At 43.5% G+C, this 144,179-nt stretch overlaps 6 protein-coding genes and 1 long non-coding RNA gene across 15 annotated transcripts in view; 4 read left to right on the top strand and 3 right to left on the bottom strand.

The window, feature by feature from the left end:
- LOC134531090 (NADPH oxidase 5) overlaps positions 1-16,660 on the top strand; it is a 273,671-nt gene extending 257,011 nt beyond the window's left edge. The window contains exons 11-19 of the mRNA XM_063366630.1: positions 444-640; positions 1,832-2,153; positions 2,713-2,875; positions 4,615-4,823; positions 6,059-6,200; positions 7,131-7,482; positions 10,540-10,596; positions 11,081-11,290; positions 13,930-16,660. Of these exons, the coding sequence (XP_063222700.1) occupies positions 444-640; positions 1,832-2,153; positions 2,713-2,875; positions 4,615-4,823; positions 6,059-6,200; positions 7,131-7,482; positions 10,540-10,596; positions 11,081-11,290; positions 13,930-14,331 (2,054 nt within the window). The 3' untranslated portion in view covers positions 14,332-16,660. The remainder of the gene's footprint in view (positions 1-443; positions 641-1,831; positions 2,154-2,712; positions 2,876-4,614; positions 4,824-6,058; positions 6,201-7,130; positions 7,483-10,539; positions 10,597-11,080; positions 11,291-13,929) is intronic.
- On the bottom strand, positions 9,781-19,528 carry LOC134531098 (uncharacterized). Of its 2 annotated transcripts, none has more exons than XR_010074933.1 (2): positions 19,292-19,528; positions 9,781-11,295 (listed from the first exon to the last, which is right to left on the bottom strand). It is a non-coding gene; the product is annotated as an uncharacterized LOC134531098 (long non-coding RNA). The 2 variants fall into 2 exon arrangements; XR_010074936.1 differs by having other exon boundaries at positions 9,781-11,281.
- Positions 19,529-35,468: 15,940 nt separating this feature from the next.
- Positions 35,469-64,097, top strand: LOC134531066 (mpv17-like protein). The gene is made up of 3 exons (XM_063366591.1): positions 35,469-36,072; positions 53,429-53,560; positions 55,081-64,097. The coding sequence occupies exons 1-3, from the start codon at positions 35,851-35,853 to the stop codon at positions 55,258-55,260; spliced, it is 534 nt and encodes a 177-aa protein (XP_063222661.1). The 5' UTR covers positions 35,469-35,850; the 3' UTR covers positions 55,261-64,097.
- LOC134531046 (mpv17-like protein) lies at positions 55,204-75,149 on the bottom strand. 5 transcript variants are annotated; one of them, XR_010074924.1, is made up of 5 exons: positions 74,448-74,837; positions 70,905-71,172; positions 68,646-68,777; positions 67,099-67,337; positions 55,204-55,325 (listed from the first exon to the last, which is right to left on the bottom strand). XR_010074924.1 is itself a non-coding variant. In XM_063366562.1 (5 exons), exons 2-5 carry the CDS (start codon positions 71,139-71,141, stop codon positions 66,287-66,289), a joined length of 795 nt encoding a protein of 264 aa, XP_063222632.1. In that variant the 5' UTR covers positions 71,142-71,172; positions 74,844-75,149; the 3' UTR covers positions 65,683-66,286. The 5 variants fall into 5 exon arrangements, 3 of the variants coding, with proteins under 3 accessions (XP_063222632.1, XP_063222622.1, XP_063222640.1); XM_063366562.1 differs by lacking the exons at positions 55,204-55,325; positions 74,448-74,837 and adding exons at positions 65,683-66,397; positions 74,844-75,149 and having other exon boundaries at positions 70,829-71,172; XM_063366552.1 differs by lacking the exon at positions 55,204-55,325 and adding an exon at positions 65,683-66,397 and having other exon boundaries at positions 70,829-71,172.
- On the top strand, positions 75,056-87,939 carry LOC134531041 (cytokine receptor-like factor 3). The gene is made up of 7 exons (XM_063366538.1): positions 75,056-75,524; positions 75,868-76,151; positions 81,017-81,197; positions 84,935-85,187; positions 85,936-86,066; positions 86,592-86,700; positions 87,421-87,939. The coding sequence occupies exons 1-7, from the start codon at positions 75,417-75,419 to the stop codon at positions 87,645-87,647; spliced, it is 1,293 nt and encodes a 430-aa protein (XP_063222608.1). The 5' UTR covers positions 75,056-75,416; the 3' UTR covers positions 87,648-87,939.
- A 2,404-nt stretch (positions 87,940-90,343) lies between these two features.
- Positions 90,344-103,117, bottom strand: LOC134531071 (protein BUD31 homolog). Of its 3 annotated transcripts, none has more exons than XM_063366620.1 (4): positions 102,879-103,117; positions 99,443-99,565; positions 96,987-97,153; positions 90,344-91,739 (listed from the first exon to the last, which is right to left on the bottom strand). In XM_063366620.1, the coding sequence occupies exons 1-4, from the start codon at positions 102,970-102,972 to the stop codon at positions 91,689-91,691; spliced, it is 435 nt and encodes a 144-aa protein (XP_063222690.1). In that variant the 5' UTR covers positions 102,973-103,117; the 3' UTR covers positions 90,344-91,688. The 3 variants fall into 3 exon arrangements, with proteins under 3 accessions (XP_063222690.1, XP_063222674.1, XP_063222683.1); XM_063366604.1 differs by lacking the exon at positions 90,344-91,739 and adding an exon at positions 91,990-93,243 and having other exon boundaries at positions 102,879-103,111; XM_063366613.1 differs by lacking the exon at positions 90,344-91,739 and having other exon boundaries at positions 96,325-97,153; positions 102,879-103,112.
- A 379-nt stretch (positions 103,118-103,496) lies between these two features.
- On the top strand, positions 103,497-124,327 carry LOC134531026 (putative uncharacterized protein DDB_G0282133). Of its 2 annotated transcripts, none has more exons than XM_063366520.1 (4): positions 103,497-103,696; positions 107,575-108,313; positions 109,615-109,693; positions 112,811-124,327. In XM_063366520.1, exons 2-4 carry the CDS (start codon positions 107,581-107,583, stop codon positions 118,950-118,952), a joined length of 6,954 nt encoding a protein of 2,317 aa, XP_063222590.1. In that variant the 5' UTR covers positions 103,497-103,696; positions 107,575-107,580; the 3' UTR covers positions 118,953-124,327. The 2 variants fall into 2 exon arrangements, with proteins under 2 accessions (XP_063222590.1, XP_063222596.1); XM_063366526.1 differs by having other exon boundaries at positions 103,515-103,945.
- Positions 124,328-144,179: the final 19,852 nt, after the last annotated feature.

The following is a 144,179-nucleotide window of genomic DNA, read 5'->3' as shown; positions in this document are numbered from 1 at the left end:
TGATGGAATATTAAAGATAAAGGTTCCAAGCACTTTTCTGAGAAATTTACAATACTGTGTGTAGAATTTTTCATACCTTAAAATGTCTGTGAAAACACCCATTTTAGCATTTTTACGCATTAAAGATGAAACATGGAACGAAATTTGTTGACACATATACAGTGGCTCTTATGGTGTTCGTAATCGGACACCTTTGATGAAGGTTGAGCGGTTTGTAAACGAGCCAGAAGGCCACCTTAAGTGACTTTTCGAATGTACATTTGCACGACAGGGCGAATCGCATCCCTGGGGACTAGGACTCAAGTCCTGGTCGGGACATCATGATCCCAGTTGTCCGAGGACTCCCATGATCATTTGTAGATGATGCGGGGATCCCAAGGCTGGTCCCTTCCCCACTTTCCTTGAGTTGTGTCGTCGCTGATGGAGGGTGCTCTTGCCCGCAGGCCTGGTGGTCGTGAACGACCGCGACCACCTCAACAGGAACAACTACACGCTGTACGAGTGGCTGATGACGAGCGAGCCGGGCCTGTTCGGGCTGGTGGGGGGCGCGGCCAACCCCACCGGCGTGGCGCTGGTCGCCATCCTCGTGGTGATGTTCATCTGCTCGCAGCCCTTCGTGCGGCGCGGCGGCTGCTTCGAGGTGGGCGGCCCTCTCGGTCCCTCTGTCCCTCAGCTCACATCACATAGTTCATTCAGATGGGCTCATTCATTCCAACTGTGCTATCTATAATAACTACAAGTTTAAAATTTGATGCTTGGTTACTTGAAATTTAACCACGATATTTGTTGGTTTCGTGCTGTTTGTGCCCTTAAACATGTTTCGATAAACATAAGTTATTCAATCTGTATTTTTTAAGATTGGGTCTCACAAGAATTTCAGAGGATTTTTCAAAACCAAGGGCATTTTTACACTCTGCTGGATTAGTCTTTCGAGTGAAAATGAATTTCCAGCTTAATTCGAAGTATTTTATTTTGAACATCCCAACATTTGCGGCTTTATAACTTATGTGGCACCTGCCAACATTCGTATGGCAGTTGGAGGAGAGCCAGCTTTAAAACCGAAAGACCTGATGTTGAATTCCATAAGATACGGATGTGTGCTGCAGTTTTAATTGATAGATTAAGTTGAATTTGGTTTGTAAGCCATTTTCCGATTCGTGGAACGACATACATGGTGTGTACATAAGCCCAGCATAATAAATATAAATTATATGTAACTGCCCCATCAGCATTAAGAACTATGGGGAACCCCCCCCCCCCCCACCCAACCATAGGCTGGCTTACAACGAGAGTGAAGAACACGCTATTGAGTGTTTGATGACCATCCCTTTGATCGAACAAGCCTGTCGACTACAACTGTTTCGCATTAGAATCCCTGCCCACAAGATACACTTCCAGCTCAGTATGCATAATTCCACATCATGTTTGAACTGACAAGGGCATGTTTCTATTAGTCTGTATCTGTGTGCTTGTGTGTGTCAGCTTGAAACTGTATAATTTCAAATTTACATAAGCACAATTATGTACCTCTTCACAACAGTTACAAATGTTTTATTCCCATTTAATAAATATGATGTCACATATTTTAATTGTCACTAAAGGAGGCTGATCAAAGGGGGAAGGGGGTACTTGGGCTGAGCCGTTAACCTCTGATCACTACTTGCATGGGATATAATGAAGTTTTCTGGATAAAGCTATTAACCACTCCCCTCTTCGAGAGTGCATGAGTCCACCACACCCCAAAGTGTAGACATGCTAGACATGCAACTCTCTCTCTCTCTTCGCTTCCGCGACGTGTGACGTATCAGCGACATGAGGCGATGTGCCGCAGATCTTCTACTGGACGCACCTCCTGTACGTGCCCTTCTGGGTGCTGCTGATCTTCCACGCGCCCAACTTCTGGAAGTGGTTCGTGGTGCCTGGCGTGCTGTTCGTGGTGGAGCGCGTGCTGCGCCTGGCCTGGCTGCGCTCCCAGCGCGGCAAGACCTACATCAGCAGCGGCCTGCTGCTGCCGTCGCGAGTCACGCACCTCGTCATAAAGCGGCCTCACCACTTCGACTTCCACCCCGGGGACTACGTGTTTGCCAACGTGCCCGCCATCGCCAAGTACGAGTGGCACCCGTTCACCGTCAGCAGCGCCCCGGAGCAGGAAGGTGAGTGGCATCGCTCCGCCGTCCAGCGTGGCCGTACTGGGCCAGGTGTTCTGCATACTGCGAGGTGGAGTGAGGTTCTGCAGGGAACAAAGATTACATTTCTCCAAGAAGTCATTCCCTTTTCCCACTGACAAACATTTTGACTCTTTTCATCTGTTGTAATTGCACACCAGATCACCTGGGTAAAAGTCAATTAGGTTTACTGATACACCACTGCATGTACAATAAAATAATTCTGGATAGAAAATTATGATGAGGTAGAGGTGATCTTTTTCCCATCTATATCATCTCCAAACGTCTTAAGTGGAATGTAGTACTTTAGATTTGTGTATATTATGTAGTTTGGCCATGTGTTTGGAATCTTTAGGCCTGGAGAGTCGGTGTGATTTTAAAACAGCATGCTTTGATTTTTTCCTGCACATAGTGTTCCTGAAACACCATACGTAGTTGTTGAACGACGACACGGGAGTGGAAAGTCCCACGGAGACACAGCCACAGTATTGTAGCACACGCTGCGTGCTGGCCAACTGACGGAACAGTGCCGTTCTCTGTGTGGCAGACTACATGTGGCTGCACATCCGGGGCGTGGGCGAGTGGACCAACCGCCTGTACGAGTACTTCGAGCGCGAGCAGCAGAAGCTGCACGACATGCAAGCCAGTCTGCAGGACGGCGCCGCCAGTCCTCGCCTGCTCAACGGCGCGGACGCCAAGGGCAGCAAGTTGTGAGTACACTCCTGCTGCACGTGCCCTCCCGCCACTCAGTCCCAGACAATCTGGGTCGTCCCAATACACACAGTCAAAGTTCTGATCACTTTCTAGCTTTTTTTATTTTTAAACCTTTACCATGTTCTCCAAGCTCACTGAAGAGATTAGCGAGAATGTTTTTTTTTACTACCTTTATCTGTATATATAATGTGTCTGTCTGGATCGTTAATACTCTTTAAAATCCTCATGAGAATAGCCTTTAGCTTCCTTGCGAAACGCAGTAAGTTTTGTAAACCTATGCACATGTAAAATAAATCTATTTCTTTAGCACTAAGAAACTATTTGTTATTTTCTTCTGTACACACCTGTGGCCAGTGCACTGGCTGTGACATATTTAGGTATAATTCAATTTTATAATTTGTTTTTTTGGCTTTTTGTAGTTTAAATATTTGTTTTGGTTAATTTTATGTTTAAAATTACCTCTAATGTGTAAGCTGTGGGCTGAGAGCAACCTGCGACTTTGGGATTACTGAAGCAGAAGTGTGTGTGTACTTTGTGCACCAACCGAGGGCGACTTAGCTCTGTGTTCTGATACCAACCATATCTCGCGGGTGGTGTATATGGGATCACAGTTATTTACTATAATGGGGTTACTGAGTGTGGAAATATGAATAGTAGGCACGCAGCAGGAAGCAGTTCTGCCAGCGAAGACCACAGGGGATCCCAGAGTTGTTGAAACATGCTGAGTTAGGTGAGCTGGCTGGAAGTTGCGAGCTTGGACTGCTGCGTGCGCTACGTGACAGAAGAGTGTCGGACTTCTGAAGAGGAGATGGCAGTGGCTATCATTTAATGTGACGGTAGTCTTCGATCGGTGTACTCTAAAACATACTCGTCGATGTTTGACTGACGAAGGAAGTTATTACCCCCCCCCCCCCCCCAAATTCCACACAATACCCAATGGAAACGAAAGTAATGAACTGTTGCTGACCTTGAAGTTTAGTGAGACGGAGATGTAGAAACGTCAGGCTGCCTGGATCATTGTGCACCTCCTGTTCGAGATGGTCTACTGGCTTGGCTGATTGATTTTCCTCTGAGCCGCTCCTGGCACTTGTTCTGGTGAATCAGTGGATCCACCAACTTGCGAGGCTTGCCATGCCACCTTCCGCTACTGAAGATATTGCTGGAGCTGTGGCACTGGTGTTAGGCGAAGGGAATATCCTTTATACAGGCATCTGTCTAGCTACTGGTTTGACGAATTTAGTCGTCCGCCCTCAGGGGCACATGCGCCTTTGGTATCGCAATATCTTTATGCAGGTAATAAGGCCCAGGCGCTCAAAACCCCTGAATGTCAGCTTTTTCTCCCCCAACCAACTCATCTCACCTGGTCCATTCACTCTTCTTCATTAGTGACCTTTTTTGTTTGGTGCATGTTAATTTATCTCCGCATGACTCAGCCCAGTATCTATGCAGGTTTTACCTGGGGTCAGTAACTAGCTTTGGCTACGGTGACAAAGGGGGAAGAGCCATGACATCATCCCAGTGAACACAATATACAAGTGACCTTTCCCACATGGTTAAATCCCAGAATTATAAGGGTGTATGGGCTGTAAGTCTGAGACAGGCCTAGATCCTCATCCAACCTGGACCATCCGAACGCTTTAGAATAACTTAGAATATGAAAAATTTAAAAAAAAAAAACATTGAGGTTGCTGAATATTTAGCATCTTGCCGAGTGTGATTTGTACTGGTGCTGCAGCTCACTTAAGAAGAAGCTGCTGGATCGCACGTCGAGCAGCGCTGCTAGCGGCCGCAGCAAGAGTGTGGTGTTCCACAAGGATGCGGAGGACGCTGGCAGTGGCTGCGTCAACGACAGCTTCTCTGGCAGCAGCAACGACATCAACCTCAACTGCTCGGCCTTCAACGCCGACGACACGGCGCCTCAGACCAATGTCAACACCACCACAGGTTCGGACCTCGAGGTCTCGGCTGATTGGCCGGCTCTCATGTGCTTCGGGGGACTTTGACAGTCAGTGGCATGGTGCTTCCCTCACTGCTTCTGTTCCTCTTAGGTTAAGCAGAGTTGCATCAAGCTTTGAAATTCTGATACAAGCTTAGTTCAAGTTCAGATGTCTTCTAATTGACGTGGGCCAGTCTCCTTCGAGAACGAGGAGACACGTGGATGTTGCTCAGTTCCCGGCGCCAGCTCTCGGAGAGCAGCCTCCCTAGGGACCACTGAACACGTGACCGCGTCGGGAGAGAGACTAGTGGCAGGAAGGTGTCCGTTATACCTAGTTGTTCCACGTGTTGGGCCCGTATACATGCCCCTTCACATGTCTTTTTCACACATGTGGACAGGATAAGGAAGCGGGACAGATTGATCGTGTTGGAAAATACTAGTCAAGAGTGCAATGTCACTGTGCTCCTACAACACACACACACACAACCCACACACGGCCATACACTGAGGAATTTTGAACTTACGGGCACTTGCTTGCAGTCCGAAAGGTTCGGCACATATCTGACTCTGATAATTAAAACACTCTGGAGTCGGCCAATCAATACACACTAAGCGTACCTGCATACCGAACGGTGCAAGGTGCAACAACACTGAAGGAAGAGGGATTAGGACCTCTGCTCAAAAAACTGCCAAGGTGCGCAGGGAGCGCACAATTCCCTTTAAATATCAGTGATGAACAAAACTTCTGGAGCTCCCAGTGACAGCATCAGATCCCGACAGTGGCCAGAGTTGGACTGCACGCAAGGACTCTGACTTAATGGAGTCACTTCAGAGCACATGGAGCTGAAATTATGTCACAAACACAACTACCGGTACTGTTAGAAATTTGGCGGCCAATCTTTTTCAAAAACGTGCTGAAAAACAAATACCTACGCAATTTACACTTGAAGATAATCTTCACCTTTCTTCTATTTAAAGTGTCTCGAACAGCAACATAAATACACTTAAGCACTTAAGGTGTCTTGACCACAGTAGACCGATGCAGGGCTTGTACTGCGACTACCACCCAGGGCAACATTACATCATAATGAAGGCTGACTATAAATGAGCTATCATGATAAACCTGCAAGCATAAGTTTGGATAAAGTGTTGCATTGTCAAGCTAAGTCTAGTCCAATCTAATGACAAGCTTGTAGCTATGCAGTAAGTCACTGTGTGTTACCACGTGGTGTTGTGTGCGCAGACTACACCAGCCTGACCGGCCCGCCTCGCAAGCTGTCACCCGAGAAGAAGTTGCACATGATCCTGAAGAAGACGCCCCTGTCCAAGTCGCTGTCCATGCCGGACATCCAGACCAGGACGAAGAAGAAGGAGCGAGTGCTGGTGTGAGTACCACAGTGTATCCGACACTGCTGGTTCCTCACCAACTGTGAGGTGTTTGTTGCACTAGGCACTGACCAGCCTGTTTGGCTCGCGAGCTTGTGCATCACAGCAACCAGTGTTTGTACTGATGTCTTGTGAGAGCCTGTGGCATTTCCAGTTCACTCATGGAAAAATAACGCTCTTTTCCAGTTCATAGTGTCTAAGAAAAAACACCATAGAATCACAAAAAACATTTAGCATCCGAAGTGTGACTAGTAAAGCAGAAAATAATACTTCTGCAAAATCCCGGGGGCGGGACATTTGTCCTGCTGTTATCCCCTAGCCACCGTACCAGACACACACACATTGCTTCGTTCTTGTAGAGGTCACTTCTGAACATAATACTAAGTTATTAAAAAGAAACTGCAAGCGCGAAGAGTAACTGCTAGTTAGCATGAATACGTGAATGGGTAAAACTGCAGAATTGTTGTTAAATAAATACACACCACAGAAACAATATGTCGGTTAACCATGCAAGGTGGGCTGGTTCTGTTCACTGTGTTCAGTTTAACCGTAACCTCGTTTACATGATACTTTCAAAGTAAACATTTTTCTTTTTCAAAAAATTAGCCAAGAACTTTAACAATAATTGCTAAAGAATTGACTTCTGGGGATAGACCTTAAAAAATGGTAAGAATGATAATGTGCTGTAAACATTGAACTATTATGTAATTAATACATGTGATTTGCAAACAACTACAAAGTTGGCATTCTCTTGTCAAAGTATTTTTTTTAGTAAAAAGAGCCCTAACTGTAAGTGAAAGGCTTGTAGGTAAGGCTTGTAAGTAATACAACTTGTAGTTGACACTGTGGTTGGTCATGTGCTAGTGAGGGTGGTTAGCTCGGTACAAGGCACCCGCACGAGCGCACACGAGCGCACGGTGGCGCCACAGACTGCGCAGGTACATGCGGTCCGAGTCGGAGCGCAGCTTCGACGAGTGCCAGATGAGGCGCGCGCGCCTGCAGTCCACGGGGCCCGCCTACCTCAGCCCGCAGAACAAGTCCCTGGCGCAGAGCTTCCGCTACATGCGCAACAAGCCCACCATCATCGCCTTCAAGACGCCCAGCCTGGAGCACTGGGACGCCAAGATAGCGGCGACGGCGGGTCGGTCCCGCACGTCGTCCCTGGCGAGTCCCGAGCGGGCGGCAGAGGAGGGCGCGGCCACCGGGGCGGAGTCCCCAGCCTCCCAGGACCCCCTGCCGGGCCAGGTGGCCAGCAACTACCCCGTGGGCAAGCCCCTGGAGGTGAGCTCGTGCTCCAGTAGCGCCGTGCTCCGTAACGGTGCAGTGGTGCCCGGATCTGCCTACTTGCTGCTATGCTCTCAGAACTGTCGGCTCCATGCAACCCCAGGTCGTATCCAGTAATGGTTTGAACTCTAAATCTAAACTTTGGTTAAGATTCGTAAACAGTCCACAAGGAGAGCCTTTCTGGATTTCCTATGCACAAGCACCACCAAAACCCAATCTTAAACTCCAGTTGTACTCTACCTACCACCCTCTTATCTATTGAATATTCTTAAATGTGCTTAGTAAGTTTGTATCAAATATATCTAAAATTTGTAATTTTTTTTTTCTTGGTTCTGCTCTCCCCTGAATCTTGGCCAGTGTGTGTTCAAGAGTTAACTTATATTTCCATTAATCACGTTAAGCAGTACTTAAGATAAATACGAAGTTCCATATTTTTATAATTTAATGGGATGATTAACATAAATATATATTTTGTATATTTTTTTATCTAACTAAAACTATTTGACCACATTGAAACACATATCTCCAGGAAGGGGTAAGAGGGTGTGGGTAGAGCCAGGGGGTGTGAAACCTTCCCGGATGGAAGAAACGCCGTTCTTGTGACGTCGTCCGACCGAAGGTCACCCTAAAGCCCGACCTGCAACCGCCAGTATTCGACCCCGCTACCGGAACGCGCCCCTAGCCATGGCCCACCCGAGTCAGGCGAGCCACCAACAGACAAGGTAGAATCCGGCCCCACCCAAATAAACAGACCGTCATTTCAACCAACCACGTTTAAAAACAAACACAGATTATTAAACAGTATTGAATATTAATTTGAAGTTGGTTGACGAAAGTGCGACGTAGGAGTGCCCGGGCACTCACGTGTGTAATACGGCGATACGTGTGTGAGTGTTCCCCTGGCGGCCTTCTGCCTGAATTAGTCAATGAAACCATATGACATAATTATTCATCCCTCGTGTTACGTTTTTACCCCCACCAGAGCAGTCCGGCAAGAGACGAACAGTCGCTGGTGTGACGTAAAATTTAAATGAAATAATTCCTAAACACAATAACTTCAATTTGTAGAAGGGACGAATGACCTTGGTTCAGCTTTAATAATTAATGTAAGAATTTAACGTCATTAAATTCTCTTATTTAACATGTCACATAGAAACTAACGTAATGAGGTCAACCCTGGCACGAGGGCCACCGAGCCTCGGCCGGGCGCCATGACATGACGCCAGTACAGCGCGACTCGTGGACCGGGGCGGAGGCACGTCCCACGGAGAGACATCATCCTTTGTCCACACCGAGTTCACTTCTGGTAAATATAGTCACTTCTTAAAACCTCCTTTTTTACTAATCTCTCCATGCGTACCCGGTCCAATTTTCGGTCCAGGACCTAATCCGGCCGCATAAATTTAAAACCCCCCTGCACCACACTTGGTCCACGGGGTAGGTTCAGCATCCGGCACGGGCCGTCTCCCGAGGAACAGAACTTTAGTTAAAATCAGTCGCTCCGGCACTGACACCACCCGGAAGGGAATTTTGAACGAATTTAGCTGCGGTCCGCGCTCCACTACCGTGGACGCGAGCACCACCTCGATACGTAGACTTACGGGATTGGCCGCCTCCAATCACCCTCATCCCTCGTGTGAGTAACCAGGCTCAGAAACGCCTAGTGCCACGCTAATACGTAACATTCATAAACTTGTGCAACGCACCTCCACGTAACATTCATATACTTGTGCAACGCATCCCCACGTAACATTCATAAACTTGTGTAACGCACCCTCGTGTAACATTTTGTTTGTATACTTGTGCCACGTTTTTATTGAGTAACTTTCAAACTCATTGTTGTGTAATTGTGTAGTTTTTGTATTTTTGTGACGTCACCTGTTGTACGACGTGGCGTGTAACCAACGGAGTTACACCCGAACCACAGTCGCCGGAATAAATGACGCACGTCATTTATTGCCTCATTCCAGCGTATGATTACTTAACCCTACGATTCCCAACCACCGCAGAGTAGGGAATTCCTTAAACCCACGCAACATCGCCGACGGTCCTAGTGGGCCACGCAGGGCAATTGACCCCACGACCTACCTATCGACTAGAACCAGAGCTAGTCTGGCGCCCTTCCGGACACATTACATTCACAGCAGCCACCCCCGCTAGGAACCGCACCGGGACTCGAGCCCGAGACCCCGGACGACGGCACTTGGTGTTCAGTTTTCCAACTGTATTTCAAATGGTTTATACATGCTATGTTTATTAAAATCGTGTTCTTAAAACTAAGTTTCAAAGTAATCATTCCAAAAGGTTATTGTTATTTATTCAGCTTCAATAATAATAAAAATAATTACGTTAAATATATGCTGCATCTATTAAATCATGAAAGTTTAAATTACCTCCTCCAAGTGCATGCTTCTTGTTTACAGTAGTTTTTTACACCACCTTGTTGTTTTAATTTCATCTCTTCTGCCATTAAATGAGACAGCTAATTTTGTCTTTAAATAATTAAATCACATTTTTTCTCCAATTTGGTAAAATCCCATTTGACTTTCAACCGTGTTGTATTCAGAAGAATAGACCTCCAACCATTACTCTGACCATGGCACCCTCTTGCACAGTTACAAACATCACACTGCACAAGTCAACACCACAAACCAATTAGTCCCCGTTTAACTTCAAACAAAATCATTTCTTTCAACCCTCATTATGAGCCTTTTTTTTATCTTTCTCCGTATTCAAATTTACTTTTTGGTTTGGTGCTTACTGCAATTTTGAAGGGCCCCTGTCATTTAGTTTGTGTGTAACTGTGCAATTTAAATTTTTTTCCATCTGTTTTTCTGTTAACTCTTCCCATATTTTTCAGTTTATTTTTCTGCAGATCAGTTTTCTTTGGGCCTTTGACTTCAGCTGCAATCTTATACTTTCGTTTAAAGTATATTCCACTTTTATTTTTGGTATCTCTTACCCTTCTATCTTGCACATGCATAAAAAGGTGATGAGTAAATATTGCTTCGTTCATGCTGGTAGTGCGCTTCATAGTGATGGTTTTGATTGTAGCCAATCAGAGAGGAGGTGGTACTTATGCCAACACTGGAGCTGGGTTACGGCACGGAGGTGAGTCGACGCATGCCCCAGGGGGGTCGCATGGTGTGGCCAGTGTTGCTTCTGTTGTGATGCTTGCTGTACGCCTCGCTCGCCCCGTACAGGCGGCCTGCAGTGTAGTGCATCAGTGTGTTCATTACGTATCCTGGTATCCTCTAACGATAACATGTTGTAGTTCATATACATTTATGAATTCTTCAGCCGAGTTGGAACCGGAATACCGTGTTTGATATTTTAAATAAGGTTAGAATTAATACATTTTTGATATTAACTTGCATGCTTTTAAATTAATGTCACTACATTATTTTCATTGTTTTTCTTGGTTCTAAAAAAAAATGAACCATTCTGGCATGTTCTAATCTCAATATGTAGAAAGATTTTCAGCCTATCTGAGAGATGTTTACAAACAATGAAGCATGGCAAGTGGCACCAGACGGTGCCGGGTAGCGACGTGTGGCCGCGCCAGGCGATGCAGGGTATCGACGTGTGGCTGCAGATCCTGCTCGACGGGCCGTACGGCGCGCCCTCCAGCCACATCTTCAGGGCGCAGCACGCCGTGCTGATCGCGACGGGCATCGGCGTCACTCCCTTCGCCTCCATCCTGCAGTCCATCATGCACCGCTACTGGAAGGCGCGCCACAGCTGCCCGCGCTGCAAGTACGCCTGGGCCAGCGAGATCCCGCCCACCGTCATGAACCTGCGCAAGGTGAACTGCGCTCTTTACTTGTTTACTTGCTGCCGTGTCGTCGTAGCTTCGAGTGTTTGTTAGTCTGCCATATCCTCCTCAGTCGGTTAGGTTAACCTCGTGGAGTGGACACAATAGGGTAGCTCCAGGACCTTAGGCTCAATGGCACTGCCTTGTATGTGTAGAGGTGTACAAGTAAACAGAATACGCCGACTGGCTCATCACGTGGCTCTTACAACCAACAGAACACCACAAATATTTATTAAATTAACTTACGAAAGGAACTGATTTTATATTTAAAAAAAAAAATACATATATATTTTGGTTCAGGCCATTTATTTTTTTTAATTTAAATAATATCATCATGCACATAGGTACTTAACTTACAAAATTCTGAGTATTCCATTTCACAAAACCTTAAATATTAACACTTAGCAAGCTTGGGGGCACCGCATTAAAATAAATTAAAATAAAATAAACACATGGCTTGTTACACCAGTGGCAATTACAATAACGGACACATTAAAAATTTTTTTTTAAGATAATAACTAAAATGTATTTTATTCATTTAACGAAACAACGGAAAGTTCCTTTAACTTGATTTTTTTTTTATCATTATTCAATGCGACGATAGAGCTGATGATTCCGAAAGCAGATTAAACTTCATGCCGAAACATGCTGGAAGCCAAAAGATAAAAAAAAATAACTTTCCTTAAATAGAAGGCTGCATCCTGATGCCAATAGCGGAGGAGAAAAGGCTCACTCCTGTCCCGTACTTATTAGAATACAACAAGCATGGCCCGGATGTCTCACGCCACCCACAAGGACCGCTAAAAGAAATTAACAAAAATCACCAATATTAAGACATTGGCCAAAAACAAATAAATAACATGATTCTGGAGGAATCAAGAAAGAAAACTCACCCATAAGACGGTAAGCGGCAATCAAATCACTGCATAATCCAGCGGATTAAAACAGATACTTGAATTACAATGTTTACTCGATGGCTGACCGATTAGGAAGAAGAAAGAGGAACATAAATCATCTCTTTAAGAAGCTACACCATAGATATTGACACAAGATGTCAAACTTGGTGAACAAAAATTAAAACAATACAGGTTTATTTCCAAAATTATCACCGATACATCTCAACTAAAGTAAATGAAAAGGTTTAGGGTAATTAAATTGAGGGCGTACGGTGTTGTAGTGGAAATTATCGGTGAAATTTAGTGGACGCCACCACGTGAGTGGGCACGTGGACCCGGCTGGAGACTCTAACCCAGGGCGTTACGTGGCCCGTGTGTGGCGAGATATTAGCCCTCTAGATATTACACGCAGCTCTCGACCCTACCTAAGCCCGCTCTCAGCGTCGGGCACGCTTCTAATCCGCAGTGGGTTCTCAGGACGTCCCACACGCCGCCGGCCAGGTTGGGATCCCACGTGGCCCCCCCGAACACAAAAACACGTAACACAGTTAATTGGTTTATTCTACTCACGCTTTCCGTCCGTACATGCTCCTTCACTGATACAACTGAGAAAAACGACCGAGGCACGAATCGGCTTAGGTGAGGAGGCGAGCCACGCATATGGCTGCCCCAAGTCGTTACTTATTACACTGATGCTACAAAAACTCCGAGGAGTGAATATTGAATATTTATACAGTCTCTCCGACCGAGAGAGGCCCCGAGGATGAAAAGAAAGAGATTCGAATAAATTAAGCTATGGAATTATTACTCAGTGACTCAACGGTGACGTCCTCGGGGTGTCTACAGAGACGTCCGCTCTCGGCCGGCTGTAGCAGGAGACTGGGATGAGCTCATGGTTTGCAGGTGGCAACATGGTGCCCTTCGCGCCGAACACAATTACCGTTACAACATTCTGCGATTCCGTGCCCCGGCGAAAGTTAAGTAAATCATAGATTACATTAATAAATATATAAAAATTACTGGCAATTTAAAGTACATTAATGTTTACGTAGTTATTGAGAATTTATATAAAACATTCCTACCCTCGTCCAAGTCCGTGCCTATTCGGGTCCGCCCGGGCAACGTCTATAGTTTTATAATTAACGTAATATTTAAATTAAGGAAATACATGAGTAAACTGCAACAAAACACTGGGGCAAAAGAATGAAAGAAAAAGGGTTACAATATCAATTAACACATTTAGGGGTGCGGCGCACTGCAGCTAAGCGCCCTCTTGCTGTAGTTCGTGGCGCGCAGTTTGAATCGCACACGGCTACGTACGTTACGACACAAATGCCGGGTAGGAAAGGTGTTGGGAAAGGGAACAGAGGATGATCAGGCTCGTGGGGCGAAGCCCCGGCTGACGTCAAAATATTAGATTTAAAATATATATATTTATAAAGTCATTTAAACTAATGTTCATCCTTTTGTTATATATATCTTGAAGCACTTCACTTTAGATTACAAATAAGTTTCACATTTCTCACAATTTACATTTAGATATGATTAAAATACAAAAACTTACATAACAAAGTAATGATTTTCAAAATTCACAAATTTGAGCCTACACGATGTCCAGTTTGCGAAAAAAATAAAATAAAATCATGACAGGTTGAGTACATGCAACGGCACACCAGCAGGCAGCGGTGTGTCTCGCCCGGTCGGAGGATGACGGAGAGGTGTGCTCGTACGCAGGTGGACTTCTTCTGGATCAACCGGGACCAGCGCTCGTTCGAGTGGTTCGTGAACCTGCTGTCGCAGCTGGAGATCGAGCAGGCGGAGCTGGGCGCGGCCATGGAGAGGTTCTTGGAGATGCACATGTACATCACGAGCGCACTGCAGAAGACGGACATGAAGGCGGTGGGCCTGCAGCTGGCGCTGGACCTGCTGCACGAGAAGGAGAAGCGCGACCTGATCACGGGGCTGAAGACGCGCACCAACGCCGGCCGCCCCAACTGGGACAAGGTGTTCAAGCAGATCCAGGACCAGAAGAAGGGCAAGGTGACAGTCTTCTACTGCGGGCCGCCGCAGCTGGGCAAGATCCTGCGGGTCAAGTGCGACCAGTTCGCCTTCAGCTTCCGCAAGGAGGTGTTCTAGACGGCGTGGTGCGGCGGGGCGAACAGTGCGAGCTGTCCGCTGTACGCGTTACTGAACTGTCCTGGCCGTCGAGTCACACAGGTTACCAAGTTGTGCTCCAACTATCTTGCAAGAACTCGATTTTTAATGTGCCAACCATAGCCAATTATTTATAGTGTGTGAATTATGAGATTATTTTAAAGGTAAATTATTAGCAAAGATTTCTATATATATTTTTTAATTTCTGTACATAAATGTGCATATGAACACTTAAAGCCTCTGAATTGTCCATTAATAAAACTGTTTTGCCTGTGGCATAGGCCCGATGAAGGCCCTTCAGTCAGTGAAAGTGTGACCGTATCAAATACAACTGTTGGGGATTACAACTGATGTTAGGTACTTGGCTTAAAAAAAATGTTGGTATTGTAAATAGCAAAGGAAAGCATTCTGTGATGATCTGTTGCCATGTTATTGATAAACAATGTATGAGATGCGAAGAGATAAATAAGTACCATACCTAATGTAGTGTACCTTATAATTGAAATTCAAGAGAGACTGTTCGTAAAGAATGTTACTGCATTTTATTTATTTCCATATTTCTTAATGTTAAGTTTCCATTTCAATTCTGCCCTAGATAGCATGAAGGATTATGGGGGGTGGCCCATGGCCATTGGTTAATTTTTGTCGTATGCAATCTCTGTATCATTTCGTTAGCAATCAAATATCCGCATGTAAATTTCACGCCCATGCCTTTCCCGGGACTTGAACCCAGGACCCCTCGCACCGTAAGCCAGTGTGCATTCGACTACGCTACGGAGGTCTGCATATTACTATGAAGTGTAGTTGCTGGCAAAATTCTTAATTTTCCGCAAAGTTAAACGGTGCTAAAGGCTCTGTTACACTGTCTAACTTTTCTTCCAACACCATCCAGTATGTTTTGTCAATAATGAAGGATTATAACGTCGCCAAAAGTCACTAGTGTAGCCTTGTTTGTTTGACAAGGTTGATGACTTAAGTCTTCTTCAAATATTTGTTGCATATTGGACTGAATTAACAGAGATGCTTGTATTTTACATTGTTCCTAAATAATTATGTGAAACACCAATCAGAGCACAGTGGAAAGTGTTGTTGGCAATAAATAATATTGTCTTGGAAAAAGGTTATGATACAAAAGGCATAGGAAATACGTATATATATTAGCATTATATCAAAAAAACTACAAGATACTTAAAAGAAAATAAAACAAAATATTTGTATAAAAAAGCCCTGCTCGGATACATTATTTTGTTTTATGATTTAGGAAATTAATTATTCTGATACCTTTCGGTTTATTTTGGCTAGGTACTCTAATAGTCTGTAAAATTATATTTAAATTCATGAATACTATATTATTTAAATATACAGCTATCTTATGGTGGCTTGGAATGGCTCATATTAGCATTTCAGAAAATAGTATTTGTATATTAAGTAAAATATTTGTGATTCATTTGTGTACGGATTCCAGGTCATAAGTTGAAATTCAATATTATTTTAGGTTCAATCTTAGCCATCATTGTTTGGCATTTTATAAAAATTTTTATAATGTATAAAAATTTTACGTTCAACAAATTATCACTCAGACCCATTTCTAACCAAAATGATACCTACTAATGCAAAATTTCAGTTTGCATAACAAGGCTACATTCTCACCCATTTTCATTGGGTGGACCACTAATTCAATCTGGAAATTTGCGGTATTACTTAATACTTAATATTGCGTAACTGCATGCTCGCTGGCGTACAGGTTAAGTTTTCCAATCGTAAACCCACCTTATACCCCTCCAATTCTAATGTCAAATACAGCCGGAGACATACGGTAACTTTGACAGTGTAACAGGGCGCTAAATCATTTCGTGAAATAAAAATGACAATTCGTTTTGTTAAAGAATTGATGGTTTACCTTTTATGTTTTTATTAAGTTTATTTTTAAAACCGTTGAGGAAAAAAAATATTTTTTAATGATTGTAGTGTAATTTCCTAAAGTAGTGTATAGTTGAATATTTATTTGCTGAAAGTTATGTATCATAGAGTAAATTCATAATTTTAGTCTGTTTAATTTTGTTGTGTTAACTATCAGTATAGGGTGGCACAGCCTGTGATATTTTAATGTACTCATTATTGGAGACAAAGTGCAATATGAATTGATAAAAATATTTTTATTTCCTAAGTTAACAAGGTTGTAAGTATTGTTAGTATGTTAGTATTTGGTTTGAAAAAACTCCTTTAAATATAGATTTTTAAAGTACTTAGAAATTTTATCTTGAAGAAGCAAATTGGTTTTTACTATTATTGGGTCTAGAAAAAAATGTCTTACTGCTGTAACTTATGCTTATGTATTACAAATGTTACTGTTATAATTAATAATTATTATTTTTATTTGTAAATTGTATGGAATACAAAAAATATATATAAATTTTTTCTAACTTAACATTTCAACATCTAATTATGCCATTATATTGACTTTTCTTCAATAAATGACTATTATTTCCACGAATAAGCCTGAAAATGAGTATTCTTAATTATTCTGTAGTTATGGAAAGTATAATAAGTGATACCAGCTTCTGGGCCTCCGGAGGGCTGGGAAAGCTGCAGGGAATGTAAGAAAGTTATCCATAAATGACTGTGGTTGCTGTGTTCGTGTGTACTGGATGTGAGAATGATGACTAAAAAATTCAGTCTTCCTAACTCAACTGCCTTCCTTACGAAATAGGGATTATAAGAAGGTTATAAGTATGAGCAAGGATCCAAGTAAGCACACTAATTTATTACATATTACCATACTACCGAATTGGGTTACAATTGGAAAAAAAAAGAACTTCTCTCTCTTGTACTTTGTGACGCCTGTGATGGCGTCACAAATTTATTTTTTGTTCTTTTACGCGCGTTGTCGGTAGGTGTGGCTTATCGCGCCATCTAGTAGTGGTTTGCTCGAGAGTTGTACGCTAGCAGACGGGCGAGTCCGTGCAGCGCCGCGGGCGGTTGACTGTTGGAATTAGCTACCGCGCATGCGCGGTAAGCGACCGGTCGAGCACAGCGCTGGACAGAGGAGAGAGGGAAAGAAAGACGACTAGTGAGTTGGCAGTGGAGCCAGACGGTGAGTGTGGGTCTATGATAGGTACCTCCGGTGAATAATGCACATCACGACTTCAAGAAATGATTTTCACTTTACTTGATTTTCGTGTAAATCGTGGACGAGAGGAGAAGAGAGATTTCAGCGCGTTTATGCTTGAGAACGCAACGCGAGGCTCGTGCGGGGAAATGGAGCGCAGTTAACCCCCAGTCGAGGCCTCGATCGCCGAGGAAAATATCAGCATAGACCCGGGCTAGTTATGAGGAGAAGAAAAGAAGCTACGATTAAGCTGTGGCTAAAATTTTTATGACAAGATAATAGTGGTATTTTCTTTTCTAAATACGAGTAAGCATCGGCGCGTGCGAGAAAATTATTTTAAGAAGTTATGAAATTTTTTTATGTAATATATTTTTTTTGGAGTTCGACACGACATGGCGGGTTGTGGAATGAGCGAGAAGGTGTGAGACTAGTCTACCAAACAACTTGAGCAGCTGGCACAGGAGGAGGACAACATTTAATAAACTTAAATTTGGTCTATGATTTGAATTTTCCTGTTTATTGCGGAGGAAGGGAATAGATCGTCTCGACGGATTATTTTTTTTGAAATGAAATTTGGGAAGAAATGAAGTTTCGTCAGTAGCTGAGCGAACGAAGTTTAAATGGTTCGTCGTATGGAATGCAGTTAGTTCGAGAGTCTGTGCTTGCAGTCGGCGTCCCAGCTGTGCAGATGTCCTTAAATCGTATAATGGTGGTGTAGTGATCTTTTCTTTTAAATGGCCTTTTTAAATTATTTATATTGTGCGTCGTCCTGTTCCCGATGACAACTGAAGGGGTGAGTCTTGAAAAATATATTTCCTTGGGTCGCTGCGCATGGTGAAGAGCTAGTAAGAAGTTATGAGATATTAAAAAGGGTTTTAATATTATATGCTTAAGGGTTGTGTGAGAGAGCAAACCGCGTGACTTTTTTGAATTAAATTGTACTAGATTCCTTTAATAAGTTTGACGCCGTCCCCGTTGCCTGATCTGAATTTTACGTGAATTAGAAATGTTTTGATGAATTTTGATCTCAAGGGCGGGGTTCCTGGCCTCGTGGCTGCAGGCAGGGACGCGTCGACAAAGGACTCCCCGGGCTGTTATGGCCTCCCAGGACGCCTTATTAATAAAAACACACACGTACTTTTAGCTGGTTTATTCCAGCACACACTTTACAAGCTCACGTAACTGGCCGCTTCATCGTCGACCTAAGCTCCACGCACGCCACCCTCTATTGGCGGACTTGTTACGGCCACACGGTAACCCGGTGGCAAGTACGTTGATATGGGTTGTTCCCGGCGAATTGCGAGTGGGATGCTCGGGCGAACGGTAAGTCTGTTCCTACCTACGTGAAAGTCTGCGGAACGCAACGTGAAATGCGTGGGCGATAGGTCATACAAAATTACTTAATACAAAACACTACACTACAGTCACTGTGGTTAGTCCCGGGTTCGGACCAGGTCCGGGTGTCCCACACAGGTGGTTATACAAAGGCGGCTACTCCGCGTGGTGGCTGGGGCCACGTTACGCTGGGTACGGACGCGGCGGAATCCGGCAGGATATCGCACTCGCGACCGTGGCACGTCCCAGTTAATGACTCGTCTTAACACTTAGGTTCGCGTTTGGCGCAGTGCCGCCCCGCGTGGGCGAAGAACTAATTCCCGAGGTGGGATTTCACTAGCGTGAGGCGCAGGTGCCACGAGGGGTCACCTAATTGATTACGTAGCACACGAAAAGCCCGGTATCGGGCTGCACATTATATTAAAGGGTCGTGCGAAATCTCGAACGGCCGATTCGGGCCGACCGGGGAGCTGAATTAAACGGTTTGACTATATTTACCTATTGTAGTGACTGGTGAAGTTGGCGCGAAAGTTGAGAGCTCCCCGTGCGTGGGCTGCCTGCCTTGGCGAGTGCTGGATGGTGACTGACTAACCTCCCTGGCCTGCATGGCCAGGGAGGGGGGAAATTCCGCGGGAAACTGCGGAGCGCGGGAAGATGATTTCGGCCAGTTTTGTGAATGATCCCAGTTTACAAAATGATTATTAAATTAACATTAATTATTAGTTATTTTACAAGTATTAGTTTTTGTTTATCTTATCAAATGCATGAACAAATTATTTAGTTGCGCAGTGCCACACCCGGCCGGGCGCTTTGCACACGTAGGGGGCCGTGACTGATGTCACGCTGTTCGGGGCACTGCACTATGTTGCACGCACGGGCGCGTTCGAGGCGCGGCACTGATCGGGTGTTGAGGACACATAACGGCCTGTGCTCTCAGAGGGAGCACTGACGGCGGCGTCAAGTTCTAGAATATTTGGTGATTTAAGTTTTGCCGGAAATATTTTAGGCATTTTATTGTTGGCATGCTGCCCGCCACCGTAGGTTGGAGTGCAATTAAAATAGACTTGTGGTTCTATGATTATCTCTATCGTGAACTTATGATCTCCTGGAGCTAATATGGTTGTAATGAAGTTGGCAGTTAAAAAAAAACCTGCCATGCGTGATTAGTGAGATTATAATTTTGTTATATCGTGTTTATTATATAAATTTTTATTGAACTATATATTTATATTGTTGGTACTTTGAGTGGTATGAAGCTTTATGAGCTGTAAGAAATTAAAATAATAGAGAACTGATAAATTATGGTCAGATATAAATTATTACCATATATGTTTTATTGAATGTTAAATGTACGATAGCTAAAATATTTTATGCAGGCTCATCTGAGGCTGCTATGTGTGATTGATGAAATTATGAAATTTTTGTTATAATATTTGGGTCTTTTATATAAAATTTTATAGAACTATATAGTCATACTGTTGGTAGATTACCGTAATTAAATTATTGTTTAGTGTGTCGGGACTTGCTATAGGAGAGCTCTCGGGGTGGGATAAGCGGAAATTTAATAGTATTGTTTTAAAATTTTTGTCAGGTAAATTGTTATTGTATTTGGCGTATGAAAATGGAGTAAGAGCTCATGAACAACGTTGAACTTGTGGTGAAGCCTGTGAACCCACAAAAAAAAAAAAAAAAAAAAAAAACTCTACCCACCCCTATAAAAGTTTTTGTCTTGTACCTGAATTTTGAGATTATTAAGTTTACTCTGATTGTAAAGCCATTTTTGTTTTTGAGCGCTGTTGAGATGCGCATATTAGTAGTTTGCAAAATAATCAAAATATATTTATACCACTGAGCTCTGCTCTTTGTTTTGTTTAATGTAACCTTTTCTTTCCCTTTGATTTAGTCCCCTTGGGCCAATTGTGAAGGCAGGTAAATGTTTGGTTATTTAAATCAATTAAAGGTTACAAATATTTTATTGTACTTTATAATGTTTTGTTTATTGCATTTGTTAAAGTAGCGCTCTGCAGGTCATTGTAAGGCATCTGAAGGGCTGACTGTTCCACCTGCTGACAGTTGGCATGCGGGACTGACCTGTACCGACTAGTCATTGCACTGAGAGCAACACTGGGGATGGTAGAGGCTGAAGAGAGGCGTCTTCTCAACGAGAGACGAGAGAAGACCTGCCAGCAATGAGACACATGAAGAAAATTTATCAGTTTTACATAAGGCTCCTGGGAGAAGATATTGATGAGGCACCTTTTTAAACATGTCTTATTAAAGGTATCTCAACAATGTCTTTTTCATTGTATTCGTGGATGAATAGGCATCTCGGGGAAACATAACATGTGACGCCGTCCCCACTACCTCCTATTATTTTTACGCGATTTTTGCTTGGGTTCGAGATCTCAGGGGGGGTTCGGCCTTGTGGCTAGAGGTAGGGGTTAACGCAGTAGGGCCCCCCGAGCTGTTATGGCCACTCGGGACGCCTGAAGAAGAACACAAAGTTTCTAGAGAATAGTTGATGAATTTATTACGGCACAGCCCTATACATAGTGCTGCCCGTTCTGGCGGTAACGGTTTTCCCGATGCGACTAGTCACACGCGCAGCTCACTTCCTCAGTGGCGGCTCACGATTTTAATGCGCGTGAGGGGAGGACTTGTACACACGATGCGGCGGTTACAAAAAACACTCTAACATGACGAATTATACCTTGACGAACAAAACACTTCACTATTACCTAACACTTAATATACTGGGCTAGTGGCACGTAGGCCCGTGTCTCCGGCGACTCTACATGATACCTAGATGTGTCCCAGGGACTGATTCGTTAGTACATTTGGTGGCACGATACCGTGCAGAGGTGGTAACTAAACTCTAACATGACAAATTATACTTTGACGAGCAAACACTTCACTATTACATAACACTTTGACGTCCCTCGGCTTCTGGTCCCTATTTCCCCGTTTACTAGAAATTCCTGTTATGCCCGTACTGCTCTCGTCAGAGAGGTGTGGGTCCAGGCCGACGTGGCCAGGACCGGGAAATTCAGGACCTGGAGGGATGGTGAGGAAGAATGACAGGTAGATCTAAAGGACCACTCGATGTTAATCGTTCCACGAGCTCTTTTATTGCATCCTGAGAGCCTGCCGCGGCCTGGCGGATCCGTCGCGGGGTGTGCGCCCTTCCCACGAAGACCCGGACTCCCGAAGACTGTCTTGTACGGCCCACTCGTCCCGACGCGAACTAGCAGTCCTCCCACGTAACAAAGTCCCTGATTACCAACTGCTTCACAAAGGCACGTGACGCGTGCGCGGTTCTTACGTACTGACTGGTAACGTCGGCGATTGTTCAACGATGCGTAACTATGCTTACGCGTCCTATAATGACCGACTCGTGACATAACTCGTAACTCGGACACCCAATCGCGTGGGCGGCACAACGTAGGCAGCTCGGCTGCTGCGAACGCTCGTACTGTGGCGGTGTCGCCGGACCGTGAGCTCGGTAGACACGTCTCACGATCAGCGCGGAGCGGCGTGCACGTCCGCCGCTGCTCGAGTCCTGAGTTCAACTGCCCTTCTCCGCTCGCCCGCGGGCCGTCGCGCGCGGGCTGCGGGGGGGGGGGGGGGGGGAGGGGGAATCGGCCGGCGTGGGAGAGCGCCACACCGCGCGACGCGGATAAGCGCCAGGCAGCGCTTACATATAGACACTGCGAGACATTTACGAGAATTAAAAAACTAGTTACACACTACTAAATACATTACGGTACATTATTTACACACTTAAAAAGTCACGGTCATTTGGAAAGAATATATACAACACAGAAACATTTACACACTAGCACTGGCTCACTGGCATGCTAGGGCGCACGCGGGTGCGTCCCTGGCCGATGCACAACACTGAGGGTTCACTGGGGAAACAAGGGAGGACGTTGACGAGGCATAACGGCCTGAAGGAGCCGAGGAGACACTTGGGTCGACATCAACTTATTATACTGGGCTAGTGGCACGTAGGCCTGTGTCCCCGGCGACTCTACGTGATTCCTAAATGTGTCCCAGGGACTGATTCGTTAGTACGTTCGGTGGCCCGTGTCACCTTCTGGCTGCCCCGTGCGGGCCAAAACTAAGTAGCCGGTAAGCTAAGTTGGGGCGTGAAGCGCCGACGTAAAGTCTCGTAGACTCCCCACAGTACTTACGTATTACGTAGAACACTCATCTTGGAGCACTGATTTAATTAAGTGAAATACCTCATGGTAGATTGAGGCCGACCGCGGAACTGTACGTAAAAGATTAAGAAGATATTATACTATTGAAACTACATGTCGGTGAAAGCAAAGGTTGATGGTTCCGCGTTGCGCGCTGGCTGCCGGCCGCTCCGAGCTCCTCAAGGGCACTGCCGGTGTCGCAGCGCGCGACACCCCTCCCCCGCCAACCATCCCACGGAAATGTGTGAATTTCGCAGGAAACTGAACCGGCCAGGTTCGGGACAAATCGCACAGTGAAACATGATTTTGAAAGGACTGAAATATTAATTGATGAAAAATTATGTTTAATAAAAACCTGTGGAAAAATATACATAAATTAATTTGTTGTAGTGCGGCGGAGGGATATGCCACACCCGGCCGGATCCTTCAGCCGGTGTAGTACTCGTTGCCTGGCGTTCGCCTCGTCGCACGAACTACACTTTGCTGCGCGCACGAGCGCAAACGGTGCACACGCCTTTGCGAGACATTGATGAGGCATAGCAGTCTATGCGACATAGAGGAGCATTGGCGGTCGGCGTCACATGTATACACAAGAGTTAACAAATCAAGAGCTATAACTGCTGAAGATCTCCTTGACGACAATCGTCGGCAATCACCCGGCTTGCACTGCTCATCATGGTCCATTGCCATTCCTTCGATCCCGTGTGCGACCGGAACGTGCATTCGGTGCATTACAGTGCAACAAGTGCTACGAATTGAACAAACGCCATAGTCGATTGCCAACCATGCAGCATTATATTCGATAGTGTATGGTGTATTTTAATTGTTATTTCAGGTTATCAGTAATTAGTAGACAACATTTTCAGTGCAATCCACTTGTAATAATATTCAACCAACTTCATGGATTCGCACGATCATGCAAAGACGCGGCCTGATGCACACCGCATGTTTGCACGGGAAGCGAGGCTGGGGAGGCGCGAGGAGTCACATCCTCGCTTAATTCATCTCCACCTGTTGCGTGTGCTACGCACACGCACATCAAGATATGTCGCGCGGCGCCCAACCGCGCGCCGTTGCAACCCGCACAAGGCAAGTGTTCGCGCGCTGCGCGCGCGAAGTTCGGAGCCGCTCGGGAGCCCTCGGGGAGGCTCGTTTTGGCGGGCTTGCCAACCGGACATTGCCGCAGGCGCCGGTTCCGGTTGCCCTGACCGAGAACGTTCTGCCATGTTTGATACGAGCAGTTCGCAGAGTATAAAAGGGGGCCCATATTGCGGTGAAGGAGGAGACTCGTCGCGACCGCCAGCGACACTAGCCGGAGGCCCTGCTGGCTTTGGCTGCGGAAGGAAGCTACACCGTCAACACGTCTCGCCGGCCTGCCGTCACGCTGCCCGTTGGAAGAAGCTACCACTTGGTAATGTACTGTTTCGTCGTAGACACTTATAAACCGAGTGGGTAGAAAACTTAGACTGAGAAGAGGGGCAGTGGTGACGGAGGCAAGGCTTGGAGACGGCGGTGTGAGCTCATGAGTCCCGAGGAAAGACTTGACTACCGACTGGACATACAGCACTTAGGTGCGAAACCCGGCAGTGACACCCGAAGAATAAACCCAGTGCCCACACCGACGAGCATTTCTGGCGCTAAGATAGTTTGCGCAGATAGTCACTGGTAATCCATGCATCGATTTGCCCGCAGAAATACGTGTCGACAAGAGTCGACGAGGTGTTAGAGTAATTATTAGAGGTCTGCGTACCTACGTAAATACATGGTATATGTATTAGTTGCATAAGTCGAGAGGTTTGGTTAGTTATTTTCTTTTACAGTCTGGGAATTTATGTACGTTGTAAATTAGCTTTTCTTTTGACGGTGTACCCAGCGCCAAGCGGCGTGCCTAGTATGAGAGCACGGGCAATTGTAAAGTTGATTTGTTAAGCTGAATTCACGTGTCTCATAATTGTTAAACGTTTCTGTTCACAGACTTTCGAATCAGAGCCACGCAGCAAATATCAACTGTTTACGTTTTCGTCATTAATGTTGTAATGAATAATTTCTTGTTTAATCAGTAATAAATGTATTTAGTTGTAACAGTTTTGGATGACTTTTCGCCACACTCTGTTTCCTTTCCTACTCCTTGTTCCCCTCGTGTGTTTAACACGAGAGGCTACACACCTTCGATCAAGCTTGTGCGTGCTGCTCCACGGAGCATTCATCTGATGATCACCATTAAAGTTTAACAATAGGGTAAGTTTTACTAATCTCTTTCCATCAACTCTACGGCTAGCGCTCCATGGTCGCCCTGAGCTCACCTGCCGCTTTACTTAATTGCTTGTACTCTCTTAGGAGACGTTTCATTGTAATATGAAAATAAGCAGTTTTTAAACTGGGCACAGGCATGCCCCGGTTTCACGACACGAACTTGAGTCGCTAAGACGTCTTACAGTTTTGCCCTCACCAGTTGTGAACGCCCTTTTTCTTCCTTCTACCTTCGAAGCCCACATGGCATCCATCCTAATCTCGGGTTGAATGCCGCCAGATTTATTATACTTGATTTGCAAGTATTATTCACAGTTCAAGTGGTTATTCCGTGTTTGCAGTTTGTAGGGTTTTTCTGTGTAAGTCGTGTACTGTTGGGTAAGCAGTCACCACGTTTTATTATAATTGTAAGGTAATGTCCAACCAGTCGAACATAGTACATGTTATCACTGCATTACTGGGCATGTATGGCGATTGACTATTCAAGGCAGTGTGTCATAAGCACATGTGCATATAACTTTTGTTTCAAGGCAAACAGGCCTTCAAAACATAAATTTCTGTTTCAACAGCTAATATCTGTTACATGATCTTAACTGCGATACGTGCCAGGTGAGACCATGATTCCGGCATAGGACAGGCCATGCCAATGGTACTGCTGTGTTCAATGAGAACAATCAGAATTAGTGTTGTAACTATCCAGTAAATAGTCGGCTTTTCAGTCGATCATCGTCCCTGAAGGCTGTAACCACCTGGGTCTTCATTAGACTTCATTCCTGCCTGCCATGTGGCAATATTACAACCAATCTGCCTGTGAACTAGTCCACAGTACTCACAATCTTAGGCTAGTTGGCGCCCTCTATCATATCACCCACCATAATATCACAACCTGGCAAGATGCCAACTTCTAAATGAATTGGAAACCAGCGCAAATTACATGAGCCAAAGAAAATTGAGGACAGAGCGATGCCATTCTTACAACTTACGTAAAGTAACAGATGATACAATGATTCCAGGTAGGGCGATATTCTTCCATCCGTACTCAAATAGGTGTTCAAATCACATTAGCATTTTTAACAGAGTGCCGCCTGTTTCAGGCCATTATTATTACTATTCAAAATATCTCACAACTAAACATGAAGCCGAAAACAGAAAGCTTATTAGTCTCTGTTCTGATTCTTAAACAAAATAAGTGCATTAATTTTAGAGTTACAGGCGATGGTCTTAGCGGGCCACGCAGGGGCAATGCACCCACTAAACCCAAATTTGGTTAGATGCTATGAAGCCGGTTGGAGACAAGTCTAGTCGACTACAGCTAACATAGATAAAAGAAGCAGGGGAGTTAGGGGATTTATTACATTAAAACCCAATGACAGTGGGAAGTTGGTTTGCAAAGCAAAAATATAAAAATTTAGAAAATACCATTACAATTTTGACGCCGCCTTCGGTGCTCCCTCTAAGAGCACAGGCCGTTATGTGTCCTCAACACTTGAGCCAGTGCCAGTGCCAGTGCTACGAACATGCCCGCGCGTGTCTTAGTGCAGCGCCACGAACGGCATGACGATAGTCACGGCCAGCTAAATGCTCAAAGCGCCCGGCCGGGTGTGGCAATGTGCATCAGGTATCAAGTGCACATGTAAATCAGTCATCAAACATAAACTAAAACTTTTAATAAGCATGACGTCGTCCAACCGAAGGCCACCCTAAAGCCCGACCTGCAACCGCCAGTATTCAACCCCGCTAACGGAACGCGCCCCTAGCCATTGCCACCCGAGTCAGGCGAGCCACCAGTAACCAAGGTAGAACCCGGCCCCCTAATAAACAGACCGACATTACAGCCGACCACGTTGCATAAACAAACACAGAATATTAAACAATATTATGTATAAATTATAAGATAATTAACGAAAGTGCGACGTAGGAGTGCCTGGGCACTCACGTGTGTAAATATGTCGATACGTGTTTGAGTGTCCCCCTGGCGGCCGTCTGCCTAGATTAGTTAATTAACCATGTGACATAATTATTAAACCCTTGTGTTCGTTATTAACTCCCACCAGAGCAGTCCAGCAAGAGACGAACAGTCGCTGGTGAGACGTATATTTAGAGGACATAATTCGTAAACATACTAACTCCAATTTGTAGAAGGGACGAGTGATGTTACTTTAGCCTTAATAATTAATGTAGGAATTTAGCGCCCTTAAAATCTCTTATTAACGTGTCACATTAGAAACTAACATAATGAGGTAAACCCTGGCGCGAGGGCCACCGAGCCTCGGCCGGGCGCCATGACATCACGCCAGTACAGCGCGACTCGTGGACCGGGGCGGACGCACGTCCCACGAAGAGACATCATCTATTGTCTGCATTAAACTCACTTCTGGTAATTATAGTCACTTCCTCGAAACCTCTTTTTACTTATCTCTCCGTGCATACCCGGTCCAATTTTCGGTCCAGGACTTAATCCGGCCGCATAACTTCTAAAACCCCCTGCACCACACTTGGTCTGCGGGGTAGTTTCAGCATACGGCACGGGCCGCTTCCCGATGAACAGAACTTTAACTAAAACCAGTCGCTCCGGCGCTGACACCACCCCGTAAGGGAACTCGAGCGAGTTTAGCTGCGGTCCGCGCTCCACTACAGTGGACGCGAACACCACCTCGAGACGTTGATATACAAGATTGGCCGTCTCCAATCGCCCTCACCCCTCTTTTGAGTAACCAGGCTCAGAACCGCCTAGTGCCACGCTAATATGTAATATTTAGTAACTTTGTGCGACGCCTTGAATCTGGAAGGTTTTTTTTTTTGTAAACTTGTTCGACGCACCTCCGCTTAACATTTTTTGTGAACTTGTGCCACGTCTTATTACGTAACTTTCAGACTAACTTTGTGTAATTGTGTAACTTCTGTATTGTGTGATGTCACCCTCTGTACGACATGGCGTGTAATCAACGGTATTACACCAAACCCACAGTCGCATGAATAAACGACGCACGTCATTTGTTGCATCACTTCAGCGTATGATTAATTAACCATACGACTCCCAACCTCCGCCAAGTAGGGAATTCCTCATAACCCACGCAATACCGCCGACGGTCCTAGTGGGCCACGCAGGGCAATCGACCCCACGACCCACCTATCGACTAGAAACAGAGCTAGTCTGGCGCCCACCCGGAAACATTACATCCACAACAGCCATTCCCGCTATGAGCCGCACCGGGACTCGTGCCCGAGACCCCGGACGACGGCAAGCATAATAATTGTTTTTAATTAATTAATGTCTTTATAAATTATTTCCGTTCACAAAACTGGCCGGCATCATCTTCCCGCGCTCCGTCTTTTCCCACGGGTTTTCCTCCCCTCCCTGGCCGGGCGGCCAGGGAGAGGAGACAGTCGCCAATCAGCACTCGCCAGGGCCGGCAGCCCCGCGCATGGGGAGTCTCCAACTTTCGCGCCAGTTTCCACGTTTAGCATCTGACATTGTACGGCCGAAGGCCATCCCAAAGCCCGAACTGCACCCGCCAGTACTCGGCTCCGCTAATGGAAAGCACCCCTAGCCATGGCCCACCTGATTCAAGTGAGCGGAACACATCCCAAGGTAGAGAATAGCGAACCATTTTAATTACACATGCAACGCACTCCCCGTGCCTAAAAAATTCCCCACACAATAATTAATTAATCAGAAACAAAAAAAAGCCCCTAACTAATAGAGTGCGACGTAGGAGTGCCCGGGTCACTCACATGTAGCTTTCTACTAAAACAGCTGTGAGTGCAACCCTTGCGGCCTTCAGCCTAAATTCAGTAGTGAAATGTGTGATGTAACGCAAAACGCCCCAAATTAATTATCATTCGCCACTGGAGTAGTTATCAAGAAACAGACAGTCTCCAGCTTGACTCTAATATTCAAACCTATTTTAGACGAACGCCAGTACAGCTCGACTCGCGGACCGGGACGGACGCACGTCCCACGGGGAGCCATCATTTCTTTGTGTTCATCGAACGTCCATCTGGTAATTATAGTCACAACCGAAACCCTTTTTTTAATACTCCCCGTGTGCGCCCGGTCCTTTTCCGGTGTAGGGCCTATCCCAGCCGCGTCAATTTAACACGCCCCACACAAAGCATTACGTGGGGCCGTGCAGTATACTGTACGGGCCGTCTCCCGCCACCTCAGAACTTTAATTAATCGCCCAGTGCACAGGCACAGGCTATATCCAATCGTAGACGTGTTTTTAATTTAGTAGCGAGCCGCGGTCCACACAGGTGGGCCCGCGCATCGCAATTTACCAATTACGGGATTAGCCGACTCTAATCGAACACTCTCCCTCAACTGCGACTGGCATGATGGCTTAATATGTAAACACATGTAGAGGCACGCAGGTGTCCCTCTCAGATAACGTGTGGAGTGTAATCGCGTACGTAAGCGCACCACAGGGTGCCGTTTTGTCAAGTGTAATTGTAATAATAGTGTAACCAAAACTTCTACGTGTTCCGACGCCTCACTGGTAGTCATGTACCGCCGAGTAGACCTCGCGCCCAATGTAATGAACCAGTGTAAATCGTGAGCAATAAATCGTCCACCCCGCACCTCCCGTGCGCGACGTGTGACCCGTAGAACAACCAGAACAGTGTATGTAAATTAACCTAAACAACCCAAACTAATCAGGATACAAATTCCATCACCGCCGACGGTTCTAGCGGGCCACGCTGGGACAACAAACCCACGACCATGACACGGTTAGACACCGAGCTAACCTGGCGCCCCCCCGGAACAGAAATTTCTAAGAAAGCCAACCACCCCGCTAGGACTTGCGCCCGACCTCGAACACGAGACCGCGGCGAACGGCACATCAATAGGTAATTATCTCCGAATCATCTTTCTTCAGCTCCCCGGTCGGCCCTAACCGGCCGTACGAAATGTCGTGCGGTCCTTAGATAAAGTGTGCGACCCGACTACGGGTCTTTTAACGTAATATACGTAAATTTTGTGTTTTAAGGCAGCCCGCCGTGGTGCCTGCGCTACACGCCATAAGATCTCCCCACGGAGAGTTAGGACTTTGCCCACGCAGGGCGGCATTTCGCCAAACGCGTAAAACAGTTTACGAACGCCTCAATCCCTGGGATGTGCAACGGTCGCGAACGAGATGCCACGCTGGGCCCCGTCGCGTCCGTCCCCAGCTTAAACATGGCACACGCCACTGCGAGTACCAGCCTCGTGTCGCGTAACTATCAGGAGTAAAGGAGCCGATTCCACCCCGAGTCCGGGGTACACTCTTAAGGACTTTAGTGTTAATTACCATGTTAATATTAGTGTTTGCTGTCATCATTACCTACATCTAAATATAATACAGTCTTCTTTGTAAACTCTCGCAGATATCAGTTTATTCACGTATTAAGTGCTTTACGGACTATCACGTGCCAGGCACCAGTCTTGCCGCGTTACGAGTCTCTGTCACCTTAACTCAGGTTAGCCTGCACCCCTCGATGGAGTAGTCCTCGGAGTACCGTGAGACGTTAATCAGTGCCACCATTCGAGGGCCGTGTGGGCGGAGTGGAGGTTGACGACGATACGGCCAGTCGCGTGAAAGTGCCTTGTGCAACTAGAAGTTCTGTAACGAGTGTTTCCGTAATAAAATAATCAAGTTCACATGTGTATTTTACTAATACGGCGTCCTGGGAGGCCATAGCAGCCCGGGGAGCCCTTTGTCGATGCGTCCCCGCCTGCAGCCACGAGGCAAAGAACCCCGCCCTTGAGACTAAATTTCCTTTATAACATTCTAATTAGCTTAAATTCAGGACAGGCAGCGGGGAACGCGGCAATTTTATTCATAATAAAAATGCCTCTAGAGCAAAATTGCAACATAACATGGAAAACAGTTTATTAATCAGTTTATTATTCTCATTGGGGCAAATCCTAATGCGCTCCCGTGGGACACCAAAAACAAATAAAATCATACACACAAATACAACAAGGTGAGCAGGAGTAAAGCGGACATGGTGGCAAAGCGCTCTAAAGTGGCAGAAAAGGTAATATGGGCCGCTAGGCGAAAAAAATGAAGGCAAAATCAAAAGACAACTTATAATGCAGCTTGACAAGAAGTGTCCAATGCCATCGTGGCATGCCCATATACAGCCGCCGAGACGTTACAAACATGCTACAGGAAGTACTCGGCATGAGCAAGACAAACCCAAACCAAATGACCTGAAGGGTCCAAACATTGGTGGCGATTACATTTAACAGGGCAACAAGAAAAAAATGAAGGCGCGGCCACGACGTGCATGCAAGAAAAATACCTAAATACAGACGTTAAGTTTCACAGCCGAGTACATACCGGAACACAGAGCCACCGCGACAGTGACAGCCTTCGAGTCCAGAGGCCGAACGACTGTAAGGAGTACGCTAGGGGCCGGGCTATATATAGGCCAGAAAAACACTCCAAAAGAGAGCGCTGGTGAGGCGGCGGGTAAGAGAGCAAGAGGGGGGTAGGAAGGGGAAGTTGCAGAGAGAGGTCGGAGCTGGAAGAGGAAGAGAGAGAGAGGAGGGGAAAGGAGGGTAAGGAATGCTGTACAGTGCCGAAAAACGATGAAGGAGGAAGCAACTGCTTCAGCTGAGCTAACCTGGCGCCCTCCTGGAACACAATTTGAATTAGAGCCAGTTTTCCCGCTAGGATACATGCCCGGTCTCGAACGCGAGAACCCGGATGATGGCAGTACAACGGCTCAGACGTCGCATAGCGCATTCACATAATTTTGTAGCGGTTCTGTCACCGCGTAGAGTATGCATAGGGAGTATTTCGTACCCATGCGTACCAACAGAGAAGTCCGTGAATTAAACGCAAATCAACATAACCGGTGCCGCTTACAATTACTTCGCGCCACCCCGTCCTCCACACGGCCGAGCGGCCTCAGGGAAGTTCAGGTTAGATTTCAAGCCACGTACCTCGCGGGGCACGCGGGGGCAGAGTACCCACGACCCATCACCAACGGCCTAGTGTCCCACTAGCCTGGCGCCCCCCGGACAACAGCAGCACCACAATGCCCGTAGCGCCAGTCAGGTACTTCCCGGGCCTTCTACAGAGGCCGGGTGACTGCAAAAGTATGATTTTATTAATAGGAGAATTTAAGAAATTAGAAAAGCTTATAAAAAACACACACCAAACTATAATATACGATAATGATAAAGTAGGTAAACATACGAAATACAAAATAGAACTTGATGTGTACCCACCTGCTCCTTGCTGAAAGATTGTGTTCCTGGTTTGAGTCACTGTTGCTGACTAGCTAACACATTAATTTCCAAGGTTGGTGTGTGCCATGTGTCTGAAAACAGGGGAGATGTGAAGATAAAATCCCGTGCGGAATGACTGTGAACTCAGTTTGTAAGACATCTGATTTAATACACATAAAAGGAGAATCTGTACAATATACTGTCCAAGGGCATGGCCAGGCACATGTGGGTGTCGAAGCATGCCACAGCACACTGTCGGTCAGCGCTTAGATATGAGTCTCACACTGCAGGTGGCTAAGGAGGATAGATTCATAAGAAAAGTTCTCTCCACAGGACTACATGAATGAAGCACACAAATTTGACCCTTAAACAAAACACACGAATATTATAACAATTACGACGCAAGAGAGGAAAAGAGTTTACACTTGAGGTTAGTTCTGTAAGGTCACATGGAGGAGATTGCACTGTTTACACTGAAGATAAAGTTTACATATTAAGCCTGGGCAGAGGGCCCCTGTAGGCACGTGTCCAGTGTGGTCACTACTTGACCTATCCCGGTGTCCCCAAGTTAAATTGATACATATTGAGTGTTGCACATGTTTAGCCCATAGGCAACCCAGTAAGGGTAACATTCAAAGTCTCGTAGTTAATCCCTGTTGACCAATAAGGAGTCCAAATGGCAAGGCTCTTTAACTACAGTGCGACTTAGCCTTAAATACGAACGAATTATAAAACAAGAAAATAATTCAGGTAAGTAGCTGATGTTTTAAGTCAAGCTGGGTGGAGGCCGGCCACTGAGCTAAAAAGAATGGATTGATGTTAAACTTACTATTGTGATTGACGTCGACCCAAGTGTCGAACCAGCTCTCACAGCCCGTTATGCCACACCAATGCCTTCTCCTGCCCTGTGTTGCGTGTGCGACGATAGTGCTGTGCGGCTAGGTCAGGGGAGGGAAGAGAGATTCGCGCGCCAGGGGAAGTGTAATGTAAATACACAAGAACCGGGCGTGACTAATTATTGTAAATATTCTTTAACATTCTTTACTGTAAATAGTTATTTTATTAATTGAAGTGTTATGTATGTTTTTACTTGTTCACCAGGCGCCAAGGCCGTGACTTCCGCCTGTGACCAATCAGCGTGTTCCGCGTGCTCTTGGAGAGGGGAGGGGACACGGACGCTCGGTCGCGCGAGGCGGGGAAGGACCGAAGGAGTCATTCGGCAGCTGGGCGCAGGAGACAGCGGACGTGTCTGCGAGATCGCTCCAAGACGGTGAGAACGGGCGCGGTGTCTCGCTGTAGTTCAGGCCTTGCCGAGAGGAAGGAGTTTCACTTCCTACAGACGTATTGTCATTCAGGCGAGTGTGTCACCTTGTCATTCGGTCGCGGTTTGCAGTTTGTCATTTTTCTCGCGTGCGTGTTTCTCTGGAGGATTGCGAGTTGCGGAGTACTTTTGTGGACTAGATATTCGCCATTGCTTGTACAGTAATTTACGGGCCCTCTCGGGCACTGTGTGGTCCGGCCAGAGAGTCAGAGCGAGTTCAAGTCGTAGCGGCGCGGGTAATGCTCGTCACGAGCGGAACATCACGTATTTTTCCAACACAGTATAAGTTCGCGGAACCGGGCTTCGCCCTACAGAAACAGTCACAGGCAGAAGCATGGCAGGCCCCTGTAAAGGGTTTGATTTACCGTATATAAAGAATCTGGAAACTGTCTTCGAGTGTGTCAATTGTTATTATGGTGACTAAGTCCCTTGACCACGCGGCCCGAACCCCCCTCTACCGAACACTGAGTAGCCGGCGAAATACTATCATTCAGGGGCTAGTCGACCAGGCGACGACATGATTAATGTCAGTGGCGGCAAGAAGATGAAGGCTCCGTGGTGCATGAGCATGTCCGGCCTCTGCGCCGGGTGAACGATGACTACTACCCTTATTACTGTTCTGTGATGACTACTGGCCCCGCGCGAAGTGTGCAGGAAACCGAAGACCGTTCAGGTTACCTCCATGGACTGAAGGGCACAGTGAATAAAAGTTACAGAATTACTGACACATCATAACAATATAAAACCAACTAAAAATACATATGATAATTAAGTTACATGTGGAAGCGATTGATAAATACAGCGGAGGGAAACAAAGGCGTCATATAGTAGCAGCGCGGGCAGCTATCGATATCGGGGTAGCACAAGGACTTGCGATGGAAGAGGGGCATGACGCCTAGAAGAGTGTGGGGAGAGAATCAGCTGGAACTTTCTGGCCGCCATATTGGTAGATTCCACATCAAAGTTTGTTTGGTTACACATTCGTAGTCATGATCTCTATTTGGTTACTTCTTATATCTGTGGATATCTTGGCCATGGGGCCATTCCACTCGCAACACTACACTGCACTAGGCCACCCCGAGGGCATGTTCGCAACTCACTCTCATCTGAGGCGTTGAGGCGTAGCAGTCTGTGCAACCGGGGATGCTCTGGTGGTTGGCGTCAAACTTACGTAAACTACATTGGAAACTATAAGCTCACAACAATTGTAAATAAACATGAAAAATGTACACATTTAAACAAACTTTCATAAAAATTATGATATATTACTCTACATATTTCTAGTTTTATTTTTCACTGTTTTTATTATTTACCATATTTCACAATACATTTTTCGATGGATGAAAATGCTATCATTGCCAACACTCACTCAGGTCCCTTTCAACTGCAAGCTGTAAAAATGAGGCTCTGAAATAGCCCTTGGAGTGACGATAGGAGTTTGCAAACATAAGTTTATCTTGGAACGATAATCAGGTAAAAAATATCCAAGCAAAATTTTTGAAGTTTAATCAAATGGAAAATTTCTTTACGTCGTCCCAAGTCCCGGCCGACTGTGCAAGTTGGCCCAAAAAAAAAAAAATGTTATTTGGATGTTCTTGCTGTACAGAAAGATACCAAGGCCAAAAATAAGTCTATCATAAAATAACGGGAAGCCTTTATTTCACAGACGAGAGAGCCAAAACCCGAAGTTCCCCGAAGTACTTGCCTTTTTTTTTCCCCGTATCTTTAATGTGGCTATCCTAACCAAATCAACCGTCCACAATGTTTTGAAGTATTTATAATGTAGCTAACTTAACCTAATTGACCATTAGTATCCTTTTATCAACACCGCCACATTTATTTACAATGAACAAAAACAGAACCCGAATATGCACGATCGGACGTTTGGCTCTCTCGGCTGTGAAAAGAAGGCTTATCATTATAATATGACAAGTGAAGCGCAAGTAACCAGTGACGTAAATTACGAATTAAATGATTGCCAAGCAGATTAGCGCGGTGATCGAGCTGAGACTCTGGATGTGGTCGAGCGTGCGCAACCCGCGGGAGGTGTGAGGTCGTCGAGATGAGCGGCGTGCTGTCCCGGGGCATGCTGCTGTACGCGGCGCTGTGGCCGGCCTCCAGCCTGTGCCAGCAGGCCCTGGCGCGCGCGGACAGGCTGGACTGGCGCCAGGCGGCGCGGTACGGCGTGTACGGCTGCTTCGTGGTGGTGCCCATGCTGCACGTGTGGCTGCGCCTGTCCAGCTACTGGTTCCCGCAGATGAACCTGAGGACCGCCCTGCTCAAGGTGCGTCCCCTTCCGCTCGTGCTAGCTCCTGCACCTGACTGCCGTCTTTCCCGCTGTATTCCACCTTGTGTTATTGCAACCTTGTAATTGTCATTATTATTATTATTATTATTATTATTATTATAGCTGCAAATGGGCACATAAGTGCCCGGTGGCAAGCATTCTCCCTACTTCCCCCGCACTCTTCTTCTGAATTGATCCACACTCCTCCTCCAGCCTATTCCATTCCCCTACCGTCCTCACGACCATCACATTCTTTCCCCTTCCTGTCCTCCTCTCTTTGAAAACCTTCCTAGTATTTTCCTTCCTACTTCTAGGCATTCCCAGCTCTCCCCATCCTCCCACACCATGAATTAACTCTAGGGTTTTTATGTGTTTGAGGTTAAGTACACACTGCATATAGGGTAACTAACTGAGGAAAGGGCCAAACATAAAGCAAGTAAAAGTATTTCTTAAATGAAAGTGTACCTAGTGAGACCAGGGGCGGCTGCAGAAAGTCATCTCGGTAGGGGCTATCATACAAAGAAAGGACTCACCTGCAAAACGTTTCATTAAATTAGTCGATTGGCCTTGGGGATATTTACAAATTTATGGTCTCAGATGCTGAACATATTTGTACTTTCACCTTTCACACAACTTTTCATGAAAGTTGAGTTTAAACATGAATTTAAGTATCTAAGGTTCGGGAGGGGCTATCACCCTCATTTCCCCCCTCCCCCCCATCCCCCTGAGTGAGACACACAAGTAGTTTATCAGAAGTATACCATTTTAGTGATAAACGATGTTAGATTAGCTATCCTTAATATACTGAAAATAGTAGGTATGAATGTTTGTTATTGGTTAAGTTAGCTACATATTTAAAATGCTGTAGAATCTTGTGAATGTTTGGTTAGGTTTGTATAATTGTATTTAATATACTGTATAATAGTATTAATGGTTGGTTTGAAACTACCGATTTTAAACTTAATTAACCTTACTAACTATTCACTACATTTTACAGTATTTTTATTATACACTAGCAACCTGTCCTGGCTTCGTAGAGCATATACACCTACATTTTGTTTCTGTCGTGTCGTATCAGCCTGTTGCGTCGAGCACGTAGGGAATATTAACATTGATAACTCCTGCTGGATTATGTGTAAAAACAAACATATGTTTAGATGTTACACGGGACAGTGCAACATACAATGGACTGTGTGAAAAGTATTGATTGGTTAAATCAATTCCAGCAAATTTTAAAGTTTGACCATGTGCTTTATTGATAGTCATTCCAAGTGATAATTTAATTGTAAATCAGAGTCGTGTGAACTGAAAAGGCAATTCTGAGGGTATCATCAGTATTCTTGGTATCTTGGTATCTATTTCACCAGTTCCGTAGCCAGTTAATATTGTACATTCAATCCAAAAATTTATTAAATTAACTATTTTGAGTTTTGTACCATTGCACGGTTTAGGTGGGTTTAAATTATTTACTAATATAATAGGTGAACCTACTTTTAATATTAATTTGTGAGGAGGAATACCGAGAGTTATCAAAGAGTTTAAAAATTCGGATGGATAATGTACTGCCTCCTCCATATCCACGGCTGTGTCTACTGAGCAGTAGATTTGTGACGATACTTCAATATTTGAAATCATCAAATCATTTATTGTAGGTGATGGAATAGCCCTTTCTTGAAACCAATTTACCGGTAGTGTCTTAGTGGTTATGTTAATAATGCTGGGATATTCGTTTTCAATCAATTCCTCCAGTTTGCGCCAGAACACATAGATTATTAAGACTGATCTTGACATTAACGGCTTGAAATTCACTAAGTACTACCTACTTGGAGTAAGTCTTCAGAAAATTGCCTGTCACTGTCTAAGAATAGACGGATGTTACGTTCCACCGAAGACTGCCGTGCTCTTTGGGAAACATGCCTTTCACGGTCCAATGATAAGCAGTCTTATATCTCTTCCATCGTTTACATTAATTTCAAACAAACTAAGTCTTTTGGCAGTGGACGTACTGCGTCCTATATTCAGTCTTCGTCGAGGCATGATTACTTCGTGTGGACCTAAAAATATTACAAAACAAAAATCAAATAAAATTCACTCAAAGAAAAGTAGGTGTACCTATAATTATAAATTTTAATCTGAAAATAAGTACCTATCTATCTAAAGACAACACATAAATAAAAGACCTCCACTTCCTAATTAAAAAAATAATGCATACAACAATTGTAACCAACAGCGAACATTATAATGTATTGTCGTCGCCCAGGTTTTTCCCCTGGAAAAGTGCAGCTGCCCGGCTGCTCGTGGTAGAGGGGGTTCAGGCCTCGTGGCCTCTGGGGAACGTCAACCTGGTGCCCGAAATGACTAATACCAAATTCAACGATCGACTCATGATTTATTAGCCCACTAACACGGAATACTTGGGGCTGGCCCCGTTCCTGCCTGCGTCCGTCTGGGGTGAAGCCCGGCTCCGTGGGCTGTGCCACGCCGTTCCGTACCGCACCGAAAGTCCGTGCGACGCTGGCACTGACACGATAACTATTAACTTCCCGATGTTCAGGATAGGTTTTAAGTCTCTGTAGGTTGCAAGCCTTCTCCCGCGTCTCAATCGTGACCGCTTGTTAGGCAACCGCGCCACGAGAATCTCCCGCGATTCACGCGACTACTCCTCAGGGCCGTCTGCCCAGCGACTACTCCGCGACTACTCCTCGGGGCCGTCTGCCCAGCGACTGTGCGACTACTCGCGACCGTGTCTCCCTCGCGACTGACTCGACTGAGCGCTCCGCGCGCGGCGCTTCCCCTCCCGGCACGTCTCTCCCTCCCCTCGACGTCTCCCACGGAGCACATGACGTTTCGCAGGCAGGGCGGGACCTCAGTCGCCCGGTGTACAAACACAACAATACCCTTCAAAAATATAAAAGATTACAGTCCGCTGAAAAAAAAAACAACACACACTGGTATATCATTATGCCTAACTGGCAGGAGAGGCGTTGCCTCGTCATAACGGCCTGTAGGGAGCTAGATAGGCACCTGGGTCGACGTCAAATGCCCCCCCTCATACGAGGCCGCTATGCGCGGCAACGTCTCTCAGTTAGGTATCACTCGACGCACTTGGGGATAATTCAAACACTGTGTGGTCGCACTGGGGGTCAACCTCGCACTGCTCCCAGGAGGGTAACAGGCTCATCACGCTGCACCTGGGTATGGGTACGTCGCGGCGCACTGGCATGGTCAGAGTGGGGCACACGTAATCTTTCAGATATTCAGGGGCCCTACGGGTCCTGGAGGGACGAGATGGTGTAGCGGGTTTGCTTACTACGAGCGCGGCGGGGCCTGCCTGAGGGGGAAAATCTGCGTGCGGACTCGCCTTAGGTGTGGATGCAGCCTGTGGAAACAGGTCGAACAGGGTGGGGGTCGGGTCATCCGAACGGCACTCACCCCCGGTCCACTGCATCTGTTGGCGCAGGCGGCGCTCCTCCTCGTCCCCTGTGTTCGCCTCAACATCTGTTCCCAGACACTCAGAAATGTCGCAACCGCCCCCAGAGATTTGGCGGGGAAGGCCCTGCTCCTCACTGACCCCCTCCCCTTCATCATCCGACTCTGGTTCCGTGACAATTTCCCGTGACCCGTCCCGGTACGCCTGCCGCCCCGTGTCAAGGGCGGGCCACCCCTTCCAACCCCTCTCCAGAGAGTCCAACGTTGTCTCCAGGTACTGCCACAGCTCCCGGCTATAAGGCCACTGCTCTGCCTCCTCCCCTTCAGCCCTGCCTGGTGTCCTGTCTCCCGCAGCCGCGGAAGTCACGTCTCGTGTCTCGTCATCCGGGATCACGTCCTCTGTCGCGTCTGTTGGCCTTGTCTCCAGTATGTCCGTGGACGTTGGTGCTGGAGTGATGTCTGTGGGAGTAACGTCTGGCACATTTTCCCTTGCCTCCCCCGGGGCCTGGGGGCCTATCGGACCACGTGGCTCTGACGTCCGGGACGCTCCCTGGGGCGCGTTCGCCGGCAATGCTGGCGGCCAATCCGGACTCCCGGGCTGCTCTGTGTCCGTTTCCACGTCCGTTGCACGTCTGAGGTCGTCCCTATGAATTTTGGTACGCCCTCCATTGGGCGTCCGTACTATGTACGACGTTGGTCCTGCCTGACGTAGAATGGGCCGGGGCCCCGCCCATTTTGGCGCTAACCCAGCGCAGAACTTTTTGGCTCCGGATGACAGGTGGTGTTGGCGCACAAACACCTGCTCCCCCGGCGCTAGCACGGGCGGTGGCCTATCCGTCTGTGGCGTGTGCTTGCGGAGGTAGGTTTCCTGATGTTGCCTTGCCTGCTCCCGTTTCTCCGACAGCTCTGCCCGCAGCGACTCGCCCCACTCCCCTGCTGTAGCGGCCGCCGCCACGCGGCACTCGCCTGGCAGCGCCAAGTTCTGCCCCTGGACTAGTTCTGCCGGTGTGTACCCCGTAACCGCATTCGTCCTTCGTCTCAGACTGTACAGGAGAGCCGGAATATGCAAGTCCCACTTGCTGTGGTCCTCGCCCAACCGGAGATGGAGCTGCGCCTTAATTTCCTGGTTCCGTCTCTCGGTTGGGTTGGCCCTTGGGTGGTATGTGGGGGTAGTATGATGGTCCACCCCCCATCTTCGACATGCCTGCTTCCATCTGGCACCCGTGAACTGGCATCCATTATCACTCAAAACTACTGCCGGGTATCCAAACCGGGGAAAAACCTCCCCGTCCAACAGGGCGATTAGTGTACCCGAACGGACGTTGGAGACAGGGTAGGCCTCCACCCACCTGGTGAACAAGTCTGTGACTACCACGAGGAACCTCCTTCCCTTGCTGCTCCGAGGATAAGGACCCATGATGTCTAGCGCTATGGTGTGGAAGGGGTGTTGGGGCCGCCTCGGTCGCTGCTGCTCCTCACCATCTGTCGTCCTCGCCTTGCAGTGTTGACAGCGGAGACAATTCCTCACATACTCCCGGACGTCCCGGGCCACCCCCGGCCAGTGAAACGTGGTGCGCAGCGCCTCCGCCGTCTGCTCTGCGCCGGGGTGACCCGCGAGCCGGTGGTAATGGAAGTAGGCGAGGATGGCGGATCGGGCTCCCTCCGGGGCGTAAATTCGCCATGACTCCATATCCCCAGGTGCCCTACTCTGCAGGACCCCGTCTACCACCCTCTGGTACGGTGTCACCTGGGCGCCACACGCCTCGACAGCGGCCCTGGCGGCGGCGTCTCCCAGCTGTACCTGCTGGACAGCATTGATGAGGTCGGCTAGTGTGTCTACAGACTCGCGACCGAGTCTCTGGGGCTGGTGAGTCACAGCGTACAGGGCGGCACGCCCGGATGACTCCCCTATAGCTGAGGAGTGACCCTGTGGAGGAAGCAGGTCCTCCCAGGATCCTCCGTCCTCGTAGACGTTTGCCGGGTCAGGGTGCCGGGAAAGCTCGTCCGCGAGCTGGTTCGCTTTCCCCGGCACATGCTCGACTTGGAAGGCATAGTTCTGTAGCGTCATGGCCCACCTGGTAAATTTAGACTTGCGGCCCTGCATCGTGTTTAGCCATTTGAGGCATTGACTGTCTGTCCTAAGAGTGAACTCTTTGCCCTCAAGGTAGTGCCGGTAGCGACTAACCGCCCACACTACCGCCAAGCATTCCTGCTCATTTACGTCATAGTTCCTCGCGGCCGGCCCGAATTTGGAGCTGGCATACTCCAACACTCTCCGCTCGCCGTCGGGGCCGACCTGGTATAGCACCGCCCCCATACCCACCTTGCTGGCATCCGTCTGCAGGTACAGGGGCTCCCCTGGTGCCATACGGGCGAGGACATGACTTCTCCGGAACAGGCGCTTGACGGCCTCCAGGGCGCAGTCTGCCTCGGCTGTCCACCTGTACTTTGTCTTGGGCGAGAGCAAGTCGGTGATAGGAGCAGTCACCGTCGCGAAATCCGGAACGAAGGAGCGTAGCCAATTTAAGAGGCCCATTAAGCGCTGCAACTCCTTCCTCGTGCGTGGTGCTGACTTAGTTTCTATGAGGTCTAAGTGCTTCGGTAGAGGTCGGCAACCCGCGGCATCCACCATATGCCCCAGGTATTCGAGCTCCGCCGCCCCGATGTGACACTTATGTGGTGCGCAGGTGAGGCCGTGCCTGGCCAACCGTTCGAGGACCAAAGCAAGATGTCGTGCATGGTCCTCCCACGATCTGGACCAGACGATCACGTCGTCCAGGTAGGCCGTGACGAATTCGCCCACGAACCCATCCAGGACGCGGACCATCATGGTCTGAAACGTCGTGGGGGCGTCCATCAGCCCGAACGGCATGGCGCAGAACTGGAATCGGCGACCATCCGGGGCGGTAAAGGCTGTTTTGGGGCGGTCCTCGGGTTTGACAGGGACCTGCCAGTACCCGCTCTTTAAGTCTAGTGATGTGAAAATAGTGGCGTCCCCCAATCCCGCTAGGGAATCTGCAATGTTTATGAGGGGTGGGGGTGCAGGGATTGTTACTGAGTTCACTGGCTTAAAGTTCACACAAAAACTAAGAGACCCATCCTTCTTGCTTGCCATAACCACTTGACTATTGTATGGGGACTCGCTCGGCTCGATCACCCCGTCCCTGAGCATTTCTGTAATCTGTTTCTGTATGGCTCCCCGCTCGACTGGTCCAAAACCGCGGGGCTTTACAAAAATAGGTTGGTGGGGCCTGGTATGTATAGAATGTTCTGCCATTGTCGTGCGCCTTAGCATGTCCGTGGCTGCGAAGACTTGGGGGTGCTGAGACAACATGTCCTCGAACAGGGTGACGTACTCAGGGGGCACGTCATTGGCAATGTCCGCCAGTCGGACTGGGTTGGCTGGAGGGGCGGGAACTGCTCGACCCACGCCGTACACCGTGCGACGGCCCCGTTGACCCACGTGCAGCCTACCTTGTCTGATGTCGATGGTGGCGTCCTCCTGGACCAACCAGGGTAGGCCCAGGATCAGGTCATCTCGGAGTCCTTGAACGACCAGGGCGCTCGTCTGACTAGACTGGTCACGTATGCCGATGGTTACCTGGGCGCGCCCAGAGGTGGGCGCGCTGGTCCCCTCGGTGGCCAGTAGGACGGTCCCCTCGTACTGCTCCAGTTCCCCCTCCGGCACCAGGTGGGCAGCGACGTACGAGTGGCTCGCCGCCGTGTCCACCAGAGCATGGACGGGGTGCCCGTTCAGGAGCACCGGGACTCGGAGCAGAGTAGCCTCGTCGTCCCCCAGCCGTCCTAGGCAGGCAGGTGCGGCCCAGCTCGTTGCAGGGGCTGCCGGTGCGCCTGACGGCCGGGTGGGTTCGGCCGTGCTGGCCAGTGACGTGATGCCGGCGGCTGCTGGTACCGGTACGTCGCTGACGTCCTCTGGTGGTGCCAGCTGTGCTGGTACACCCTGATGTGCTGCGGATGACATCGCGACCTCTGATGACGTTTGCCCGTTCGTCCTGTTCCCCGTGAATCTGGCTGAAGATTCCTGTCGGCGACCCCTCTCTCTGTCCGCCGGCAGTGACTGATTCGTGATCGTCGGGCGGGTGCGTTGGGGACAGTGGCCGACTAAATCGCTGCCCCCTACTGGAAGTTTCCCGGCCGGCGTCCCTCGGCCTCCATCTTCCGCCACACTTGTTCCCGTGTCGGACAGTCCACGTGCCAGTGGTATTGCTCAGAGGTGCAATATTGACACCGCGGTGGCCTGCTGCCACTCGCCCTTCTGTCCGCATACCGCCCGTCCCGCCTGGCTGCTTGTTCCGGTCTAGCCTCGAGTTGCGGTCTTGAGTGACGTGGGGGAGGCTGGGCCCCATAGGGCACCAAGGCCATAGCGTCCCCTGGCGCCACCTGTCCCTGAACACGAGTCTCGCGCCTCGGGCGCAACGGCGTCCTCTCCTCTCGGTTGGTACGCAAGTCGCCTTCCACTTCCCTTGCCCGCTCGACAAACTCGGACAGCTCCAAATCGGTCGCGCCCCGCATGAATGGTCTCAATTCCGGTGACAGCTGCTCGCAGATGAGTGGGAGGATCTCGCTCGTCGGCCACCCAGTGTCCAAACGGCGATAGAGTCGCATTTTCATGTGCACAAATGCCTCGACGCTTTCACTGTCCGCCTGCGTCATGCAGTACAGCTGCCGATGACAGCTGGCCCGCGCCTGTGGCCCGTTGAAGCGCCTCTCGAATGTCTGCACAAACTCCTCCCATCCTGTGAGGTAATCGCCGGTGTCCGTCCACCAGGTTCGTGCACGGCCCCGTAGCTGCCCGCTGACCTTGGGCACCCAACTGTCCCTCGGCACACTCGCCAATCTGTCCCGGCATGCGGCTAGGAAGGCCCGCGGACATTCGTGTAATTCTCCCGAAAACTCCGGCAACACGACGGCGACCTCTGTCACTCGCATCACTATAGGTGAATGTCCGTGATTCTGTCCGTCACTCTCCCGCGTCACTCCCGGATTCCCTGTCTTGTTCCACGGACAGGTGCACACTTCACTGTCCTCCGTTTTTACGCCGCCCAGTTTCGCGGTAAAAACTAGCCCGCACCACGCGAACCTATCTCCCCCTTCCATCTTTGTTGCGTCGGAGTCCATGCCGCCACTGCGTCCCTCCGACCCGGCTGAACCGGCAGGCCCGTCCATTATCGCTCGCGCGATAAGCTTTGTAAGCGAATACGCGCCGACACTCAACACCGCCTTGCGACACTTCCCTCGCAGCTCGCTATCTCGCCGCGCGATCTGATCCCTGCGTGAGACGCGACGTGCTATCGTCCGCAGCTCGCTATCTCGCCGCGCGATCTGATCCCGGCGTGAGACGCGACGTGCTTTCGCCCGCTGTCGCGCCGCACTGGCGCGCCTGCTTCCGCTCCCCGTGCCTCTTGCTTCCCTGCGTACTTTCACGGCCCGTCCTACGACTCTGCACGTCACTGAAATTACTCACTACTGTTCGTTGCCCTGTGTAAAGTTCGTAGCCACACAAGTTGAGCGCCACTTGTCGTCGCCCAGGTTTTTCCCCAGGAAAAGTGCAGCTGCCCGGCTGCTCGTGGTAGAGGGGGTTCAGGCCTCGTGGCCTCCGGGGAACGTCAACCTGGTGCCCGAAATGACTAATACCAAATTCAACGATCGACTCATGATTTATTAGCCCACTAACACGGAATACTTGAGGCTGGCCCCGTTCCTGCCTGCGTCCGTCTGGGGTGAAGCCCGGCTCCGTGGGCTGTGCCACGCCGTTCCGTACCGCACCGAAAGTCCGTGCGACGCTGGCACTGACACGATAACTATTAACTTCCCGATGTTCAGGATAGGTTTTAAGTCTCTGTAGGTTGCAAGCCTTCTCCCGCGTCTCAATCGTGACCGCTTGTTAGGCAACCGCGCCACGAGAATCTCCCGCGATTCACGCGACTCTCCGCGACTACTCCTCGGGGCCGCCTGCCCAGCGACTGCTCCGCGACTACTCCTCGGCGCCGTCTGCCCAGCGACTGCTCCGCGACTACTCCTCGGGGCCGTCTGCCCAGCGACTACTCCGCGACTACTCCTCGGGGCCGTCTGCCCAGCGACTGCTCCGCGACTACTCCTCGGGGCCGTCTGCCCAGCGACTACTCCGCGACTACACCTCGGGGCCGTCTGCCCAGCGACTGCTCCGCGACTACTCCTCGGGGCCGTCTGCCCAGCGACTACTCCGCGACTACTCCTCGGGGCCGTCTGCCCAGCGACTGCTCCGCGACTACTCCTCGGGGCCGTCTGCCCAGCGACTGCTCCGCGACTACTCCTCGGGGCCGTCTGCCCAGCGACTGCTCCGCGACTACTCCTCGGGGCCGTCTGCCCAGCGACTGCTCCGCGACTACTCCTCGGGGCCGTCTGCCCAGCGACTACTCCGCGACTACTCCTCGGGGCCGTCTGCCCAGCGACTGCTCCGCGACTACTCCTCGGGGCCGTCTGCCCAGCGACTGCTCCGCGACTACTCCTCGGGGCCGTCTGCCCAGCGACTACTCCGCGACTACTCCTCGGGGCCGTCTGCCCAGCGACTGCTCCGCGACTACTCCTCGGGGCCGTCTGCCCAGCGACTACTCCGCGACTACACCTCGGGGCCGTCTGCCCAGCGACTGCTCCGCGACTACTCCTCGGGGCCGTCTGCCCAGCGACTACTCCGCGACTACTCCTCGGGGCCGTCTGCCCAGCGACTACTCCGCGACTACTCCTCGGGGCCGTCTGCCCAGCGACTACTCCGCGACTACTCCTCGGGGCCGTCTGCCCAGCGACTGCTCCGCGACTACTCCTCGGGGCCGCCTGCCCAGCGACTACTCCGCGACTACTCCTCGGGGCCGCCTGCCCAGCGACTGCTCCGCGACTACTCCTCGGGGCCGTCTGCCCAGCGACTACTCCGCGACTACTCCTCGGGGCCGTCTGCCCAGCGACTGCTCCGCGACTACTCCTCGGGGCCGCCTGCCCAGCGACTACTCCGCGACTACTCCTCGGGGCCGCCTGCCCAGCGACTGCTCCGCGACTACTCCTCGGGGCCGTCTGCCCAGCGACTACTCCGCGACTACTCCTCGGGGCCGTCTGCCCAGCGACTGCTCCGCGACTACTCCTCGGGGCCGCCTGCCCAGCGACTACTCCGCGACTACTCCTCGGGGCCGTCTGCCCAGCGACTGCTCCGCGACTACTCCTCGGGGCCGCCTGCCCAGCGACTACTCCGCGACTACACCTCGGGGCCGTCTGCCCAGCGACTGCTCCGCGACTACTCCTCGGGGCCGTCTGCCCAGCGACTACTCCGCGACTACTCCTCGGGGCCGTCTGCCCAGCGACTACTCCGCGACTACTCCTCGGGGCCGTCTGCCCAGCGACTACTCCGCGACTACTCCTCGGGGCCGTCTGCCCAGCGACTGCTCCGCGACTACTCCTCGGGGCCGTCTGCCCAGCGACTGCTCCGCGACTACTCCTCGGGGCCGTCTGCCCAGCGACTACTCCGCGACTACTCCTCAGGGCCGTCTGCCCAGCGACTACTCCGCGACTACTCCTCGGGGCCGCCTGCCCAGCGACTGCTCCGCGACTACTCCTCGGGGCCGTCTGCCCAGCGACTGCTCCGCGACTACTCCTCGGGGCCGTCTGCCCAGCGACTGCTCCGCGACTACTCCTCGGGGCCGTCTGCCCAGCGACTACTCCGCGACTACTCCTCGGGGCCGTCTGCCCAGCGACTACTCCGCGACTACTCCTCGGGGCCGTCTGCCCAGCGACTACTCCGCGACTACTCCTCGGGGCCGTCTGCCCAGCGACTGCTCCGCGACTACTCCTCGGGGCCGTCTGCCCAGCGACTGCTCCGCGACTACTCCTCGGGGCCGCCTGCCCAGCGACTACTCCGCGACTACTCCTCGGGGCCGCCTGCCCAGCGACTGCTCCGCGACTACTCCTCGGGGCCGTCTGCCCAGCGACTACTCCGCGACTACTCCTCGGGGCCGTCTGCCCAGCGACTACTCCGCGACTACTCCTCGGGGCCGCCTGCCCAGCGACTGCTCCGCGACTACTCCTCGGGGCCGTCTGCCCAGCGACTACTCCGCGACTACTCCTCGGGGCCGTCTGCCCAGCGACTACTCCGCGACTACTCCTCGGGGCCGCCTGCCCAGCGACTACTCCGCGACTACTCCTCGGGGCCGCCTGCCCAGCGACTACTCCGCGACTACTCCTCGGGGCCGTCTGCCCAGCGACTGCTCCGCGACTACTCCTCGGGGCCGTCTGCCCAGCGACTGCTCCGCGACTACTCCTCGGGGCCGTCTGCCCAGCGACTACTCCGCGACTACTCCTCGGGGCCGTCTGCCCAGCGACTACTCCGCGACTACTCCTCGGGGCCGTCTGCCCAGCGACTACTCCGCGACTACTCCTCGGGGCCGTCTGCCCAGCGACTACTCCGCGACTACTCCTCGGGGCCGTCTGCCCAGCGACTGCTCCGCGACTACTCCTCGGGGCCGTCTGCCCAGCGACTACTCCGCGACTACTCCTCGGGGCCGTCTGCCCAGCGACTACTCCGCGACTACTCCTCGGGGCCGCCTGCCCAGCGACTACTCCGCGACTACTCCTCGGGGCCGTCTGCCCAGCGACTGCTCCGCGACTACTCCTCGGGGCCGTCTGCCCAGCGACTACTCCGCGACTACTACTCGGGGCCGTCTGCCCAGCGACTGCTCCGCGACTACTCCTCGGGGCCGTCTGCCCAGCGACTGCTCCGCGACTACTCCTCAGGGCCGTCTGCCCAGCGACTACTCCGCGACTACTCCTCGGGGCCGTCTGCCCAGCGACTACTCCGCGACTACTCCTCGGGGCCGTCTGCCCAGCGACTGCTCCGCGACTACTCCTCGGGGCCGTCTGCCCAGCGACTGCTCCGCGACTACTCCTCGGGGCCGTCTGCCCAGCGACTACTCCGCGACTACTCCTCGGGGCCATCTGCCCAGCGACTACTCCGCGACTACTCGGGGCCGTCTGCCCAGCGACTACTCCGCGACTACTCCTCGGGGCCGTCTGCCCAGCGACTACTCCGCGACTACACCTCGGGGCCGTCTGCCCAGCGACTGTGCGACTACTCGCGACTACTCCTCGGGGCCGTCTGCCCAGCGACTACTCCGCGACTACTCCTCGGGGCCGTCTGCCCAGCGACTACTCCGCGACTACTCCTCGGGGCCGTCTGCCCAGCGACTACTCCGCGACTACACCTCGGGGCCGTCTGCCCAGCGACTGTGCGACTACTCCGCGACTACTCCTCGGGGCCGTCTGCCCAGCGACTACTCCGCGACTACTCCTCGGGGCCGTCTGCCCAGCGACTACTCCGCGACTACTCCTCGGGGCCGCCTGCCCAGCGACTGCTCCGCGACTACTCCTCGGGGCCGCCTGCCCAGCGACTACTCCGCGACTACTCCTCGGGGCCGCCTGCCCAGCGACTACTCCGCGACTACTCCTCGGGGCCGTCTGCCCAGCGACTACTCCGCGACTACTCCTCGGGGCCGTCTGCCCAGCGACTACTCCGCGACTACTCCTCGGGGCCGCCTGCGCAGCGACTACTCCGCGACTACTCCTCGGGGCCGCCTGCCCAGCGACTACTCCGCGACTACTCCTCGGGGCCGTCTGCCCAGCGACTACTCCGCGACTACTCCTCGGGGCCGTCTGCCCAGCGACTACTCCGCGACTACTCCTCGGGGCCGCCTGCCCAGCGACTACTCCGCGACTACTCCTCGGGGCCGCCTGCCCAGCGACTACTCCGCGACTACTCCTCGGGGCCGTCTGCCCAGCGACTACTCCGCGACTACTCCTCGGGGCCGCCTGCCCAGCGACTACTCCGCGACTACTCCTCGGGTCCGCCTGCCCAGCGACTACTCCGCGACTACTCCTCGGGGCCGTCTGCCCAGCGACTACTCCGCGACTACTCCTCGGGGCCGTCTGCCCAGCGACTACTCCGCGACTACTCCTCGGGGCCGCCTGCCCAGCGACTACTCCGCGACTACACCTCGGGGCCGCCTGCCCAGCGACTACTCCGCGACTACTCCTCGGGGCCGCCTGCCCAGCGACTACTCCGCGACTACACCTCGGGGCCGCCTGCCCAGCGACTACTCCGCGACTACACCTCGGGGCCGCCTGCCCAGCGACTACTCCGCGACTACTCCTCGGGGCCGCCTGCCCAGCGACTACTCCGCGACTACTCCTCGGGGCCGTCTGCCCAGCGACTACTCCGCGACTACTCCTCGGGGCCGTCTGCCCAGCGACTACTCCGCGACTACACCTCGGGGCCGCCTGCCCAGCGACTACTCCGCGACTACTACTCGGGGCCGTCTGCCCAGCGACTGCTCCGCGACTACTCCTCGGGGCCGTCTGCCCAGCGACTACTCCGCGACTACTCCTCGGGGCCGTCTGCCCAGCGACTGCTCCGCGACTACTCCTCGGGGCCGTCTGCCCAGCGACTACTCCGCGACTACTCCTCGGGGCCGTCTGCCCAGCGACTACTCCGCGACTACTCCTCGGGGCCGTCTGCCCAGCGACTACTCCGCGACTACTCCTCGGGGCCGCCTGCCCAGCGACTACTCCGCGACTACTCCTCGGGGCCGCCTGCCCAGCGACTACTCCGCGACTACTCCTCGGGGCCGTCTGCCCAGCGACTACTCCGCGACTACTCCTCGGGGCCGCCTGCCCAGCGACTACTCCGCGACTACTCCTCGGGGCCGTCTGCCCAGCGACTACTCCGCGACTACTCCTCGGGGCCGTCTGCCCAGCGACTGCTCCGCGACTACTCCTCGGGGCCGTCTGCCCAGCGACTACTCCGCGACTACTCCTCGGGGCCGTCTGCCCAGCGACTGCTCCGCGACTACTCCTCGGGGCCGTCTGCCCAGCGACTACTCCGCGACTACTCCTCGGGGCCGCCTGCCCAGCGACTACTCCGCGACTACTCCTCGGGGCCGTCTGCCCAGCGACTACTCCGCGACTACTCCTCGGGGCCGCCTGCCCAGCGACTACTCCGCGACTACTCCTCGGGGCCGTCTGCCCAGCGACTACTCCGCGACTACACCTCGGGGCCGCCTGCCCAGCGACTACTCCGCGACTACTACTCGGGGCCGTCTGCCCAGCGACTACTCCGCGACTACTCCTCGGGGCCGTCTGCCCAGCGACTACTCCGCGACTACTCCTCGGGGCCGTCTGCCCAGCGACTGTGCGACTACTCCTCGGGGCCGTCTGCCCAGCGACTACTCCGCGACTACTCCTCGGGGCCGCCTGCCCAGCGACTACTCCGCGACTACTCCTCGGGGCCGTCTGCCCAGCGACTGTGCGACTACTCCTCGGGGCCGTCTGCCCAGCGACTACTCCGCGACTACTCCTCGGGGCCGCCTGCCCAGCGACTACTCCGCGACTACTCCTCGGGGCCGTCTGCCCAGCGACTGTGCGACTACTCCTCGGGGCCGTCTGCCCAGCGACTACTCCGCGACTACTCCTCGGGGCCGCCTGCCCAGCGACTACTCCGCGACTACTCCTCGGGGCCGTCTGCCCAGCGACTGTGCGACTACTCCTCGGGGCCGTCTGCCCAGCGACTACTCCGCGACTACTCCTCGGGGCCGCCTGCCCAGCGACTACTCCGCGACTACTCCTCGGGGCCGTCTGCCCAGCGACTACTCCGCGACTACACCTCGGGGCCGCCTGCCCAGCGACTACTCCGCGACTACTACTCGGGGCCGTCTGCCCAGCGACTACTCCGCGACTACTCCTCGGGGCCGTCTGCCCAGCGACTACTCCGCGACTACTCCTCGGGGCCGTCTGCCCAGCGACTACTCCGCGACTACTCCTCGGGGCCGTCTGCCCAGCGACTGTGCGACTACTCGCGACCGTGTCTCCCTCGCGACTGACTCGACTGAGCGCTCCGCGCGCGGCGCTTCCCCTCCCGGCACGTCTCTCCCTCCCCTCGACGTCTCCCACGGAGCACATGACGTTTCGCAGGCAGGGCGGGACCTCAGTCGCCCGGTGTACAAACACAACAATACCCTTCAAAAATATAAAAGATTACAGTCCGCTGAAAAAAAAAACAACACACACTGGTATATCATTATGCCTAACTGGCAGGAGAGGCGTTGCCTCGTCATAACGGCCTGTAGGGAGCTAGGTAGGCACCTGGGTCGACGTCAGTATGTTTAATACTTAAAAGATAGACAAGACGCGATGAGTCCACTTGCTTCAAAAGTCAGTTTACTGTAGGGAAACGTGCGCTTTACCGCTCGACTAAAAATTAAACTAATGGTCCCAGTCAACATATTCAACAATCATCTTCATAGCTGATAATAATCCGCTTAGCTGGGTTTGTTTTCTCTTTTTGTAGTTGTGATAATCGCCGTTGAAGGGTTAGTGATAGAAGAATAAGTAATGGCTTTGTAACTGTAGAGAAATTACACTCACAGGTTGTATGCATACCAGTGACTTTTTCTGACTTCAATTACAGTTATTGAGATTATTTTTAAATCATATCTTTACCAAAATAACAATAGCCTATAGCACTCAGGGACAATGTAGCTTCATATTATGAAAGAATTGTTAGAATTTGATCAGTAGTTTCAGAGATTGCCCCTAACATTCAAACATAAAAACATACCTAACCTAAAACTGAAAACAGTCAAAAGTAAAAAAAAAAAAAGAATGAAAAATGATAAAAAAATATAGGTATATGAAGAAGGGAAAAAGTAGAATTAGAAGTAAGATAGTAACATTATAAATAATACATGATAAACTATCGCTCAAAGAAAAGAAACAGGAACAATATAAACTTAAAACATAATTCAATTACAATATTATTAAGTTAGAAATAAACAAAGATAACAAATCAATGTTTTGGTAAATATGTAGACCTTACCTAACAAACCCGTAAAAAAGGATGCACAGTAACAACTCACGTAAATTTTTTTTTGTTATTTATTACTTACGCAACAATATCAAAAACACAAATAAGACTTTAAAATTAGAAACGTTAAAAACTCACCTAAATTGGAGGCGGTAATTAAACACCGTTTTAAACAATAAATGAACTAAATAATCACGTATTGGTTCGTTTGAATTCTGGCCTATCACGAACAATAACGCGACATCATTATCCAATAAAAAAAGTAGATACTCGTACCTCGTACGTAAACAAGAAACAATGTTAACCGCCACATCACGGCACTGGTATTGTGATGAAATTTAAAAATTCGATATCTCCTAAAGTATTTGGAATTTCTTATCTCCGCCGCTTTTAATGAAAAGAGGAAGTTGAAGAGCATATAATAAAGGTATTTTCGGATTTTTAACATTTTTTTTTCGCAAATACCGTTCAACTACATATGATGAAATTTAAAAATTCAATATCTCCTAAAGTATTTGGAATTTCTTACCTCCGCCACTTTTAATGAAAAGAGGACGTTGAAGAGCATAAAATAAAGGTATTTTCGGATTTTTAAATTTTTTTTTCGCAAATACCGCCCAACTACATATTTACCAATGCTTTTAAGGAACTACCTGAACCACAGGTCCCTTTTTTATTTGCTCCAGGCATCATGTCAGTAGGTCGAGTGGTGGCCACGGCCATAGAGGGTATGTCTACCAGACGGCAATCCTGCATTAAAAACATGTCCACATTCACAGCCAATTCACACAAAAACTTAATGAACTACACACCTAAACCTTCCTCGTGAATCACACTGCCCATTGGTGAAAACTGTATGAAAATCCGTTGGGTAGATTTTGAGTTTGTCGCGTTCAGCCAGACAGATAGACGCGGCAGGAGGAATGTATTGGTGGCCAACTGTTCAGACAGTTGACTGAGAAGGCCAGTGCCTGGTGCGTGTGGCGACTGCGCGGGGGAGCGGTGGGGAAGTGTGTGTGCGTGTCGCAGGTGGTGATAGAGCAGATGTCGTACGGCCCGCTGGCGCTGGCCTGCTTCCTCGGCGGCATGTCGCTGCTGGAGGGGGGCAGCGTGGACGACGCCGTCGCAGAGCTGCGCTCCAAGTTCTTCAGCACCTGGAAGGTGACTACGTCGAGACACGTGCGGTGCATCCCTTACCGTTAGTTGTACCTCGTCCTGTTTGCAGTGTGCACTGTACGTGTCGGTAGACACCGGAAAAATTTGTGGGTTCAGTGACCTCCAGGATAGACTCCGCTATCCTCTACACACTCGGGCAAATGCCAACTGTTCATTGGCTGTTGACTTGTGAGTCGTCTCGACTGGGCGGCCTGTGATTCGACACTTCTACGAGTGAGGGTCTCTAATTGGCCCTCGTTACTCCAGATTATCAGTGAACCAATGGCAGAAGCAGCACTAAGGTATAATTATTTGAATTGTAGCATGTCACGAAATGAACAAAATGAATCCGCGAATTTTTCAGGTCTCTACGTATTGGGCATTTACTCTGTCTCTCCGATATGCAGTGTCTGCCATTAGCATCGTCCTTGTTGCCCTGTGCTCTTTTGCCAGTTGTACGCCATGGAGCGAAAAATTTTAGACACACCTTTATAATGTAATAAAAAAATATTTAATGTATCTGAAACATTGTATTTTTTTAAAGGAAAATTTGGATTGAGAATTTTTTTTATTAGGTAATACATTTTCTTGTGTATTTCATCAAGAGCTTCAGGTGATAGTGTTCAATTTTTTTACTTTTAAGGAGAATTAACTTAAAGATGCCTATTTGGTTTTGTCAACAAATTCTTTTTTATATTATTTTATATTATAAATGTTGGCTTTGTTTGAGCATAGCACATAATTTAACGCCCTGTTATTAGTAGCAGTGATAGACTGCTACAAATAGTTTATCCTGTGAAATAATAATTGTTGTTAAGCATTGAATTATTTTTTGGCTGTTAGCATGACAAAATGTAAAAATTCTCTCAATAGACACTATTTTATGTTCAAAGAAAATCAACCAATAGTGAAATACAAAATCAATGAAACTTATTATAGGTAACGATGGATTATAAAACAAGATTTTTAATGTCAGCAAGCCAGCTAGTATGACTGTGAACAAGTGTTGTATGCTGCAGACCGAGCGGTGAGATATGCTGTAGCTACGGACACGATTGTAGGTGAATTGCGATAGAAACAGAACAACACAAATGAGGATGTCAATACACAATATAACACTGCAATTCAGGTTACACCACAAAGCAACAAAATGCAATTAAAATCATGACAAATAGTATTTTCAATCAAAACTTAATTCTTATGACAAATAATTAATTATTTAAAAATTGTTGTATTGAGAAAAAACGTCAGGTATCGGTCAGAATGACACTCTTATGGAGAAATTAGTATCATGGAACATTTAAGTACAAAATTTTTTTTCAGTAATATGCTATCTTTTTTAATAAGCAGATTTCATAAATAATAAAAACAATAACACCGTAATCTCCTGTTTTAAAAACAAAATTGGCTTGAAAATGAAACCGTGAAACCTTGCCTCTAGCTATAGCTAAGTGCTGTATAGTTGGGGCCGTGAGTGCTGGAGCCGTGCCGAGAGCACGCAGAAACGCCGTGCTGTTGGGCCGCAGGTGGGCGTGTGCGTGTGGCCGGCCGTGCAGACTGTCAACTTCACGTTTGTGCCGGAGCGCAACCGCCTGCTCTTCGTGGGGACGTGCAGCTTCCTGTGGACCGTGTTCATCGCGTACGTGAAGCAGACGAGGGTGGAGGGCGGCCCGGAGCCGGGGCTCCGCCCCACGTCCTCGCCGTAGCCGCTTCACGTCTATCAGGGTGTCGCTCGAGTGCAGACTGGGCCCAGTGCTTGTAGGGGACTGCTCTGGGGACATAAACAACTATTTTACCAAGTGGACAACGATGAAATCAGTGTCAGGAATTTGCTATGTTTGGCATTAGTTTAGTATTTTTTTGCAAAGACATGGAAAGGCAAGAAAATCACTAATTTTAATTTATGTAACGGAGTAGACACCTTGATATGTTTTTAGCGTTTCAGTGGCTGGTTTCCATGTGTTGGGTGTAGGATGGGCAACAGTGTCAAACATTGGCGTGCACGGCACGACACGGGATCCTGGGTGGCACGGACGGGTGTGTCAGTGCCGTGCTGGCTGGGCAGTTAAACACACGTCCACTCGAGTACATTGCAGAAGGCCGCTGATACGTTAGTTCCTGCCGGAGTCCTTGCAGCAGTCCCCTCGAGGCGGTATCGATGTGAAGTGCGTATGTGTGTGTCCTGTAGCGACTGCATTCCAGAGCAACTAGTGTGTAGAGTCTGTGCTGCTGTGTGCTGGTCCACAAGCAAGCGTCTTGTAGTATCGTGCGTGTTCAAGGGTTGTATTTAGATTGTGTATGTTTTACATAAAACATGTAGGTATATTTATGTAAGGCTGGCTTCATCCGCTGTGTTGGCCTTACGGTGTTTTTCTCAGTTCAGAACCGTATGAAGGAATATTTCAAAAGTGTGACTTTAAAAGTAAAGTTGTCTGCATTACCCAGCATGGAAACGCAGGAAACGAAAATACGATGAGTGACCGCAATGCAGTTAGACAGGCTAAGATTTTAACTATGAATATTCGATTGAAATACGTCTGATTAAAAAAAAAAAAGCAATTCGAAATGTTTATACTAATTTTGAAGCTAAGAATTGTCTGGGGACAGTATGCTGTAATTGCCATATTCTCTCGCCCAAAACATTCCGGTGATGATCTGCAAGTCTGAATTGGAATCTCCGTCGCTAATGACGGTCACCGCCATAAAAAACAGTCATCTTAAACTGTTTCCACACTGCAAACACTACACTTCGGCCGGTGTCTGGGCGCCTGGCCGACATTGTGTAGACCACGAGCATGAAAGAAACATTGCTTCAGCCGGCCACAAGCCAACCATGTTGCTGAGCCGAGCCCTGGTGTGTCTCATACCGTCTCACCCGCAAATACTGCATTCCTTTTTCCTTTACTCTACATTTTTACTTTTTCAGTTCTGAGTATTTTTTAACAGTTTAAAAATGAGTGGTTATATCTTAGTTTTGAGCCTTGGTAAACAGTAGGTTTAATCTTCATTTTTAATACAAATAAATTTAGGTGTCGCAGGCGCAATTCTTGTCAATTTTTAAAATATTCAATTGGTGTGTTTCACAGGGACGAATCTTGGCTTTTCTTCGCTCACAGCAGACTTTGTGATTATGCACCCCCCCCCCCCCCTCCCTTCTCGGCAAACATCAGGAAACATACCATACACAACTGCTTTTTATCTGAGTACAGTATATGTAAAATTTTAAAGTTAAGTTTTATTAAACACCTTGCACCTTGTACTTAACTAGTGTTTAAGTATACAATTTATTTCACATAGTGTAAAAGGTTCATTTGGAAAACAAAAGATAAAATAAAACATAGTTTTGATTGAGTTACATTGTAGTGTACAATATTAAAAATTATTTTATAGTCTGCAGAAATTAATGCACCTCTACCTAAAGCTTATACATATTCAAAGTTCAAAACAAAATCTCTTGGCCCATTACGCCTCTCTCTCTCTCTCTCTCTCTCTCCCCCCCCCCCCCCCCCCTTCATGTCCGTGTGTGTGCATTCATTCGATTTGACTGCTGAAGCCTTATCGGTAAGAAATCAGAATTGGCTAAATACAGGCCACCGTTGAACTCACAACTGTATAAACATATAATTTATAGTCAAAATGTTGGGCACTAAAGTGTGAACTAAAATATAATACAATTTCAAATTTTCATACAAAACCAATAATGGAAAGACATGAAGAACTTTCTTAAAACAGTATTTGTGTTATTTTTAAGTTGATAATTATATAATATATATTATATATAAAATATAAAATATAATAAATATAACTGGGTGGCCAATACACAGCTGTGCTTTGTTGTGCTGTGCTTAATTTCCTTGTGCTCCATTTCTTGTGTGTCAAGAGCTACTATTTGCCGTGTCAACCACCTGTTCACAGCACAACAGCACATTCCTTTACTTGATGTCATAGGCAGAAAACAGAAGTAGGTGCTTGTTATGCTCATGTCTAGTGTGTTGTGTCGGCCATTCTTACCGATGTGTCGCTGCGTGAGCATTGCAGACTCATGCTAAATGTTATTTGCTAGTTGTGATGAGTCAAGTGTGTGCTCATAATTTAAAATGTTTTGTTTGACTGATTGAATTACATTGTGGTCACTAATTGAAAGTTAGTTTTCATGTTTCCATGTATGTATAATGTAAACAATTTTTTCTTGTATCGTCAAAGTACCTTTCATCAAAATTATAATAAAATTTAAATCCAGCATGACAGTTAAGATGCAGAGCCTTAGGAGTGTAGGTCAAGTCACTTTAATAATAATATTACACCTGCAATTGGGCTTCCGCCCGGTGGCAAGGAGTTCCCACCCCCTAACTACCCTCACTCCTCCCCCCTCTGGAGCCTCCTTCGTAAGTCCTTCCCTCCTCCCAGATCCAGTGTCCTCCCCTCAAGCTCGTTCCACTCTCGCCCGTCCTCACAAGGAACACCTGACTTCCTCTCTCTGTCCGTCTCCATTCCCTCTGGATCTTCCACTCATGATCCCTCCTTCAGCCCTCTGTGCAAAGTTTTGTAATGTTTAGAATTTTAGAACTTGGTTCTCGCTTCTTTTTTTGTTCTTATTCATGACTCCTGTCTTTTCACTCGGTTATCTCACGAGATATTGCAACTTTAAATCAATTGCATGTGAAGAGTGAAGAGTGGCCGTGAGATGGGACGGGATGAGAGAGTGAGAAGTAGGAGATGATTGCTCGGTCCATGGCTTCCCCTCCTGTCAGCTGCCGGCAGGAGTAGCGAGTAGCGAGTTCGCGCTCCCAGAACCCCTGAGCAGATGTCTTGCCCTCTTTCGTAATTATTGTAACTGTTGTCTTAGGTGACTGCAGTCTGTGGTATGTTGTATCTGTGTCATCATATTGTCCTTGACTGTTTAGCAAAGTTTTATCATTATCTGACTTAAGGTTGTTCTTTCTGAGCAAATTCTCTTTCGATTGTAGAAAGTCTTTACGGTTAACAACAGTTATTCCTTCAAAATATATCTCGCTCATTAGTACCAGTAGCAAGTTTTAAAGTATAATAATATTTGATAATTGGTAATAAATAAAGAGTGATATTAGAATTGTTGTCTGTGATAATGTTGTGCCGGTATTGTCAGGAAATATTAGGTATATTAGTTACCTAAGTTATAGATGATATCTAATGTTATGTATTCAATTTTAATGTTGTTATAAATTATTGTAAAATAACCACCATTGGCTTTTATTCTCGGACATTTTGTGTAAGAAATTCTTTCCTAGATAAAAACGAGCTGTGGTTGTGTCCAGATGTTGAGAGTTCACCGTGAGCTGGATGTTCATCAGCAGTGTTGTGAGTCCTGGGGAAACTGGCAGGCTCTGCGCGAGTGGCGAAGGGGCAGAGCCTCTGGTGGCAGGTGCAGTCGCGATGGGCCTGTCTGCGTGTCTGTACGACCTTCAGCGTGATGAACCACGCGGTGCTTATGTGGAGACTCAGTGCATTAGCCTCTGATCTTGGAAACTACGAGTGCACAAGTACTCGAAATTTCGAGTCAAGTTTTTAAGTACTCGACTGACCCTAATTTTGAAGCTCGAAAAATTCGAGTAGTCCAATGTTTGGTCTAGGGACGTTGTAAATGTTTCATGAAACATCTGAAATACAAACCGGAGTAATAATCTAGGTTCATGTACCTAGTAATTGTGAAGCTCGTACAATGCAGTTCAGTAGGAAACATGATTAGTTGATGCAGAACTGAATGTGAAGGTCTTCGTTACAACGTAAGTACCTTCAGCATGCGATGCTTATGTTCTCCTGCCGTTTCATTATTATTAACACTGTAGATAATTAAGTTTGCTAGTGATGGTGGCTGATTTTACATAATTTTTTACTGCATAATTTTCATTTTTGTCATTATGAGCATTGTCATTATAAGTTTGTTTACATTAACCTTAGCATCTATACAATTGTCATAATCAAAATTTTGTCGAATTTGCTGCAGTAACGATTGTTTTTTTTTTTTTTTTTTTTTTTTTTTAAATGAGCTTTGATTATCCTTTTCCTCATAAATAATATTTATACCATGTGTTACTGAAAAGAAATGAACGTACAAAATTGTCTATTTTACCGTCCGCCTGACTCAAAATAATAATGGCACTCGTAAACGTGAAGTGAAGACAAATGAACGACTGACAAAGAAACACGGAGGAAGCACCATAGTTACCGCACAAACACAATAGTTACCATATAAACATATTTTAGTCCTTATGCTTCATAATATAATTTGAAAGAATTTATTCTATTGTTTTACTTATTGGTAATAGTTGATTACAATTTTTTTGTGATGCATATTCAAATAGCTAACTTACATCGAAATATACAGTTGTAAAATTATTTCATAAATATAAATACTGAGGGTAGGAACCATAGGTTACTATGCAGATAGCATTATGATAGTGAGTAAAAAAAAAAACATCATGAGATACTATGTAAAGTGTTTACTTTTGTGCCACAATTTTCTGTTGGTTGAACTTCAAAGGAAAATGCAAAAAAAAATTTCCCGACTTCACAAACTTGACTCAAAAATATAAGCGTTTTTGCACTACTCGACTCGACATTAAAAAATACTTCTTGTGCACCCCTGCTTGAAACCTTAATTCACTTGTAATCATACTCTGGGATTCAGTGAACTGTCCTCATCTGTGAGGATATTGCAGTCTGGATTGCTATTTGTCTGTCTCGCTGAGGAGAAACGTGAGCATTACTAGAGACGTGCAAAATTCGCAGGTTCAGTGACCTCCAGGATAGACTCTACTACACTCTACACAACCGGGCATATGCCACCTGTTCATTGGCTGCTGACTTGTGAGTCGTCTTGACTGAGTGTCTGTGATTCCACACTTCTTTGAGCAAGGGTCTCTAATTGGCCCTCATCACTCCAGATTAACAGTGAACCAGTGGTAGAAGCAGCACTAAGGTATAATTATTTGAATTGTAGCATATCACAAAATGAATCCATGAATTTTGCAAGTCTCTAAGCATTACTCTCAATGACACCTTCAAGCAACTGTGGTATGCCTCATTAGATGACATCAGATGTGCTTCAGTACAGTGTACTATAGTCATTGAAGACAGTAGTCTACAGGGTGGCCACCAAACCGGGAAAACGGGAAAAACCGGGAATATGTCGGGAATTTGAAAGGGCCCAGGTAAAACCAGGAAACTGTCTGGAATTTTATTTCTTTCCTGGGCAAATGCTGCGGTGTAAATGCGCACAACTTATATAAGACGTACATCGCGGCGTCTGATAATCACGCGGCAAATCTATACAGTGTCATGTTGGCAGAGACTGTAGTGTTCCCAGGCGTGTCATGTTTCTTCTTTCCTCATAGACGCAATACGTCACTAAGGGGGGAGGGGGAATATGAACCGCACTACGGCGTGCAACACGGGGTGTTGTTCTAATTTGTTCTAGAGGTGTAAAAGTAACGAAAAAAAGTGTACCCGTATGTATTCGTTACTATAACAATTAGTACTCGTTACTTTCGTATCGTTACTCGTTACTTCTGATACCGCATAACATGCTATGTTATGTAACAGCAACGAATCGAGTCGTATTTCGTACGCGTACAGTATGACGTCGCGTAAATAATAATAAATCGAATATAAACAATTTAAATATTTGATAATTAACAGCTTTTGTTAACCAAGAAACAATTAAATCTCATTAGAGCGGCTTTATTATAATATATCATTTAAGATAAGAACATAAAACGTGAAAATACGTGATAATAAAAAACAAAAACATACATATTTATAATTTGTAAAAAATACTTTCTTACGGTGTTTCTGTTCCAATCTATAACTTTGTCTACACACACAATACCTTTAATAAACAGTAAAAAACTTGGACGACGAATTTCCAAATTATACTTTTATTAATAAACAAACATCGTTCTTTGTAACGAATAAGTGCGCGCATGCGTAAATCATACGAAAGATGCGAGTAACGAAATGCACTCGTGTGTAATGTTTCGTTACTCGTTACTAGATGCCGCACCCGTTACTCAGTAATAGAGTTGTAAAAGTAATGAAAGAATGTGTACCCGTATGTATTCGTTACTATAACAATTAGTACTCGTTACTTTCGTATCGTTACTCGTTACTTCTGATACCGCATAACATGGCACATGCTATGTTATGTAACAGCAACGAATCGAGTCGTATTTCGTACGCGTACAGTATGACGTCGCGTAAATAATAATAAATAGAATATAAACAATTAAAAATATTTGATAATTAACAGCTTTTGTTAACCAAGAAACAATTAAATCTCATTAGAGCGGCTTTATTATAATATATATTTTAAGATAACATAAAACGTGAAAATACGCGATAATAAAAAACAAAAACATACATATTTATAATTTGTAAAAATACTTTCTTACGTTGTTTCTGTTCGAATCTAAAACTTTGTCTACACACACAATACCTTTAATAAACAGTAAAAAACTTGGACGACGAATTTACAAATTATACTTTTATTAATAAACAAACATCGTTCTTTGTAACGAATAAGCGCGCGCATGCGTAAAACATACGAAAGATGCGAGTAACGAAATGCACTCGTGTGTAACGTTTCGTTACTCGTTACTAGATGCCGCACCCGTTACTCAGTAACTAATACATACGGTTTGCTACAGCTCTAATTTGTTATGTTCAGTACAAGTCTTCGAGCGGTTTTAGTCTTACGCTGTGCAGTTTGTTAGGAAGCTATTGCGGCAATGTCTACTAGGTATTTCTGTCATTATGAGTCTTGAGGTTCCATGGGCGATGCGATGCGAAAGACAGAACTTGTGCGAGATGCAAGATATGCAATAAAAGTTTCAAGATTGATACGATGGGTAGGGGAGCATTTACAAGCCATGCCAAATCTAAGAATTACAATAGAGTTATAAATAACCAATCAAGAAACCTGCAAGTTACAGAATTTTGTTTCCACTCAACCTGCTCAGGATGAAGCCCACGCTTCCTGTAACAAAGTTTTATTAGTACTTTAATTTATACTAGTAGCTTCCAACGGTTTAGCGGTGTTATAAACTACGACGTCTTGTAATCCATCGCTTATCAATAAACTGTCAAATATGTCCAGTAACTAACGACACTGCACGTTTTTTTATGAATATTCGCAGCTGTGCGTTGAGGCCGGCCGATAAACCTTCCGCATTAACTTACCTTTAACGTCGGTAATGCTATGTTCACTTAAAATTTGTAAAATAATAATACTAAACATATAATTATTATGTACACCAGATCCCCGATTTAACGAAGCAGTGATTTTACGAGTACATTCTCGGGAACCGTAAAAAAAATTGGAAATTTTGACCAAAATGTGAAAATCAGAAAAAAATATTTTTAAAAAAACGCAATGAAAGATCATGTATACCGAATAAAAGCATGTTGGACCTCCAGCGGTCACCAGCAAAGCATAAACACGACCCAATGCGTGGTGCAACTGCTACATCGCTTCGTTATTGCTCGCGCGAGAGGCGAGACGTGGAATGTTAGAAGAAAGGAAGGGGGAAATGCGGGGGATGACAGACAGCAGCCAGTGTGTTTCCTGCGTGGGGAATAAGTGGCGTTGCTCCTTTTTTTATGCTGTGTGAAGCGACCTTTTTCTATCAACTCACGGGAAAAGATAATTGCTTGAGCTGTCAAAATAAACATCGCTGCGACAGTACAAGACGCGGGCGAGCATCCGGTAGGTCGATGTGTATATCTACTCGAAAAACATATCTCAATTCATGACACTAATAAGATTCCTTATAACTTACACGTATAGCCTGATGTTTTCAGCCTGATCCAAGACAAGCAGAAAAGAACCTTAGGGAACTTAAGGCAAAAAAAGTCAAAATAATGAGTGATGCCTTAAAACAGACCGCTCTCATAGACGAAGAAATTTTAAACACAAAAAAGGTTAAAGTTATGTGGCAAATATATATTTAGTAAACTGCCACCTGTTTTTTTAGTTGGGTATGTATCACATTTTGTGCATTTTTGTTTTATATTTAGTACTATACAGTTCCGTGTTTTAAAATGTGTGCTTTGTATCATGTATTACATAAATAAAAACATGTCATTTTGTATATATATTGCAAAACCTGGAAAATCTGGAAAATACCTGGAAAAACCTGGAAAAAACCTGGAATTTTTTATCACAAATATAGTGGCCACCCTGAGTCTAAGCACATCTGATGTCTGTCCGAGAAGTCTCCCCACCTGGCCGCCTAGACAAGGAAATATGTATGTGCTGCAGAGATCTGATTTTTGAAGTTATGAAAACATGGTGAGAGTGAATTTCTACGCAGCACGCGCACCATGTAAAGATATTTTCACAGAATGAAATAAAGGCTACCTACATACAAATAAATTTATGAGTGCTTTTAAATAGTATACTTCATTGAATGATGTTGAATAGTGGTCCATGTCATTAAAAACATTAATTTATGGAATTATTTGTGATATAAATTGAGTTTATGACTTTGTCAAGTGTATTTATAGAAGTGAGGTTATGTTCCAGTATGTATCATTTATTTGCTTTATAAAATATTACGTTGTTAATAAATAATTAAAAGTAATAAATTGGAATACATATTCAGCATATTGATTTTCATTATTAAATAAAAAAAAATATCTAGATTATTTTACTAAATTAAATAATTTATTCAATACACATATAAATATCAATATTTTTGTATTTATTTAAATTTTTTAATTTGATTGAATCTATACTTTACCAGCCGTTTTTATACTATCAATCCAGTCATTTTATTATTATCTTTGAAAGATTTGTGCAATGGGAGTGCATGACTTGATGAAAGCTTTTGGACATATGCCATTGCTTAGCACATGAATGTCTGTTGAAGAAAACTACAAAATACACAAATGACAAAAAACACAAATTAAGCAAAGTTTCCATACCATGTGCGTCTCTGCCTGAGGACGGGAGCAGATAGCAGTTCCCGAAACGTTGCTTGTTTCTGTTTTAGAAAACTGTTGTGTTTTTGTCTCATTTTAACTGTTGTGCTGATTTTTTTTTTGGGTTCAATATTTTTGTGCTATCATTTGTGGGTTTTTTCTTTTCTCTTTTGTTTTTATTTTTTGAAAAACTATTGTGTTTGTTTTGTCTTTTCGTTTGGCTGTGTTTTTGTCTCGTTTCAACTGTTGTGCTGAATTTTTTGGGTTCAGTATTTTTGTGCTGTCATCATTTGTGGGTTTTTTTCGTTCTGTTAGTCCATTTTTCTTTGTTTTTTCTTTGTTTTGGTTGACCATATTCCTGTTGTGGAGTATTGTGTGGCGTTAAATCCTGACAACAGCAATTTTTTGCTTAATTTGTGTTTTTTGTCATTTGTGTATTTTGTAGTTTTCTTCTACAGACATACATGTGCTAAGCAATGGCGTATGTCCAAAATCTTACATCAAGTCAGTCATTTTATTACTTAATTTCTGTTAGTTATTTGCACATACAATTATAGTTTATTTTAAAATTACTCCAAGTAAGTATACCTTCTAACATGCATATACAAGTACATGTACCCATTTTTTTTATGGAGCGTAACATCTCGTTGACAGCGAGATCGTTGACAGCAAATGTCAAGCAACCAAGGAGAGGATATCGAGCAAGGAATCAAGGACTGTCATTTGTTGCTTGGAAGTGATTTTGCGAAACAGAAATGTAGTTGGTTTAGCGGAGACTTGCATCCAGGTCCTGTTGGATGTGAGTCCGCTCAGAGTTGTGACACGAGGAGCAAGCGGCTAGTGGAGATGCACTCTGCAGGAAATGTGACTGGAAGGTCAGCCGATGATACGGGAGATCCTGGCCGCCGGTGTTGGCAACACTGAAGCTAAAGAAGGGACGTGAGGGATCATGATCTCAAACACCGGCTAGAAACACAGTCCGAGGGCGGAACAACCTGAGGTTTATCTCTGTGGACGTGTTGACGGAGAGAACACTTCATTAAAAAAGTTTTTTCTTCTGCTCATCCTTGGATTAAGTGATAAATAAATAAAATAAATAATTAACTATAAATAAAAATTATGTATTAATAAAGATAATATATTTTTCATCCACATCCGGAGAATTTAAATTTTTGATTTTGACTTGTCTAAATTTGTTTATTTCATCTCTTCCTGTACAGAATGATTGTATCGATCAATTTGAATATTGTGCCTGTGGCTATTGTTTATTTTGTCCTTTGCATTTTGTTTGTGTTTGTATCTTTTTTACATGTTATGCTCTTTTATTGTGATACTGTTTTTTCATTGTTTTTTTTTTTATATCCCCATGCACACCCTAGTACCCTCTTTATGAGGTGTTGGTGTGCATGTCACAACTGTAATAATTAAATAAAATATTTTAATAAATAAATTGCTCACAATGTGTCTTACAAGAAAGTTTCTCACGTGAACATAGCTTGCATCCGCGCACCACATAGCATCTTCGAGACCTGCGTAGTTCCGTGATTGACAAGATGATCCCCACCAGAAACGTCTGAAGTTTTCAAACACTCATTATTGTTTGCTGTGCGTTGAACTTTTCCAGTTGCTTCAGGAGCACAAACTGTAGCTTCCGCATCGGTGTTGGTCTTCCACACGCAGACTTGCTGCTGTGTGCGCTATGTGCTAGTGGCACGCACCAGCCTCATAGACACCTCTTTACGACAAACCAACTTGACCTACGGATGATGGCTCTCACTCCGGAGCACGGCGAGGGGTGTCGCTGGGGAACATGCGCGGTGTCGGGCCGTGCCGTGCTGCCCTCGGCGCGTCACTGACAAGAGTGCAGTCGGGATGCACCGCCCGCTGCGAAACAAGCACATAGCAGCAGACTCAAGTAAACCTTAATATCACCTCCAGTTCTTCCACGTCATGAACCGAAACAGTGAGAATATTTTTTTTCTGGCCTAGTTTCAAATATATTGCGAAATAAAAAAACTACATGTTTGCTTAACATCACAACAAAGTTTAGATTAAAAAAGAAAAAAAAATATTTGTGGAAAACTGTTCAAGAATTTAAACCAAAATAATTTCAAATTCATGAGTATTTTTGGACATTCTTTATAAGGCTAGTGAAATTGAGGACCCAATAGACTTTGCATTGTTGTATGTGTACTGCAGCTCGGAAAGTAAACATGTATGTGGTCTGGCCGTGTGAATGGAACGCACATGGCGAGGCAGACGGACTCAGGTAAAGGGCTGTGGACCGGGAGAATGCCTCTGGAGAATCACGATGCTAAATTTTATGGTGTGCTTCTTTTATGGACTTATAAAACTGTATATTACAATGTTAATTATTTTTTAAAGTTTTTAAATGTCAGAATTTCATAAAACCTACATTTTTAGTTTGAACTATTTCAAAAAGTACTTTTGTAGAAAGAAAACAAAATATTTCAATTCAAAATTATGTTGTATGCTACAGAATTTCAATTCGAAGCTCTAAATGCATCTTCAATAGCTGTCAAATTTTTGAACTCATATTTGTGATGTAATAACAGGTATAGTACTGTAGAAGCTGAAACACGGGTGGCTGGCCAGTGCTGCGACAGTGCGGAGACCCTCGCCTGCGCGGTTAGGGCGGCGACACCACGGGGGGGCGTGCCAGGCGCCGTGCCTCCGCCTGCTTCATGTGGGCCAGGAAGCACGCCCACAGCAGGCTGCACACGCTCACGAAGGGCACGCGGTTCCTCTCCGGCACGGCGCTGTAGTTGAACACCTGCACGGCCGGCCACACCAGCGCCCCCACCTGCGGGCAGACACCGCCGGTGCCGTGCGCAGGCTTGCACGTCAGTCACCAACACACGCAGAGGAAGGCAGGTGTGGACTGCAGCCATCGCCAGTTCAGGGGCCCACCTCGTCAGGGGTGCACGGGTGTTAGTGAGGCGGGATGACCAGCGAAACGGTCTTCGCGTCGTCACAGGACAACTGTGAGATCTGAGCGGTGACCGTAACATCGTACGGCCGAGAAATGAAGATAAAGGTGTAATGCTAGTCCCGTAAGTGCTTTATAGAATCTGCACCGGTTATTTAACGCCTAAAAACTACTCTGAAAACAAGCCTTTTGTCGTTTTAACTCTTCTAAAAAATACAGTTTAAAAACTTCATCCAAAGTCAAAAGTACTTTTCAGCCCTCAGCGAACTCTTAAATGCTTTTAGTAACTATACCCCACTCTGATATCTTGAGTATTTTTGAAATCGCGTTGTTTTTCCTGAAGCTCTGGGCACCGCGTGTGTGCCCGGGTAGGAGGAGCCCTTAACAATCCACACTGAAGGTGGATCAGGCTGCGATCTGTTTGGCAGCACGGCAGAAGGCAGAAGTGGTGAACACTGGCAGCAAATTTTTTTAAACAAGTAAGGTGAAGAATGTGCAGAGCAGGCTCCCCCACATCATTCTGTGTGTCCCGTTGCTAGAAGTCATGATGCCCCCCCCCTCCCCCCTTGTTCCTAACAGTGATAAAACAATGTTTTTTTCCTTAATGTACATTATTTTAGTTATATATTTTTTTAACCTTTTCACAATTATTTTTAAAACACATTAAAACTAGTTTTAAGTCAGTGTTTTGATTGTCAACGTAAATTTATTTTGAATAATGGCAAATAAATGAGTGTAAGTGTTCTGCACTGTCAACATGGTGTCACGTCAATTGGTGGTGGTTTTGTTACTCACAGTTGTAGATTCAGACACGTTCTGTACGCACAGCATATTCCGAATAATATTACTCTGGTGTAATATTTCATCGGTAACTAAATTTAGGCCATACTGTATAATTTTTTTCTATGATTTATTTAAAATTGTCTACTTTTTGGTTTTTTTCTTCCCTTCGCAGGCCCCCTAGACCCATGGGCCCCGTTGCCATAGCAACGGTAGCACCGGCCATGTGGGGGCCCTGTATTGAGCATTATTAATAGTTGTTGAAGTAATTCAAACAGCCACGTGATGAAATGGGTGAAGGGTGAAGCTCAGGAGGAGAACGGAAGAGGATGCATCAGCGGGCACGGGACGTGCTAGCCACGGGAGATGGCGAGGCTGGCACGGCACGGCACGGCACGCTACCTTGTAGGTGGGCAGGAACTTGGCGCGCACCTCGGAGACGGCCGCGTCCCAGCCCTGGCCCTCCAGCAGCGTCATGCCGCAGTAGAAGCTCGCAATGGCGAAGGGCGTGTACGTCACCTGCTCCAGCAGCACCTGAGCACACGGACACCCCCCCTCACCCTCTTGTGTCGCACGGACCTCGTGTGATGCGACAGAACCACCAGCCCATTCACCTCCAACACTTGCCCAGCGAGAAGTCAGCGAGAAGCCTCGAATCAGCAGTGAACCTTTATTGATGCCGGTAGATCCACAAGAAACCCGAGAATTTTTAAAAGCCATTAGGAATTATCTGTTTGTCTAGCAAGCTGAAATTAGTTGAATAACTGCATACCGTTGCTTACGAATGGAGTCGTTTACACCATTTTGGAGTGCATTTCACAGCTTGGTTGAAAAAATTATTCGCTGTGGCTACACACTGCATCACCGACGCCATTTTGAGTGCTGTGCACTGGCGAACATCGGCAGCGGATGAGACAGGTATGTGGGTAGCCGTTGCCGTGGTGTGTTCCGCGGGGAGGGGCGGGGAGAAGCTGGGTGCTCGTTTTCCGTCTTCTCTGTGTTTCTCTTTGACTTTTACTTCCGGTGATTTTCACAGACAGTAACATAAAACAGAAACCACATCCAAAAACTAATACCATGATTTGAGAATATCATTTGCAGGATACAAACAAAAAATTAAATGTTGAACATGAAAGGATGGTGCCATAATTCTTTTGTTTTTCTTTCTTTATCTTTTATGCGACCTGTTGCTATTCTAATACAGCACACAGGAAATAACATACATCTGTTTGTAAATATTTTACCATGACAATCAGTTTTCAGATAAGTTCTACAGTAAGTATTTAAATGATGTTTTGTTAAGTAGAAGAAGGAAAAAAAAGTATGAAGTTGAGAGGTACTTTTACAACTCCAAATTAATAATGTTTAGATTACAATGATTTAAAGGCTCACTATGAATAATTTAAAGTTAGGAACATGATTTATCAATCTCATCTAACAAAAAATGCTGATAAGAATTTAAAATGTTTATGTTAATAATTATTGTTATAATGTGTAAACTATTTTCATTCCTGGCAGCTGTTGAAGTAATTAGTTGTGCTCTTGCATTCTTCTGTTAAACTTTCTCTGTTGATTGCTACTCGCTTAGTTAAACATACATACAAGGGGAAAAAATTTTATCACAGAAGTAATATAGTCTTTCAGGGATACTTTTTTATTTCAATGTTTTATTTTTTTTATGTAATACTAATTGTTTGGTTTTATTAGCTTTGATGTAACAGAAATGTTTAGCTAACAATATTTTTATTAGCATAGTAACATTTCATGAAAATTCTTAGAAAAACCTTAAAAATCCTGGTAAAAGCCTGGGATTTGGGTTTGCCAAAAGTGGCCACCATGGAGGAATGTCTCACTGCTGAGCAGGTGAGGTCTACTTCATGACTGAGTGCCTCGGCCGTGTGATTGTGGCACCGGGCAGGTGAACCATGTGTGATGTGACTACCCGTCAGGTAGTGATGCTGTATGTTCAAAGACTACACTGAACTGAGCCGTGGACTGAACTCTGCCCAGGACCTTGTAAACCGGGCCAGTGTCGTGTGGGTTGCAGAACACCGACAAGTTAGGGTCGAGTGGCATCCAGAATGTGAAGAAGACGCTGGAGATGACGAGCGAACACAGGAGCATGCTCGCCGTGTGAGCCATTCGAACGATGAGTGTTTGCAGAAGGAATGTGATTTTCAGAGAACTAAGCATGCGGTCTTCCAGAAACGAGCCAGTGACTCGCATATTTCCAGAAAAGTGCCCTGAGTAATGCACAGCTGTTGTATTTTTAAGTGTACACACAGAAGGTGCATGTAAATTGTGAACATTGAAGTGTTTTTCAACGCACTGTGACAGTGAAAATACTTACATACGTATTTATTTTGTTTGGCATTTTTTTGCTGCAGGGGCGGCGTAGAATATGGAATTGAACAAAAACATCAATGAATCCTCAGTTTTGTGCCATGCCCACAGAGGTACAGGCTGTGGAATTGGCACAATGGCATATAGTTCAATCTACAAATTTTTTTTTTTCAAAACTTTTATGAGGAAAATTCATAAGGTTTATAAGCTTTATGAAAAGATTACTGAAGCTTAGCTCGTACTGTGGCATGAGCGGGCGCCTGACACTGGTCGACCAGGAGACAGTTGCAGCCAGCACGCACGGGGAGACTCGCGCACCTTGGTGAGGGTGGCGCGCCAGGACCGGCCCGGCCAGGCGCGCTGCGCGAAGGACAGCCATGCCTGCAGCGAGGGAGCCACGAAGCAGCTGCCGTAGAGCGCGAAGCGTGCCGCCTGGGCGCAGTCCACCCGCTCCGCGCCGGCGATGAGCTGCTGGCACAGGCTGGACACGGGCCAGATGACGGCGTAGGCCGCCACCCCGCGCACCAGCGGGGAGCTCCGGGCGAGCAGCCCCATGCCGCCCCGGGGTCAGCTGGGCACCTCCGTCCTGCACCGCGGCGTCACTACACTTCACAGCCCGGAGGTCCCGGTGCTCGGCACCGGGGAACAGAAGCACACACAGTGTCCCGCCTGGGGCTGCCCTGTCGTTCCCCCGGCCTGAAGGGGTGTGGGATGAGGTGGAACGGGGTACGGAGCAGCAACGGGATGAACTGGCGGGGGAAACGGGAGTACCCCGAGGAAACCCGCAGACCACCGGCAACGTCCGCCACGTTTCCCACTTGCGACCCAACCGGGTTCGACCCCGCCAGGAATCCAACCTGAATTGCCTTTGGCAAGACGATTTTATTAGGTTTTTATTGTTCTCAATTCGTACGCATTTAACATAACACCTTTTAGATGTGACTTTGCAGCGATATCTTTTATTAATTTTTAAGTTGAGTATAGTACATATATACACAATCTTTCATACTAGCTCGATATTTAATTTGGAGGAAAATATACAAATCTTTTGAATTATGGAGAATATTGCTGTATTTTTTTCAGAGATTTGTTGTTTCTTAGTTGGTATTTTCATTTTGTTTTAAATTCACGGATATGATTAGTAAATTTAACCATATTACACAGTTCAGAATTTCATTGTTATGTATTTACATTGGTTGGTCATCAGCGATTGAATTTTGCTGCACTATTAACATGTAATTTTACTTGAACCTAGTTGTGTTCCTGTCCAATCAGGGCAGCCTGCTGGGCCCAATCTCTCGACCCCAGCACCTGTTGTTCACTAGTGTAGTTTCACAATTTCAATTTATTTGTCTTTTAGAAACAACTAGAACAGTTATAAATTAAATCACCCCAAGCTGTATTTATTTATGTATTTACTTGAAAACTATGTAAAAATTGCTGTATCCATTTTAGGTAGATTTCAAAGAAATACTACCTAGCGTAGTCGTTGCTATGGTGCAACTTCCGGACAATTTTTATATATAGTTTTTGTTTCATGGTCCCTATACCACAAAACTCTCTCTCTCTCTAAATATATATATAATGTACACACATACATAAAAACACACACATATATATATATATATATATATATATATATATATATATATATATATATATATATATATATATATATATATATATATATGTATGTAAATATAAAATCACTATATAATAATAACCTGATAAGTCACAATTATTCACAAATCACTTCCAAACTGATACAGAAAATCTAATAGTGGAAAATCTTGATAGAGTTTGTTAATGGGCAATATATTGACGTCCCTCGGCTTCTGGTCCCTATTTCCCCGTTTACTAGAAATTCCTGTTATGCCCGTACTGCTCTCGTCGGAGAGGTGTGGGTCCAGGCCGACGTGGCCGGGACCTGGAAATGCGGGACCTGGAGGGATGGTGAGGTAGAGTGACAGGTAGAGTGAAAGGACCACTCGAGGTTAATCGTTCCACGAGCTCTTTTATTGTATCCTGAGAGCTTGCCGCGGCCTGGCGGATCCGTCGCGGGGTGTGCGCCCTTCCCACGAAGACCCGGACTCCCGAAGACCGTCTCGTACGGCCCACTCGTCCCGACGCGAACTAGCAGTCCTCCCACGTAACAAAGTCCCTGATTGCCAACTGCTTCACAAAGGCACGTGATGCGTGCGCGGTTCTTACGTACTGACTCGTAACGACGGCGATAGTTCAGCGGTGCGTAACTATGCTTACGCGTCCTATAATGACCGACTCGTGACGTAACTCGGACACCCAATCGCGTGGGCGGCACAACGTAGGCAGCTCGGCGGCTGCAGCGAATGCTCGTACAGAGGCGGTGTCGCCGGACCGCGAGCTCGGTAGACCCGTCTCGCGATCAGCGCGGAGCGGCGCGTACGTCCGCCACTGAACGAGTCCTGAGTTCAACTGCCCTTCCCCGTGCGCCCGCGGGCCGTCGCGCGCGGGTCGCGGGGAAGGGGAGGGGAAATCGGCCGGCGTGGGAGAGCGCCACCCCTCGCGATGCGAATGAGCGCCAGGCCGCGATTACATATTAACACTGCGACACATTTACGAGAATTACAAGACCATTTACACACTATTAAATACATTACGGTACATTATTTACACACTTAAAAAGTCACGGTCATTTGGAAAGAATATGTACAACACAGAAACATTTACACACTAGCACTGGCTCACTGGCCTGCTAGGGCGCACGCGGGTGCGTCCCTGGCCGATGCACAACACTGAGGGTTCACTGGGGAAACAAGGGAGGACGTTGACGAGGCATAACAGCCTGAAGGAGCCGAGGAGACACTTGGGTCGACGTCAATATGAACAAAGGAGAAGAAATGGCGATGTTTTTTTGAAAAACAGAAAAATTGCTCTAACTCCCATCATATGGAAAATATCACATCTGTTTGAACGTATTATAACTCATAGGAGTAATACCAAAATCTTTTGTCTGAATATGATTTTGATACGACCAACCATAACTGCAAGGGGTTCATAAAACAAGGGTTGGAGGACAAAAATATAATACCTCCCTTCGTAGGCACATCATCAGATTTGTACAAATTATGTATGAATCTTATAATTTTTATCTAAATTTTTGTCTAAAACAATATTTGATAGTACAGGACATTACTACAAAGGAGGGAAATAATAAAGACAAAGTGTCATTACTTGTTTTAAAAAAAAAGATATTACTATTGAATCTATTATAATTTAATGTAAAATGCCTAAACTATTTAAAACCTTTGGCTGAAACAATTTGTGATGAAACAAATTATTACCGTAAATACATGGGTTGAAATTAAAAAAAAATTAAAACTTTCTTAGTAACAAATTTGTTGGAATTTATTAATAACAAACATAATGTGACTTAACCTTTGTCCAAAAAAAAAAAAATTATATGATCACGCACTAGTGCAAGGGTGAAAATTAGTGTTTGAAGATAAAAACAATTGTGTAACTACCATGGTAGGCAAAATATGAAAGTCGTTAAGACATTCAATGACGAGTTCATTAAGTTAAAAAAATTTTCATAATATTTTTGCTGCAGGGAATATGAGAAAATGTTAAATCAATCTTTTTTAATATTGGCAAACAAATATGGATGTTACATTAAGTTCTTAAAATATTCTCAGAAGAAACAGATACTTCAAAATATATCTATGCCTGTAGGATGTGCTAAAAGGGATTTTTTTATGGGTAAATATTATTTCAGTGTAAAAATTCTATCCTAGTATGTATGTTCACCTAAGTACAATTGATTTATGTTAAATAAAATATTTGATTAATATGAATCAATAAAAATAAGTTAATACTTACATAATATTAATAATTCCCAAACTATTCAGTCAATTTATAACTCAGTTTATATAATTATGACTGCTGATCACCTGGTCAAATTTTTTGGCAGTATAATTATTATTCTAGTTCAGCAGTCACAATTCAAAGAACTTTGTAGAAACATCAAATGGAATGCTTTACTGGTATCAGGGCTTTTCAATGCAACCCAGACTCTTAACTGCGAGTAACGTGACATAACTCGACAGCGTCAATATTTATTTTGGTCCGAAATTCGCGCGTGACCATGAACCGATTTTAACCGCGCCAAAAATAATACGCAGCTTAGCCTTCGGAACACAAAGAGCACTAAACAGCCACGTTATTAAAATACTACCGTTTGTTTGATTTTAACTTGGTTATAATTTTGAATTTTACCGTCTGTAGGAGTAAATATCCAAGTATCTCCGGGGCATTATTGGTGCCTTGGAATCTTGATTTCTTCAAAAACAGCTGGGTATAAAGTTGCATAAATATGTATTATTCTTATATTTGGTTTTATATACTACAAAATATACTTTTGGATCCTTAACTGAAGATAACATTTGTGTAACAAATACGTCATCTCTTGCCTCTCGCGTGAAATAATCAGTTGTTTTCTCCCGGAATATCAGCTTACCTATGGGTGGCTTCCAAATATTTTATAAAATTAAAATAATTAATAACAAGTTTACTGACATCACTTTAATAATTTGAATGAATAAAAAGTTTTTTGTATACATGTATAAGTGTGAATCATGTTTTACAATAACTAATAATTTTGCTTATAGAAAATCATTTAAAGTAAATAAGTCATGTTTAGGACCTACGACGTTATTCCCATCTTCTGGCCACTAATGTCAAATTATATCTTGTTTTATAGAACCGCAAAAGAATTTCGGAACTAATCATTTGTATGTATATATTTATTTGTAATATAATGGCCACATTTTTTAGGTTATATTTGTAATAATGGAAAAGTCATCAAAGAAAAGTATTTCAGAAATAGTTGAAACAGCGAGAGACTATGCTGCAAAGCTGGAAGAGCTCATCGAATCTGTGCAGCGAGCTGAGATGCAGGTGAGTCTCGTGGAATGGAAACAGGAGAACTGCAGGGCGTAGCTATAAATTGATTTGACTGTAATTCAAATTTATAATATTTCATATTAAATGATGTACTATTTAGGTAGGTAATTTAATAACAAATGAGATTGAAAATCTTACAATGACGCTTTTAGGATCTGCTAACGTTTGCAAGTTTTCCCGCATTTTTAAACATTCTTGGTATTACTTAACCCTGTGAATATGATCTTAGATCTGCGCACGTATGTTGGATGATGAGTAACGTCGGCGGTTCTGTGAGATGTTGATGTTCTCACGAACGCCCGTGAGCGCCGCTAGTGCGAGGGGCGGATTGTCGCAGATACGGTCGAGCGCGGGCGCCACGCTGGCGGAGATAGACTCGGCCTTCGACCAGCTGGCGCGCACGCTGAGCTGCGAGCTGGAGCGACGCAGGGAGCGCCTCAGGCGGGAGGCCCTGGACATGCAGGACGAGAGCCTGGGGCCCCTGGAGGCGTGCCGCGAGCTGATAGCGGGCAAGCTGGCCACCACGCGCGGCTACATCGCGCAGGGCCGCCACCTGCTGGACGGGACTGCGGGCCACGACGAGGCTCTGGCCTTCGCGGACCAGGCGTCCCAGCTGGGCAGGTACCCGTCCGCAGCACGTGTCTCTCTCCGGGGACTCCTCGCGGTCTCTGTGGTCAGGGACTTGTAGAAAACAAAAATATGTAATTCTACGACTTGATGTAAGTTTTTGGACATACGCCATTGCTAAGCACATGTATGTCTGCACAAGAAAACTACAAAAAAACCAAAAGTAGGTTTTTTTTAGTTTTCTTCTACAGACATACATGTGCTTAGCAATGGCGTATGTCCAAAAGCTTACATCAAGTCATGCACTCCCATTGCACAAATCTTTCAAAGATAATGTAATTCTACACCAATTTACATTCTGATTTCTGTTCTTAGTGGGACTTTGTATGTAATTCTAAAGGAGCCAATTTTTCTGGGGAAAGATAAATCAGAAAAGTATAAATCACAGAATGGTCGTTTTTACTTCTGACACAATTTACAATCATTCTCAAAAAGGGCATTCTAATACTTCAAGTAGTTTACTAATAGTTTATAATTTTAAAGGAGTGGTTATGGCATTTTACATATTAAAAATACTGTTGCATCGTGGGAACGGTTTTAAAATATATTTTATAAATTAAAAAAATTGTTTATAATAGCGTGGAAGGTTGGTAAGATTAGGTTAGAAACTTTTAAAATACTGTAAAATCATTTGAATGATTGGTTTTGGAATTACCAATATAAAATGTAATTAACTTGACCAACTATTTAAAAAACTTTATTGTTTTTTTAATGCAGCTAACCTATCTTTCATACAATTTAAAGGCATACAGTACACTCCCTATTTAACGCGGTTTTCGGGGGACATAACTTTTACCCGCGTTGTTGCATAACCGCGATGTTTCGATGTGACCAAGGTCAAAAGGCATAAAAAACCGCCTGTGTTCTAATAGGTCGGCAAGCACGCACAGTATAGACGGCCCGCCTTTGTGCGGACTTTGAATCCGCAGTTTTCACTAAACACGGGTGAAAAAATAAAAATAATAAATTTTAAAGATAAATATTAAATGTTGAATTGTTTTTATTTTTCCGCGTGCCGCGCACAGTTTGTCGCACGGCCTACGAGCGCGCCACACGCCGCCATACACACGTGCGGCACACAAGCTGCTGCTGCCAGTCTCGTGGTGTTAGCCACAGTATCTGCTTCGTCAGTGTCCGTAACAAAGTAAGTGCAGTGTGTGCGGTTACACACGATTCTGTGGTCAAAGTCTTATAAAAAGAAAGGCCGTAGAGATTCTTCAAACCGAATATGAATCGCAAAGTACCGAGTTTGATTGACAAAATAAAAATTCTAGATTTACTTACTGATAGCGTGTCTTTTGCAGAAGTAGGCCGCAGATACGGGAAAAACGATTCTAGCATTCGTACAATAAAAAAATAAAGAATTGTCTATCGTGTCAAGTGGTTAAACTTTATTATCCATGCTTACAGTAAATTATAAATGGTCACATGTGGGGAAACAAAAATTGCGCCAATTTAATTTTAGCGCAATCAGTGACGCCGTATTAAAAACCGTGTTAAACTTTGTCTTTACTTATTTCACCAAACGCTGTGTCGAGTTGCTGAGTGTGTGTGGCTCGGATCGGCAAGTGTTATATTCCCCAGCCTCTGTTTAAAGGTCGGGAGACCGCTACACATAAACATTTCCGGGACTTGTTTACTACCTCTCGGCAAAAGTGGTACAGTATGGTTCACGTAAAATTTGGACCACTGGGAATTCCTGGGCAAAGATTAAAAATACGCTAGCTGATTTACTTTACCATTTAATGTTAAAACATTATACCAAAGTAAAAAGATGAACTTGTATAATACAATGAATTACCCAATAATATTACGTCTGTAGGTTTAAGTTGTAACAAAACATTTATATACAGATGTCCAGTAAAGTACCAATTAAGATTCTGGAGTGGAATTTTAAACACCGGACTACCTGATTTTGCCTTGTACGCAGCGACGCTGCTCAGTCAAGTGACTCATGCTCTGCCTGTGTGCTGCGTGAACACATTCCCTCCCCCACTCCCCCTGGTGTTTCTGCCCGCTCTAATCTCTACCTCTCTCCATGTTCTCGGCTAGCCTCTCCCTACCCAGCGCTTGCCGACAACCAAGCCTATCCAACATCAATCCCCAGCCGAGTCACGCTGGATGTCGCTGGACGGTGGGCTTTATCAGGTCCCCTGTCCGATGCTTCATTTGTGAGATAAAGCGACGTTAAGAACTAGTGTTTCAGAAAATATCACTGGGCTGGATTGGACCATAATTTGAAAACCCTACAAGATAGAGGAATAATGTACGGAGATATCTTGTTTAGAATTTTACTGCGGACATTTTCTACGCCTAGGCTTTTTTCTGCCCGATGCTTAGTTTGTTAGTTACAACGCAAAATTATCCTAATCGGCTGTCAACCATTTATTCCATTATTATTATTCATTTCTGACTGGGGGACATGGTTTGACCCGCGATATACCCGATTCCGCGATCAATCGAGGCGCGATATACCGGGAGTTTACTGTATCTAATTTAGGTATCCTAACCTAACCTAATCAACCATCCACATTAACATGCAGTAGTTTTAATGTACCTCACTAACTGAACATAAACAAACTAACTTTAAAATAGTAATTTACTAGTAAACTACTTGATGGGTCTCAAAATGTTTGTAGATAATGATTGGAAAACATTTTTATTCCAATTTTTACAGAAAAGTGAACTCTTCAAAACTACCTTTTTGTCGTCTCTGCTTCCGCTTGTTGATTTTAGAATTGTGGAATTACGGGTCACTTTTGCGGAGGATGAAGCGAGTATTAAAATACTTTCTGCCTCCTTTCTCAATTATTTGGCATTTTTTATAAATATTCTTGGCATGTTAGCAAAATTATAAGATGGTTAACCCAAACAATATTTTTTTATTACAATATGTTTTACAAATTCAAAGTTTATTGTGCAAATTGAAAATAAAATGTTCATTATTAACTGGCAAAAAGCATGGCTGTGTGATGGCTTGCGAGCTTATATCCAAACTGAACACCTTTCAGTCGATATACTGTAACAACCGGGTGAACTCGAGTGTTTTATTGTTCTTCAAGAAAAGTTAATTTTTTTAAACATCAGGTTGTGGTGCAGAATCCATATGGAAAACATATTCACTTCACTTCTAACTGGAAGAATCGTGACCAAGCGTACTAAGTCCATCTTCAATATGTAGCCTATATTAAACCATCTACTGTGACTAGTGGCAAGATTTTAAGGTTTTATTTCTAGGCCAATTTTGTTTTTAAAACTGAAAATTTAGGTTTTATAGTTTTTTTTTTATAAAAGCTGTTTTCTAATAGTTACTCTGCCAAAATAGTGATAAAACTTACATGCTGCATTTTTACGATAAAATAATTTGTAATGAATTGGCAATAAAAGAGCTGCATTCAGAACAATAAAAATAAATAAGTAAGCATTTATGGTTTAAAAGTTATTCATTAAGAGTTGTGCAAAAAAATAAAAATAAAAATAAAATTAATTTTTCTGATCCATGTACTTTGGTGCAATTTTTTTTGTTCGGAAGTGACGTTCCTTAAATTTAAAACATTAAAAATTTTTTTTTTTTTTTTTATGATTTGAATAAAGTTTTGGTTGAATACTTCTTAGTTCCATGATATAACTGGCACTTCTGTGCTTTGTATATGGTTTAACAACTTGCATTTGTGTTATGCTGTGTTTTGTCATGCTTTTCGTTGTTATTTAGGTTTTATTGCAATTCACTGTATAATCTTGATTCTAACGATAACATAAATTGCAAAATTTAAATTCCAAATTTTTCTGGTCAGTTTCAAAATTTACAGCCTACTCAAAACATAGAGCAGCATCTTCTCGATAGGAATACAATTCAGCATCTTCAGTTCTTTTCCGATGTTCTGTTGCATCACTCATCAAAGAATGGTTAAATTTGCGTTCTTTACGTCCAGTTAACTTAAGTCTTGGTGGCATTTCGCTGTAACAATAACAATTATAAAATTATTAAAATATATTATAGGATTAATAAATGTACACTCACTGTCATTTTCGCGATACATAATTCAGTTTTATTATGCAATATATACGGTAACAGCTATTTTAAAACTCGGTAATGAATTAAACTCTGACAGCCAACATTTTAGACTTTAAGCAGCACAGTGTGTGAAAGGATTAAATTTGAAAATCTGTTAACATTTCAGACCGCGATTGTAATCACACGTAACTTTTTTGTTATAGTATATGTAATCTTTAAAATCTCATCAAATTTAAAATTAAGTAAAAATATTTGCCTAACTTACAAATTTAATATATTCTATCTATCTTAAATAGGTCCTTAACTAAGTATTGTTAATATCAAAAAAAGAAAAACTTACCTATTAGTTATTTATAATCAATGTTACACTTCATAAATGCTCCAATAAAATTAATATTTCACTCACAGTGACAATTTTGTAATTCTGCACCTCTCTATCTTGTTTTCTTCCATTTGTAGTAGGCTAGTTTATTTAAACTCCACATAAACTGACTATTTATTTATTTATAATCCTAAAATTTCAGCATTTTTGTTCCTAATCATTCTGTAAGTAATGCATTGTAGGTATGCATTATTAATTCTGTAATTTCTAACAGATTGCAGTATTAACATTCTAGTTAATACATTATTACACTTTGATAATCCCTTTTAATTCTAAAATTTTCAACAGACAGTGTTAGTAGTGTAATACAATTCTAGTTAATAATGTATTACACATTGCAGTTTCAATAATTTTGTTCAAAAAAAATATTTTTTTTTTTACAAAAATAAATGTAGATATCACATCTAGACATGTAGAGGTGAAGCAGTGTCGGGGTGCGAGGTGCGGAGCGTCTGGTCGCAGCCTGCCCGCGGTGCCCAACCTGGAGGAGGTCCCGGAGCTGTCGTTCCAGTGCGCGGTGGCCGGCGTGGCGCGGGAGCTGGCGCGCGAGGTGCGGGCCATCGGCGCGGTGTCGCGCATGGGGCCCGTGCAGCTCACGGACCTCAGCGCCAAGCCGGGCGCGCTGCTGGTGCACTGGGAGGAGGCGAGTGTCACCTGGACTGCACCAGCATTTTTTTGACGTGACAACGTCTAATAAACCGATGAACGACGGCTGCACACATGAAAAGGTGTCCCGTTACGCTCATTGTACGCTTGCGCCGCATCTACCTCTCTTCCGCTCGATTGGAACAACCATCCATTTGACTTTTTCGAGGCACGTTAAACTTGAAACACTCTCATTCGTTTCCTACTTTTCCTATCACCGTCCTATCCTTAACAGAATAACACAGATTGGAAGAAGTTAAATAGCAAACATGTATAAAAGTTATAGTTGAAACAATCTCTTCGTTAAAGTAATAAACATATTTGAATTAATGAGTGCAAATTTAAAGTAAATTTATCAATTAAATTGTAGATTTCAAATCACTCCTTTGTATCTATCAAAAATAGTTATAATTCAATAAAAATTATTCAATTTTATTCATAAAAGTATGCAATAATTTCATTTATGTTTTGTTATGACGTCACATTAAACTATCGTCCGTAAACAGACTTTACAGACAATCAGTTTTTCCCGATAGTGTTTTAGTGCAAAGTCATACACACTTTAAAATGGCTTATGCAAGATTCTGTTGTACCTATGCCAGCTATGGGGATGGTAGAGGCAGAATTTACTTTTTTATTTCTTTCAGAAAATTTTGAAATAGAAATTTCACTAAAGAAAAAAATTAGTCAGGTAATTTTAATTTTTGCTCATAGAACATCAAGTGATTCAGGGAAATTTTATTGCAGAGTTTGTGGGCACCGTGTACCTGCATCCAGACAGGTTAGGATGACCTTAGTTTGGCTTTGTAACTTGCATGTCAGAGTTGGATGTGTGGCCTTGAATATGTTTACAACTCTGGCGCACTTTGAAACCATCACGTAGTGGCCATGTGATTGGGAAAATCAGGAAACTGAATTAGCCGGGAGTTTTTTTTGGTGCCGGAAAAACCATGATAATCCTGTAAATTCTTGAAAGCCATCGCCATCGGTACTTACAGTAGAACCCTGTTATAATGTTCCTGCATATAATGTTTTCCTGCTTATAATGTCATATTTTTAAAGTCCCAATATTTCCCCCATAAGGACAATGTATTTATTTCCTGCATATAACGTTCATAAATAGTGTATTTTCCTGCTTATAATGTTTGCTTTCTAACATTCAATAAATGGGGAAAAAATGTTTTAAAACCAAATTATTCCAACACTTACGATAAAAAGTTTCCTTTATGTATGTTTATGTTTACAATCACTGCCATACAATACATGAAGTTTGTTAAAATACAATTTTATGCAATATACTGAAGGTACACAATGTTCATAGTTACGTGTCAGTTGGCACCCTTAGTCAACTCTTCTCTTCCTTGCCATTCCAGTGGGTATTCAGATGCACGTACATAGTCCTACGATATTTAAGTTGCCAACCATTGAGCGAGGGAATAACTAAAAGTGTTTACTATTGCTTACAAATAATTTTTTTTTTTCATTCATACATAAGAATCCCAAAATTAAACATTTTCAGGTGGCGAAGGAGTAGACGTTCTCACTCTTAATGTTGTCATCATGAATCGTGAGACAATTTTACAAAAAATGTGGCAGTGTATCTGTAAAGACAAACAAAAATTAACCAGGGAACAAGACGAAGTTGAAAAATTGTTGGCTTGTTTCAGAAAATTCATGTATCAAGTATACTATCTTTGGTTTTAACATTAAAGTTGTTTACATAGCTTGGTGAGTCCATTGGTACAAAGCTCGAACATTGATAAGAGCTAAATTGAGATTTCCTGCTTATAATGTTTTCCTGCTTATAATGTTTTTTTCTTGTGCTCCCTTGAAAAACATTATAACAGGGTTCTACTGTATTTGCTTGGTTAACGAACTGGTCGTTGCGCCTTCAAACTGCGTCACTTGAGCGGGTCCCGCACGAATCAACTTTCTGATCAGTTTGAGGCATGCATTAAGTGTGTCCTGTAGTACGTATGTATTTTTCTGGAATTACATAGCACAAGCTCCTGCAGTGGGAATATTGTGCGTCTTGTCTTCCATCAAAATTGTTTGAAGCCAGGCGGACACATCAGTTGTGGATTGTTTGTGTAGTGATTGTGCTTGTGTTAGTATGGCAGTAAACGCTGAAGTTTATAGAAGACATCAAAACAGTTCCAGTGTCTAGGGAACTCACTTTTGAAAGAAATTTCAAACAAATATATCTGAAATGATGCTCTCTGGGGATAAAATAGGAAGTAGGTATTGGGTGGCATCAAAGTTATAAAAACCAAAATTACTTTGCAAAAGAACACGACAAGATACAGAAAAACCGAGTGAAAGTTTAGCTGGTGAACTGTATTGTTCTACCTGGTTTGCTTACAAACCCTTACTTACCGAATACTACTGTAGACTCGTACTTGCATAGGCTGACACATACTAATAAATATGTATTAAATAATTTTTAATATTAGTATTGTTATGCTTGGCAAAACAGGTTTCGGAAAGGGTAGCCCAAATAATTAAATTGCAATTTTATTTATTACTAATATTTCTACTATTAATAAAATTAAAACATTTGAAATATCTGTCAAAATAATTAATTACTCCTTCATTCACTTCACAGCCCACTCCCCCCTGGAGTGGCTGTCTCTACTGCTCGTCTCTTACTGTGCTACTCTGTCCCAGCACACTGCCTCGCGCTACTCACTCGTCCGTCGCACACAGCACAGTCCTGAAGCACCAGTCTCCGCACACGAGGCCCGTCACTTGTCGTCCGGTCATCGCTCAGCAAGGGCTCACTCGCACTCTTCACTTTCCTGGCTTTGGAGCATTGCAGAAAGGTCTCGCACCCCTTCACGTGTCCCGTCGTCAGGGTCGACTCGACGGCCGAAGCTCCCAGAATAACGGCGTCCTAACTACACCGTGCACGTGGTGGTCTCCGCAGTCCGCAGGACGACACGACAAAGAGCCGAGGAAGGACTTTCAGGAGGAGGAGGATAGTGAGACACTGCTTCACCTGGGCGCCAGCGGGTCAGACTGGTCCATTGGCCTGCCGCATTGCGTCCGCACACCGCACAGTCCGCACTCACCTCGTCGCTGTGGTTCTCCATAACACAGTCACGCTGACGATATTGCACTTCTCGAAATAGTCTTTCGAAAAATCATACAAAGTACCATTCATAAACCAGCTTTTTCATAATAAAATATTCGAAGTAATTATTTAAATGAACAACACAAGAAATCTACATAAAACATCTTTTAAGAAATAATTATCACAAACAAAATAATGAGATGCAGATTGCCTCAATAAAAAGAATTTTAATTGAAAGCTTGTGTCAATATTAATTGACGTGAATTGAATTTGGAGTTGGTTATGCACATTGTAGCTGCTGTATGAAAGTTTAATATGCAGCTAAATTATTTCTGGCCATTTTTCAATTATTTTGCACTTGTACTAGAACTTCCCCAGTCACCTTGTAGAAGGTTTCTTAGTACCGTTTTCTTAGTTTCTCCTGTTGTCTCTCCCTTTACTGTTATTGATCTCTACATATTTCGTCCTTAATACCTTTCATGTCTCCTGAATTGTGTTTCTTCTGTTACTCCCTCTGTCCTTGTGCTGCGAGTGTGCTGTGCATGTGCTGTGAGTGTGTTGCGAGTGTGCTGCGAGTGTGCTGTACATGTGCTGTGCGTGTGCTGTGAGTGTGCTGCGAGCGTGCTGCGAGCGTGCCGTGCGAGCGAGGGGGCCCTGCGCAGGTGGACTACGAGCGCGCGGTCGACGTGCACAGCTTCCGCCTGCAGCTGGCGTACGGGGACGTGCGCGGCCAGGAGCAGCTGGAGGCGTGCAACTACCACGACGTGTACGAGGGCCCGGAGAGGCAGTTCCTGGTGCGCGACCTGCAGCCCGACACGCCCTACACGTTCCGCGTGTGCTGCCGTGCCGAGGGCAGCGCGGGGTGGAGCGCCTGGTCCCTGCCGCGCGTCGCCGCCACCGCGCAGCCCCCCTTCCGTGAGTCTCCCTCCTGCCCGGTCACTGGAGAATACCTCTTCAATGATTTTGCTATTGGCTTACTGTTCATCTGGACGAATCTCAACCAGTTATAAACCCTCAACCAAAGAAGGATCGAATCACAGACAAAACCAGCTGAGACGACTTACAAGTCGGCGGGCAATGAACTTGCGTTATTTTCCCGAGTGTACAGGGGTATGTGCAGTCTATCCTGAAGGCCATCGAAACCGCGAATTTTGCAGGTCTCTACCGATCACTGGTGGTGTTGACACCGCATGCTTGCAAGTGGACAGCTCAGCCGAAACCACCCGGTCATTGACTCTCCGGCTGTGTCTGTATCTCAGCTGAGAGTAAGGAATTTTTGGAGCGTATCTTATAAAATGATAATTACTGTCAGCTATGGTCTCAATGTTACTTACAGAATCTGAAAGAAAAAGAAGTGTATGTTCTGCTGCTGTGTAAAATGAGGATTTTGTGTAAGTGTAAAAAGTCTAGAGTTGCTACTGGTCTCATGTGGCAGTACTGCCTCTGCTTTTTTTTATGAGTGGACTAGTTTGAGCCCGTGGTGACATTCTGCGTCTGTCACACTTGAAGCGAGGTAGTGTGACCTGATCTCCCTCTTGTTCATAAGGACCGGTCCTTGCACGCTCCAGAAGGAGCAAGACTACGTAGCTTCTCTACACCAGCGTAACGCCACAGAGATGTGTTGAGGCTGTGTTAGTGAGCGGTGTGATGCGGGGGGCCGCAGGCTGGGACGACTCCAACACCAACTACGTGGTGACCAACGAGGGCAAAATCGCCAGCAAAGTGAGCGCAGAGCAGTCGCTGCTGCTGTCCAGCGCGGCGCAGTTCGGGCCGTGCCACTCCATAGAGTTCACGGTAAGTTAGGGGAGCCCTCGCAGGAGATACACTGTCTCTGTGAATGCTTTACCACGCAATGGCAACCTGCAGTAAATATTGAGAGGAATGTGGTTTAAACGTTTAGAGAAATATGTTTTGAACTGAAGTTTTTTATGCAATGTTAAATCCATTACAAAAAATGTGTTTTGAAGTAAATTTTTGGATATGTTTTTGTTGCACTGCTTATGTTTAAAGAACAAGTAGTTATTAGCATTAATTTATAGAGATTCTTTATACTAATTCATAATTTCAGTAGAACTGTTTTGCCAGCTGATGTCATTGATGTCTTTGGAGTCGTCATAGATTTGAGTATATGTTATATTTCACTTTACACATTTCAACTTTGATTGATGTTATAAGAAGTGTAGATAATCAGTTGGATTAGCAAAAACATTAAAATGGATTGAACACATTTTCCTCATTAAGTGGGTTTGTTGATCTTATATTAGGTGATAAGATTGGTAGCAGAAAAAATTTAAAAACGGAAAAAAAAAATCTGTGCAGGTGTTGGAATGTGGTGTAGGCTGCAGCGACGAAGGTCTGGGATTGGTCGATGAGCTCACAGAGAAGGATACACTTGTCCAACCAGGGTGCTTCTTCATCAACACGAAAGGTGAGCTGTCGTCTCAAACAGAAAAGAGATTTGTCACAGTAACCACATGACACGTGGAGTAATTGCACAAGTAATAGTTTGAACCGATTAATCATTAAACAATCTGACTTGAAGAATTAAAATTTAATGTCACTAATTCAGAACCGTGTCCACCAAAATGTAGAACCATTTCACTAAAAAATTCTAGAAATTTGCTAGCTGAGCATTAATTTGGTTCAGCTTTGTTAGAGATAGTGACAGTCTCTTTCTTGCTGGTTCATGGGCGTCGAGGACTCAATATAATCCTCATACCACAGAAATATTTACAGCCGAGCCTTTTAACTAAACATCAGGACAGGAAAGTTCTGCTGCTAGTTTGTCTGATGTGAAATCTCATCAGCGTTCAGTACTAAACACAGTGTTCTGGCAGCCTCGTGAAACTAAGTCTGATTGCACTTCAGTACTGCTACTGCATAGTTTTTTTTTTTTAATTTTTTTTTATGAATATGTGTGTATTAAGTCTAATACTAAGTTGCAATGTCAGGTTTATTCATTAATGTCACTGTGTGTGCCACATTCACTGCAAACTGTAAAAAAATTGAGGAGTGGGGGTGATACACATTGCTTCACTCTCACAGTTAATGCTTATAATCTTAGTTGTTGAATACTGTACTCCTACATAGAAATGAGGCATGATGGAGATGGAGCACAGGGCAGTGAGCGTGCGTGTCCCGGGCGCAGGCAGCGTGTTCGTGGACGGCGTGGAGAAGACGACGCGCCTGCCCGCGCTGCAGAAGGGCTCCAAGGTGTGCTTCACGTGCGAGCACATCCGCGCGGGCAGGATGCGCGTCAACGTGGACAGCGGAGACAAGGCCGTCACGTACGACTGGGACGTGCACAGCCTCGGACAGAAGCTCTACTTCGCCCTGTGCTTCGGCCAGGCCGGCTGGAAGGTGCTGGTCGAATAGCCACATCCTCTTTTGTTTTGCCCGTCATTTCCTTTCAGTGGATTTGAAGTTCTTCATATTTCCGTGAGAAATAAGATGTGAATAAACATTTTCCCACGCTGAGGGCATAAGTGTCTTGTCAGATAGTTATTCAAGATCCAAACTTGAAGACACCAATAATTAACAATATTTTAATTGGTATGTGTATTTATACCAGTGCATCAGAACATCACAACATGAAGCCATTTTTTTTTCTCCGACAGTTTTTCAACGTTGTTTGTACGTTATTGTATTAAAAAAAATTTTCTTACAATTTCTGTTACTACCTTTCTTGTGTTCACACTTCTTATAGTGATATGTATATTTGTAGTACTGCACCATGTAATTATTGCCAGTATTGTGGATTTGCTCGAGCTGAAGTTCTGTTTATTCCGTTACTATTGGAAGGGTTGCTCTGCTGTGTGTGGTTGGTAGCATCGTGCAGTGCAACAGGTAACAATGAGTTTCTTTTGAATATAATTCAGGTATGAGGACTGACAGTTTATATACACCAAAACCCAGATTTTACATTTCCCATGGCCCATTTTGATTTTGACCCCCCTGTACTACATGTAAAGAATTCAAAACAGAGGAAGAAAGAAAGAAAATTTAAAATCGCTTACAAAAAAATATCTTTTTACCCAACCACACTGTTAAACTTCACATTGTTTCTTTACATTATTCTGAGATATTTGTACTAAACCATCTTTTCCTTCATGTAATTGTGCAATTTTGGAACAAAAACAACATAATATCCATACTTTAGTATTAATTAAACTACGTAACACTGTAACTCCTATGAATTCTCTCTAGGGACTATCTAGACACTTTGAATTAATAAGAGTTTTGCATTAAAAGAGTTTTTATTATCAAAGTTTCACTGTACAAGTTTATCGTCTGTTATCACTTCCTAAGTTGTTGCTTCAAAACATTTTCCATGATGTCGTGTCTATCCACAATTACCGGATTTACCTGAATGCTAGACGATTATTTTTTCTCCCGGCAACGGTAAAAAATTTCACATTCGTCTTGCATTTGAAAATTTTGATTTTTGATGGTAGTTTGTCCCACATTTTTAGGCTAATACAATGTGAAATTACTTTTATGGGTATAGGCAATAAATAACTATTAACATTATAATCATTTAATGAAAAAATACAGTACAATTTCAAGCTAATTTGTACGCAAAAAGATTATAAAAAACATCTACGGTACTAGTCGCCATGCTTTGTTTATTTTCGCTCACGCCATAGATAAAGTATGCACGAAAGAAGACGTGAAACCTAGACTTGGGAGTTGGTAAACCAGGACATTTCTCATGCTGAATTTTGTAGTACATGATATCTCCACTATGTTGCGAGCGCTGTAACAATTTTAGTAACCCAAAGTGTTGTATACGTTTTAACAATTTTATTCTATGTAAACGAAATTGTTTATTTTCGTTAATGAACAAATGCGGTAAATTGCGGGGACCTAAAATGGATAGTGTTGTAAGGCGAGTGGATCTTTCAAAACATAAAACAATATAAGTACAGAAAATTATCTTTTTCATGTTACGTAAAATGTTTATTTATAGCTTCTTATATACTATTTTCTGGTTTATAAAGGTTGAAAAGTTGACCTCGTCTTGCAATCGGGTAAATACGGTATATGTTAATTACTGCCTTCTAAACCACTGCTTGTTTAGAAACTACACAATCTGCCTGTGAACTGTGTCACTTATATCACTGCATTACTTGCTCTCTGATGCTCTGATGACTTCTCAACTTCAACTATAAAAAACTTTTCCTTATAATTGATGGCTTTTCCCCTTCTAACTGCTGCTTGTTGTTTCAAAAGGCCATGCAAAGCACTCTACTGGCAGAAAAAGTGGGAAACCAGAAAAGCTGTTAGTAAATATGGTATAAATTTACTAACTTAAATGATTTTATTTTTAATTTCCATGAGTTTGAATTATTATTTTTTTTTCTTTCAAATAAAGTTTTTTTTCATGAACTCATAATCTAAAAGGTTTGGGGTAGCATCATATTAAGAGTCGCAGTATTTGAGGGTAAATACAGTATTTTTTCTGTAGCCATCTTACCCTAATCAATTAGCAATTGTTCATGTGATGCTACTTGATTTAACATAGAGCTAACCTGCCGATTGTTCTACGGCACTCCACACATGCCCTGGCAAGTCACGACTGCACGAGGCCAATGTCCAGAAGATGTGAGACATCTTAGCTGTCAGTACACGACACTTGGTGGGAGTAACCTCGAGACTGTGACAGAAATGTGCAGCAGGGAGCAGGCCTGTGGTTGCTGCTTGTGCTGTAGCATGTCACTGCAATGGCATATGGAAACAGATAGAGGGGGAAAGAGAAAGAAGACACCTGTTCCGCCAACAGTAGTCTTGAACAGCACGACACATTGTCTTGTGGCTTTTCCGATACGTGACAAATACGCTGTGAAATAATAATATAAATTCTATAATTTTAAGGCATTGTATTAAAATATGTGTTGAGTTAATACAATGGTTTGTGATACAAAGTGTATAAAGTGAGTTATTAATTAATAATTTCAGTAATTTATATTATAATGTTTTAAACTTGAGGTTCATTCCTTTTAATGCTGAGTTAATTAATCCTTTACAAATTTGTACGTAATAAATCAACAAACCAATTATAAAACAAATAATTTCCTTAATAATAACAACAATAATAATTTATTGAATCAATAAGATTTTGTTCATGTTTTAATTTAAAGGGTGGGCAAACAAGAGAAGACTACAGGCAGCATAACCACGAGGAAAAATTGTAAACTGGAAAAAAAAAAGTTGCTTGTAACTCTATTCAACATAACCGGGATTTAGATTGTTACAGTGGTTAGATGTTACACATCATTCATTGGTGATTAGTAAAAGACTCAATCACTTTTTTTTTAAGGATAATAATGTTTGTTTCTATAAATGTAAATTATACAATTGAATCAGTTTAAGCTATTTTTCTTCCAAATACAATGCAATTCTCATGCAATGAAAATATTTCCAATACATTTCAATGTTGTCCTGTTTAATATTTTAATTAATGCCATATTACCGCTACACTCCAAAAGTTAACGTTAAAATTAGGAATCATAATTGCTTTTTTTCCACTGTCTTTATTCATGTGGTCATCAATCAAGGGTGTAATTAGTAATTGTAATTAAACTTATTATGCAGGAAGACATCAAACTGGGAACTTCTTAAAGAGTTTTACCATGTTTGAATATGTTCATTGGAACTTAAATTTGTAAATACTGAGATTTAAACACTAATGTGAACCATACTGCAAATACTATTCAACTAAAATACATTGGAAAACCTAATAATAATAATAATAATAGCAATCACAGACAGTGCAACATTGTACTGGAGACGTAAGCAGCAACACACATTACTCAAATGTGCTGTTGCGATTGCAGTTAACAGACACTTCCACACAAGAGCTTGTCCACATCTGGCACACAGAGAAGCAGTGAGCAGATAGATCCATGCCATGAACAATCACCACTAAAATATTATTAATATTTCCTCTGGCAAGGCCTCTCTCCCGAAGACCAAACCTCGCAGAGAAAATTAGAGAGTACAGAACGCAAGTGCAATATCCTGCAAAGACTACACGGAAAATTAACAAATCACAATTGCATACCAGATCTACATCCCAGGACACATGGCTTTAGAAAAACATTGAAGCTACGCTATGAAAACGCAGAGATATCCGGCAAACTAAAGTTATCTTCGCCACAATGTCGACACTTGATCACAAGCCCCAGCGCGTAGGTCACAACTGTACCCTTTCAGTGAAGGTGTCAGGTGTCAACGAAGCACAAAATCTGTCAAGAGTTCAAAACGTTTGCTCCCACATGTTGGAAAACCATACGATTGATTGCATGACGAAGCAGTTCTCGCAGAATACAAATACACTTGAAACTGAAATAAACCCGAGTGGATGAATGGCGAGAGTGGTGCTGAGGCAGCACTCGGGCGGCCGGGCTCCGCGTCTCAGCCCGAGCAGCCTCGGCAGCCGCAGTGCACGCACTCCACGATGCGACCCTGGGACGAGACATCACGTCCAGCACTCCACTGGCACACACTCGCATTGCATTCATTACACTCCGTGTCAAATAATTACAATTTGTTTCCAATCCATGTTTAGTTATCACGTATGGAATTATATACAGACTACTTTTCGCTATCCCAAAAAATGCCACAAACTAAGAGCTAATTAGGCAACAGGTACAGTAGTTGGAACAACATTGCACTGGTGTACACAATCAGACAAGGAGATAGAAAAATACTAAAATTTGTCGTATCCAAAGCCATAAACCTTATTTAATTTTAATCAATATTTTATCACTTTCGAGGCTACCTAGTCGAAATGACTACGGTAAATTGCAATAAAACTGAAATAACAACGAAAAGCATGTCGTTACACGATATACGTAACACCAAAATTCTATTTAATACATCACAAAGCACCGAAATGCAATTAAAATCATGAATCTAATCAGCATTTTCAATCAAAACTTAACTCTAATGACAAAAATTTAATCTTTTAATTATTAAATTCAACTAAGGTAGTTCTGCATAAAGTTTGTACCATTTTTACGCAAAAAAAAATTGGAAGTTTACTTCCTTTTGATCTTGCAACAGTTACTATTTACACATTTTTACATTATCACATTAGTACATTTATCAAACAAAAAAAAATACTAAACAGTTTGATTTTTTTTGTTCTAAATATTTAGACATGCTTATTAAAAAAACATATTGTAAAAATTCACTGTTTTGGAGAAATTCGTATCATGGAACATTTAAGTGTCATGTTTGTTCAGTAATATGTTATCTGTTATAAAAACAGAAAGTTCATATAAAATAAAACCATAAAATCTTGTCTCTAATGACGACCAATGTAGGACAGTGGTTACATTATTGCCACTGGTACGTTCTCACATTACAGCTCTCACTTGCAGCCGTGAGTTAACTCCTGACAGACGTGTGCGCATGCTACGCCTTATCTCATTGTTCTTAAGCAATTATTGTGTCTTTTTTTGGTTCCTTTATCAGCATTTAGTGAAATTCTACCAATATTGATTCTTCATTAGTTGGTCAATCTGAATTCTTGGCAGAGAAGATAAATTCACTATTGAATTAGTTCAGACCTTGACGTTCCTCCCGGAGTCCTCTCGACATTTTTTGCCTTGTTATTTGTATCCTTCCAGTGGTGCGATCCGGTTGGCAATTGATCTCATCTTCATTCCTTCGTGCCGGGGGGAAGGTTTCAGGCGGGGTGGCTGTTGGTGGTTTGAGCCCGAGCTACTCGTCAGCGTGGGCGGGACTCCGCGCGGCCTTGTCAGTGCGTCAGCGCACCTCTGGTGTTGTGCTGCCGGGTGCTGCCCCGTGTGTAGGTCGTACCTGCGCGTCGTGGCTCGCTAGGAGTGCTTCCGCTGAGCGGGAGTTGGTGTGTGAGTGGCAGGCAAGAAGGCGATACAACCGATGTGAGGTGTGTGGGCAGTCAGATGTCGCAGGATCTAGGGCTAGGTAGAGCGGCCTTGACCTGTTACAGAAGACGGGTCATGTGTGTAATGGAAATTTTAAATTGCAATTTTACCGAGAGTAACTGAGTCATGGCAACAAGTGCATGTTAAACTAACTGTAGTTTTACAGTCAACTAGTACCCTACGGTGCCGCGGAGTTATTTTGATAATACAACTCGGGGCTGTATTTAATTTTTGGCGAGTGCAGTTTGCCTGTCTGATGAAACAACGCCCTGAAGTCAGGGCATTCGACACAGGCTTGTCGGATGTCGTGCAGATGAAGAGTTGGGCTTCTATTCTACTGGCCCGGCTGACGCAGTTATCAGTCATATCCGCCATTTTGTGAGCTATGCCTAGGGCCAATGAAAAATGGTAAATAAAAAAGGCCCATTTCGATGAATAAAAAGAGTTATTTCGGTGCAAAATTTCGGTGAAAAAAAAAATTGTTTAGTTAGAAAAAATAACTATTTTGTCATTCTAATTTTATACACTTATATATGTTTGATGGAATTATTGTTTTATTTGGTCAAAATTTATCAAAAATATGTTTTAAAAGTACATGTACATCTAAAATTTAGCACGCTGCATTTGTAATTAAAATTCTCAAGATTACATACAAAAAGATAGGAAACTGATAAAAAACGTTAGTGGCTCAAGTCCATTTAGACTATCTCTGAAAATCAGCTATTATATATTTTCTGCAAACTAGTCCCCACCAAAACACTGTACTTATTCAACAGTACAGAGTATTGTTTTTTTTTATTTGTCTACGTTTTTCACCGCCTCAACTGCGTGTGCGGTATTTGTTTATGTATATGTTGGCACTCTTGACCGGCATTTATTTTCGTGCGTTGCCATGACAACTACGAAAATAAACAGTCGCCTCGGTTAGGACGCCCAGATACAACAATTAGCATTTTGAAAGTTATGATTTGATTGGTTAATATGGAAGTGATGCTGTTTTCTGGACTGCGTTTGGCCGATTCAGAGAAAGGAACAAAGAGTGAGTTAAGGCCTATTGACGATGGCGTCACCAGACGCATTTGTGGTCGGCAAAATAATGTGATTTTTGTCGTTTTATGGCCTTCTACGTCTCGTAAGAACGTGTGCGACGACGGAGACTGAGTAGGCGTACGTCTGAATGTAATAGTTTTCATACGTGAAATATATGGTTCTAGAGTAACTTGACGCTTAGTTCCAGAACCGATGCTTGACACCTATCTTTGTTCACCTTGTGCGATGCTCGAAATTTACAGTGTTTTTAACAGTCGATTTGCACATCATGATGCCTTTTTCTTTACTGAACACATAAAATACTTCGTCGTAATATTCTTTAGCTCTTTCGAAAACACAACTTTCGGCATTTTATATGTTTATATCCACAGTGACCACGGTAATATGACCAACATGCCACAAAAACTTTAACGGAAAACGATCATAGAATGCGAGATACATATTACATCCACTCGGAAATAAAGAACTTAAACTCGACAGACACGCACTCGTGAAAATAAAATCATAGAACATTTCGACACTCGTAACTACCAACGCCATCTGTGATTTGTCCACCAGTTGCTAAAGTGATGATGTTTATTGCCACACACTACTCTATGGGTGCTAGAGAAAAACAAAAGCAAAGATGGCGTCTCACATATAACCTCTTGTAATAATAAACGTTTTGTGCAGGTTCCAGAATGATTCAACGTGATTTTTCGCGATAAAAAAGGTTAATTTCGCGCAAATATCGTGATTTCGTCATATTTCGTGAAAAACTACGGATTTCGCGCATCACAGTAAATTTCGTTAAAACGAAATGCAGTATATTAACGTCTTATCACTACCAAGTAAGGTTATTTGTATTACACATCATGTGCAAGTGATTTTTTTAAAATTTCGCGATTTCGTCATTAACGAAATTTGACTACCCCTAGCTATGCCTTTAGCTGACGAAGGAAAGAAGAGTTTATATGGACATTTTAAGTCGTTAATTGTTTTTGAGTCATCAGGAAAAATTCACGAAGTGAATTGTTAAATGTAAAATTTTGTTTTTGGCTCACAGTAAAATTTTGCAAAGTAGAGGTACAAATGCTATCAAATAATTCATGAATTATGATAAAGTGATAATTACTAGAGGCAAGAGTTTACGGTTTTATTTTTAAGCTACAGTCAAACCTCTATCTATTGAACTCGCATGTATCGATTGTCCGTGTTTATCGTATACTTTCTACGGTCCCGGCAAAATTGCCATACAACTAAGGTTAAAAAAGTCCGCTTGTACCGATGTTCGAATTATCGTTTTGTCCGCATTGATCGTACAAAATATGTGGTCCCGTCACTATAAATTATAATAGATGATCGTTTAACCATAAAGATTTTGCAGAAATAACCATTTCTTAGAAAGAAACCGCCATAAAAACAGTAACGATAGTATACAGTAGTAAAAATCAACTTAAATCTGCAGCCAAGTAATGGAGCACGTAAATATGAAGAAAAGACAAATGAACAACAACTTACGAAGAAATATGGATGATGTACCATAACTACAGTACAAACCCAATTGTTATCCTAAGATAATTACCATAAAAAGAACTAAAGATTCTTTGTCGATACCATAATTACCACATAAGCACGATAGCTACCACATTTGCACTACAGTTACCGTAACAACCGAGATGTATATTTACCGTGACGGTAATGTATTTATTTATGACATATTAAAAATAAAGAACATTATTGAAAAATAGGATGTTAAATTTTTATATGTACGTTTGGCACATGTTGCAAGAAATAATGCGATCTGAAAAAATGCAGTACTACTACGAAAAGCGAAAAGGGTAATCGTGGATTTTTAGGTTATGGCAGTCTCTCTCGTTTTTCAGTAATATCGGCCGAAAATTAACAAGCGTATCGGAAGTCGGCAGAAATGCTGATTCAACTAAATATTGGCAAAATTGGCTTCTTCAGTACAGCTCTACATTTGATGACATGAGTAAACATATTTCAGACTTCAGGATATTGAAAAAGACTTTAATTTCCATGTAGGTTTATTGTGCATATGTTTTTTTTTGCAAGTGTAAATTGAATTAAGTAAAATACTTCCATTTTTATTTATTTTTCAACTGATTTAACTTTAATGACAAGTAACTGATATATTTCTGACACTAATTTTGAGGTTGAAATATTTTTTTAAAAATTCTTAAGAGTGAAGTCCACATCTATTGAATGTCCGCATCTACTGAATTTTTTTGTTGGTCCCCTGAAAAACGATATATAGAGGTTTGACTGTATATTCATTTTTAAAACAATATTTTGATGTTGTTTTTACATATGTGTACTGTAAGTCGGCACATATATTTTTTTAAATTTGGATTTTCTGTTTAACTTATACCTAGGTATGGTTACTCTGGAACTAAGCCCTAATGGTTATGTGTTTGTGGGTTCATACCTTTTTAAGGAAAGAGCCAGCGCTGAGCTCAAGTTATTGTTCTAGCGAAATGTGTGTGTGTTGTAAGAAAACTATGCTAGCAAAAGTTTTCCACATGTCAGCCCCTGTTCTATAGCTGTCAAAACCCTGTAATATTCAAATAATGAAAGAAATTTTTCTGTGTGATAAAGTAAAGTAACATGAATGTTGTTATTGCTGTTATATACGGTTCATGCCCACGTGATGATACTACTGTGTAGAAAAGGAGAGACGATCACATTAAATCTAACGTGTCATATTCCTATCTTGTTGGGTGGTTGGCAGCACCGGGACGCTCACCTCCTCCAGCTTGCCCTTGGGGACGCGGCAGATGCAGTTGGTGCCGAAGTTGGTGTCCCGGGACTGGATGCACCTCAGGCAGCAGAGGTTCTCGTAGCCCTGCTTCTTCCACTTGGCTATCAGGTTCTTGTCCGCGATGTTCTCTCGGAGGCAGAACTCGTACAGCTCTGAACACATCAACACCTATACCTAGAGACCGCAAAAATGTGCGGGTTCAATGACCTTTAGGATAGACTCCAATATCCTTTACACACTCGGGCAAATGCCAACTGTCCATTGGCTGCTGACTTGTGATTCTTCACGACTGGGTGGCCTGTGATTCGACACTTCTACAAGTGAGGGTCTCTAATTGGCCCTCAGTCCTCCATATTAACAGTATGCCAATGGCAGAAGCAGCACTAAGGTATAATTATTTGAATTTTAGCATAGCACGAAATGAACCCGCAAATTTTTCAGGTCTCTAAAGGCCAACACTAACTACCTACCAGCTCATTTTAAACTTCCTTCGCAAAATAATTACTTTATTTTATACCTGTCCATTAAAGGTATTGAAAACTGACTGTTACCCTCAAGAGCCTACTGCACGTTCATAAGTCATATTTTGTGGAAACAAAATACACAACGAAACTTCACACAGTGTTCTGTTGAGACACAAGATGAGCCAGTTACCCATCGCGGATCATGAAAGCCTTGCCTCTCTGGCTCTTTGCACCACTCTCAGCTACGTGCGCAACTCCTCCCGTCTCCTCGACCGGTCTAGACGCGTGCCTCGTGACAACGCCTGGCACACTCCTCTTTGAGAGCCTCCCGGGACACATCCCCCCACCCTGCCCCGCGCTACTCCAGGCATGTGCTGGGAGGCTTCTTACTTCCTCACTCGTACATATCAGACTTGAAGACTCTTACCAACGACCCATCCACCTGCATTTTCCTCGTTTCAAGAGCAATGAGTTTACCAGAGGACGTACGTTCTATATTAGTCATCAGACTACAGACCTAACTCACCCCTCGCCAGTTAACTTGGAACATGATGACAAGGGACTCCAAGGTCGTTGCCAGTTACAATGTACGCCGAATATCTATGACCTTGAAAGAAAGATTTGGTCAATATATTCAATGTTTCATGTAAGTATTTATACGTGAACAGATTGGCTATGTCCTCTCTACAATCTCAACCACGGGTGGCCCAGAGATTATGTTTACTTGGGGCATGTAGAGGCAGATATCTGGCTTGCTGTGTACTCTCAATAAACAGGCATTCTGATAACACATGCATAGCTAGCTCAAATATACATATCTACTTTGACTTTTATACAATTTCAAGATAAAATGTTCAGTGCGAATACAGAAACGGCTCCAAAGAAAATTAAAACACAAAGCAGTAACTGCTGTGTCAAGCAGTGGAAAGTATAAACGTGGTGTGATTGTATTTATTGTTGTTGATAATCTAAGTGATTTTTAGATAAGAACTGCAGTGCTCATTCTAAAGTAGTAAACAGTCTATATCATGTTACCTAATGATACATGTAGCTGGTTTAACTTATAACAGTTATAACCTACCATATTTTAAAAATTCCTGTAGTTAATATTTGTATTGTAATATTTTTAATATTTTCACATAAGCTAAAATCATCTTAAACAACATTATATAAACATTTGGGAAACAATAGTAACTCTATGTAACACAAAGTTGATACACACAGAAAATGGGTGGAAGTTAGGGAAAATGAAAATGTTTGGGAAATACAGAGAATAGCCAAACAAATCTTTCATAATTCCTGGTACATATTACTGACTGTGGCATTGGATGCACATGTTCAGTTATGCTTTCTACACCCCTTGCCTGTTACTTCCAGGTTCCATATAATTACAACTTTTAACATTTTACAAAAATCTTTTTACTGTCCATTTTCTTACACTTTCAAAGCAAAATAAAAATGTCCCCATGCGACAGAAGTCAAACTTCTAGCGACAGAAGTCAAACTTCTTGCTCATAAGGTATACATACAGATAAATTATTAATATTTTTTTTATTGAACCAGAGATAATAAATGAGAATAGTAAAGATGCTGGTATAATCTCAAGTGGAAAAAAAAAAATCTGAGGAGTAGGCAAACACAAGAAGCTGCGTTACGAGAATTCCATTGCATCAATGCTACGCCATTTCTACCTTTCCCCTGCCGTCTCTACTTCCGGCCGTTACAACTAGCATATAGCATGCTCCGATATGTATCTATCCCCCCCCCCCCTCTTTGGCCATCTTCCCATTCGCCCGCTAGTGCATGCTTGGAGTGGCTCGCCGCTGAAGCACTCTCCTTCTCTACTTGTTCCCCCACCATGTACCTGACTGTTCCCCTCGTGCGATAGGAATTTTCGTAACGCTCGAAAATTGTAGCCCCCTCAGCGAAGAAGTTTCACTTCAAGAAGGTTCATGCTGACTGCTGGCGACCACACACCTCTGCTGATGGCCTTGCGGCGGTAGAACAGGTCGTAGATGTAGCGCGACTTCTGGTGGTGGATCTTGAAGATGGGCCACAGCGCCTCCACCTTCCTCTTGCCCTCGTGGGGCTCCGTTTCCGCTGGAACCACGGAGCACACGCGCTTCACGCACCTGGGCTACCAGACACCTCACACAGACAACCACAAGTGGACACTTTTATAGTACAAAGTAAACAACTCATTCAGTTGACATTGTCCCGGGCTGCGCCCTTCTGAGCCCGATGTGCCAACACCTCCCCCCTTCCACCACCACCCTCTACGACCGCCCGCCGAAGTGTGAGTGTGCGTGCGTCGCCCCGCGCCCGCCCGTGTGACGTCATTGCTCCGCTCCCGAGAGTTGCCGAGCGAGGACGAACGGGCAGTGAGTCGCGAGCGCTGCTAGAGGAAGGAGCTTCATGCACCTGTTATTGTTCTCGGAGGTATTCAGTGCTACAGGGGGAAACGGGCCTCGCCACACACGGGCTACGTCACGGCCTGGGAACAGAGTAGCCGGGTCCACATGCCCGTTATACATGTGGTGGCGCCCTAGGCTTCGACGGACACGTCAACCCCCATTGCGGTAGCACAGTTAAAAAGTAAAGCAAGTGGAAAAATAATTCAATAAAAACTTTATTTCACAAACTTTTCAAGAGACCATGAAAAACTGTAGCAAAATATGTGTAAAAAAAGGGACAATAATGCTATTATTTCCTGTATGTGTAACACCAAGGGGTTTAAACATAGAGACAGATTCTGTGACATGATGCCGACCTCAAAGTGCCTCAAACAAGAATGAATTATGGATCAACAAATCAGCAGGCTAGTTGTACAGGTTTCGTAAATGTGATCTACTATTTAAAACAAGTAAACATTGGCCGAACAATTCTTTAAATTGCTAACTATACTTAAAATTCCTCCACAAAATTAATTAAAAAAATTAATAAACAAAATTTAATAAACGGAATTAAAAAATTAGTTAAAATAAAGGATATTCATTGCAGTATTAAACCTCTTATTTTCCTTGATGAACATCTATGATTTTGTGTTAGGTATTTCTATGTTTTTTTCCGCAGAATAAAGAAATTTATGGTGTTCATTACCTCCACATTATCTAGAGCCTGGTAAAATTATAAGATCATAGTTTCTCCATAAATAAAATTATAAATTACTCTAACATGAAAGGAGTGTTTCAAATTTTCTACTGGTTAATAAAAAATTTGATAATACTTTGATAGGCCTATATGGGCTTTTTAGAATGGAAAGAAAAAAAAACATTTTACCCACACTACACATGTCCCTAAATTTACCCTGAAGGGATGGTTTTTTAATTGCTATTGGTTCATAAAAAATAACAGTTTAAAGCTTACATACAATACCTGTGTTTTCAAACTGCTGCCGCCACCATTCATAGTTTACCCGCGATTGTGTCTCTCTTTGTTTAGCACAACTGTGGCCAACTATGAAGAATTAAAAATACGCTGATTTTTCCTAAAGACTTGATCCAGAAGGCATGATCCTGATGTCTTGATTCTATAGTGCATGATGCTTGCTGTTTTAATTCATTACATCAGAAGATCCTGTAGGCTACTTAAAAAAAATATTGTCAAATGAAATGAATTATGATCGTAAGTTGAATAAAAATGATATTTTTTAACCTACAATCATAGTTCTGTCTTATTTCGCAATCTCTTTCGTGTGCAGGATATTCAGACGTACTGAACTAAAACAGCAAGCATCATGTACCACAGGATCAAGACAATTCTATTCAAATTTTTGGCTCCCATTAGACTTGTCCCTTATGTGACTCAAAATAGTAGGTACGTACTTTAAATGCAATGTTACAAAAGAATAATTTTGTAATAAATTACTTATTCTAATAAAACGACAAACATGAAATATCCCTTACAATTGCAATACAGTTGTTATTTAAACGAATTTCATTATTACATCTACTTTGACTAAAGAAAAAAAAATGTTAAAAACCAAACAGGTAAACAATTATTGTCCGCGATAGCGTGAAAATGCAGGTATTGTAATGTAAGCTGTAAACTGTTATTTTTTAACAAATCAATAGGAATTAAGTAAACCTTCCTTTCAGGGTATTCAGGAAGTCTCAAGTATACGGAAAACTTATATTCCTATTTTTCGTGGGTAAACTATGAATGGTGGCTGCAACGTAAAAGCAGGAGGTATTGTAATGTAAGATATAAAAAATGAGCCTTTTTTACATTTACCAACTAAATTTTATGAGTCACCTAACCAACACCTAACTAAATACACTTAGTATATATAATTTAACAAAAGAAACACACACAACACACCACTCAACCATAACACAAAACAAATTCAGATAAAAAACAACTACAAATAACAAACATTTAACAGCTTTTAAAAACCACTTACCTTTACTGAATTTATGGCAAATATAATTTACTGTCAATATTTATCTTGTAGATATTAAATTTACATTGAATAAAATTTGCCTTTTCTCCCTTTCACTTTTCCTATATCATGAAACACGAACCATTGCTTTCCTGTTTACTACAATCACAAAATCACACATTCTTTGTCTACACTACACAGTTATATTAATTAGCCTAAATATAAATAAGCATGACCTTACTCTTCTCTCATGATTACTACACTAATTTGCAAACATATCCTATAAATTTCTTAATCCATACATATAACTTAGTGTGTACTTATTTATTCACTTCATTAAAATCATTAATATTACTTATTAATTCACTCCTCCTGTTCCACGATCGCTCCATAACTCATACTATCATTCATCTTTTTTTTTATGGTGCTACTTTGATTTTGCAGTTGCCAATATTATACACTATATATTCCTTCTATCAGAAACACAATTTGTTATCATTGGCCAACTTTATTCCCAACCAATAGTAAGGCTGGTATCGTATTTTGAACTCCACTCGTTCACTTGATACTTGCTGCACAAGATCCTGATTCTCCAGACACCCTTAGGTACACTCTTGAAGACAGGTATGTTAAATGTGAGTACATTACGAAAGAGGCCAAGACTATTTTACACCCTCAACCTCCCAAGAAATGCTTGACAAGAGACAAACATTGCATTGTGAAAGCTTTAACAGAATATATTTACCTATATATAATTTATTAAGCATAATACTTGCAAAATAATATATTATATTATTATGCAAAATACTTTCAAAATACGTGCACCATAATTTTTTTTTACCACAATAAAACTAATTCTATTTGTAACCCTATATATTGTAATAATCTCTAATTTTGCATTTTGTATGTACGTAGATGAGGGAGTATAGACAAATCTTAGTTCCATAAAAACCAAGTTTTGATTATAGATCAATATGACATAAAAATAAAAATATTTAAAAAATTAAAATAACAATAATATTTGACAAACACCTTCACGCATTTTCTGTTCCAATTCTTCTAACGTAGGTTCTATGAGTTCCCAACCCTCGGGTGGATTTTTCTTACTTCTTCTCACTTTAGGCATCCTTCAGATATGGAAATTGCACACTTTAATAACGATATTCGTATAAATTAAAAAAACCACTACCGCAAGCACATAATTAAGAGGATAAAAGTAAACAAAAACATCATGACCATAGACAAAACATGTCCCTACACCAATCCACAGAACAATGAAAATAAAGAATCGTAACTCAATGCTAAAACTAACGCACTTATTTCCCATGTAAACCAGCAAATTGTGAGAAATTCATCAGCAACCTAATAACCTAAATGTCGTTACTTTTTTCTAAGAAAATTCTGGCTACCTTCATTTTTTTGTTCTTACTTGCTAGGATTATTCACCATGAAAATCAAATTTCCAATAGGAAATAACCTAAACACTATGTTAAATTGATTTATCTTTTGTTTCGAAAATTAAAAACTGCATAACTACAAAGTACAAGTCTTGAAAATCAAAAGTTCAGTTTGAATTACAAATAATACAAACGAGCACAAGCATGAACCAGAGATTAGAGAAACTTTCTCTAATCTCTTTATGGAAAGATGGAATATATCTATGCATTTAATCAACGACCTAAATGAATTTGTTTACCTGTAGTGTTTTGTTATGGCGCACTTTAGCGAAATGTCTGTTGAATATTAAAACTGTGAATGTTAGAGCCGTTAGATACTTAGAAAAGTGTTATAAAAGTACAGATTTTGAAGATTAAATGTAAAGAATGTTTTTTCGGGTGTGATAATCCTCGGTAGGCAGTTCTTCAAAAATTATTTGACATTATCTGTTGCCTGTGCATAGTTTAAAGTTTGATGAAATTCCCTGAACATTCCAATGTTCCATTAACATTGCTGTGGCTAGTAGTTTTAGAAACTTGTGGCTTTGACATTCTTAAAAAATATTATATTGTAGTAATGGTGAAGGTTTAGTGTTTATATTTTCAAGAGGCGTTATGTAAAATCGTGGCGTTCTTTGAAAAAATATAAAATATTTTGTAAAGGTATTTTTGATTTTTTAAAATTATATTTGTCTATTTTTTGACTTTGCGATATTTTTTGAGTATTTTACTTTTATGAACATTTAATTAGGTTAGACTAGGTAGGCATATTTTATAATTTGGCCGTTCTGAAGGAGAGCCTATTTTTAAAAGGTTTTAATGAATACTATAAATACTTGTGTTTTACATTCGGACATGATTCTCAATCATTTTTTAAGATTAGTCTTGCCATTTTGAGTGGTTGGGTAAGATTAAGTATATTCAAAATACCTAGCATATTTGGTTAAGCCCAATGCCATGATGGAAGGTTTTGAACAGGCACTGCCAAAAGCATCCAACAATACTGCTGCCCAAGCCTTCATGCCAGCAATTATGGATGATTTATGGAACTACCTATATCGTGATACTTTGCCCACAGTATCAACAATTGCAATTTCGGTAAAAGTTCCGTATCATGCATCCAACTTTATCCCTTGATCCTGGTGGTATGATCCTAAATGTATTGATCCTGTGGTACATGATGCGTGCTGTTTTAATTTATTAATTCAAAAGATCGTGGACATAACAAAAGCGTGTGTTATAACAATGAATTATGATAGTAAAATGTACACGAAAGAAATAATTCTACAAGAGCTTACATAATTTGGTTGCATTGTGGTATTTAATTTTTTTATATGTCCAGGATCTTTTGATGTATGAAATTAAAACAGCAAGCATCATGTACCAAAGGATCAATGTATTAAGGATCATGCCATGTGGATCAAGGGATAAACTTGGGTATGTGAGATGGAATTAAAACCCAAAGGTGAGCTATGTTTAGTGAAGAAATAAATAATTTTATTCAAAGATATAAATCTTTATGTAATGTTTTACAGATTAAAAAGTACTATGTTCACTTAATACACTTCTTTTAGCCTACCATTTCTGCTTATTTAGTTCAATCTTATGTCAGGTTTTTGTGTATTAGAGGGGAAAATAAATTTTGTGCATTGTTAATTAATAAAATAAAGGCATTTATGAATTTTTACATTGATTTTTATAGTCAATTCATGTGAAAAAAATTAATTTAAATGGAACAAATCTTTGGAAAATATTGGAGGTGCAAATAGTAGAGGCATCTGGAAAAAAATTCTACATATTTATCAAAAATATTTTAGCAACCATTCTTTTGTGTCTTATTTATTTAGTAATACTTGAGTAGATTTTATTGGTGTGTGTTGTTAAGTATATTATCCACACATGTCTACCTGTATGGAAGGAATGTAGGATAGGTTTGTGAGTTAGGGGGAAGAATGGTATCAAATTTAGGCTAGATTTCAGACCCACGTTATTGTGTTTAAAGTATTGGAATTTGAATTTACTGCTTTCCGCTCCACATTGATGGGTCATCTGTAATTAAATATTTTAATTTATTTGGTGATGTTAATGGATGTGTGTGATCTAGTATCAGGTCAACGTGAAGTAGTATCATACGGGTTCATAAATTTACCACATTTAAATTCATCATAGTTTATTAAGTAATATTATAAGGAGATAAGACAAAAAAAATGATAACTTTGATAACTCTAAATTTTATACAAATTTTACTAGCACGCGACGACCTATTGATACCTATATCTAATTCCAGTAATGTTCAGGGTTAAATTGAATTTCATGAGCCTCTAGCTAATAAATAAGTTATTCGTAAGAAAATAATCCGGCTTAGTTCAGGGGAGGGCAGTTGAAACATCGTTCTTCTTGGACCACTGATTTCGTCCTCAGCTTTCCAGGATATACGAGCAGTCTTGCTGTGAAAGAAAGTCTAAACTACGATCCAGTAGCAATACTGATGATGACAGCTACTGTTGACGCCATTCCGGGTGTGCTGAAAAATCTTTAGATTGGGCAGTTCTCACCAGTGCAGACAGGAACTGCAGCATGAAGATGATCGGAAGTCTTGCAAGGACGGATATTCGCCCGACGCGGTAGTAAAATTAATTGCGAAATGCGACTCCCTATAGTCTGCACGACGAAGAATCAGACTTCCTTCACTTAAGACTTGCAAAAATAACTAATTACGCGGTAGCCACGTATATTCTTGTCCTCTGCGCGCAATTCCCGAACCCAGGAACTGTCACACGCACAGAGAACGTCCATTCGCTCCGCAGTTCAAAACTTAAGTCTTTCGTTCCTCCCGAAAATGCCGACCAGCGAGCATCTCAGCTAGGAAGAATAATTAAACAACCTCTTTTCTTACCTGGCGAGAATTCAATACTCGAAGACCATAGCTAACAGTATCTACATGATGCGAAGTCAGTAATAAACGGAACAATACATCTCAAATAAATGTTCAACAAAGAAGAATAACATCCCAAATATCAATGTCAACTGATGAACTATGGAATATCTCTGGGTCGTCGCACCATGTACAATTTAGCATTTACATACATTACATAAAAATGTATAGTTACTCTTACTTAGATCACAAAATACAAAGCTAAGATACAACAATAATTATAAACATGTAAACATGTCCAAATGTTTACAATGGATAAACTATTTTCACATTCAATTGTAATTGGGTGAAAGTAATAAAGGCATATCTTAGTCTTTAGGGTGCATTTCAATCCCACAGTAGGTTTATTTTATTACAGAAAAATGTGCATACATATAAGCATACCGCCAGTTATGATGCTATGAAAAACATGATACATTTTTTGCAATATTATGTGTAAAAAATAATTAGATGTTATAGAAATGACATTAGTACTTATCATAAAACACAATTTTCAAACTGCCCACATTATACATAGTGAAAATTTCCCCATTTTTCAAGTCAAGTGTTAGGTAAAGAGACAGTAGTGAAAAATTTCAAATTTTTACTTCTATCTTTTTTATTAATAGGTAAATTGTTTGACATTGCCACTTAGAGAAAAACTAATTTTCAATCTTTGAACTTTATCTTGTAAGGTTTAGTTCATATTTACAAGCTACATTTGTCACGAACACATGGATATTATAGTTTGGAATGATACTCGTGTTGCAGTTTTTAAATACAGTAAATTGCACATATTCTTAAACCATCACATATAAGTTCAAGTACATAAATACTTTTTTCTTTTGGGATTAATGATTTAATTTTAAAACAAATATAACGTAAGACTCTGTCAAAGGCCTGCCTGCATTATCACATTTCATAATATCATCTGCAGGTTTTTCTTATTTCAATAAGCAAGAAATAAAACCTTAGGAAATGTATCCAGAATCCAGCGGTGATTGCAACCAGGACACGGCACCACACTCGGGCAGTTGGATCGCTGCGTTAGTCCTCCCACGTGCGATACAATAGCTTTCCTGTTTTACTGCTATTTTGCTTGCAGAGAGATACTTAAAATTATGAACTCTGCTCTTCAAAAATACTACTGCCCATCAAATATATATATATTTCATTTTATGTATAAAATGACATAAAAAGAACATTTTGCGCATAGAATGTGCTTAATTTTTTTTTTGCAAGAACTAGTACGAACAAAAAAATTTTATTGTATAAGTAAAGTGCAGTTTTCTTTTCGTCATTTAAATTTGAGTGTATTTCAGGAAATGAAGTGGAAAAAAATATTAGATATTTTTGACTTTGATTTTTTTTTTCCCAGGTAATAATGGGGCGTGCCAAACAGACTGGCTTATCTCGGAGGAGGAAGAAGAAGACATCTGCTACCACTGTAAGTAAAGCCACGGAAGAGAGCTCTGTGCGGGACACTGGTAACGCCAGACGAAGGCTCAGAGGCGCAGTCTCTCCGGGGAAGAGAGAGTCGTCTGAACCGAGTGCGGCAAGCGTCCCAGCCGCCCAGGAGCGACGCTCACCGAGGAAGGTGAGGCGAAGGGCTGCAGCATCGGAGAACGCCTCTCCAGCAAGCAAAGGGGCAGAGAAATCTCCTGGTCCACGGAAGTCTCTTCCACCTGGGTCACCAGAACAATCGGATGAGAACCAGCGAATCTCTCTTAGGCTGAACCCAAGACGGGTTGTTAGGTCACGTAATGCCTCCTCAGAAATTGAAAGGGTGGAGTCATCTGCTAGACCACAAAGGACTTACCAAACAAGGCAAATGAAACAGGTGAATGGAGCTCAGAAAAGTCATTCACCTAGGAAAACTTCGTTGCGATCTTCAACGAAAGAGAATGCATACTCATTCTCTGGCCTCGATCAGGAATCAACCGTTCAAAAGTTGCAGGATTTATCTACTCACAGTTCAAGTTATAATCACAGCAAACTGGAACCCATTTTGACTCAAAATACTTCAATCATTAACTTTCATAAGTTTACGAAGCCGAAAAAAAGTCTTCAGCCGTTTTTGGATGATCGTTCCGTGCTGTCATCTGGATCGATTCCCAGTGAGTACCTCTATTGTATTTAATAACCAATAGCATCTTATTGTTCTGCATGTACATGTTTTGGGTTTAACATAAAATTAAAACCAACTCTTAAGGTGCCAGGTTTTTTATTTCAAGAACCACTAGTATTTTAAAAGTGTTTCTTTAGTACGATAATATAAATGCCAATAAATTTGGCATAGAACACTGTTGAAAAAAAAAATATTAGTTAAAGTTGAAACCAAATGTTACATTAGATATAGCAGTGGTATGTTCAAACATTGCCACTGTATATATTTGTTTTAATTTGTAATTTTATGTAGTTATTTGTTTGTGTGGAAACTTTAGATTCAATAATATAAATAGATAAAAATATTCTTTAAACTTAATTGAGGAATATTTCTTGAAGCCTTTGTTATAGATTACTTCATTGCACAGTGAGGAAATGTGTCATATAATGTTGGTATTGTAGAAGACACTAACATTTGTGGAAGTTAAGACAGTTGAAATTGGTCCAGGAAAATGCCTCAGTGTAGTATAAATGTAGCACTGTGGTAGGGCAGAATGCTCCCATGTGTAGGGTGTGCCACTCATGAGATTACTTTTGTATGTTTTCACCTTTACAGCAAACTGAATTATGAGTTGATGCATGTAAAAGAGTTTTCACGTGTTGGTCTTGAATGGCGACTACACTGGAACAACGGTATCGATGGTCACGTTCAAGTAACCCCACCCTCTTCACTGGCCATTAGAGGGTAGCTTCCACCTCGAAGGCTCGACTATTCTGGACGTGTGGGGCCTTTGTTTCCTGCAGCCGTCCACATATTACTTTTGCAGCCTGTTCAGAGACGATTCATGAGGTTCGCTTGCTGTTGACTGCTGCCAGCCACGCCTGGCCAGAGATGGGACAGGAAAACACACGCTAATTGTCCAATGTAGTTTCAACTGGTCATGGAGGATTTCTCACTTTTGTCAGTACCTAGTAAAAACCAACACCCCCGCCTCTGCAACAGGTGCTCGCTCTCCCGTGGATTCTTGCCCTGGGCTCCCTAGTGGCATCCTACCTCGCTCCCGTCACTTTCCCCGGGGGATTGCGGCGGAGGTCTCGCCTCCCTCCAGGGCACTCTGGGTTCCATGCCGGGCAGATGCACTTTGTTCCCTCACCTCTCTTAGTCTCTAATGGCCTTGATGTTGACGAGACGTTTAACGTTTGTTCTCCACTGCGGGGCCCCTCGGAAGTCTGCAACCCTGGGGTTGCCTCCCCCCCCCCTCCCCCATCATGCCATGCTCGTGTCTGGACCGCGAATGACGGGTTGTTTCAGGGGACCCACTGTGGTGGAAGTCTCTGGACGAGACCGCCAACTTCTCCGGCGAAGCTGGGCAGGATGGTCGTAACCTGAGGTAACTATGACGTCGCTCCCGTCGTCTCGGAGATGGTGTGTTTGCTGTTAGCAGTGAGGGGTGTTGCACAAAGTGTGCAGTGCTACGTATGAGGTAGTGGGAGGACTGGACGGGCGGTGATTGGCTGCTGTCCATCAGCATGACTCGATGTTGGGCTGGCACAGGGGAATGCCGTAATTTTGGAGGCTTAGAAGTGTTGGCTGCTCAGTACAAAACAATGCTGCGTACATACATCCTTGATGTAAATATTTATGGTGCTGTTCTCTGGTTCAGGAAGTATTATACTTTTATGACGCCCATTAGGAGTCAAGATCTAAGGGTTTAATACATTGAAACAAAAATATACGATGAACAATCATGATAACTTAACTAAACTTGACAGCTGTACTGCAGCCTTTTCCATCAGAACCATAGTGATTACCGTGATTACCATAGTTGACCATCCCATAATACACCAAGTTTCACAAACAGAATACTCTATGCCAACAACAAGCAATTACTACTTATTGTTCAATTATCTGTTCACATTATTAACTGAACTTCATTATAGTTATTATTCATTAAAAAGAATACTATTTTCATTGAATCAATATTTTTTTATACTTTCCGCTTAAATACAAATTTCCAAGTAAACACAATTTTTTTTTTATTCTTTTCAGTTGGCGCTGTGTGGTCTGGTGCGCAGGCCTGTAAACTCAACCACAAACATCATTACAAACACATTATTACAAATAAAAAAAATAAATAATTGTCATCTACTCTTTTAAATAATTACATTAATTATGCACTGAACAAAATCTTTTCTTATAATTATTAAAAATACATTATCTTTAAAACATATATTTAAAGTAAAAAAAAAAACTAAATACGCCTATATTTAAAGGCAATACAAACAATCACAAATTTGTGGCATGAGGCTAATTGTCCCAAAAACATTTCCAAACACAATTCATGCTCTCACTCGTCTCACTCGGGGTTTGGTAAATGCTTCATCTGGTCGGCTGCTGGGAGTCGTGTGGTAGTGCGTAGCCATGCCCATGACGTTCATCGGCCAGTCTCTCCCATCATGCAACAGCCTCTGCATGGAGTAGCTTAGCTTCTGGGTTGCAGCCTTGGCAAATAATAATTTACCAACGTTTCGGTCGACATTGCAGTCGCCACCATCAGGGAGCAGTTACCTACTGAGTACTACTACTGGGTAAATACTACTACTACTACTACTACTACTACTACTACTAAGTCTACTACTACTACTACTAGTACTAAGTACTACTACTACTACTACTAAGTACTACTACTAAGTACTACTACTAAGTACTACTACTACTACTACTACTAAGTACTACTACTAAGTACTACTACTAAGTACTACTACTACTACTACTAAGTACTACTACTAGGTAACTGCTTCCTGATGATGGCGACTGCAATGTCGACCAAAACTTTGGTGAATTATTTGCCAAGGACACGGCTACGACCCAGAAGCCAAGCTACTTCAGACACACGTACTGGCAGCATCATGCCTCGACGAGATCGCTGCATCACTGTTACAGTCGGCTCACTTGATCCGACATATTCTCCGGTCCGCCTCGTCTGTAACCCAGCACTAATCAAGCCGTTCACGTTCACATTTTTTTGGTAGAATCCTGGAATTTTTCTTGGACACAATGTGATTTTAAACATTAACAGTCACAGTGTATTCTTCCTAGACTCAAAAAAGTCCTTTACATCTTGTTTTGAATATCATTGTACTGTTCATTAATTTTTTTTATACGAGTTAAAACTAACTGACTTTTGGTAATCTGACACATCTGTGATCCGGAAGTTGTAGTGTTAAGGGGGGGGGGGGGGGAGTTTTGTGTCAGCATAATTAAAGATCTTGGTCGCCACCACGTGGATAGGCACGTGGACCCGGCTTTCGATTCTGTCCCTGGGCCGTGACGTGGCCCATGGGGAGCTAAGCCCTGCGTGGCACGCTATGTTATCGGCGAAGACAACTGCTAGTGGGGTCTTGAGGTGCCCCACACACCTCAGTCCCTGCACTGGGCAGCTTGTGGTCGAGAGATGAATACGAGCGATTCAGGGTGACTCGGTTTTATTGGCACCGTCACGTACATTAAGACTCTGAGTAATCACACAATGAGGAGTTGTTACGTATAAAATAGTTAATGTTGTCAATAGCAAGTAGTCCAGCTTAAATGCTGACCAGGACACCGCGTGGACTGCCCCCAAAAGTACAAAGATTGTAGTGCTATTTAAAACACAAATTAGGTAAAACAGTCTACCACTGGGATAGGCCTCGAAGATGAATAGAAAAGGTTTAAATATACTTAACAACAGCAGAAGTTAACAGATCAGTGATGAGCAACAGGTTTAAGTCGACGAGGTGCGGAGATGCTTCCTGCCTCGGACGCCGTACGGAAGAGACTGAGCATTGGCCAGGGTGTCATGGCCACATGAATTGGTGAATTTACCGTTAGTCGATTAATATAGCAAAGCAACTATACATAACATGTTCAAACCCTTCAAAAATTACACGTTAATTTAGGATGAATTACTACGTATTACAATTATTTATTTATTAAGTTCATTATGTTTAAAGGGGAAGTCTTCACCACTCAACTGAGGGTGTGCGCTGAAAGGGGTCGCGCATGTCGCTGCTCCGTTCACATAATTAGCTGAAAACAATTACCCTGGAAAAAAAAGATTGAAAAAGTAAAAGAAAACCATACTTATTTATTTGACTGAATTATAAATTGTATGAGGCGGCAACACAGGCTCTCTTGCCGGGCGTCGGAACACATGCACACACACACACACGCACACTCGGCGGGAGGTTTGAAACGGAGGGTGTCGGTGGGAGGAGAGGGGGTCTGCAGCGGCGCGAGGGGCGTGGCCTGGTCGACCCGGAACTGTATGTCACTAGTACAATTACAGCCAGTTACAAAATAATTACTGAAGCATTTCTTCAAAGTGATGAATTAATATTTCTTACTTTTAACAATAAATATTAATCAAAACTTTATTATGATTTGAATTAAACAGAGATTTTGATCATTGAATTATGTCTGCTGAGTTGCAAATCTTAAAAGCAAACTGTTTTGCTTGTATTTTCAGGGTGGCTGGTGGGAAGAACCTCTCGGTTAGGAAGAATACTCGCAACAGCACTGCTAGAAAATCCCTTCTGTTAAAAGCTCTTGGAGCCAGAAATAAACAAAATATTTTATTTGTTGATAAAACATCTCAAAATGTGTCATTTACTGAAAGCATTTCGGATGCATCCAAATCATCGTACATTGAAGACTCGATCATCAGCAAGACATCTGCAAACAAGTTGGTTTTTAAGAGACTTCGATTAAAGAGAGTGATACAGGATGATTTATTCGATGCAGCTTTTGACGATACAGGTGATACAGATGTGGATCAAGGAACACGTTCAATACCTCGTGAAAATAAAACACTGCCTCATATTGATGACAGTGATGTCCAAGGTGACAGTGATGATCAAGGTGATGATGTCACACCACCGATAAAAAAGGCTGTTCCTAAAAGACGTCAAAATAAAAAAGCAGTGAATGGCAGTTTACTGGAAGCTGCATTTGAAAATTTGAACTCAACAAATGCAAACAAGAAACAATCAAATCCACGTCACTTGAAAAAACACTTGGGCATTGGTGAGAGTGAAGAAGGTCCTGCCGTGTCGGTTGACTTGGACAGTGAAGACAGTAACCTTAGCGATGCTGTAGTCACAAGAAAGCGTTTTCAGAAACCCAGGCGTACACAGGTTGTAGATGATAATTTTGATGCAGCTTTTGAAACAACTGGTGATAATACAATTGATAATATCTCTAGCCACACGAGAGGTTCTTTGAAAGCAGGAACCGGGAGTAATAAAACAAGCAGAGACAAGCAGTTAAGTGCAAAATTCAATGTATCTGAGAGAGGTGGTGTCAGTAACTCAGCATTGCAGCATGAAAGTAAATCTGAAACAGAGATTTCCTGGGACAGCAAACTCAACAGTGGTACCACTCCCGTACAAAGACTCATTCCAAAAAAATCTCAAGGTTCGATGCATAGTGAAAATGATTTTTTTCAGGAAGGTTTTGAAAATTCCAGCAGCACTACGTATAACAAGTTATCCATGATAACAGAGAGATCATCTCGTAATATAAAACAATCATTTAATGTTGATGTTCTTGGCTCAGAAAACATTGAAGCCATCACACCATCTAAAAAACAGCCAGGATTTAAAAAAAAACAACAAAAGAGGAAAAAAAGAGATGGTGAATTTGATGAAGCTTTTGATAATGCTAACAACAGTGGTGGGAATAAGCGATCAGCATCTGTACAACAAAATGGAGAACACGTAACGTCATCTACCATTAGTGACAGTGAAGACAAAGTGACACCTGCAAGGAAACGTACTTTACGTAAATTACAAAATAAAAAGATTAATGAAGATGAATTCGAAACAGTGCTTCAAAAATCAAACAACACTTCTGCTAGTATAAGAATTACAAAGAAGTATTTTCATAATACAAAACATTCATTGAATGGTAATGAAGAAGATACAAAGGCTACAACTCCCAAACAACAGTCTTCTTTCATGAAACAACATCAGAACAGAAATAGTGGTAACAATTTTAATGAAAGTTTTAAGAATAATAATGCTGGTGTTTCACGAAAGCTGTTACAGTCAGTACAGCGGAACAAAGAACAAAACACAGTGGATACCACCAGTGACAGCGAGGATGAAAGCGTCGCAACAGCAAGAAGACATGTTTTACGCAAATCTCGAAATAAGAAGGTAAATGAAGATGAATTTGAAGCAGCGTTTGAAAAATCAAACGACACTTCTCCTAGATTAAGAATTACAGAGAAGTCTTTTCATAATACAAGACATTCGTTGAATGGTAATGAGGTAGATACTGATGCTATAAATGTTGTTACATTTCCCAAACAACAGTCTTCTTTCATGAAACAACATCAAAACAGTAATAGTAGTAACCAGTTTAATGAAAGTTTTAAGAATAATAATGCTGGTGTTTCACGAAAGCTGTTACAGTCACTACAGCGGAACAAAGAACAAAACACAGTGGATACCACCAGTGACAGCGAGGATGAAAGCGTCGCAACAGCAAGAAGACATGTTTTACGCAAATCTCGAAATAAGAAGGTAAATGAAGATGAATTTGAAGCAGCGTTTGAAAAATCAAATGACACTTCCACTAGATTAAGAATTACAGAGAAGTCCTTTCATAATACAAGACATTCGTTGAATGGTAATGAGGTAGATACTGATGCTATAAATGTTGTTACATCTCCCAAACAACAGTCTTCTTTCATGAAACAACATCAAAACAGTAAAAGTAGTAACCAGTTTAATGAAAGTTTTAAGAATAATAATGCTGGTGTTTCACGAAAGCTGTTACAGTCAGTACAGCGGAACAAAGAACAAAACACAGTGGATACCACCAGTGACAGCGAGGATGAAAGCGTCGCAACAGCAAGAAGACATGTTTTACGCAAATCTCGAAATAAGAAGGTAAATGAAGATGAATTTGAAGCAGCGTTTGAAAAATTAAACGATACTTCCGCTAGATTAAGAATTAACAGACATTCGTTGAATGGTAATGAAGAAGATACTGAGGCTATAAATGTTGTTACATCTTCCAAACAACAGTCTTCTTTCATGAAACAACATCAGAACAGTAATAGTGGTAACCATTTTAATAAAACTGTTACGAATTCTAATTCTGATGTTTCAAGAAATTTGTTGCAGTCAGTACAGCGGAAAAAAAAACAAAACACAGTGGATACCACCAGTGACAGCGAGGATGAAAGCGTCGCAACAGCAAGAAAACATGTTTTACGCAAATCTCGAAATAAGAAGGTAAATGAAGATGAATTTGAAGCAGCGTTTGAAAAATCAAACGACACTTCCGCTAGATTAAGAATTAACAGACATTCGTTGAATGGTAATGAGGTAGATACTGAGGCTATAAATGTTGTTACATCTCCCAAACAACAGTCTTCTTTCATGAAACAACATCAAAACATTAATAGTAGTAACCAGTTTAATGAAAGTTTTAAGAATAATAATGCTGGTGTTTCACGAAAGCTGTTACAGTCACTACAGCGGAACAAAGAACAAAACACAGTGGATACTAACAGTGACAGCGAGGATGAAAGCGTCGCAACAGCAAGAAGACATGTTTTACGCAAATCTCGAAATAAGAAGGTAAATGAAGATGAATTTGAAGCAGCGTTTGAAAAATCAAATGACACTTCCACTAGATTAAGAATTACAGAGAAGTCCTTTCATAATACAAGACATTCGTTGAATGGTAATGAGGTAGATACTGATGCTATAAATGTTGTTACATCTCCCAAACAACAGTCTTCTTTCATGAAACAACATCAAAACAGTAAAAGTAGTAACCAGTTTAATGAAAGTTTTAAGAATAATAATGCTGGTGTTTCACGAAAGCTGTTACAGTCAGTACAGCGGAACAAAGAACAAAACACAGTGGATACCACCAGTGATAGCGAGGATGAAAGCGTCGCAACAGCAAGAAAACATGTTTTACGCAAATCTCGAAATAAGAAGGTAAATGAAGATGAATTTGAAGCAGCGTTTGAAAAATTAAACGATACTTCCGCTAGATTAAGAATTAACAGACATTCGTTGAATGGTAATGAAGAAGATACTGAGGCTATAAATGTTGTTACATCTTCCAAACAACAGTCTTCTTTCATGAAACAACAACAGAATAGTAATAGTGGTAACTATTTTAATAAAACTGTTAAGAATTCTAATTCTGATGTTTCAAGAAATCTGTTGCAGTCAGTACAGCGGAAAAAAAAACAAAACACAGTGGATACCACCAGTGACAGCGAGGATGAAAGCGTCGCAACAGCAAGAAAACATGTTTTACGCAAATCTCGAAATAAGAAGGTAAATGAAGATGAATTTGAAGCAGCGTTTGAAAAATCAAACCTTTCTACAAGTGTGAGAATTACTGATAAGTCTCCTCATAATACAAAGCATTCAGCTAAGGATGATGTCCTGGAAGACTGTAGTGCTGTTACACCATCTAAAAAACTTCCTGCATTTAAGAAACAACAGAAAAAGAAGGGAATTGAAGACCAATTTGATAAAGTCAGTGATAATTCTAACTCTCTATCACACTCGGTGAAAGAGAACAAGAAACAAGTGACAGAGTCTACCACTAGCGACAGTGAAGTGATGACGCTTGCAAGAAGGCAAGTTTTACGGAAGTCTCAAAATAAGAAACTACCGGATTTGTTCGAGGCCGCCTTTAAAAAATCCGTCAGTACTTCACGTGATAGAATATTTAATAATACAAAGATAGTGGGCCAGTCACCTCATAAACAAAAAAATTCATTAAATGAGGAATCAGATTTTGGAGATGTTTCTTCTATTGCAACATCCATTCAAAAGTCTTCTTTTATAAAACAACAGAAAAAGAAAAGAAGCTTAGATGAGTTTCATGAAACTCTAGAGAATGCCAACACAAGCATTGTGAATAAACTGCAGGACTCGGAAGACTCAGTGGCTACTGCGAATGACAGTGAAGATAAGGCGACTCCAGCAAAAAGGCGTGTCTTGTTGAAGTCTCGAAATAAGTTGCTAAACGTTGATGATTTGTTTGAGGCAGCTTTTGGAAAGTCAAGTAACTTTACAAATGTGGTTCCAGCAAATGAGATTGTGATGTTAGATAAATCGACTGGCAGGCCTGAACTCTCATCTAATGATAATATACCGGTTTCGAAGAGTGCCTTTAAACAGCAACAACTTGATGGGATATCAGGAGTTTCTCTGTCAGATGCTGTGGTGGGCAGTCCTGACACCAGTGATGTGAACAAGAAGCATTCAGATCTGTCTCCAGGGGGCGGTGTCACAAACAACAGCAGAGACCATGATGTCACACCCGCAAAAAGGCATGTTATAAATAATTCTGGGAATGATATGTTACATGTGACTTTAGAGGTATCTCAAAATGCTACAAATGAGGATTATGATGTGTATATGGCTGGTGTCTCTTCTAACAAACGTAAATTTGCATCAAATGCTGACGTAAATTCTTCCAGATCAAGGAAGTCATCATCTCCTTCAAGGAAGAAACATGCGTTCAAGAAACAAGATTCAGAGGATATGAGGGAGAATAATGAGTTGATTGGTTCGCTTGGTAGCCCAAGTAACGTAGTCACGACTGATAAAGAGATGCAGAACTTGACGGAACCAGGCCAGCCTGTGTCCACAAATCTTTCTGGAATCTCTTTCCATGGAAGTGTTCCCAAGCAGGTGAAGTTTGTGGAGGTGTCCCAGTTTCCTGAAGGGCGTGCTGTGTCTCTCCGGTCCTCCGCGCAGATGTGCGACGGGGAGTTCCCGGTCGATGACGCTCGAGCATCGGCAGCGAGCAGCGGTGCTCGTCCGAGCGAGGGTGGCGGCAGAGCGTTGAACACTGGAAGCTCCGGCGCAGAGCGGGAATCACCAGCTGAGCAAACACTCTCGGAAGCTGGAGCGAAGACAACTTCGCGGAGCTCGGTTCCTGCTACTAGAATCTCGCATTCTGGAAATGAAGCTGGTTCAAGCAATGCTAGGGAAACTATTAATGACCGTGATGCAGGTTTTTCACGAAAGGTAGGGGAAAATGTAGCTGCGCAAAGGCAAAGCAAAATTACAGACTTCATTGAAGCATACAAGAAAACGAGGGAAGAGAAAGAGAATGAGTTAAAGCGTACCAGAGAAACGGCTCTTGATTCGGATTTCCCATTGCCGTCACTACGCAAAACAGTCGCGAGGAAGCCTGCCAAAGAGATTGATCCAGACTTCCTCGTGAATGGCAAAATGATTCGTGCACGCCGTCTTAAGAAACCAGCTCCGTGGTTTTCCAAGAAGCTGTATGACGTGTTAATCCGCGCGTGCGAAATCAAGTACGGTGCCTTGCGACATCGAAGAAAAGCGGAAGAGTTTGCCGGCGAACTTCACAGACTGGTGAAGGAAGTGTTGAAAAAGAAGAAAGACTATGAAGGTATAGTTGAAGTGATTAAAAAGAAATTGTTTAAAATTGGAGTCATAGAAACACTAGATGACTTTTACCATTTCATTCGAGACTTCTTACCAGAGGAGTTCAGGTACAAAGTCATACCGTGTAGGCTGGCTTTTGGTCGTATGTCGGGCATTCCAGTTCCAGAAGGTGTTAGTATCTGGGCGCGGCTGTCTTTCCCCTGAGACCCTTCCCATTCCACATTGCTGTTTGCCAAACGCAGCGTGAAGTTTCCTGTTTCTGTGTCGGACGTCCTCTTTCAAGTAGTGATTCTGGACTGAGCTGATAAGCAATGTTAATGGAATCAAGAGAGACCGGTATAAGTGGTTTTGGAATCAAAGCGGGTCAGTTGTTTGCCTTAAGGAAAAACTTAAATGAGGAGTATCGTGTTAATTTACATGAGTGTGAAAGCTGATTTGTCGATAACCTTTGATTAGATTTTTCGTTTATGGCAATTTAGTGTACATTTTAAACTAGTGACATTTGCCATTAAAACTTACAAATAAATACTAATTTTTATGTAGATAAAGTGGTCACCTCATGTGACAGCATATTTTTATACTTCTGGGAGAGTAGCTTGCAGTGAAAATTAATTTGTATATTTGTAATATATAAAAATAAGGTGTACATTCCAGTGAAGTTATGAAGATACTGTATGTTCATCTCTTTAAATGTTATATTTTGTAAAAAAAATTAAAAAATACAAATAATTTTGCAAATATTGTTTTTTTAAATGAAGAAACATTTAACATGTGACATTATTTTGCATATTACTCTGGCTCTTGTGCATGTAAAAAGTATATTTTGGACAACATTTTAAAGTTTTATTCTCTATCATTTGTTAGTTTTGGAATGGTAAATTATATTTAGTTTTGTTAATAATTTTTTTTAAATTTTCTTTGTCAATTTGTATATTGAATTCCTCAGAAATTACAATAGCTTTTGCTGTAGACGTAGTTTTTATTAATTTTATTGAAAAATATTTAATTGAATATTTACATAAATTCTTGATAAAGTTTTGTGACAAAATGTGCCTTAATATATATAATAAGAATGTATTTGTGCATTAATATAAAGGGAGTAGCTAATGCCCAGAGTGTGTTGCAATGTCTCATTCATTTTATTTGTAATTTGTTTGAAGTAGGTGCACACATACAAAGCAACTGCCGCTAAACTATATGCATGTCACCTATTGTAAAATGGTTGTACTAATTCAGAAACCTTTGTGGGCGTGCGCACAACTCGCCAAAGTTTCATTGCAATAGGATCAATTGTTTAGGAATGCATAAGGGACAAGCAAACATTCATTAGTATGTGTGTGTGTGTATGTAAGTAAAGAGGTGTCATTATTTATTTAATATTTGTATTGTGAGGTTCCCATTATATTATATTATGTATGTTCTATTGTCATAGTATTTTATTGGTGGGAGTGTCACAGAGTATTGTTCGAGGTACCGGGACCACATCTACTTGCTCCTCATGTCTAATACTGCCGAGTGGGAGCTCTGAGACTCATTTGTGGGAGTGGAGACTCAGTCACCTAACTTAAAGGTTTTATTTTTATTAACTTTATCTAGCATCAAATGCTGTACTGCTTCAACTCTGAAGGTACTCCAAACATTTTCATTGCCCAGCACAAAGTGCTCTGGCGCACACGTTAATGCATTCCGAAGGTCTCTAGTAACTGGAGTTTTACTGTAGTGTCTTAATAAGCTTTCAATATAAGCATTATAATTTCTAAATGAATAAACTTAGTTTGTAATTACATTCGTAAAACCACAAGAAGTTTTTTTTATCTTATTACGAATATAATAATGACAATATACTCACTAAGCATTATCTTAAAGGGTTTCAAATTGAAATTGAAAATTCAAATTCCAAATTTGAGATTTGAAATTGGAATAAGAATTGTTTGTAATTTTTGGGGCTGAACCGGCCAATTTTTTTGAAATATAATAATCCCAGTTATTCTGATTGACAGCGACAGTGTTACTTGTGGCAGCGAAAAATTCTGAACATAAGTTTAGTGAGGTTTTAGTTAAATAAAATGCTGACTCAAGCCAGGATCATGAAGAGTATGCAAATGTTAGTTAAGGGCAGAGAGGACTTCAGTAGTGTGCTGCTTACAGTAACAGTGTGTTGGTCAGTTTCAAGTACAGCTAATTCTCGTTATTGACCACAACCTGTAAGACTGAAAAGTAACCTACTCTTTCTTGTCATCTGGGATAAGAAAAACTAGGTTTCAAAGTTTACTAAATACATTTAATATAAAGGCTATGTCTTCCAAGCTTCTTGCATTGTGAGTATCTTGCTATAGTACTGGTGGACCTGCCTTGTGGAAATATTCACAACTGTTAAATGGTGCAATAACAGATGTGATAGATGGTGCATATTTAATTTAAGGTTGTAAGTTATACTGGAGTAATGAATATGCCTGTATCCTTGTAGGTTAAGACAGAGCCTTGAAATATGGATGCTGACTTGCCGTTTTTTATGTAAATTGTCTGTTTAACTCCATAATATTTAAAAATAAATGCACAAATGGTCTTTACTGCCTTTCTCATTAATATATATATATATATTTTATATCATGTTTTTTCCTTAGTGGTAACATTCCAGTAGTGATCTGCGGTGGCACTCAAGAGCTGTGGTTCTGTATGTACTCCAACTGGCTTAGATAACATGTTAGTACATAAGGCTTTACATGTTACATGTTCAACATATTTTTTACAGAAATAAATATATTGTGAAGTTGAGTTTATAATAAATTGTTTAATTTAAAAACAGCTTTGGAAAGTTGGTGTTTCTGAAGGAGAAAAAAATTCTCCAAAGGTTAAAATACCTGAAACACACACTCTCTCTCTCTCTCTATATATATATATATAAAGCGTGTGTTTATTCTGGTGTGTACCCTTTGGTTGTAGGAGGGTTATAGTGAGAGGGTGTCTTGTAACCATATGTGAAAAAATTTTCATGTACTCTTTTTATTAATTACCTTTTGAAAAGTAAAGGGGTAAAATTTTAATTAACTATTAGTTGCACAGTATGTAAAAGTAGTGTGAATGGTTTTTCGTAGGGAGGCCATAATAGTAAAATATAATATTAAATTGAAGATTCAAATACATTTTCAAGTATTTAATGGGTACGTTTTTTATGATTTATATTTTACGGTTTGAAAACCAGTATGCAAATTGAAATTACAGAGATTACTTGACATGTTAGACAACTGAAAAATGTTTATGTTAAAGGTAGGTAATGCTGGAAGAAGTAGGTCTTTGTTTACCTGGGTTAACTTAGTATTATCCAAAATATGTTGGGTGAAGTTCAAATAAAAATTGAAATAAATTTGAATTTGGCATTTACCTGTGTACACCCAGGGCTACCCAACGCTGACTGGGTAGTGTGAGAAAAAACAAATGATTGATAACTTTAATGTAATGTATTTAATAACCGACAAAACATTGGTACTTTAACTAAACAGATTTATTTAAAGTATTTTGAATGAGAAAATTCATAATGAAATGTAATCAGAATATTGATTATAACAATAGTTCACAAAATGGCACTTTCACAAAATAGTACTTATGTTATTATTGATAACGAATAAATTGTTATTTATTTGTGCGAAACAAACTGCAGTGACACTTTGAATTGCATAATTGTCCTGAAGCCTTGCTTTTTCACTTCTTTGTAGCACATTTTGTTTTGCGAAAACACCCAACCTTACCAAGCCTGCCTTGCACAGGTAGTCCCCAGCTTCTAATTTATTACTGTGATTATTTCGATTTTTCCCTACGACCTTGGGTCATGCTAAGTTAATCAGAGTAAACCTAGGTTTACCTACTTCTTCTAGCATCACCTGTAACATATACAAATCTTCTGTTTGGCAATAAAAAATTTTGGTGCTGAAAAAAATTAAAAACAAGATCAATAATTTTGATAATATGAATCTTCTGTTGTGAGGTTTTGTTGAAAGTGCTTTAGTATGTTCCGGCCAGCCATCTGGAGATGCTACACTCTTCTCATCAGTAGAGACCTGCAAAATTAGCGGATTCATTCGGTGTTAGGCTAGAATTCAAACACATATACCTCTTAGATAATTTTGTTATTGGCTTACTGTTCATCTGGACGAATCTCGACCAGTTATAAACCCTCAACCAAAGAAGGATCGAATCACAGACAAACCAGCCGAGACGACTTACAAATCGGCAGCCAATGAACTTGCGTTATTTGCCCGAGTGTACAGGGGTATGTGCAGTCTATCCTGAAGGCCATAGAAACTGCGAATTTTGCAGGTCTCTACTCATCAGAGAACCACTGTTAAACATTCAGTCAGTGATCTGTGTCTGGCATTGTAACATTTATTGAACAGGGTTTTTAATTGATTTTCTTCTTCGTAAAAGTCGGAGCACTTAATGTTTTATGTAGCCTGAATGGAATCAAATGTGTTTTGCAGAGTTTGTGGTGCTATGGTAAACTCTCTTTGTAACAAAATAAGAATCACAACACAGCAAAGTGTAGAAGTGTTGGGTATGATGAAAATAATAAAATATTGAGATAATTTTTTTTTATATTTCAATAACATATTTTTACTTAATATAGTATTTATTTTATTCAAAAAACATATTTGGCCTCATTTACATAAACATACAAACATAGCTAGTTCAACACTGGATAGGACGTTTCAGAAGTTAGGTACACTGATGATCACATGTAGCTTACAAGACAAGTGACCGTAGCACACCACACGCTCGATAGCTGTTACCTTGAACAAAGTGCTGCAACACTTGCAAGCTGTGTTGGGTAAACATATGTAGCATCATGTAGCATCATGTATGTTTCAGTTGGAGAAATAGACAACTTACAAACATGCAAAACACATTCATTTAAAATCTTTAAAGTGATCATCTGCAAAATATTTGAAATCTTAACAATAATTTAGGTACACAAATTATTAAAAAAAAATATTTTGTTTTATCGTTTCCAAAATGCTTGCTGCTTGGAGATTTCAATGCCTGCACGGCTTGAAGTACATTTTACTTAAAAGAACAAGATAATTTTTTTCTAACACCATTACAAATTACATTGAATCGCTAACGGGTGTGATCCAGATATTTGTGAGCCATCTAGTAGCACTGTCCAGCAGTGGTGCTTGTTTGAGCACTCAGTGTCCCGGGCAGTGCTACATGTGGTACATATGCAGGTGTGGAAGGCTTAAATACTGCAGTAAATGTGTTCCATTAAACAGGTTAATGTTTCAGCTTGTTTGCTAGGTCGTGTTAAAATCAAAACAAATAGTGCATATTTTTCGTAATTATAAAGTATAATGATGGTTATTTATGCTGATATTCCTAGTTACATATATGTAATAGTTTTAGTTGTAAAATAAAGTATTGATAGGTAATTGACACACCTGTTCAATGCTACATTTCCTAGTATTATTTATTGACTGAGAACCATCCAAGCGAAATGTAAAATGACACAGCAGGTACACATTTTTGATGTGAAAATATTTTACTACCTATGTACTGCTCATACTCCATAAAAATATTCTCACATTCAATTAGGCTTTATTTCTATATAAAACAATTACTGACAACAATTTTTTTTTGGAACCCCAAATCTCCTTTTTATGTAGCCAGTCCTTCTTAATCTTAGTGGTTTCCCCACTCCATGTTCACGGACGTGTGTAGCCATGCATGGGTAAGAAACAGAATTTACTTATAACCTGAGCAACACCTTCGTTGCAACACTCCATCCATTCAGCTGGCTTTAACTGTAAACCACGTACGGAGGTGGTGTTGGCTAAGGCAGATACTGCTAAACGTCTCCTAATCTCATTCCTAGTCTACAGCTGTGTTGTCGTGACATGGCTTTAGGGGCGTGCAAAGCTTTGGAAAAAAGAAGTCGAATCAAAGATTAAGTTTCATAGCTTTTTCTAAATTTCAAAACTTGTTCCGAAATTCAAATTTTCTATCTACTATTCTCACCCGTCACTTAATATTGCGTACGTTCCAAAACAATAATTGCTGTTTTGGCATTTCCTACCTCCTGCATTTTTTTAATGGTTCAGCATACATGTGAAGGATAACTGGGTTGATTATGCAAACTAAATATACTTCAAGTGGGTGAGATACGAGACAGTGCAGGACATTTAACATCTAACAGAGAAAATTTTGATACATATTTCCGTTATTAATCTACTTTAGCTATCACAAAAGTAATTTATTGTTTTTGCATTTTTTTTATTTTTTTTTTATTTATTGGCCAGGCAATTGGATTGGAGTTGATTCTACATTGTTATAATTCAGTAAGTGGAATGCATGATTTGCTGGTGAAACAAGTACTAAAGCACTTAAAGTTGTATGTTTGGCATTTTCTTTATGTAACAAAAAATAAGAAAATTAAAATGTGATATTAGATTTCAACTTTTTCGTCAGTAAAGAGTCAGATGTAGAATTTGATTTGAAGTGAAGAAATGGTCTTTGCACACCCCTTCATGATTTAATGGTTTATACTTATTGTAAAGCCACATAGATGCTAAATATTGGCTGAAGCAAAATATGAACATTTATTTTAGTAACATCTAGAATTAGATCTGTAGGTACCGTGGTTATTTGCAAAAACCTTGACTTATAATAAAAAAGGAACAATGGATGAGAATAAATTATCATGAAAGATAATGCAATAATACCTTACAAACATTACTTGCAGGAACAAGGTGAAAATATTACACTTATCAAAATTAAAGTTATGATAGCCTAAACTTGAACAATCATATTTCCAAGCTAATATCTTCACACTAGAACCCCATTTGGTTAGTGAGCTAGCATCCTCTGGTGTCCTGAAGACTGGCTCAACTTAACTTCAATGTAAAAAATTTTTGTTTATACATTAAACCGTAAACATTAATTTTTTTACTTGGTGTAATATTGGTGCTTTAAGCAGAAAGTGCAAAATTTAGTATCAACATGTCATGTATGGGCTCTTTATATCAATTTTATAGAACTGTACTGCTACACATATAGACAGACAAAATATATTTTATGTATGGAAATAATGCAGTATGAGTATGTTGCATTTATAACTTCATTACCGCACACTACACAGACAGGTACTGTAGGAAATGCCTGCTTTATCAATCCAGTGAACTGATAAAACTGGCTATTTCATTTATGAGCATTTTAAACTCTATACACTTATTAACATGTTTAATGCTTAGTTGTGTGAGTAAAAATATATAGGTATGCTCTTTATCACATGTGTTACCGAACAAGTGCTGTACATGGTTGATAACTTGAAAGTCTAAGAGCTAACACATCTTCCAATACCTTCGTTACAAAATTGGTCTCACTTCCCATCTGTATGTCTCTGTTCACATCTGGTAGCTCTCTTGTAATTATAATAAATAAATGCTTCAGTGGACTGTATTTCTATGCGTTTTACTAAAAACTAGCGAGAACAATTCCATTAACAGAGATTTTTAAACAAACTGAAGAACCACCTAGGTGGAAGACCAACGGAATGCACATGCTTCTCCAAAGAGATTAGACAGTTGTACAGGGCGTACCAGCGCAATATACTGGAGACCTGCGTTATGCAACAAGAAAAAACAGTTGCCTTGTTAGACTACTTGGTAGAGTGCTTCTGAATGTTTGTAATCGGCATGTGTGCATGACTTGCGGCAGCTACGAGGGATGCACCAACTGAAGACGTCTCGTTTCAACTGATCTTGTACTTCTTTCCACAGCATGGCACACTGTTCCAGCACACACTAGCCATGGCGGTCTTGTGTTGGAGCATGAGCCTCGCACTAAGGCGACCTGGGTTCTGTTCCCGGGGGGGCCAAGCCTAGGTACTGGCCAGTGGGATACACCGGTGGGTTTACTCGGCCTGTTGGTGCCCAGTGCGCAGTGCTCAACTCATCCCTCACCGTCTGACGGGACATCAGTATCAAGACTTAAACCCTTATTCAGTCATTCACTAGCAGAAAGCAGTTGTGTAACATCGCTCAATTCCTCAATGACCTAAATTGCAGTTTTAAAATAATATTGTGTATCCCTACATACCTCGTCCATTTGCAAGATTGTTTTAAACTTTGAGTACGTTTTGGGCGATGTTGCTCACCAAGACAAATTGAATAGCCTGCGTCTAGTTGGAATATCAGGATGATGTAAACTCTGATGAAGAGCAGTTTCTCCATCAGTTTGATTCAGATGATTTCAGTATTTAGAAATTTCAATAAGATTATGTTCTAAAAAATTTGGAAGTCCAAAGTCCAGAATAATATTTTGTAAGGGCATTTCAACCAAAGTGTTTGTTTAACAGTAGTTTCTGAAGACAACTATATCCATTTCACTTTCTCTTTCAACACCTGCACACTCCATTAATTATAGTGGTATTTAGTTCGACTTAGTGGAACCTGAGTTGCATTCATACGCATTAGTTTGAAAAGTACGTTTGGGATGTGTGTGTTGAGAAAAGATATTTGAGTACTGTAGTAAGTAATTGGTTTTAGTGATGCCTTAAAAAAACAAAAAAAATGAATGAACAGCAATAATGAACCAGAAAACCACTTGTGCACTGAATATCAGGCACTAAACAATTTTTGCAAATGAATAAATTTATTTGTTAGATCATCCATAATTCTTGCAATTTCAATCTTTTATGCTGCTATTTTTGTGACAGTTATTTTATGCCAATTTCTAATATTCCCCGCAAAACTCTTTCGTATCTGCTGGTATTTATCCGTTTCTGCTGACGTAACTTTCTGACAATGCTCGTAATTGTTCGCCAACTCTGTGTTGATGTCCAAACACAACCTTTCCCGCCGATGCCAGCAGGGCAGCAGACGGGGCACGTGCTACCTCACGACCGCCATCTTGCCTTTGCTCTGTCACCCCAGTCTCGTCTTCCTGCAGACACGCGGTTCTTCCCGCGTCTGCCAGTGCCCGGAGGTACTTGCTTGATGCCTACGTTACTTGACGCACTGTCCCCGACGCGCCTCACTGGCCGTCGGACAGCGGCAGCCACTGAGCCGTGGCCGTCTTGCTGCCCACCACCTCGTGGAAGAAGTCCCGCTCGTGGGGGCGGCAGTCGGGGCCGGGCCCCACCGCGGCCCGCCCCAGCAGCTCGCTCGGGCCCAGCAAGCTGTCGTGCATGACGCACAGCTCGAGCGTGCTGCGCTGCAGCGCCTCGCGAGTCACGTTGAAGGTGAGCGCCTCGTTGAAGACGGGGCACAGCGTGTTGCGGTGCACGCTCGTCTTCTTCTTCTTGACGCGCCGGCCCGCCTGGAGCAGCGACACCTTCACGAAGGGGTCTGCAACAGCGGCGGGTTTACCAGCAGGCTGAGTAGGCTTGAGTCCAGGGCGGCAGATTTGGGGACAAATTTTTATTTTTTTTTTTTGCTACCTCATAGAAATCAAAAAGATTTCTGCATGACGGTTTTCTCTTTTCTGATGTTTTACAGATTGAAGTCTGCAACAACATTTTCCCGATGACTTTCCCCCTTCCTTGTCATTGTACGTTCCGTGGATCCAGTAAGCAAACTTCCATATTCTATTCAGATATTTCCCCCCCCCCCCTCAAAAACAACGATCATTAATCAGCCTCTGCGCCCTCTGCCCCCACTTTGAATGAGTGAAAAGAGCGAAATTAAAGAAAATATTGACGCCGACCGCCAATGCTCCTCTGTCGCATAGACCGCTATGCCTCATCAACGTCTCGCAAAAGCGTGTGCACCGAACGCGCCCGTGCGCGCAGCAAAGTGCAGTTCGTGCGACGAGGCGAACGCCATACAACGAGTGCTACACCGGCGCAAGGATCCGGCCGGGTGTGGCATATCCTTCCGCCGCACTACAACAAATTGTTATAATTATGTTTTTCCACGGGATTTTATTAAACATTATTTTTTATTAATTAATAATTAAGTCTTTGCAAAATCATGTTTCAATGTGCGATTTGTCCCGAACCTGGCCGGTTCAGTTTCCCGCGAAATTCACACGTTTCCGCGGGAGGGCTGGCGGGGGAGGGGGGTCGCGCGCGGCGACACCGCTAGTGTCCTTCGAGAGCTCAACCAGGCCGGCAGCCTGCGCGCAACGCGGAACCTTCAACCTTTGCATTCACCGACATGTAGTTTTCCATAGTGTAATTTCTTTTCAACCTTTTGTACAGTTCCGCGGTCGGCCTAAATTTACCATGAGGTACTTAACTTAATTCAATCAGTGCTCCGAGATGAGTGTTTACGTCATACGTAAGTACTGTGGGGAGAGTATGTGTTTTTACGTCGGCGCTTCACGCCCAACCTAGCCTACAGGCTACTTAGTTTTGGCCCGCACGGGGCAGCCAGCAGGCGACACGTGCCATCCAACTTAATAACGATTCAGTCCCTGGGACACACCTAGACACCACGTAGAGTCGCCGGAGACACGGGCCTACGTGTTGCTAGCCCAGTTTATCAAGTGTAATGTGTTAGCGGAATAGTTGTTCGCCTAAGTGTAATTCGTCATGTCAGGGCTTATGTATCACCGTCGTACTGCAGTGCGCCACCAAACTTAATAACGATTCAGTCCCTGGGACACACCTAGTCACCACGTAGAGTCGCCGGAGACACGGGCCTACGTGTTGCTAGCCCAGTTTATCCAGAGCTAGGTATTAGTGTAGTGTATTGTGCTTCAAAATATCGTGTGCCATGTCAGAGTGTCTTTTGTAACTTTCGCGTCACGTATACGAGTCTGCCCCTCACGCGCATAAGAATCGTGAGCCGCCACTGAGGAAGTGACCTGTGCGTGTGACTAGTCGCGTCGGGCAAACCGTTACGGCCAGAACGGGCAGCACCATGTATTGGGCTGTGCTGTATTAAATTCACCAACTATCTGAAGAGGTTTTGTGTTATTATTCAGGCGTCCCGAGTGGCCTCAACAGCTTGGGGGGCCCTACTGCGTTGACCCCTACCTCTAGCCACAAGGCCGAACCTTCCCTGAGATCACGAACTGAACAAAATCACGTCTAAATACTCAGAGGTAGCGGGGACGGCGTCAATATATTTCTCTCTTCCCACTTTCATATCAACCCATACATGCCAGTCCTACTACTGGTTGGAGTCTGCGAACTGGATGGTTTTAACCATTATTTTTTAACTGTTTGTAAGCTCAATAAAAATTATTTATTCACGTTTACCAAATGTACTGACGCCGACCGCCAATGCTCCTCTGTGTCGCATAGACCGCTATGCCTCATCAACGTCTCGCAAAAGCGTGTGCACCGAACGCGCCCGTGCGCGCAGCAAAGTGTAGTTCGTGCGACGAGGCGAACGCCATGCAACGAGTGCTGCGCCGGCGGAAGGATCCGGCCGGGTGTGGCATATCCCTCCGCCGCACTACAACAAATTATTTTAATTATATTTTTCCACAGGTTTTTATTAAACATTATTTTTCATTAATTAATAATTCAGTCCTGTCAAAATTATGTCTCACTGGGCGTTTTGTCCCGAACCTGGCCGGTTCAGTTTCCCGCGAAATTCACACGTTTCCGCGGGAGGGGGGTCGCGCGTGGCGACACAGTCAGTGTCCTTCAGGAGCTCCGACAGGCCGGCAGCCTGCGCGCAACGCGGAACCATCAACCTTTGCTTTCACCGACATGTAGTTTTCAATAGTGTAATATCTTTTCAAACTATTACGTACAGTTCCGCGGTCGGCCTCAATCTACCATGAGGTATTTAACTTAATTAAATCAATGCTCCAAGATGAGTGTTCTACGTCATACGTAAGTACTGTGGGAAGTTTACGTGAATTGACGTCGGCGCTTCACGCCCCAACTTAGCCTACAGGCTACTTAGTTTTGGCCCGCACGGGGCAGCCAGCAGGCGACACGTGCCGTCGAACATAATAACGATTCAGTCCCTGGGACACATCTAGGTATCACGTAGAGTCGCCGGAGACATGGGCCTATGTGCCACTAGCCCAGTCTATTAAGTGTTAGGTAATAGTGAAGTGTATTGTTCGTCAAGATATCGTGCGTCATTTCAGAGTGTATTTTTGTAACTATCGCATCACGTGTACAAGTCCCCCTCACGCGCATTAAAATCGTGAGCCGCCACTGAGGAAGTGAGCTGCGCGTGTGACTAGTCGCGTCGGGCAAACCGTTACGGCCAGAACGGGCAGCACCATGTATTGGGCTGTGCTGTATTAAATTCACCAAATATCTTCCAGAAACTTTGTGTTATTCTTCAGGCGTCCCGAGTGGCCATAACAGCTCGGGGGGCCCTACTGCGTTAACCCCTACCTCTAGCCACAAGGCCGAACCCTCCCTGAGATCACGAACCCGAGCAAAAATCACGTCTAAATAGTCAGAGGTAGCGGGTACGGCGTCAGTACGTTATTGAGTACCTATAAGTAGCATGCATTACCCCGCCTTATTAATCGTACATGATTGAGTTTTTACTAGCTGAAATATATAGCCAAAATATAAAAAAAAATGTGCAATTTCAACGAAATTGTTGGATTGTAAAAAATATTCTGGGACATGAAAATTGTAGAGGCCAGGGCGGCAAAAACTTTAAGCTAAAGACGCCATATATGTTTCAGTATTTTAATGTCAATTTCCTACTACATGATTATCAAAATTTGGAATTGCTAAAGTATAGTATATATTTTAAAGATTTTCTCCTTAGTTAATAATGACTGGCTGTTATAAATAATTTACCCTGCGAAATCATTAAAAATTAAGTATTTAATTAAATTTTGAAATGAATACTCATGTTACTCTTAAGGCCCATATACAATAGCAAGGTTCCATCGTTGATTGGTCTGGTGACCGTGGAAGAAGGCAGAAGCGCCAGAATGGCTCGCACAGCCGCAGGGTCCCGGATGCTCACCGGAGGAGGTGCGGGTGTCGTCGACAACCCGCAGGTTCCTGGCCTTGATGACGACGACGGTGAGGCGCTCGGCGGACGGCAGGAAGGCCAGCGACACCATCAAGTCGCCCAGCTCGGCCTGCGAACACCGTCACAGTGGAGCACGTGTCTCCCCACGGGAAAACAAGAATGGCAGGGCTCAATAAAATGAATACGAACATATAAAGCAACTAATTCACAACTTTGTTCTCTTCCTCTCCTCTTCGCACCGAGCCCTCTTGGGTGAGAGCCAGGTATCGGGTGGAGAAGGTCCAACTGCTGGTCTTGCGGCAGGATTCACAGTTAGCTGGTGAAGGCGAATAGCTAGTGGGGTGAGGGATGGGGGCTAAGCTATTCATTGAAAATGTTGGTATTTTACAAGGAACTTTTATTGACCTGAATGTCCAAACAGTTCAATTTGTCGCCTGCATCGGCTTTTACAACATACACTGAATTGATACACGGTACACCCTATCGTCAAGAAAAGGGGGGGGGGGGGGGGACAAATTCCCTAGTCCGAGATAGGTCCTCGGATGGCCTGACTCGCGGTTTTTTTTTTTCCTAACCTAACTATTTTCTAAGTGTATTTGGGAGGGGTCTGGGTAGGGAAGACTCTAAGTGCGTCTCAGGCCGAAGCCTATACGCTCTAAGCATGCAGGTTATGAACCATGCAGGAGAGGAAGCATGCACTGGATGACCTCGCCTTTATATAGGGAGAAATGCGCGGGAACGAAGAAATGAAGGGAGGGGCGAACTAACTCCTCTTTGGAAGGGATGAGATGCGTGCGCATGAATCTCGCCGAAATTTCCCTGCCCTGGTGGTGGAAACATAAACTAGATATTAATCATTGGAAAGAAAAGATAAACTTGACATAAATAATTATGTGTACATACATATATATTCAATCCTATGTATTAAAAAGTATTTAAACTTGCTTTCACAACTTAATTAGTTAAATTTATACTATTATAAAATATTAATACAGTTGGTAGATCGCCGGTCACAAGATGGCGTCACAATGTACATGTTTAGCTGTGGCAAGAGAAAAATATACATTTGTTTACACAACTCGTCCATATTTACTATTATATTTTGAAGTGCATTAATATGTGTGGTTATAACAACGTAAAAAATAAAGGGCAAATATGGTTGGTTGCTTTAATGAATTATTCTATTGTTCGTCGCTTTGTTTATAACCTACGACGTCGCACAGATTCGTCGCCGCATATACGTGAGTAGGCCTACTGCCGAAATACATTTTTCCCTGAATTGCTTCTGAACTTATTAAAACTCGTTTTGGGTTTAATTATAACGTAAAGTAACGTGATATTTAATATAGGAAGGGCGGGCACGCGTCAACTTCATTGCCATCTCTACCTTTGAGCCTGCTATGGATCATCACCTCTCAACATGAATGTGAGCAGTGCAAGATACTGTAAGAGCCCGTCTACAATAGTCCGAACCTGTGCGTGGTCCGTGTCCTTGTCCGAATGTGAGTGACGTCACATTGTCTCACCGAAAACTGCCCTGTCCACAATTGCGATGTCCGATGTCCGAATGTATTGATTTCTAAAGTTGTCACCAGAGCTCAGTAAATGTGCCAAACCAAATGTTTTTGTTTATTGTTTTGATGCTTTGTAGTTTGAGAATGAACTTATGAAAGTTATGTAAGTTATAAGTGACTAACAACACCTTCCATTTCCTTCAATAACAAAAACAAACACCACGTTTTCAAACGGGAACCGGAAATTCAAATATCGTGAGTGTTCTGTTATTTTTCTGTGTCCGAAGTACACAGGTTGGGACAAAAAGTTCAAATTGACGAATGTCTTCGGACCAGGTAGGTTCGGACCTTCGCCCACTTGACGCAACACGTCAGAGGGTCACGTGGACCAATCAGTGACGAGTGTCCTTCGGACTTAGTTTAGAACATTGCTATTGTAGACGGACCTTAATGGCCTTAATGACAAAACTGATGCTGTCAGTTTTTTCAACCACACTCTAAATTAAATCATGAAGAAGTACACAAAATAACTTAAGTGCAGTTTTTGGCAGTGAAGATTTTCATTAATTCAAAAAGTTAAATGAGCATGAGTACGCGCTAGCAACTTTGCAATGTATTACCACTGCGATAGCCCACTAGACAGACTCAGAGCAAGGTGTGGGCGATATCACCAGCAGCTCGGTGGCAGGATAAGTGTAGCAAGCAGCCTGTGTTGCCAGAAGGCCAGTGAGCGCATGTTTAACACACCCACTGCCTTAATAAAGCCACCACCAGATGTTTATTATGAGGAACGATAGTTGAGGCTCCAGATCGCCGTGCTACAGAATGAACAACCTCAAAGAAGCGATTTGGTGAGGCAGATACTTTTGATGTGGTTGAACTCTGTCGCTTATTGGCTGCGGAATAGTTAAAAAAATCTGACCTTGAATCTTATTCACCAATCAACTCTCTATAATAACTTTCATTGTTTGGATTTGTTATCTGACAAATTCGGCCGTAGCCTTTAATGAACAAGCCGTGTTATATTCGATTTCTTTAAATGTTTTTTTTCTGGAATTATGGGTGGGGAGCTGGAGATGGTATTCGAACTCAGGGGGCGCTAGTGCTGCGACTTACCACTGCACCACTGGGTGGTTACAACTAGAGCCGGTGGTAAACAGGGCGGCTCCCTCCTGATGCACTGGCCAGAGGTTCGCCGGAGCTCACCTTTGCATCTTGCTCGGAGCAAGGCCCCAGGCCCTTCCACAGAGTCACCTTCTCGGACAGGTCGATGTGCGCCAGGGGCAGCTTCACGCCGCCGATGCTGTGGTGGCGCGAGTAGGCGTCGAACTCGTAGATGATGACTTCAAGTACGCGGCGGCCAAGAGCGGCGGGCCTCACCTCGAACACGAAGTCCTCGTCGAACACTGGAGACAAGGCCAGGGCCACGCTCAGCATCTGCCTCCGGTCGCATCCATCATCTGCCTCCAGCCACATCCAGCATCTGCCTCCAGCTGCATCCAGCATCTGCCTCCAGCTGCATCCAGCATGCAGTGACAAGTGGCAGGTGCTGCCAGAGACTGTCCTACTCTCCCATGTAATGGGGTGGACTGTACTTTGTAACATGGCAACTCAACTGAAGAACCACTGTAGCTGTTTATACGAAATGTTATGCAGCCATTTTCTTACATTACAATCTAACATATAATGTACACTACTCTACTGCCAACATCTTGAAAGATAAAGATAAAGATAAAGATTTCAGACTTGATTATTTATTTATTGGATTGACTTTCCATATGTGTCTCATACTTCTGCGGCGATCGAAAGCTCACCGAAATATCTCTAATTAGATTTTCTAAAATGTTCTTGATATAAATGAAAACAAAACAAGCGTGCCTATAGTTATTCATGAATGTATAATGTTCTGATGTGTCTTCCTCATAAGCAGGGCTGGCGCGTCCATGTAGGCGAACTAGGCAACCGCCTAGGGCGCCAAGTAGCTGGGGGCGGCGCAGCACGACACATAACAGCTGATATAATATGTTTAACGATTATTGAAACTAGATGAAAATGGATTTTTGTAACGGTTTGGAATGTTTATATTGATATAAGTAATTATTTTAAGTCCACGGTGACCTGTTTATGATTTGTAATAACTAAAAAAGTAAAAAAAAAAAACACAAGCCTGCTTACATTTGATTGTTGACAAAATCTTAGGCTTACATGATGTATTTTGAGACAAGGAAATTTTTTTTTGTGGTGTCCGGTTGGGTTGGGGGGGGGATTAAGGTTTTTCGCCTAGGGTGCCAATTTACCTTGAAACATACCACGATGTATGTTTACTAAAGCGAGTATCCCAGACCCCTCCCATATAGTCGTGATATTTTCCAACCTGCAGGGGAGGAGCATACGGCTATCAATCAGCATAATAGAATATATCTTGGTGTAAGGGTAACTTTGCAATAAGGGATGACCACTAGTCTACTCATATACAAGAGAGATTTCAAGTATCTTTTTAATAGATCCCAACTCATCAAAAGGGAGGTATATAAACTTAAGATATACATAAGTATTCCATGAATACAAAAGTTTACAACACGTTAAGCTAAACAGTACAAGATTGAGTAGAGCGTGACCGTAGTCGTCAAACCGTGTCTCTTACAATATGTGTTCGCTACACGGGCGAAAAGTCTTATTTGTCAAACAGTACTACCTTAAGGTTAACAGTGAATACTTAATTCTACTCCTAATTTCGTACACGCGCGTGTGGGGCGTATAATTTAGTTCGGTTATACAACAGTGGTTACAGACTTTAAACTTACGTACGTAAATATTACTAGTGTCACAGGAACATGTCTTGAATTGCTTCTAACAACGTATATATTGGAACAGTGTTTCTAGACATAAGCAGGGGTTGGGCGCATCGCGCACATTTTCATAGTGAGCCTAAGCGGACAATATAAGGAAGCGAGGTGCGTTCTACGTTAAGTATACGAGAGACGCAACAGAAGGAAACCCGATAGTGCAAAATGTACATATCCTCCTAAGACGGGAGCGGGCCGGATTCCCGGCCATGGGCGGCGCCGAGGACAAGAACTAGTATAAATGAAAAAAGAAAAATTTAGAATTTTGAACGTGGCGGCCAAACGTAAGCGAAGAGGAATTCAAGCCACTACACACCAACACTCACCCACCCATGACCGGTGACCGGAGCAACACCCGCGACAAACTATTCGCACTAGAACTATGTACTATCTAAGAACGAGGCGAGCGCGCCCAGCCCCTTTATACTCTAAGGAAATTAGTCCGGCGTAAGAACACACACATGCATAGTTACAAGCGACAAGCAAAATCCTTCCGCGCACCACAAGTGCCTAGAGAGGGGACACGTTGACGTCAACACTGGAGGGAGAAAAGGAGGGGTAATACTCCGCTCAAGGGACGGCGCACTCACAGGTGAAAGAAAACAAAAAAAAAACATCACGTAATTAATAAGATATGACGGAAGCAGTGCGCCTCAGCACACTGCAACCTTGCACCGGCCCTGCTCGTAAGAACATGGAAATAAACCGTCAATAATCCAAGGTCAGCCTAGTAGAGTAGCCCAGCAGGAGCAGGAGCGCACTTGCCTGGGTTGAGGGTGCGCTTGTGGATGCGGGTCTGCCACACGTTGCTGCGGTCTGGCAGAAGGCGTATCTTGGCGTAGGGGTCAGCTGTGCCGCTCAGGTCCCGTGCGCGCAGGTCATGAGCCTGCAACCACAGTGTTGCTGCACCACGCCTTGCCTTGCTTCGCGCTGTGCCTGTGGGCTCTACCTTCACAACACATGGGACTTCTTGGCTCGAGAAGTATCTCATGGACACCTACTAGGTTGACCCACTCAATCTGACTTGATGCATCTTCAGCTTTATGACCTGCCGCTCTAACGTTTCAACTTGTGAACTCTATGTGTGGAAATGGGGCTTTAGTCGTGCATTATGTTATAGAATAGTGCAGATGAGTAAGTTGCATCGTTTTAAATTTCATAGTTTCGTAATTCATCATCTCGTTCAGTGTTCTACCTGATAAAACAACAAAAGAAATAACACGTTCTGTGGTATTTTTTAAAGAAACCTCATTAACTATTGGCATGAAATTTATTTATTTCCCGGACATTTCATTAGGACATCAGGCAGACTTTGTCTTAATTTCAAAAATTCGTACGGTCTGAAGAGTATAAATTCATGGACTCTGTGTAGCTCTAAATCTTTATGTTTGAAAGCAAAACCTCAGAAGCCAGGAGATATCTCGGTATGAGCAGTAGGTATGACTGAGATCAGTGCAGTTCGTTGGGTGTGACTGCGAGCAGTACGGTTGCCCCGCCACGGTCCTGCGGCGGTCAGGTTTCCTCGGGGTGTTCCTGCTGCCCCGCATGCCCTCACTGGGGACGGTGCATGCCTGCGGGCCCAAGTGTCGCAGCAGCACACTCCATGAGTCTAGCAGTCTACGGGTTCCTGAATCACCCCAGGCACACGCCGTATCGGCTCCTCAATGAAGCCCACGGGCTGTGTCTTCCCACAGAGACGACCAGGAGAGAGAGAGAGCTACCTCCATGAGCCTGACGGTGAGGATGCCAGCCGGAGGGTCATAGGTCAGCGTGATCTGGATGGAGCCCCTCAGGTCCTCTGGCTCGCTGGGCGCCCTGCTGGGCACTGGCTGTCAACACACACACACACACCCGCTCGTGTGAGGACACACCGCACCTGTCATTGAACCACTTGCTAGGACCTGCAACTCCATGACCAGTGCAGACTCTCTGGGACTGTTCCTAGAGTTCAGATATACTTTAATGCACTTTAACTTCAAGATGTGGGCCTCGCCCGCACAAAGGACTTATTTAAATATGAAAAACTTAGTTAAATTCCATAAATAATTTTAGTTACTGTGGTGAAGTTCAATTTTTACACTATATTTTGTCCCAAAATGAAATATCGTTGCTTACGAATATATATGGCCGTAAATAAATATTAATCTGTTGCGTGATATATACCAATGCACAGCCTGCAAAAAGTTGATGTCTTTTAACAACGAACAGTTTAAGTGTCATGATGTTTAGCAGAAAGTAATTTTATATTTAGCTGGCACTATATACACATTTAAAAATGGCCACTTGTACTGACGTACCTCCCGCTCACCCAGCCCACACGAGTCCAATGTGAGCCCCAGTGTCAATATGCAAATAGCACAACCAGAGATATTTTTTAACCATCTCTTATAATTTTTAACCAAACAATTTAGTAATCACTTAATCAAATTAATATAACCTCAGCAATGCCCAAAAGGGAAAGTGCGATTTGAAACATGTGTTTTGGTCCCTTAAAGGCACAATGATTTATGAAAGCTCTTAGTTCCCCTTGCGGCCTTGAACCTTTTAATTTCTAACCATCATCAGAATGTCACGTAATTATAAGAAACCCGCGAGACACTCGGTACTAACTGTTTTAAACTTCACCTCACCACATGACCACGCCAACTCCAGTACTGAAAGTTCTCTGTTAATAAGTCGCGCATACATGTGCAGGCATCAGAGACATCATTGCTCCGACACCCGAGCCAGATCCACGGTTGTACTTGCAAACTCACGGGATTGGCCACCTATAATCAGACTTTCCTTAAGACTGCCGCTAGGTTCAGTATTTTAGTATAATGCGTGCTTATCGATTAAGGGTCAAAGGCGTAACTTGTCGGCACGAGCCACAATTGTGGAATGATACATGTGAGTAAAGTAACGTATCGTATGTTCTCAGCCCCAGTCCCTCTACATCATAGTAGGCTGGTCCCTGACTAGTATTAACATACTATGTTAATACTAGTCAGGGACCACACTGGGCACTCACTAAGCATCCCCCCTCCCAGTTCGTGTGTGATGGCACCTTGTAGCAGCTCTCTTCTCACTAACTCTCAAATCGGGGTATGAATACCCCAAAAACCCCGGCTTTCCTTACATATCCAACGAATGCTTCGTAAAACTACGTCAGAGATGCAACTGAAAGCCACTAGAAGGATCTCTTATAGCCAGCAAAATTCCTGGCTACAGAGGCGACCATTCGAGATCGATGAAGACGTACGGTAATATAATTTTTTTTCTTGGCATAGTTTCATTTCTTCATCTGTCAGGTTGTATGCATATGTCAGTTCCTAGTGATTATTTGTGCAAAAGTTCATACCACAACCAGCCTACAAAGTCTACGGTGTTTACATAAGAACACTGTTTAGTACGACTCATTCAGTTAAGAGTTAAATATGTTCTTCTGACTCTGAACTCAATCCCTGTTACTTCAATCAAACAATGTACATAGTATTATTGTGACCTTGAAAATGGCCACAATTTATCTACTCTTAAAGAAATTAACTTTTGTCAGTCCTGCTTCGCTGTGACCCTCGAGACATACATGTGCTTGTTTGCTGTTTATTTTACATCTAAACAAATCATTTAATTTCCTCGAAATCTGTTTTTTTTTTAAACACAATGAAAATAGAAAATGAGTTTCCAGCAAATATATTACGTAGGTTATGAATTCCGCAGCAGTTTATTCTGAATTTTGGTGATTTAAGTTGAACACATTTTATGTACGCGAATATTCCCCTTGTTCATTGTGTGGCATGGTGAACTGAAGCACGTGTACACATGGTTCTCTGTAGCGACAAGACCAGGTCATCCTCTCCTGCAGAAGACGGAGCCAGCTACAAGCCAGTCCGGTGTTGATCGAGTCAGTCACAGGCCAGCAAATATGAAGATACTGAATGTGAGCCAGCAACCATTCAGCACACTAAGGTGGCTCGAGTTCCTATAGGAAGTTTAAATCTAACTTAGTGCAAAAACATATCCAAAATGATTGTGTGTGTATACAATCTGCAATTATTAAAATAACAGCAGTTACGATATCCAAATACCATAAGCTATCTCGGACCCATTTGGCTCCAGTCTTGCTCAGACTGTTGGCTCGGTCAGACAACACTGCGACACAGTGTATTGTCACCACAGCCACTGCAGGCCTCGTGGTCCGTGTGCCAGGTCCGAGCATCGAACCAAGTGTAATGACAACGTCATGTACTTTGAGTTCGGCGCGGCATAGTTGTTACCCCTCCTACCTATTCCCCCTCCTTCCCCCTTTAGATACGTCACGATTCCTTCTCCTTCCAACTGGTAATTGATCCCCCACCCTTCAGGTTTTCGGCGCTTGCGCTGTTCCTCTTCTAGGGAGCGGCTTTCGAGGATTTTCAGCGCTGGGTCTCGAGGCCTGTTTAGCTGTAGCTACCGACAGTGTGGGGTCACTTTGCATTTGAGCAGCATGTAGTTCCTTTTGTTACTCTTTAGGTCAGTTAGGGGTACGGTGCTGGCGAGCTCTCGACATGGTAAGCTTCTTCGCGGAACTTGGGTTTGTGTACTTGGGCACCAACAGGTTGTGGCCCTGTTCTTAACGTCATGTGATTGTTATGTAGCTTTTTGAAATTTCTTCTAAATTATTTGTTTCGGCTTGTCACTTGGAAATTACGTTTGGAATTCTGCAGTAGGGTAACAATGTCAAGTAGTTTCGTGGTACGTACGGTTTTGTGGTTAAATAATTTTTCAATTCTTTTCTCTTTTTTTGGTTGTAACTGTATCTTGCTGTGCCAGTTCTGTACTGTTGTCTGGTCTACGTTAACAAGTTAAGCCGTTTGTGGCATGATGTGCTGTATCTATTTGACTCTTTCTCTTTTTGACATTCACAGCTGGCTAGCTTTGCTTTGTGAGAGTCCGATTGCGGGACTTGATAATGTAAAATATAATAGTTTCATGTTATGCTTATAATTTTGTAAAAGTATTGAATGTTACAGTTACAGGTATTATCAGTATTATTACAGGTATCAGTATTATACAGTATTATCAGTATCATATGCGAATTATTCAACTATGTATTTTGTGAAAGAAACTATTTGTATCTATTTATAATGTACCTATTTACAGTTGAAAGGATAGTAATATTAAAGAAGACGTAAAGATAAAATTTAACTTTGCTTGTACCTACAATAACAGACCTCTAGTAGACATTCCTAATCCAGCTTAGGACTTTGTGATGGTACTTTTTATAGTTTATCCATGCGTGGGTTGGAGGTTATTTGCTGATCTGCAACAAGTACCCTTCACAAGGACCCGCGAGGAGTCCCAGGCCGCGGAGTGCCGCCCGCTGCCTCTTGTTGTGAAATAGAGTTTGTGTGTGGGTATCTGTGAAAAGGATGATACTGGGTTACTTGTAAGATGGTGTTAAAATTTGTTTCTTTGGCGGGATAGCGGGAGGGACTCGAACCCACGTGCTGCTGGGTCTTGGTTCTATGTTAGTCTGCCAGCTGCTGCTTCTTCATTGGCGCATCATCGAGAACAGACTGTTGGGTGTTGGGCGGTACACTTCGCTTCTAACTCTCTGCCATTGGCAGGCGTCTCAAGGCATGTGCTTCAATGATCAGCACCACACTTAAAACCAAGCTATCGTATCCTACTTACATATTTTTTGGTCAACATAACTTCTTGCATCTGGCTCACAGAGATCGCATCTTTATTTGAAGCTATTTTTTTTTTTACAGAAAATGTTTAAAGAAAATGAAGCAACAATTTTTCTTAGGCTTACACAAGGCTAGAATTCTCTGCCTAATGTTTTTATCACTTTTAAATGTTGTAAAATTTTGTGTTCAAAAGACGACATAAATTATTTTTTTTATGTTTAAGAATAATTAATATTTTTTATTACAAATAAGAACTATCAAAAGTTGTGTAAGATAGTTTTTTAATTTCTAATTGTACTGTTGGTGAGGAGTTGACATTTATAAAGGAACGTAGTCGGAGCTGGGACGAAGTGAACTGACGGACCTTTAAGGCATACCTTCTGGTAGAGCGCGGTGTCTATCTTGGTGAAGTCCAGCTTGGTGTGCATAGAGGAGACGCGCGGCCGACTGGGGTTGGTGGACAGCACCACGTGCTTGTCGCTGCGGACCAATGGGAGCGCGACCCCGGCCCCGGGACTCGCCCCTGCCTCGCCCGGCAGCTGGCCGCTCGCCAGGGACGCCGAGGAGTAGCTGACTGGCGTGCTGGGCGTCGGCGAGGCGGAGTCATCTGTGCATCATCCACACTCTCACACTCACATGCCGACTCCTCTGTGCATCATCCACACTCTCTCACATGCCGACTCCTCTGTGCATCATCCACACTCTCTCACTCACATGCCGACTCCTCTGTGCATCATCCACACTCTCACACTCACATGCCGACTCCTCTGTGCATCATCCACACTCTCTCACATGCCGACTCCTCTGTGCATCATCCACACTGTCACACATGCCGACTCCTCTGTGCATCATCCACACTCTCTCACTCACATGCCGACTCCTCTGTGCATCATCCACACTCTCTCACATGCCGACTCCTCTGTGCATCATCCACACTGTCACACATGCCGACTCCTCTGTACATCATCCACACTCTCTCACTCACATGCCGAGTCCTCTGTACATCATCCACACTCTCTCACATGCCGACTCCTCTGTACATCATCCACACTCTCTCACATGCCGACTCCTCTGTGCATCATCCACACTCTCTCACTCACATGCCGAGTCCTCTGTACATCATCCACACTCTCTCACATGCCGACTCCTCTGTGCATCATCCACACTCTCTCACTCACATGCCGACTCCTCTGTGCATCATCCACACTGTCACACATGCCGACTCCTCTGTACATCATCCACACTCTCTCACATGCCGACTCCTCTATGCTTCATCCACACACTCACACATGCCGACTCCTCTGTGCATCATCCACACTCTCTCACTCACATGCCGAGTCCTCTTTACATCATCCACACTCTCTCACTCACATGCAGAGTCCTCTGTACATCATTCACACTCTCTCACATGCCGACTCCTCTGTGCATCATCCACACTCTCTCACATGCCGACTCCTCTGTGCATCATCCACACTCTCTCACTCACATGCCGACTCTTCTGTGCATCATCCACACTCTCTCACATGCCGACTCCTCTGTGCATCATCCACACTCTCTCACATGCCGACTCCTCTGTGCATCATCCACACTGTCACACATGCCGACTCCTCTGTGCATCATCCACACTCTCTCACATGCCGACTCCTCTGTGCATCATCCACACTGTCACACATGCCGACTCCTCTGTGCATCATCCACACTGTCACACATGCCGACTCCTCTGTACATCTTCCACACTCTCTCACATGCCGACTCCTCTGTACATCATCCACACTCTCTCACATGCCGACTCCTCTGTGCATCATCCACACTCTCACACTCACATGCCGACTCCTCTGTGCATCATCCACACTCTCTCACATGCCGACTCCTCTGTGCATCATCCACACTCTCTCACATGCCGACTCCTCTGTGCATCATCCACACTGTCACACATGCCGACTCCTCTGTGCATCATCCACACTCTCTCACATGCCGACTCCTCTGTGCATCATCCACACTCTCTCACATGCCGACTCCTCTGTGCATCATCCACACTCTCTCACATGCCGACTCCTCTGTGCATCATCCACACTCTCTCACATGCCGACTCCTCTGTGCATCATCCACACAGTCACACATGCCGACTCCTCTGTGCATCATCCACACACTCACATGCCGACTCCTCTGTGCATCATCCACACTCTCTCACATGCCGACTCCTCTGTGCATCATCCACACTCTCTCACATGCCGACTCCTCTGTGCATCATCCACACTGTCACACATGCCGACTCCTCTGTGCATCATCCACACTCTCTCACATGCCGACTCCTCTGTGCATCATCCACACTCTCTCACATGCCGACTCCTCTGTGCATCATCCACACTCTCTCACATGCCGACTCCTCTGTGCATCATCCACACTCTCTCACATGCCGACTCCTCTGTGCATCATCCACACTCTCACACTCACATGCCGACTCCTCTGTGCATCATCCACACTCTCTCACATGCCGACTCCTCTGTGCATCATC

This window comes from Bacillus rossius, chromosome 1, assembly GCF_032445375.1.
Source record: "Bacillus rossius redtenbacheri isolate Brsri chromosome 1, Brsri_v3, whole genome shotgun sequence".
Taxonomy (NCBI): Eukaryota; Metazoa; Arthropoda; class Insecta; order Phasmatodea; family Bacillidae; genus Bacillus; species Bacillus rossius.
This window is presented reverse-complemented; position numbering and strand designations above follow the sequence as displayed.

Excerpts from the sequence above, each read along its gene's own strand:
- LOC134531066 (XM_063366591.1), top strand. The coding sequence starts at position 35,851 with ATGAGCGGCGTGCTGTCCCGGGGCATGCTGCTGTACGCGGCGCTGTGG. Across the intron at positions 36,073-53,428 it reads TGAGGACCGCCCTGCTCAAG|GTGGTGATAGAGCAGATGTC; the intron begins GTGCGTCCCCTT and ends TGCGTGTCGCAG. Across the intron at positions 53,561-55,080 it reads AGTTCTTCAGCACCTGGAAG|GTGGGCGTGTGCGTGTGGCC; the intron begins GTGACTACGTCG and ends GTTGGGCCGCAG.
- LOC134531041 (XM_063366538.1), top strand. The coding sequence starts at position 75,417 with ATGGAAAAGTCATCAAAGAAAAGTATTTCAGAAATAGTTGAAACAGCG. Across the intron at positions 75,525-75,867 it reads TGCAGCGAGCTGAGATGCAG|ATACGGTCGAGCGCGGGCGC; the intron begins GTGAGTCTCGTG and ends GGATTGTCGCAG. Across the intron at positions 85,188-85,935 it reads CACCGCGCAGCCCCCCTTCC|GCTGGGACGACTCCAACACC; the intron begins GTGAGTCTCCCT and ends GGGGGGCCGCAG.
- LOC134531026 (XM_063366520.1), top strand. The coding sequence starts at position 107,581 with ATGGGGCGTGCCAAACAGACTGGCTTATCTCGGAGGAGGAAGAAGAAG. Across the intron at positions 108,314-109,614 it reads GTCATCTGGATCGATTCCCA|GGGACCCACTGTGGTGGAAG; the intron begins GTGAGTACCTCT and ends GGGTTGTTTCAG. Across the intron at positions 109,694-112,810 it reads CAGGATGGTCGTAACCTGAG|GGTGGCTGGTGGGAAGAACC; the intron begins GTAACTATGACG and ends TTGTATTTTCAG.
- LOC134531046 (XM_063366562.1), bottom strand. The coding sequence starts at position 71,141 with ATGGGGCTGCTCGCCCGGAGCTCCCCGCTGGTGCGCGGGGTGGCGGCC. Across the intron at positions 68,778-70,828 it reads AGGCGCCCGCTCATGCCACA|GTGCTGCTGGAGCAGGTGAC; the intron begins GTACGAGCTAAG and ends CCGTGTGCTCAG. Across the intron at positions 67,338-68,645 it reads AGTTCCTGCCCACCTACAAG|GTGGGGGCGCTGGTGTGGCC; the intron begins GTAGCGTGCCGT and ends GTCTGCCCGCAG.
- LOC134531071 (XM_063366613.1), bottom strand. The coding sequence starts at position 102,972 with ATGCCTAAAGTGAGAAGAAGTAAGAAAAATCCACCCGAGGGTTGGGAA. Across the intron at positions 99,566-102,878 it reads GGAACAGAAAATGCGTGAAG|CGGAAACGGAGCCCCACGAG; the intron begins GTGTTTGTCAAA and ends CCGTGGTTCCAG. Across the intron at positions 97,154-99,442 it reads CCGCAAGGCCATCAGCAGAG|AGCTGTACGAGTTCTGCCTC; the intron begins GTGTGTGGTCGC and ends TGATGTGTTCAG.